At 45.8% G+C, this 107,500-nt stretch overlaps 3 protein-coding genes across 11 annotated transcripts in view; all 3 read left to right on the top strand.

Annotated features, from left to right (window-relative positions):
- LOC123995456 (jun dimerization protein 2-like) overlaps positions 1-6,346 on the top strand; it is a 43,722-nt gene extending 37,376 nt beyond the window's left edge. For all 3 annotated transcript variants that reach the window (XM_046299086.1, XM_046299085.1, XM_046299084.1), the window contains 3 exons: positions 780-1,007; positions 4,017-4,115; positions 4,962-6,346. In XM_046299086.1, the coding sequence (XP_046155042.1) occupies positions 789-1,007; positions 4,017-4,115; positions 4,962-5,165 (522 nt within the window). In that variant the 5' untranslated portion in view covers positions 780-788 and the 3' untranslated portion in view covers positions 5,166-6,346. The remainder of the gene's footprint in view (positions 1-779; positions 1,008-4,016; positions 4,116-4,961) is intronic.
- A 10,931-nt stretch (positions 6,347-17,277) lies between these two features.
- Positions 17,278-28,309, top strand: LOC123995457 (basic leucine zipper transcriptional factor ATF-like). Of its 5 annotated transcripts, none has more exons than XR_006831841.1 (5): positions 17,278-17,620; positions 18,568-18,672; positions 25,847-26,773; positions 26,844-26,929; positions 27,156-28,309. XR_006831841.1 is itself a non-coding variant. In XM_046299087.1 (3 exons), the coding sequence occupies exons 1-3, from the start codon at positions 17,552-17,554 to the stop codon at positions 26,087-26,089; spliced, it is 417 nt and encodes a 138-aa protein (XP_046155043.1). In that variant the 5' UTR covers positions 17,278-17,551; the 3' UTR covers positions 26,090-27,009. The 5 variants fall into 5 exon arrangements, 1 of the variants encoding a protein (XP_046155043.1); XR_006831839.1 differs by lacking the exon at positions 27,156-28,309 and adding an exon at positions 27,059-27,082 and having other exon boundaries at positions 26,844-26,999; XR_006831838.1 differs by having other exon boundaries at positions 25,847-26,972.
- Positions 28,310-32,783: 4,474 nt separating this feature from the next.
- flvcr2b (FLVCR heme transporter 2b) lies at positions 32,784-93,113 on the top strand. 3 transcript variants are annotated; one of them, XM_046299076.1, is made up of 11 exons: positions 32,784-34,116; positions 52,994-53,135; positions 60,082-60,222; positions 61,171-61,238; positions 63,563-63,666; positions 69,534-69,644; positions 75,692-75,797; positions 86,841-86,952; positions 89,151-89,206; positions 91,654-91,806; positions 92,568-93,113. In XM_046299076.1, the coding sequence occupies exons 1-10, from the start codon at positions 33,520-33,522 to the stop codon at positions 91,744-91,746; spliced, it is 1,530 nt and encodes a 509-aa protein (XP_046155032.1). In that variant the 5' UTR covers positions 32,784-33,519; the 3' UTR covers positions 91,747-91,806; positions 92,568-93,113. The 3 variants fall into 3 exon arrangements, with proteins under 3 accessions (XP_046155032.1, XP_046155034.1, XP_046155033.1); XM_046299078.1 differs by lacking the exons at positions 91,654-91,806; positions 92,568-93,113 and adding an exon at positions 89,593-90,172; XM_046299077.1 differs by lacking the exon at positions 91,654-91,806 and having other exon boundaries at positions 32,785-34,116.
- Positions 93,114-107,500: the final 14,387 nt, after the last annotated feature.

Raw genomic sequence — 107,500 nt, 5'->3', positions numbered from 1 at the left:
GGAGCCTGAGCATGGAGCCAACATGGAGCCTACATGGAGCCTGAGCATGGAGCCAACATGGAGCCAACATGGAGCCAACATGGAGCCTACATGGAGCCTGAGCATGGAGCCAACATGGAGCCAACATGGAGCCTGAGCATGGAGCCAACATGGAGCCAACATGGAGCCAACATGGAGCCTACATGGAGCCTGAGCATGGAGCCAACATGGAGCCAACATGGAGCCTACATGGAGCCTGAGCATGGAGCCAACATGGAGCCTACATGGAGCCTGAGCATGGAGCCAACATGGAGCCTGAACATGGAGCCTACATGGAACCTACATGGAGCCTACATGGAGCCTACATGGAGCCTACATGGAGCTTGAAAATGGAGCCTACATGGAGCCTGAACATGGAGCCTGAACATGGAGCCTACATGGAGCCTGAACATGGAGCCTACATGGAGCCTGAACATGGAGCCTACATGGAGCCTACATGAAGCCTACATGGAGCCTGAACATGGAGCCTGAACATGGAGCCTACATGGAGCCTACTTAAACATGTAGATGAACATTCCAGAGTAGAATTCAGCAAAATCCAGTCTGTCAATTCTGTTAAAGCTGTCTGTCGAGGATATGAGAAAATAGCTTTAGAACTGTGAGGGAAAGGAAACGGACACAGGGACATGAATAAGGCACGTAAGAAGACCCTTTAGCAATGGGCAATAAAGTAGCTGGACCTTACAATCAATGACCTTCCATCTCCTCCTCTCTCCCCCTCTTCCTCTCTCCCTCCATAGCTGTGGTGTATGGTGGCTGGGTCTAACATGATGCCCGGCCAGATCCTTGACCCCTCCCTGACGGCCGGCTCCTTGCCCAGCCTGGGCCCACTGGCGGGCATCTCTGCCACTACGCTCACCGACCAGCTCAAACTGGCGCAGGACTTCAGGAACCTGGGCGCCATGTTGTCACCACTGCATTTCCTGGGACGGCTGGGCAAGAGGCCACTCACTGCTATCAAGGGAGAGGTGAGGAGGAGGAGGTGGAGGAAGAGCTCACTGCTATCAAGGGAGAGGTGAGGAGGGAGGGGTAGACTGGTGGGGAGGGAGATGGAGGAAGAGCTCACTGCTATCAAGGGAGAGGTGAGGAGGGAGGGGTAGACTGGTGGGGAGGGAGGTGGAGGAAGAGCTCACTGCTATCAAGGGAGAGGTGAGGAGGAGGAGGTGGAGGAAGAGCTCACTGCTATCAAGGGAGAGGTGAGGAGGGAGGGGTAGACTGGTGGGGAGGGGGATGGAGGAAGAGCTCACTGCTATCAAGGGAGAGGTGAGGAGGGAGGAGGGGTAGACTGGTGGGGAGGGAGATGGAGGAAGAGCTCACTGCTATCAAGGGAGAGGTGAGGAGGGAGGGGTAGACTGGTGGGGAGGGAGATGGAGGAAGAGCTCACTGCTATCAAGGGAGAGGTGAGGGGAGGGAGGACTGGTGGGGAGGGAGATGGAGGAAGAGCTCACTGCTATCAAGGGAGAGGTGAGGGGGAGGGAGGGGTAGACTGGTGGGGAGGGAGATGGAGGAAGAGCTCACTGCTATCAAGGGAGAGGTGAGGAGGGAGGGGTAGACTGGTGGGGAGGGAGATGGAGGAAGAGCTCACTGCTATCAAGGGAGAGGTGAGGAGGGAGGGAGGGGTAGACTGGTGGGGAGGGAGATGGAGGAAGAGCTCACTGCTATCAAGGGAGAGGTGAGGAGGGAGGGGTAGACTGGTGGGGAGGGAGATGGAGGAAGAGCTCACTGCTATCAAGGGAGAGGTGAGGAGGGAGGGGTAGACTGGTGGGGAGGGAGATGGAGGAAGAGCTCACTGCTATCAAGGGAGAGGTGAGGAGGGAGGGAGGGGTAGACTGGTGGGGAGGGAGATGGAGGAAGAGCTCACTGCTATCAAGGGAGAGGTGAGGAGGGAGGGGTAGACTGGTGGGGAGGGAGATGGAGGAAGAGCTCACTGCTATCAAGGGAGAGGTGAGGAGGGAGGGAGGGGTAGACTGGTGGGGAGGGAGATGGAGGAAGAGCTCACTGCTATCAAGGGAGAGGTGAGGAGGGAGGGGTAGACTGGTGGGGAGGGAGATGGAGGAAGAGCTCACTGCTATCAAGGGAGAGGTGAGGAGGGAGGGGGACTGGTAGACTGGGGAGAGGTGGGGAGGGAGATGGAGGAAGAGCTCACTGCTATCAAGGGAGAGGTGAGGAGGGAGGGGTAGACTGGTGGGGAGGGAGATGGAGGAAGAGCTCACTGCTATCAAGGGAGAGGTGAGGAGGGAGGGGGGAGACTGGTGGGGAGGGAGATGGAGGAAGAGCTCACTGCTATCAAGGGAGAGGTGAGGAGGGAGGGGTAGACTGGTGGGGAGGGAGATGGAGGAAGAGCTCACTGCTATCAAGGGAGAGGTGAGGAGGGAGGGGTAGACTGGTGGGGAGGGAGATGGAGGAAGAGCTCACTGCTATCAAGGGAGAGGTGAGGAGGGAGGGAGGGGTAGACTGGTGGGGAGGGAGATGGAGGAAGAGCTCACTGCTATCAAGGGAGAGGTGAGGAGGGAGGGAGGGGTAGACTGGTGGGGAGGGAGATGGAGGAAGAGCTCACTGCTATCAAGGGAGAGGTGAGGAGGGAGGGGTAGACTGGTGGGGAGGGAGATGGAGGAAGAGCTCACTGCTATCAAGGGAGAGGTGAGGAGGGAGGGGTAGACTGGTGGGGAGGGAGATGGAGGAAGAGCTCACTGCTATCAAGGGAGGAAGAGCTCACTGCTATCAAGAGGGTGAGGGGGAGGGAGGGGTAGACTGGTGGGGAGGGAGATGGAGGAAGAGCTCACTGCTATCAAGGGAGAGGTGAGGAGGGAGGGGTAGACTGGTGGGGAGGAGATGGAGGAAGAGCTCACTGCTATCAAGGGAGAGGTGAGGAGGGAGGGGTAGACTGGTGGGGAGGAGATGGAGGAAGAGCTCACTGCTATCAAGGGAGAGGTGAGGAGGGAGGGGTAGACTGGTGGGGAGGGAGATGGAGGAAGAGCTCACTGCTATCAAGGGAGAGGTGAGGGGGAGGGGTAGACTGGTGGGGAGGGAGATGGAGGAAGAGCTCACTGCTATCAAGGGAGAGGTGAGGAGGGAGGGAGGGGTAGACTGGTGGGGAGGGAGATGGAGGAAGAGCTCACTGCTATCAAGGGAGAGGTGAGGAGGGAGGGGTAGACTGGTGGGGAGGGAGATGGAGGAAGAGCTCACTGCTATCAAGGGAGAGGTGAGGAGGGAGGGAGGGGTAGACTGGTGGGGAGGGAGATGGAGGAAGAGCTCACTGCTATCAAGGGAGAGGTGAGGAGGGAGGGAGGGGTAGACTGGTGGGGAGGGAGATGGAGGAAGAGCTCACTGCTATCAAGGGAGAGGTGAGGAGGGAGGGGTAGACTGGTGGGGAGGAGATGGAGGAAGAGCTCACTGCTATCAAGGGAGAGGTGAGGAGGGAGGGAGGGGTAGACTGGTGGGGAGGGAGATGGAGGAAGAGCTCACTGCTATCAAGGGAGAGGTGAGGAGGGAGGGGTAGACTGGTGGGGAGGGAGATGGAGGAAGAGCTCACTGCTATCAAGGGAGAGGTGAGGAGGGAGGGAGGGGTAGACTGGTGGGGAGGGAGATGGAGGGGAAGAAGAGCGTGAGGTGGATGTTAATCATTTTGAGTTCTGTTTTTTTATATGTATGGTGGTCTGTTGAAAACTGGACCAGCCTACTAAGTTTTAGCTCCACCAAGTGGGCAATTTGAGAAGTAGTTTAGATGTTACACAACTTAACCATTTTCAATCTGGGTTCTCTTCAACTCTTCACTTTTGCCTCCAAGATGGCAATCACATGTGTCAAACTGAGGCACAGTTATCTGCAGTTCACAATAAAACAGTATGGAAAAACCCCAGGAGTAAAACATACAGGAATGATGGAGCCCACGGTTGTCATCACGATGTTTTAGTAATATACAAGCCTTGGAAAGGTCCCCCCCATTCAGCCAATCACAACACCTCTTCTCCCTGCAGATGGACGATGAGCGGAGGAGACGGAGGAGAGATAAGAACAAAGTGGCAGCGGCTCGATGTCGGAACAGGAAGAAGGAGAGAACGGACTTCCTCCAAAGGGTCAGTCGCGTTTTCTTTTTCAAAATGGCGGCAAGAGTTCTTTATTTATACCTGGGATGTTCTTTGGCTGTAGAAGATGGACTAGATAATATAAAGACATGAATGAGCTGTGAAGCATCTATATAGTGTTTATGAATGTTCTGTAAAGCATCTATATAGTGTTTATGAATGTTCTGTAAAGCATCTATATAGTGTTTATGAATGTTCTGTAAAGCATCTATATAGTGTTTATGAATGTTCTGTAAAGCATCTATATAGTGTTTATGAATGTTCTGTAAAGCATCTATATAGTGTTTTCTGTAAAGCATCTATATAGAAATGTTCTGTAAAGCATCTATATAGTGTTTATGAATGTTCTGTAAAGCATCTATATAGTGTTTATGAATGTTCTGTAAAGCATCTATATAGTGTTTATGAATGTTCTGTAAAGCATCTATATAGTGTTTATGAATGTTCTGTAAAGCATCTATATAGTGTTTATGAAGACATTATGAATACTCTGTAAAGCATCTATATAGTGTTTATGAAGACATTATGAATATTCTGTAAAGCATCTATATAGTGTTTATGAAGACATTATGAATACTCTGTAAAGCATCTATATAGTGTTTATGAAGACATTATGAATATTCTGTAAAGCATCTATATAGTGTTTATGAAGACATTATGAATACTCTGTAAAGCATCTATATAGTGTTTATGAAGACATTATGAATACTCTGTAAAGCATTTATGTTCTAGTTTGTTTAAAGTGGGACCTCAAGTGGTTATTGTAAAAGAGAAAGTCTCCTTGACTCGCCTGGCTAAATAAGTCTTAACAGTGTACCCCCTCTGTCCTCCCTGTAGGAGTCGGAGCGTTTGGAGGTGGTGAACACTGACCTGAAGTCCCAGATTGAGGAGTTGAGGATGGAGAGACAGCAGTTAATGGTGATGCTCAACCTCCACCGCCCCACCTGCATCGTCCGCACCGACAGCGTCAAGACCCCCGAGAGCGAGGCCAACCCCCTGCTTGAACACCTGGCTGCCGAAAAGCTGACCGCATCCAAATGAATCCACAGGGGGAAACAAGAAACCAAAGGTCGGGAAAGATAGATCCGCCAAAAAAACAACAACTGTCATCATCGTCATGAATGGTGGCCATTTTGGAAAAATTCTAAAATCAACTGCCGTTTTTTTGTTGTTGAAGCACATACAGTATGTACTGTCTTGACCTCAAAGCTGGAGACTTGTTGAGACTCTCGTCTGTTTTTGGCCAAAGACCTGTTTTAAAAATAAAAAAATCTTTAAGGTTCCGTTGCCTCGGTAACACCTTGGTAATGTTACCTGGGTGGGCTCTTGATGGAAAAGAGGGAACCCTACCCTAGTCATCAGCCTGGCTCTCTCTCTGCCTTACACCCAACCCTGTTCTCTCTGCATCATAATAAGTGCTGTTTGTTCTGAAACCCAGTCAAGTGCCCCTCAGTTTACTTACTGCATCTTAACCATCATTTTACAATAAAGGACAAAATAGAAGAAGATATAAAAGTGGAAACTATAATGTTGAACAGGAAACACTCAATCATTCTAATGCTCTGTTACTGGCACTTATCAGCACTGAGACAAACAAAGGGGCTGTTGTTTTTAACACTCTAAACCTGTATAACGGTAGAGATACACAGGTGTAACCAGCCAGTGTACTGTATACCACCTTTACATATACAGCTGTAGTAATATTCTAGGATCTGTCCAATACATACATTCAATTTATACTAAGTTGGAACATAAAAGTTGTTTTTTTTGTATTCTATATTACAATGCTAAAAAAAAATACTCCTCTGCCTTGACGATGGCAGTATTGCGGTTGATCCGATTTGTGGTGACGCTGGCGTCATAAATAAAAGCACATATAAAACTATACGAAATAATGTTTACACTCCTGTTTATAAAACAAAAAGGCATTGTTACGTCAATGTCTTGTCTTGCAATGTGTTGATTTTATACCACTCTATATATATATATATATACGACATGTATTATTGTGAAATGTTCTGCATTCTAATCACTTGATGTGATTTAGCATTTGTACATCTGTCTGTCAGTCCAGTTCTATTTTTCTATATGAATAATTACGCTGTTTAGCAGCTGTGAAAAGAAGAATTGTTCCGTTAACAGCTGGGCAATATCTCTCAATGACTTATGTATGACTTTCTTACCCCCCCCCCTCATATATAAATTATATTTGTCAAACTACACTACGACTTTCATTTCTTGATCTATTTGCGTGACGGTACTACTATCGCAATGTCTGGTAGCGCGTGGTTGTCAGACCATTTACCATGACACGCCCCTCTCTAATTGTCATTGGTTGCGCGAGTTGTGTAGTTTGTCTGGTTCAAGCATTCATGGCATCACCCTGAAGAACGCACAGTGATGCCCAAACGATGGTGGTTTACCCAATAACTATTGGGATACTGTTACCACTATTGGGATACTGTTACCACTATTGGGATACTGTTACTATTGGGATACTGTTACCACTATTGGGATACTGTTACCACTATTGGGATACTGTTACCACTATTGGGATACTGTTACCACTATTGGGATACTGTTACCACTATTGGGATACTGTTACCACTATTGGGACTACTGTTACTGTTACCACTATTGGGATACTGTTACCACTATTGGGATACTGTTACCACTATTGGGATACTGTTACCACTATTGGGATACTGTTACCACTATTGGGATACTGTTACCACTATTGGGATACTGTTACCACTATTGGGATACTGTTACCACTATTGGGATACTGTTACCACTATTGGGATACTGTTACCACTATTGGGATACTGTTACCACTATTGGGATACTTGGGATTACCACTATTGGGATACTGTTACCACTATTGGGATACTGTTACCACTATTGGGATACTGTTACCACTATTGGGATACTGTTACCACTATTGGGATACTGTTACCACTATTGGGATACTGTTACCACTATTGGGATACTGTTACCACTATTGGGATACTGTTACCACTATTGGGATACTGGGATTACCACTATTGGGATACTGTTACCACTATTGGGATACTGTTACCACTATTGGGATACTGTTACCACTATTGGGATACTGTTACCACTATTGGGATACTGTTACCACTATTGGGATACTGTTACCACTATTGGGATACTGTTACCACTATTGGGATACTGTTACCACTATTGGGATACTGTTACCACTATTGGGATACTGTTACCACTATTGGGATACTGTTACCACTATTGGGATACTGTTACCACTATTGGGATACTGGGATACTGTTACCACTATTGGGATACTGTTACCACTATTGGGATACTGTTACCACTATTGGGATACTGTTACCACTATTACTGTTACCACTATTGGGATACTGTTACCACTATTGGGATACTGTTACCACTATTGGGATACTGTTACCACTATTGGGATACTGTTACCACTATTGGGATACCACTGGGGATACTGTTACCACTATTGGGATACTGTTACCACTATTGGGATACTGTTACCACTATTGGGATACTGTTACCACTATTGGGATACTGTTACCACTATTGGGATACTGTTACCACTATTGGATACTGTTACCACTATTGTTACCATACTGTTACCACTATTGGGATACTGTTACCACTATTGGGATACTGTTACCACTATTGGGATACTGTTACCACTATTGGGATACTGTTACCACTATTGGGATACTGTTACCACTATTGGGATACTGTTACCACTATTGGGATACTGTTACCACTATTGGGATACTGTTACCACTATTGGGATACTGTTACCACTATTGGGATACTGTTACCACTATTGGGATACTGTTACCACTTTGGGATACTGTTACCACTATTGGGATACTTGGGATACTGTTACCACTATTGGGATACTGTTACCACTATTGGGATACTGTTACCACTATTGCACTGTTACCACTATTGGGATGCTGTTACCACTATTGGGATGCTGTTACTACTATTGGGATACTGTTACCACTATTGGGATACTGTTACCACTATTGGGATACTGTTATTGACATTATTGGTATTTTGGCTCACCTCAGGTTGCGCCCTCCCTTGTAAAACATCTGCATACGAGCGTCTGCTAAATGACTTAAATGTAAATGTAAATAAGGCAGTACCTGTAGCTGTTGGTGAAGACTTGAGCGTAGACCAGGGTGATTTCAGGGTTGAAGTGTCCTGTGTATGTGTCATCGAGTCCTAGTGAAGCTGAGAAGGCCACCTCTGGTCCGTCTGATGGATACAACACAGTGTGTCAGTCAGTCTGCTGGAAGACTGATGAGAGTGATGTGGATAGATAATGATCTGTGTGTCAATATTTTCTTTCATTGCATTATGCAATGCTTGTAATGCACCAACTAGCATCAGTGAATGTCTATGGGCCAGTTTCCCGGATATAGATTAAGTATAATCCTGGACTAAGAAGGTAGTTCAATGGAGATTCTTCATTGAGAATGGTTTTTAGTCTGCATCTAGGCTTAATCTGTGGCCGGGAAACTGGACCTATGAGTCTATCGTTAAATTAAGATCCCCACCGACATGAAACACATACTTACCTTAGTCATCAGCCAGGCTCTCTGCCTTAGTCATCAGCCTGGCTCTCAGCCTTAGTCATCAGCCTGGCTCTCAGCCTTAGTCATCAGCCTGGCTCTCAGCCTTAGTCATCAGCCTGGCTCTCAGCCTTAGTCATCAGCCTGGCTCTCAGCCTTAGTCATCAGCCTGGCTCTCTGCCTTAGTCATCAGCCTGGCTCTCTACCTTACGTCATCAGCCTGGCTCTCAGCCTTAGTCATCAGCCTGGCTCTCTGCCTTAGTCATCAGCCTGGCTCTCTACCTTCGTCATCAGCCTGGCTCTCTACCTTAGTCATCAGCCTGGCTCTCAGCCTTAGCCATCAGCCTGGCTCTCTGCCTTAGTCATCAGCCTGGCTCTCTGCCTTAGTCAATATCCTGGCTCTCAGGCTTAGGCATCAGCCTAGCTCTCTGCCTTAGTCAATATCCTGGCTCTCAGCCTTAGTCATCAGCCTGGCTCTCAGCCTTAGTCAATATCCTGGCTCTCAGGCTTAGTCATCAGCCTGACTCTCTGCCTTAGTCAATATCCTGGCTCTCAGGCTTAGTCATCAGCCTGGATCTCAGCCTTAGTCTTCAGCCTGACTCTCAGCCTTATCAGCCTGGCTCCTAGCTCTTCCTCCTGGGCCTCACTGGCATTCAGCCTGCCTTCAAGAGCAGGCTGAGCCGGAGCTAAAGTTTCCCATGTGAGATAACAGACAGTTATAATCATAACTGGCACAGGAGGTGTCCCATCCTATTCACCACATGGTGTCTGACCTGGGGGAGCCGGTGACCACCAGGTCGTCTAAGGAGGTGTGCACCGGCCCAGGTCGGAAAGGGAGCAGGCCAAAGTCACCATGCCGCTCAGTAGCGCCCGTGAATATACGCTGTAGTCCAGCCTGAGCAATACAGCGAGCTCATGGGTCACTGGTCAAAAGTAGTGCACTATATATAGGGAATAGGGTGCTGTTTGGGACACATCTAGGGTGTGTTGGGACACATCTAGGGTGTTTGGGACTACAGTCTCTACCTCTACGGTGCTGAAGAGGTGTGTGACCCTGTAGGATGTAAAGCATTTTGAGACATAATGAAAAGCTCTACTTAAATAAACACTCTCACTTTATTATGTCAAAGTGTACAAATGTGCTACAATGTTAGGTTAAAAACAGAATGATAAAGTCCTTCAAGTTGGTGGATTTGATACAACTAGGCCTGTTCAGGCAGACATTAGAGGGCCTTTTTTACTGAAGAATGGCTTGGTTTCATATGTTCAGCCCTTTACAGACTCCTCCAAACAGGATTTCTTGAAAACCTAGGAATTTTGGCAAAGTTAACGTAATTTTTCAACCCTATTACGTAATTTTTACAGGAAAAGAAGGAGACATGTTCAGGCAAAACACGGAACTCTCTGCAATTAGATTCTCAGCTAGTGCTGCTCTGTAGTAAGAGAATGTGTACACATTTGGTTTGGTTGAGTGTATGTCCTGTCCTTGTAGGCTTGATTCCAGATGGGTGATTCACTGCTGGGTAGGTCATTCTTTCCAATTTATCTGAATATTGCCTGAAGTGCAAACATAACAGGAGCTGAGCAAGGACAAAAGTAGTGCACTATATATATATATATAAACAATTTATACTGAAAACGTGTTTAATCATGTTAAAGTAAACTAAACTCATGGATTTAGTGTGAACCTGTGGGCATGAGATAAGGCTATAACCACCAGATTTAGTCAGAATTCCAACATGGTAGCTATTAAAAGTCTGTCTGGCTAGGGTTGTAAATCTCTGTATCATATTTCTTTATTCATTTACAGTCCATGAAATAACCAGGACATATTTATTGACTTTTCAAGTAGGAATACCCATGAAATAACCATGAAATAAGGCATATGTGCTGTAGTCGAAATGATTTGCAAACAATTTTATAAACACAGGACGGCGCCAGAGACCACACCGGAAGTCATGTGACGAATTGCGTGACGTCACGAATTTAACTTGAAATGCCCTAAAAATCCTTTCGTTTCTCGCCGGGCGCAGTGGCGTGCGCCTGTAATCCAAGTTGCTGGGAGGCTTAGGCTGGCGGATCGTTTGAGCTCAGGAGTTCTGAGCTCCAGTGGACTATGCCGATCGGGTGTCCGCACTAAGTTCGGTATCGATATGGTGCTCCTGGGGGAGCCCGGGACCACCAGGTCGTCTAAGGAGGGGTGCACCGGCCCAGGTCGGAAACGGAGCAGGTCAAAGCCCCCGTGCCGCTCAGTAGTGGGATCGCGCCTGTGAATAGACGCTGTAGTGCAGCCTGAGCAATACAGCGGGACCAAGTCTTTTTGAGCTGGTAAACGGGGGTCAAAATATTTATTATTTCTTCTTCGTGTTTGAACGTGTGTAAAGTAAATGGAGCTGTGTGTGAAACGCTCTGTTTAGTTTCAGACCTGGTCCGGTGCAGCCCTCCTTAGACGGCCTTACCAATGTGACTTATAACTGTCATTGTTTTCTGTTTTTCAGCTCATTAAACAACTGAAATAAACGTTTTTAAACTACTGAAATAACGTTTTTTTAAATGGAAAGACAGCGTTCACACGGACCTTTTCTATTGCCTCCTACTGGAATTGAAGGTTTACAAATCAGAATTACTTAGAATTACTTAAAATGTCCAAAAGGGGGCGCTATTTGACCGTTGACCAGGTAAAGACTTCTATTTGTTGGTTTGGTGGATGATCGTCTATATCCCTCAAACTCAACTCTGGACCTCGAAGCCAATATTGCTGCTTTTCTCCCCAATTGTTCCCCTCTAGTCAAGGCCTGATTTAAACCTGGGACACCAGGTGGGTGCAATTAAGTATCCAAACCTCGCAGGGAGTTGAATTTCACGACATGTTTGTTGATTGGTTATTGAACCATTGAAAGGTATTTAAATATCTCTACCGAAATGCCAAGTAAATAAAGGTTCATTAAATAAGAAGTTCCTTCCGACATTTTGAAAGAGTATGTCCCACATTAATCCACATAGTTTTTAAACAATTATTATCTCTGATTAATCTTTCCACATTTGTGAACAAATACATTCAACATCATCATAATATAATAATAATAATATATGCCATTTAGCAGACGCTTTTATCCAAAGCGACTTACAGTCATGTGTGCATACATTCTACGTATGGGTGGTCCCAGGGATTGAACCCACTACCCTGGCGTTACAAGCGCCATGCTCTACCAACTGAGCTACACAGGACCACATCATAGTCTACCATTCGAATTGCCATAACTTCCATAAGAGTTGGGCTTATAGCTCAATAGACCATTTAATGACTTGCCTAGTTAAATCATGGTTAAATAAAGAAAAAATAATCATGTATTTTTATCGAAGAAATATATCGCAGCATTATTATAAATGCTTTACATTTTATGGATGGTAAACTCACCAAAACAACCACCAATTACTGTTTTCACTTATGTTGAAGCTAGAGTAAAAATCATCCATAGGCCAAGAAAGGCTCAATATGCCTTAGTTAATCCTTTAGTTCCACGTCCCACACATGCGGTGACCTCACCTGCTTTAAATTATGTGTCTAGAGACAATATCTCTCTCATCGTCACTCAATGCATAGGTTTACCTCCACTGTATTCACATCCTACCATACCTTTGTCTGTACATTATGCCTTGAATCTACTCTACCGTGCTCAGAAACCTGCTCCTTTGACTTTCTGTTCTGAACGTACTAGACGACCAGTTCCTTTAGCCGTACCCTTATCCAACTCCTCCTCTGTTCCTCTGGTGATGTAGAGGTTAATCCAGGCCCTGCAGCCCCAGGCGCTCTCATTTGTTGACTTCTGTAACCGTAAAAACATTGGTTTCATACATGTAACATTAGAAGCCTCCTCCCTAAGTTTGTTTTATTTACTGCTTTAGCATACTCTGCCAACCGAATGTCCCATCCGTGTCTGAATCCTGGCTTAGGAAGGCCACCAAAAACCCTGAAATTTCCATCCCTAACTATAACATTTTCTGGCTAGATAGAACTGCCAAAGGGGGCGGAGTTGCAATCTACTGCAGAGATAGCCTGCAGAGTTCTGTCTTATTATCCAAAAATGAGTTATACTCTATGTTCATTAGGAAGTTGTGTAAATGGCAGTTGTCTGGTTTTTAAAAAAGGAATCAGAGATGAAACAATGCCAATATGGCGATTAGCTGGTGTTCATGGTCCATGCTATCCGGTATCCTAGGGATGTCCATACCCCACTAAATTTGAAATTGAAAATGGTTAATTAAGTTAAAAGGTTATGTTTCGGGTAAGTTATGGTTAGGGTAAGTTATGGTTAGGGTTAAGTTATGGTTAGGGTAAGTTATGGTTTGGGTTAAGTTATGGTTTGGGTAAGTTATGGTTAGGGTAAGTTATGGTTTGGGTTAAGTTATGGTTTGGGTAAGTTATGGTTAGGGTAAGTTATGGTTTGGGTTAAGTTATGGTTAGGGTAAGTTATGGTTAGGGTTAAGTTATGGTTAGGGTAAGTTATGGTTTGGGTTAAGTTATGGTTTGGGTAAGTTATGGTTAGGGTAAGTTATGGTTAGGGTTAAGTTATGGTTAGGGTAAGTTATGGTTAGGGTTAGTTATGGTTAGGGTACGTTATGGTTAGGGTTAAGTTATGGTTAGGGTAAGTTATGGTTAGGGTTAGTTATGGTTAGGGTACGTTATGGTTAGGGTTAAGTTATGGTTAGGGTTAGTTATGGTTAGGGTAAGTTATGGTTAGGGTTAAGTTATGGTTAGGGTAAGTTATGGTTAGGGTAGGGTTAGGGGTAGGACTAAGTTATGGTTAGGGTAAGTTATGGTTAGGGTAGGGTTAGGGTTAGGATTAAGTTATGGTTAGGGTTAAGTTATGGTTAGGGTAAGTTATGGTTAGGGTAAGTTATGGTTAGGGTTAAGTTATGGTTAGGGTAAGTTATGGTTAGGCTTAAGTTATGGTTAGGGTAAGTTATGGTTAGGGTTAAGTTATAGTTATGGTTATGGTTAAGTTATGGTTAGGGTAAGTTATGGTTAGGGTAAGGGTAGGGTTTCAGGTATTGACGTCCGAAGGATCCCGGATAGCACTGCCCGGGTTTCCATTCCCCTTTAAAAACGTGACCATGTCCGAGGTATTGAGCTCCACTACAGTTGCAATTAATTGGAACGCTGTGATTGGTTAACCAAAATTCTGGGGTGGAGCTTAGCGAAGGGTAAATTATTAGGCCTAAATTGATGAAATGAAGTTCAAACCAGACCTTTCTTAATAGAAATCTACCGGTCAATGATTAAATTCTCTATAGTGAATATTCTGGTTGTGGTTACATGAAAAGTTTGGACTCCTCCTACAGGGATTTCCTAGGAATGGAGTGACTTTTCTCTGAAGGGGTTCCCCTGGTCCCTATCGGCCCTGGTCCCTATCGGCCCTGGTCACTATCGGCCCTGGTCCCTATCGGCCCTGGTCCCTATCGGCCCTGGTCACTATCGGCCCTGGTCACTATCGGCCCTGGTCCCTATCGGCCCTGGTCCCTATCGGCCCTGGTCACTATCGGCCCTGGTCCCTATCGGCCCTGGTCACTATCGGCCCTGGTCCCTATCGGCCCTGGTCACTATCGGCCCTGGTCACTATCGGCCCTGGTCACTATCGGCCCTGGTCACTATCGGCCCTGGTCACTATCGGCCCTGGTCCCTATCGGCCCTGGTCCCTATCGGCCCTGGTCACTATCGGCCCTGGTCCCTATCGGCCCTGGTCACTATCGGCCCTGGTCACTATCGGCCCTGGTCCCTATCGGCCCTGGTCACTTCTCTCTTTTCAAGCCACCGTGTGAAAAATCAACAACAACCTAAAACAACAGCATACTATAACTTCAAAATGGTGGACACATTATGAAGAGCAGGTTACATGTTGCCATGTGTACTAGACTAAAGGACAGTAGAACATACAGTATTGTAGCTTTCTGATGAAATACACAGTAACAGCAAGCTCAAAAACACACACACACACACACACACACGCGCATACACACACACACACGCACACGCGCGCACACACACACACACACACACACACACACACACACACACACACACACACACACACACACACACACACACACACACACACACACACACACACACACACACACACACACACACACACACACACACACACACACACACACACACACACACACACACACACACACACACACATTCCAGTATTTACCAATGTAGTCTGTACTCTGATCATAGAAACGGTACATTTTGCCCCACCAAATTTCCTGACTTAAGTATCTACATGGCTTCCAGTTGGTTACCTTACACATCGCCCATTACAGTAAAGCAGAGAGGAGTTTTTTTTTGAGGGGGGAGGGATGTGGGGAGCCCCACTAGTTCTCCTCATACATACCTGGATGGTTGACTGGGTCTCATCTCCAAAACTGGCACCCTATTCCCTTTATAGTGCACTACTTTTGACCGAGGTTAATAGGGTCCATAGGGGCCCTGGTCAAACGTAGTGGCACTATAAATGGAAAATAGGGTGTCGTTTGGAATACATGCTAGGTCTCACCCACCTTGTGACTATCCCCCTACAGCTGGTGAAGTGGCTGCTGAGATAGGAGTTGTTTTAGGCCTGTGGAAACTCCAAGGTTCACCACCTTGTGACTATCCCCCTACAGCTGGTGAAGTGGCTGCTGAGATAGGAGTTGTGTAGGCTGGAGGAAACCCCAAAGCTATGTGCAAATGTGTGAAGACCCAGTCATCCATGGTGAGTGAGTGTCTAAACTACACTGTGCTCGATGCTCTAAACTACACTGTGCTCGATGCTCTAAACTACACTGTGCTCGATGCTCTAAACTACACTGTGCTCGATGCTCTAAACTACACTGTGCTTGATGCTCTAAACTACACTGTGCTCGATGCTCTAAACTACACTGTGCTCGATGCTCTAAACTACACTGTGCTCGATGCTCTAAACTACACTGTGCTCGATGCTCTGACCCAGTCATCCATGGAGAGTGAGTGTCTAAACTACACTGTGCTCGATGCTCTGACCCAGTCATTCATGGAGAGTGAGTGTCTAAACTACACTGTGCTCGATGCTCTAAACTACACTGTGCTCGATGCTCTAAACTACACTGTGCTCGATGCTCTAAACTACACTGTGCTCGATGCTCTGACCCAGTCATCCATGGAGAGTGAGTGTCTAAACTACACTGTGCTCGATGCTCTGACCCAGTCATCCATGGAGAGTGAGTGTCTAAACTACACTGTGCTCGATGCTCTGACCCAGTCATCCATGGAGAGTGAGTGTCTAAACTACACTGTGCTCGATGCTCTGTTAGCAGGTAAACAAATGTCCATCCTTCTTCTTCTTAAAGCCAGTATGTGTTAGGCTGCTGTCAGATCTGTGCTTATACATGATTTATATTTACAAATATTTATCCTGGTCCCAGATCTGTTTTGTGTTCCACGGTGAAGTGTACAAGAGCACAACACAGATCTGGGACCAGGATAAACATTTGTATCTAATATGGAACAATTAGATTTCTTCAAATTCCTGGTCAATTTAATTGCTGTTATTGTCATTTCAATAAATCACCATCCCGATCTATGAAACTGTGTTTAAATGTCACAGGAGTGTTGGTGGCACCAATAATTGGGGAGGACGGGGCTCGTGGTAATGGCTGGAGTGGAATCAGTGGAATGGGATCAAACAACATGGTTTCCATGGTTTCCATGGTTTCCATGGTTTCCATGTGATTGATGCCATTCAATTCGCTTTGTTCCAGCCATTATTATGAGCCCGTCCTCCCCTCAGCAGCCCCCACTGGTAAGTGTCTCATTCTAGCGTTCTACCTTCTAATATTCCAGACAGGCTAATATCAGTCCATTTACTGATAATATGATGCATTCCCCTTTGTAAGCAGAAGAATGGACTTCCTGTGGGGGTTTGCTTGGTAGTAGATATGCCCCTATAGGTGCAAACTTTCCAAGGGTCATGTGACTTCCAGTCTGGTGTCAATAACCCAGTTTTTTTTAGATATATATATATTTTTAACCAGAAACCGCAACAGACGCTGTCTGATAATTAGGCAGACACAGTGTGTGTGTGTGTGTGTGTGTGTGTGTGTGTGTGTGTGTGTGTGTGTGTGTGTGTGTGTGTGTGTGTGTGTGTGTGTGTGTGTGTGTGTGTGTGTGTGTGTGTGTGTGTGTGTGTGTGTGTGTGAGAGAGAGAGAGAGAGAGAGAGAGAGAGAGAGAGAGAGAGAGAGAGAGAGAGAGAGAGAGAGAGAGAGAGAGAGAGAGAGAGAGAGAGAAGGAAGGAGGGCAGGCGGGAGAGAGAGAGGTATAGAGAGTGAGAGAGACAGAGAGAGAGAGAGGAAGGAAGGAAGGTAGGAAGGAAGAGAGAGAGAGAGAGAGAGAGAGAGAGAGAGGTATATATATATATAGAGAGAGAGGTAGAGAGAGAGAGGTATAGAGAGAGAGAGAGAGAGGTGTATATATATAGAGAGAGGTATATAGAGAGAGAGAGGTATATATATAGAGAGAGGTAGAGCGAGAGAGAGAGAGGTATATATAAAGAGAGGTAGAGAGAGAGTGTGAGAATAGAGAGAGTGAGAGAGAGAAGTTATTTCTCATTAAGCGACCAACCAGGTTCAGCTTAGCACACTGTCTGAACACACACACACAGAGCGACAGCTTAGCACACTCTGTCTGAACACACACACAGAGCGACAGCTTAGCACACTCTGTCTGAACACACACACAGCGACACACACACAAATAAAAAGCAGAAGTGGTGAGAGGCACAGGGTTTGGAGCAACGTGGTTGGCTATGGCTCACGGCTCTGACAGCGATGACTCCAATTACACCAAGTCTCCTTCGCCAGCGGGCAGCAGGCGGGTAAGGACATCTCTTTTGACTATTTATTACCTTCTCTCTCTCTCTTTCGAGCCTTTATTTAGTTATGAAGTGTTATCATTGGGACGTGGGGCATTATAGTCACGTTTTCAGTAACGTATTGTCGAGGAGTAGTAATCATCACAATCGTACTCTACCGTTATGCTCTGTATGCGGTTATCATTCGTCTTGTCTTTACTCTGGTCACTTTCAACTGTCATCTCTCAATGGCTCGTTGAATGACATGCTTTGGCGGGTCTGGATGATCGTTTACCACTAGTCATTCAAGACCTCTTTCTTCCCTAGTATTTTGCTTTAGGTTGAAATGTAGAATTACGCAGAAATGTAGAATCATGCTGAAATGTAGATTCGTGCATGACAACAATGAGGAGTTTCCTTGACGACAGTTGTTTGTAAATTCCGGTGTGTTCTGGGAATCAAGGCCGTTCGATGAAAGGATGAGCTGATAGACTTAACATTGCAATATTGCATCGTTGTGTTTACATTTACATTTACATTTAAGTCATTTAGCAGACGCTCTTATCCAGAGCGACTTACAAGTTGGTTGGGTTGGGTCGGGTCGGGGTGGTCTCAGATCACGCCTGGTTTCATGTCCTGAATACTTCAGTTGTCATGGTATCAGAATAACTCAGCTATATAGAAATGCTGCGTCAGTCAAGTCATGCACCAAAGAGAGATGAGAGATGTCTCATCCTAGAACTGTCTAAACTTTGTTATACATGTTCAGTCTACAATATCTACTGTCTACTAGAATGAAACCTAATATTCCACCCATTAGTGGAAGTTAGTTAGTTAGTTAGTTAGTTAGTTAGTTAGTTAGTTAGTTAGTTAGTTAGTTAGTTAGTTAGTTAGTTAGTTAGTTAATTAGTTAGGGTGAGCAACAGTTAGTGTCCTGTCAGGAAGATGACTGCCCTGTGTCTCCTCCCCAGGGCTCCTCAGACAACATAAAGAAAGTAATGAGAAGAGAGAAGAACCGTATCGCTGCCCAGAAGAGCAGGATGAGACAGACCCAGAAGGCAGACAGTCTACACCTGGTGAGGACGACTACCCACAATGCAATACACTGAGGCGTGCACCATGTCTGGCTATGAGTTAGGACGACTACCCACAATGCAATACACTGAGGCGTGCACCATGCTGGCTATAAGTTAGGATGACTACCCACAATGCAATACACTGAGGCATGCACCATGTCCGGCTATGAGTTAGGACGACTACCCACAATGCAATACACTGAGGCATGCACCATGCTGGCTATGAGTTAGGACGACTACCCACAATGCAATACACTGAGGCGTGCACCATGTCTGGCTATGAGTTAGGACGACTACCCACAATGCAATACACTGAGGCGTGCACCATGCTGGCTATAAGTTAGGATGACTACCCACAATGCAATACACTGAGGCATGCACCATGTCCGGCTATGAGTTAGGACGACTACCCACAATGCAATACACTGAGGCATGCACCATGTCCGGCTATGAGTTAGGACGACTACCCACAATGCAATACACTGAGGCATGCACCATGTCTGGCTATGAGTTAGGACGACTACCCACCAGGCCAAATGTGTGGCACCATATCCAAGTACGACTGTACTTGTCAACCTAGCAGTGAGTCGGGTGTGGCCTGAATGAAATAAATATAGACTCCACACATGCAGTGTTCCCAAAGCGGGCATGGTGAAGTTGCAAACTTTGGCAGGTCACCCAAAAAGCCGATTTATAACCTCTAGCCTGGTCCCAGATCTGTTGTCTCCTTCTATAGCCTGGTCCCAGATCTGTTGTCTCCTTCTATAGCCTGGTCCCAGATCTGTTGTCTCCTTCTATAGCCTGGTCCCAGATCTGTTGTCTCCTTCTATAGCCTGGTCCTAGATCTGTTTGTGCTCTTGCCAACTCCATTGCTCATTGTCAAGCCAAGCAAGGACTGGGCGTGATAGCACAAACAGACTGGCACTCAGGCTACTACGGGAATGATAGCACAAACAGACTGGCACTCAGGCTACTACGGGCATGATAGCACAAACAGACTGGCACTCAGGCTACTACGGGCATGAGAGCACAAACAGACTGGCACTCAGGCTACTACGGGCATGATAGCACAAACAGACTGGCACTCAGGCTACTACGGGCATGATAGCACAAACAGACTGGCACTCAGGCTACTACGGGCATGATAGCACAAACAGACTGGCACTCAGGCTACTACGGGCATGATAGCACAAACAGACTGGCACTCAGGCTACTACGGGCATGAGAGCACAAACAGACTGGCACTCAGGCTACAACGGGCATGATAGCACAAACAGACTGGCACTCAGGCTACTACGGGCATGATAGCACAAACAGACTGGCACTCAGGCTACAACGGGCATGAGAGCACAAACAGACTGGCACTCAGGCTACTACGGGCATGATAGCACAAACAGACTGGCACTCAGGCTACAACGGGCATGATAGCACAAACAGACTGGCACTCAGGCTACTACGGGCATGATAGCACAAACAGACTGGCACTCAGGCTACTACGGGCATGATAGCACAAACAGACTGGCACTCAGGCTACTACGGGCATGAGAGCACAAACAGACTGGCACTCAGGCTACAACGGGCATGATAGCACAAACAGACTGGCACTCAGGCTACCACAAGTCAGGAACAGACTGGTTATGTAGTAATCAGACACCCAGACTGATTATTGATTCACTGATTATTGATTTATTAGGCCGGGAGAACTCAGCAAAGCTTTATTTTCAAGTCCTTCAAATCCCAGGGACCATTTCCCCAGTGATCCACTATGATAAGGTTATAAAGAAAAAGCTGTGTTGTTGGAAATCTGTGTTGGTCTGTGTTGGTCAGTGTTGGTCGGTGTTGGTTGATGTTGTTCAGTGTTGGTCTGTGTTGGTCTGTGTTGGTCGATGTTGGTTGATGCTGGTCTGTGTTGGTCGATGCTGGTTGATGTTGGTCAGTGTTAGTTGATGTTGGTCAGTGTTGGTCAGTGTTGGTCGGTGTTGGTCGGTGTTGGTCAGTGTTGGTTGGTGTTGGTTGATGTTGGTCAGTGTTGGTTGATGTTGGTTGATGTTGGTCAGTGTTGGTTGATGTTGGTTGATGTTGGTTGATGTTGGTCAGTGTTGGTTAATGTTGGTCAGTGTTGGTTGATGTTGGTCTGTGTTGGTCGGTGTTGGTCTGTGTTGGTTGATGCTGGTCTGTGTTGGTTGATGTTGGTCAGTGTTGGTTGGTGTTGGTCGGTGTTGGTCTGTGTTGGTTGATGTTGGTCAGTGTTTTTCGGTGTTGGTCTGTGTTGGTCAGTGTTGGTCTGTGTTGGTTGATGTTGGTCTGTGTTGGTCAGTGTTGGTCAGTGTTGGTCTGTGTTGGTCAGTGTTGGTCTGTATTGGTCTGTGTTGGTCGGTGTTGGTCTGTGTTGGTCAGTGTTGGTCAGTGTTGGTCAGTGTTGGTCTGTGTTGGTCTGTGTTGGTTGATGTTAATCTGTGTTGGTCTGTGTTAGTCAGTGTTGGTCTGTGTTGGTCTGTGTTGGTCGGTGTTGGTCTGTGTTGGTTGATGTTGGTCTGTGTTGGTCAGTATTGGTCTGTGTTGGTCTGTGTTGGTCGGTGTTGGTCTGTGTTGGTTGATGTTGGTCTGTGTTGGTCAGTGTTGGTCAGTGTTGGTTGATGTTAATCTGTGTTGATCAGTGTTGGTCTGTGTTGGTCAGTGTTGGTCAGTGTTGGTCTGTGTTGGTCTGTGTTGGTCGGCGTTGGTCTGTGTTGGTTGATGTTGGTCTGTGTTGGTCAGTGTTAATCTGTGTTGGTCTGTGTTGGTCAGTGTTGGTCAGTGTTGGTCTGTGTTGGTCAGTGTTGGTCTGTGTTGCTCTGTGTTGGTCAGTGTTGGTTGATGTTAATCAGTGTTGGTCAGTGTTGGTCAGTGTTGGTCTGTGTTGGTCTGTGTTGGTTGATGTTGATCTGTGTTGGTCAGTGTTGGTCAGTGTTGGTCTGTGTTGGTTGATGTTGATCTGTGTTGGTCAGTGTTGGTCAGTGTTGGTCTGTGTTGGTCAGTGTTGGTTGATGTTGATCTGTGTTGGTCAGTGTTGGTCAGTGTTGGTCAGTGTTGGTTGATGTTGATCTGTGTTGGTCAGTGTTGGTCAGTGTTAATCTGTGTTGGTCAGTGTTGGTTGATGTTCATCTGTGTTGGTCAGTGTTGGTCAGTGTTGGTCTGTGTTGGTCTGTGTTGGTTGATGTTCATCTGTGTTGGTCAGTGTTGGTCAGTGTTGGTCTGTGTTGGTCTGTGTTGGTTGATGTTCATCTGTGTTGGTCGGTGTTGGTCAGTGTTGGTCAGTGTTGGTCTGTGTTGGTTGATGTTAATCTGTGTTGGTCTGTGTTGGTCAGTGTTGGTCAGTGTTGGTCTGTGTTGGTCAGTGTTAATCTGTGTTGGTCTGTGTTGGTCAGTGTTAATCTGTGTTGGTCAGTGTTGGTCAGTGTTGGTCAGTGTTGGTCAGTGTTGGTCAGATGATATTGACAAAGCGCTGATGGACCATGTGGTAATGTGTCATCATGGCTTCTGTTGGGCTTATCACTTAGGGTTCATCCCAAATGGTACCATATTCCCTATATAGTGACCTACTTCTAATTGTGATACCTATGAGCCCTGGTGCACTAAATAGAGAATAGGGTGCATCTGGGATACAAACGTGCCTGTGTGGGATTGCTGCGGTACTGAGTATTCATTATCACACGTGGGCGTCAGAAACCCACTGACCAGCACTAATGATCATTACACCAAATGTTAATATCAGTTGGTAATAAATGGCACCCTATTCCCTACGTAGTGCACTACTTTATACCAGGGGTCTGGTCAAAAAGTAGTGCACTTCATAGAGGAATACTGTGTTATTTGGGATGCACAGTAAGCAGCAGTAATACAACACGTGACTGGAGATATTTCAGGTAATGAGTCAAAGTGAAAAGCACACAATCACTTTCATTTCAACGTCTCTTTCTGTTCATTGACTGGCTTGCTTTTAGTCATTGACTTTCACTTCTGTCGCTTGGCAGAGTCTAGTAAAGAACACCTATTTCCGTTGGTAAGAAGCTACAAATACATTTTAGTGTTAGCGGTTAGTGTTGCTGAAGAGAGTAGAGTTTATTAATGGAGACACCATGCGGTTCTGCTGAGGATGCTTTCTTCATAAGGTCTATGTTGTCAAAATGAAAATCAATGTATTTAAGAGCTGCTAGAAGACATCTCAAACTCTGGAGAAAATATCTGTATTTAATAGAATGCCAGTAGGACATCGTTTTTTTTTCTCCAGTTGTTTTAGAAAAACAATTTTGTTAATCTACAACAATTGAACATTGTATTTTCTTCTCTGTTGTCTTTTTTCCTCTGAGGTCCTCAGGTACATGTGTAGATGTTCCATTACAGTGTGGGCCTGCACAGGGCCAGATGATCATACTGTCAGACATGAGCTCTGCGTGTTCGTGGGATGATGATGGCCTTTTACTCCCAGAGATGTCGGGAAACAAAACAAGTTAGACAGAAAAGGCCAGGGTTACTAGAGGAGGGAAGATAGAGAGTGTTGCGCAGTGTGGCCTTCCTGTCAGAGACAGGCCTGGGTAAACCCCAGTGCTCACGTCACTTAAGGCCAACAACCCACTGACACGGGTCCTTTACCAGAAATGACAGCCGTTCTCTCCCCTCCTACCCACGGTTTACTACTAAACCTCATTTACACAGGAGAGAGTGAGAGAGAGAGCGAGAGAGACTACTACTGAGGAAACAGGAAACGTGTCACAGCGAGGGAAAATTCAACTTCCTGTTTGTTAAACGAGTTGACAAAACCCATAAAACCACAAAATATGCTTAGCCTAACACGCTCTGCAAGGAGGCCTGTGCTGAGCCATCATTGGTCCATCCTCCCTAATACGCTCTGTGAGGAAGCCTGTGCTGAGCCATCATTGGTCCATCCTCCCTAATATGCTCTGTGAGGAAGCCTGTGCTGAGCCATCATTGGTCCATCCTCCCTAATACGCTCTGTGAGGAAGCCTGTGCTGAGCCATCATTGGTCCATCCTCCCTAATACGCTCTGTGAGGAAGCCTGTGCTGAGCCATCATTGGTCCATCCTCCCTAATACGCTCTGTGAGGAAGCCTGTGCTGAGCCATCATTGGTCCATCCTCCCTAATACGCTCTGTGAGGAAGCCTGTGCTGAGCCATCATTGGTCCATCCTCCCTAATACGCTCTGTGAGGAAGCCTGTTCTGAGCCATCATTGGTCCATCCTCCCTAATACGCTCTGTGAGGAAGCCTGTGCTGAGCCATCATTGGTCCATCCTCCCTAATACGCTCTGTGAGGAAGCCTGTTCTGAGCCATCATTGGTCCATCCTCCCTAATACGCTCTGTGAGGAAGCCTGTGCTGAGCCATCATTGGTCCATCCTCCCTAATATGCTCTGTGAGGAAGCCTGTGCTGAGCCATCATTGGTCCATCCTCCCTAATCTCTGTGAGGAAGCCTGTGCTGAGCCATCATTGGTCCATCCTCCCTAATACGCTCTGTGAGGAAGCCTGTGCTGAGCCATCATTGGTCCATCCTCCCTAATACGCTCTGTGAGGAAGCCTGTGCTGAGCCATCATTGGTCCATCCTCCCTAATACGCTCTGTGAGGAAGCCTGTGCTGAGCCATCATTGGTCCATCCTCCCTAATACGCTCTGTGAGGAAGCCTGTTCTGAGCCATCATTGGTCCATCCTCCCTAATACGCTCTGTGAGGAAGCCTGTTCTGAGCCATCATTGGTCCATCCTCCCTAATACGCTCTGTGAGGAAGCCTGTTCTGAGCCATCATTGGTCCATCCTCCCTAATACGCTCTGTGCTGAGCCATCATTGGTCCATCCTCCCTAATATGCTCTGTGAGGAAGCCTGTGCTGAGCCATCATTGGTCCATCCTCCCTAATACGCTCTGTGAGGAAGCCTGTGCTGAGCCATCATTGGTCCATCCTCCCTAATACGCTCTGTGAGGAAGCCTGAGCTGGTGAATAAGCCATCTCTCAGAACTAGACCAGGTGTTTTACATAGAAGGATAGGATCTAACAACCACCACCACAGCACCACCCACATACTGGGTTTTCACAAAGGTCATTGACTCTGAAATCTAACCAGATCTGATGATGGAAGTTCAGAAGAACAACGCCTTTCTGCACACACAACAAAAAAAAAAGATGTGAAGATTATTTGAACGAACAAATGAACGACAGCAGACAGGGGGGGTGGTGGATTTGTCTTTTGAATTATTTTTCCCACCAAAGCTGAAGTTAGAGAGACAGATGATGACGAGTTGATGAGTTGTAACCCGGGTAACCTATGGTCGAACCATACAGGTCATTGGTATTCAGCATAGCAGAGCCACAAAACCGTTGCATTGTGTACTTTCACTGTACAGAGAAGTATTCATACTGAAATTTCAGTTGCGGCCATTTGATTATGAGGTCATTAGCTTCATTCATTTATTGATTCAAGTTTGACTGATTCCAAAGAAGAAATGGGCCTTCACTGAGTCTAGTTCCTGCTGCAGCTTGCTCTTTGGGGTCTAGGCTGGGTTACTGTAAAGCAGGCTGAGTTACTGTAAAGCAGGCTGAGTTACTGTAAATCAGGCTGGGTTACTGTAAAGCAGGCTGGGTTACTGTAAAGGAGGCTAAGTTACTGTAAAGCAGGCTGAGTTACTGTAAAGCAGGCTAAGTTACTGTAAAGCAGGCTGAGTTACTGTAAAGCAGGCTGAGTTACTGTAAAGCAGGCTGGGTTACTGTAAAGCAGGCTGAGTTACTGTAAAGCAGGCTGAGTTACTGTAAAGCAGGCTAAGTTACTGTAAAGCAGGCTGAGTTACTGTAAAGCAGGCTGAGTTACTGTAAAGCAGGCTGGGTTACTGTAAAGCAGGCTGAGTTACTGTAAAGCAGGCTGAGTTACTGTAAATCAGGCTGGGTTACTGTAAAGCAGGCTGGATTACTGTAAATCAGGCTGAGTTACTGTAAAGCAGGCTGAGTTACTGTAAAGCAGGCTGGATTACTGTAAATCAGGCTGAGTTACTGTAAAGCAGGCTGAGTTACTGTAAAGCAGGCTGGGTTACTGTAAAGCAGGCTGGGTTACTGTAAAGCACTTTGTAATACCTAGTGGTGTAAAAGGGCCTGTAGTACATTTCATTGACTGATTGGTTCCTTTTGCTTCAGGAGAGTGAGAACCTGGAGAAGGAGAACGCGGCTCTGAGGAAGGAGGTGAAGAAACTCAAAGAAGAAGCCAACTATCTCTCCTCTGTCCTGACTACCCATGAGCCTCTCTGCACTGGCCTGCCCCCCCAGATGACCCCGGACCTCATCTACTCCCCCCATCATCACTCCGTCTCCCCCCACCATCACGGGAGCAATGTCTTCCACCACCAGCACAGCATGGCTGTGTCGCACTTCCAGCACTGATCACCACCGACCACCAGGTGGTGCTGAAGAGAAGCGGGAGAGGTTTACTGACTCAGTCTGGTTTCAAGAGGCTACACTTGAGCAGGATGAAGTTAATGAATGGTTTCTTTGTTTCAACGGGAACAGACAGCACTCATGAATGATGTCTTTGCATCAGATCAACAATTTTCTGATATTAAAAGATTTACAAAGGCTTCTTTTACACAGGCAGCCAAATTCTGATCTTTTGCCCAATTATTGTAAAAATGTCTGATTGGTCAAAAAAATAATTAATGACAAAAGATCAGAATTGTGTAAAGGCACATAGATGGTAATTTCCAATGTATGACTCGACCATAGAATCAATACCATGACTATGTAGTCAACATCTACAGGACATAAAACCAGCATGATTGAATTATTTTTTTATTGTACTATTGACATTTATACAACAATGAAATGATTCCGTGTTTACGTTTCAAGTCATTTATATATATGCTTATTACAATGCTTTGCCTCTAGGACTGGGACGATACTAGTATCACGATACCTGTTAGTATTGTGGCAAGGGAACAAAACACAAAGCAGATTTAACTTCTTTAGTAAAACAGTCTTAATGTTGGAAACGAACATCACTATGTTATCATCCAGAGTCACATGTCGTTATTTTCCAGGCTATATCACAACATGTGTTCCATAAAGCAGGTTTAGTACCAGGCTATATCACAACATGTTTAGTACCAGGCTATATCACAACATGTGTTCCATAAAGCAGGTTTAGGACCAGGCTATATCACAACATGTGTTCCATAAAGCAGGTTTAGGACCAGGCTATATCACAACATGTGTTCCATACAGCAGGTTTAGTACCAGGCTATATCACAACATGTGTTCCATACAGCAGGTTTAGTACCAGGCTATATCACAACATGTGTTCCATACAGCAGGTTTAGTACCAGGCTATATCACAACATGTGTTCCATACAGCAGGTTTAGTACCAGGCTATATCACAACATGTTTAGTACCAGGCTATATCACAACATGTGTTCCATACAGCAGGTTTAGTACCAGGCTATATCACAACAGGTTTAGTACCAGGCTATATCACAACATGTTTAGTACCAGGCTATATCACAACATGTGTTCCATAAAGCAGGTTTAGGACCAGGCTATATCACAACATGTGTTCCATAAAGCAGGTTTAGGACCAGGCTATATCACAACATGTGTTCCATAAAGCAGGTTTAGGACCAGGCTATATCACAACATGTGTTCCATAAAGCAGGTTTAGGACCAGGCTATATCACAACATGTGTTCCATAAAGCAGGTTTAGGACCAGGCTATATCACAACATGTGTTCCATAAAGCAGGTTTAGGACCAGGCTATATCACAACATGTGTTCCATACAGCAGATTTTCAAAGGACCAAAGAATCTGATCTGGTTCGTGTTTTCCTTTTTTGCCATAGAAGTAAATATCCCAATACTGGTATCATCCCAGCCTTTAGTTTTATTAGTGTACATTTCTCGTGTTCACGACTACCACTATTGCATATGACTGATTGGAGCATTGACAAATAGCTTGGATTACTCAATGATGTGTACATTATTTAACTATTTTCTCACAAAACAGCTGCTTTTCTAGTCCGATTTGAATACATGTACATTCTGCCTAAAGTGAAACAGTTTGAAAATAACTTTGTTAACTCAAGAGTCTACGTTCGAATTATCTTGAATTCGTTTAAAAAAAAATACTATTTTTTTAATGGTCACAAGGTGGAGTCGTGTACCTATATGTAATTAAGGGTAAGCCTTGTTAAGGGACCGTATGCATTGTATGCTCTGATATAAGTGATTATCTTATAGACTGGTACTGAGACAGGACATAATAAAGGTGAAATAAATAAATAAATAAAATAAATACAGGTTTAGTTTACCATCAGTGCTTGTACTTTTTAAATGAATATCTTTGAATGTTGTATTGATTTTTTTATATTTTTTAAATGCTGTCTTACTGTACATTTAAAAATAAAGATAGAAACTTAGAAATTGTTTTGAAATGCAAGATAGTGAATTTTTGGGTGGAAGCAATGTTTTTTCCGACCCTGAGCAAACATCAGGTCTGGTTGAGGACAAACATGAACATTGTGAACCTTCTGTGCAACTTCCAGCGTGCCTTTACTGTGAACACTGAGGCTGTGCCTGCTTTAAGTTACAGTTTTAACAGTTGCCAAGTAGGCTACTGTGTCTGTTTGATCATAATTTAGACCTACTAGAGAGGCCTACCAGAGAGGCCTACCAGAGAGGCCTACCAGAGAGGCCTACCAGAGAGGCCTACCAGAGAGGCCTACCAGAGAGGCCTACCAGAGAGGCCTACCAGAGAGGCCTACCAGAGAGGCCTACCAGAGAGGCCTACCAAAGAGGCCTACCAAAGAGGCCTACCAGAGAGGCCTACCAGAGAGGCCTACCAGAGAGGCCTACCAGAGAGGCCTACCAGAGAGGCCTACCATCAACAACAATGGAGAACATGTGTCAAATAACATTTGAACATGGAAACAGATGTTCTATCATTCAGACTATAGTAACTGCCAATGTGGGGTGTTCAATGTAGGACTACATTCCATGAGACCTTTGAGAGAGAAAAAAACATGCAGAGCTTGACATTAACCTGTTTATCCACTTGTCCTTCAGACAAGGAGGTGACTGAAAATGTTGTGTTGTTTGATGCAAGAAACCACTTTACAAAATAAAATGTATTATTATTCTCATACCATTAGGGGAGGGTTTGACTGGGGTAGGCCGTCATTGTAAAATAAGAATTTGTTCTTAACTGACTTGCCTTAGTTAAATAAAGGTTAAATTAAAAATAAATAAAACAAATCTACTTATGACCACAGCTGTAAAACACAATCCAGTTCAATGTATACGACACAGATCCATAAATGGCAATAGTTTATTTGCATATAGGCCTACTGCAGCTCTGATTGGCTATGCCCAGTGGTGGACAAAGTACCCCGATTGTCATACTTGAGTAAAAGTAAAGATACTGTAATAAAAATGACTCAAGTAAAAGGGAAAGTCACCCAGTAAAATACTACTTGAGTAAAAATCCAAAAGTATTTGGTTTAAAATCTACTTATTATGTGCCAAAAGTAAATGTCATTGTTAAAATATACTTAAGTATCAAAAGTAAAAGTATAAATCATTTCAAATTCATAATCAAATCACGACACCATTTTCTAGTTTTACATTTTTTTTACCGATAGCCAGGGGAACACTCCAACACTCAGACATCATTTACAGATAGCCAGGGGAACACTCCAACATTCAGACATTATTTACAGATAGCCAGGGGCACACTCCAACACTCAGACATCATTTACAGATAGCCAGGGGAACACTCCAACACTCAGACATCATTTACAGATAGCCAGGGGAACACTCCAACATTCAGACATCATTTACAGATAGCCAGGGGAACACTCCAACACTCAGACATCATTTACAGATAGCCAGGGGAACACTCCAACATTCAGACATCATTTACAGATAGCCAGGGGAACACTCCAACATTCAGACATCATTTACAGATAGCCAGGGGAACACTCCAACACTCAGACATCATTTACAGATAGCCAGGGGAACACTCCAACATTCAGACATCATTTACAGATAGCCAGGGGAACACTCCAACACTCAGACATTATTTACAGATAGCTAGGGGCACACTCCAACACTCAGATATTATTTACAGATAGCCAGGGGAACACTCCAACACTCAGACATAATTTACAGATAGCTAGGGGCACACTCCAACACTCAGACATAATTTCCAGATAGCTAGGGGCACACTCCAACACTCAGATATCATTTACAGATAGCTAGGGGCACACTCCAACACTCAGCCATCATTTATAGACAGCCAGGGGCATACTCCAACACTCAGGCATCGTTTACAGATAGCTAGGGGCACACTCCAACACTCCAACACTCAGACATCATTTACAGATAGCCAGGGGCACACTCCAACACTCAGACATCATTTACAGATAGCTAGGGGCACACTCCAACACTCAGACATCATTTACTATAGCCAGGGGCACACTACAACACTCAGACATCATTTACTATAGCCAGGGGCACACTACAACACTCAGACATCATTTACAAATGAGGCCAGTGTTTAGTGAGTCCGTCAGATCAGAGGTAGCAGGGTTGACCAAGAATGTTCTCTTGATAAGTGAGTGAATTAGACCATTTTCCTGTCCTGCTAAGCTTTCAAAATATAACGAGTACATTTTTGTGTCAGGGAAAATGTAAAAAGTACATACATTCCTAAAGAAATGTAAGTGAAGTAAAAGTAAAAATAGTCAAAAATATAAATAGTAAAGTAAAGTACTTAAGTAGTACTTTCAAGTATTTTTACTGAAGTACTTTACACCACTGCCTATGCCTCACCAGTCTGGAGAATGTGGTGAGTCATTCACAATATAATTATATTCCTATACATAATGCTTACAACAAAATATCTTTCATGTTTCAAAATGTTGCATCGAAGTGGCTAATATTGGCGTTTGATTCGATCACAATTGCCACAGTAAAAGGAAAATGTTGATAGTGTTAATTAAAAGGGGAAAACTCAAGAACAGTTGAATGAAGTTTAATCTCCTGCTTTTCTTTGTGGGCAGATTTTTCTTCAGCACTCTATATGGCAGTCTCGTGGGAGCTGTACGGCAGTCTCGTGGGAGCTGTACGGCAGTCTCGTGGGAGCTGTACGGCAGTCTCGTGGGAGCTATATGGCAGTCTCGTGGGAGCTATATGGCAGTCTCGTGGGAGCTATATGGCAGTCTCGTGGGAGCTGTTCGGCAGTTTCGTGGGACCTATATGGCAGTCTCGTGGGAGCTATACGGCAGTCTCGTGGGAGCTATATGGCAGTCTCGTGGGAGCTGGACGTCAGTCTCGTGGGAGCTATATGGCAGTCTCGAGGGAGCTATATGGCAGTCTCGTGGGAGCTATATGGCAGTCTCGTGGGAGCTATATGGCAGTCTCGTGGGAGCTGTACGGCAGTCTAGTGGGAGCTATATGGCAGTCTCGTGGGAGCTATATGGCAGTCTCGTGGGAGCTGTACGGCAGTCTCGTGGGAGCTATATGGCAGTCTCGTGGGAGCTATATGGCAGTCTCGTGGGAGCTATATGGCAGTCTCGTGGGAGCTGTTCGGCAGTCTCGTGGGAGCTATATGGCAGTCTCGAGGGAGCTATATGGCAGTCTCGTGGGAGCTATATGGCAGTCTCGTGGGAGCTATATGGCAGTCTCGTGGGAGCTGTACGGCAGTCTAGTGGGAGCTATATGGCAGTCTCGTGGGAGCTATATGGCAGTCTCGTGGGAGCTATATGGCAGTCTCGTGGGAGCTGTTCGGCAGTCTCGTGGGAGCTATATGGCAGTCTCGTGGGAGCTATATGACAGTCTCGTGGGAGCTGGACGTCAGTCTCGTGGGAGCTATATGGCAGTCTCGTGGGAGCTATATGGCAGTCTCGTGGGAGCTATATGGCAGTCTCGTGGGAGCTATATGGCAGTCTCGTGGGAGCTGTTCGGCAGTTTCGTGGGACCTATATGGCAGTCTCGTGGGAGCTATACGGCAGTCTCGTGGGAGCTATATGGCAGTCTCGTGGGAGCTGTATGGCAGTCTCGTGGGAGCTATACGGCAGTCTCGTGGGAGCTATATGGCAGTCTCGTGGGAGCTATATGGCACTCTTGTGGGAGCTGTATGGCAGTCTCGTGGGAGCTATATGGCAGTCTCGTGGGAGCTGGACGTCAGTCTCGTGGGAGCTATATGGCAGTCTCGTGGGAGCTGTACGGCAGTCTCGTGGGAGCTATATGGCAGTCTCGTGGGAGCTGGACGTCAGTCTCGTGGGAGCTGGACGTCAGTCTCGTGGGAGCTGTACGGCAGTCTCGTAGGAGCTATATGGCAGTCTCGTGGGAGCTGTACGGCAGTCTCGTGGGAGCTGTACGGCAGTCTCGTGGGAGCTTTGCGTTAGTCTCGTGGGAGCTTTGCGTCAGTCTCGTGGGAGCTGTGCGGCAGTCTCATGGGAGCTGTGCGGCAGTCTAGGGGCTACAGCACGTCTGCTAACGCATGCAAGTTTTGAGGGAACATTGGGTGGAAGCCTCATGTTTTCAGACCAATGGTCGCTTTACATTTTATGAACATGTAACATAACATGATCTATTCCAATTCCAGTGCCATTTTCAATGTTATTCTATTATATGCTATTATATTCCATTCTATTCTATTCTATTCTATTCTATTCTATTCTATTCTATTCTATTCTATTCCAGCTCCATATTATATTATATTGTAATCTACTCTATTGTATTGTATTCCATTTTATCTTGGGTCAGTGGATGGTGCTTTGTGGAAGTGTGTTGTATAGTCTATGTCACCAACAGCAGAAATAGTATTTTGGCATTGATAGAAGAATAATTTTAGTCGGCAACCAAAGTCGGATGTTCGGTTGCAAATTGTAGCTCCTCCTCCTCGGTCGTGCCCAGTTTCAACACAGACGGCAGTGAGGGTTCATTGGGTAGTGGGTTGGTTGGCCCTACGTGGTGACGTAAACGGGCGTTTACATTGGGAAAGTTCGTTTTGCATGGCCCTGTGGCCCGTCTCAGCGGAGTTTTAGTTTTAAAACTAAGTTGTCAAACTCATTCCGCGGAGGGCCGAGTGTCGGCGGGTTTGCGTTCTTCCCTTGTACTTGAGGAATTCCTCACACCTGGTGGTCTTGGGCTGAAATTGAAAGGGAAAAACAAAACCTTTGCAGGCCATAGGCCATCCATGGAATGACTTTGTCACGCCTGTTTTAGACCATCCCATTATTGGTCCTTAAAGAAAATATCCACCCACCCGAGACAGCTGGCCATGCAAAACGAACTGGCCCATTGATACTTCGCTCGACACTGAACAGAATGACATCTCCATACATTATTTAAAAACAAATTGTGGGCTATATTTGTTGAGTTTGTACTGCTTTGTGAAAGTAGGCTACTGTTTTGACAACTTCAGCACAACGGGAACAGGAAAAAAGTGCGCCTATGCAGGCTACTTGTAAATGTAGTCTATGAGTGACTTGTCTAGTTTACCCTTTGCAAAGCGAATTATTGAATGGTGGTTTAGCGAACCGAAACGTCACATTCTCATCTCGGGGAATGCCTTTACTTTAAACTACTTTATTTGCTAACGTAGCATCAAATAGAGATTGGTGTCGGTTGTAGTTTCTGATTGGTGAACTTCGAGTGGTGGTGTAGCTGGTTTGGCTTGTGTCCCAAAACTAGAGTACTGTCAAAAGATCTGGGAGCTGTCGCATAGTCAAGCTGGTCCGAACTGTCACTAAAATGTAAGAGAGGCATACGTGTCTGTATTGTATTCACCGGCCCGTCTTAATGAGTGAACTTCAACATGAGCGGCGAAAATGAAAAACCCTCCTTGGTTTATGGCGAAATCAAATACAATCAAAATGTGTTAGAACTGGAAAAAATTACAATTATGAAGTCTGCCGTTGACAGCGAGGACGTGCGCATGGAGCACAACCAGAACGGGGACGATACAAAGCAAACCATCAAACTATACAAGAGGCGATGGTTCATCGTGTTGCTATTCAGCTCGTATTCTCTCTGCAACTCGTTCCAATGGATCCAGTACGGAATTATCAACAACATTTTCATGAGGTTCTACGATGTAGAGTCTTTCACTATAGATTGGATGTCTATGATCTACATGTTGACTTACATCCCCTTCATATTCCCGGTCACCTGGCTACTGGATAAGAAGGGGCTCCGTGTCATTGCGCTGGTGGCTACAGCCATGAATTGCGCGGGGACTTGGATCAAAGTGACCAGTGTGAGACCCAACCTGTTCGCAGTCACCATGCTCGGACAGTTCTGTTGCTCCCTTGCGCAGGTGTTTATCCTCGGGATGCCGTCGAAGATCGCCTCGGTGTGGTTTGGGTCGGAGGAGGTGTCCACTGCTTGCTCCATTGGGGTCTTCGGAAACCAGGTATGTTATGTAGTCTAAGGTCAGATACATTCAAAAGTAATTGCAGATGTAGCTATTTGTTTATGTAGTCGGTCATTTTGCACTTTAAAAAAATGATTAGTCACTTATCGGAATGTTAAAGATTACTCCACCCATGTGTCCATTTTGCCCAGTTGGGAATTGCGCAATTACGCAATACTCAAGCCACCGCTGGCCTATATTGGCCAGTTGGTAATCTCTCATCCTCTGCCCTCAAAGGTGTAATGTCAATGTCATCACATGCATATTAATTTGTCCCATTGACGAGACTCTGAGAGAACAGTGTACAGTGTGAGTTTAGTCACAAATTCAAGCCACCATGAATAATCTCTTATCTCTGAGGCTCAAAGGTGAACGTCACAGGCACAGATTTATTTGTCCCACTGACCAACTGACCTGGCTTGAGAGCTCAATGTATAGGGTTATCTGTACCATAGCATAATCACAGGACATAAGCCCTCAGGGCACCATAACAATTTCAATGGAAACCTTCTCTATTGATGGTTGAAGTGGGGAAACTAAACATTTCCATTTACTCCTCGAGACACATGGCCATTTGCCATGTAACGTTCCTGTGTTGTTGAGATTCTAAGTTTGCTTGCTTCTTCATTCCTTGCTGTGTTTAAGATCCATGGGTGCTGAATAAGGGAATCTCGTATGGGGCAGCAGGGTAGCCTAGTGGTTAGAGTGTAGAGGCGGCAGGGTAGCCTAGTGGTTAGAGTGTAGAGGCGGCAGGGTAGCCTAGTGGTTAGAGTGGAGGGGCGGCAGGGTAGCTTAGTGGTTAGAGTGTAGAGGCAGCAGGGTAGCCTAGTGGTTAGAGTGGAGGGGCGGCAGGGTAGCCTAGTGGTTAGAGTGGAGGGGCGGCAGGGTAGCCTAGTGGTTAGAGTGTAGAGGCGGCAGGGTAGCCTATTGGTTAGAGTGGAGGGGCGGCAGGGTAGCCTAGTGGTTAGAGTGGAGGGGCGGCAGGGTAGCCTAGTGGTTAGAGTGGAGGGGCGGCAGGGTAGCCTAGTGGTTAGAGTGGAGGGGCGGCAGGGTAGCCTAGTGGTTAGAGTGGAGGGGCGGCAGGGTAGCCTAGTGGTTAGAGTGGAGGGGCGGCAGGGTAGCCTAGTGGTTAGAGTGGAGGGGCGGCAGGGTAGCCTAGTGGTTAGAGTGGAGGGGCGGCAGGGTAGCCTAGTGGTTAGAGTGGAGGGGCGGCAGGGTAGCCTAGTGGTTAGAGCGTTGGGCTAGTAACCGGAAGGTTGCAAGTTCATATCCCCGAGCTGACAAGGTACAAATCTGTCATTCTGCCCCTGAACAGGCAGTTAACCCACTGTTCCTATGATGTCATTGAAAATAAGAATTTGTTCTTAACTGACTTCCCTATTTTAAATAAAGGTAAAATAAAAAAAATATCTCTGTTATAAGGCACGTGGGGGTACGCTCACAGTGGCACTGGAGTGAGAGAATCACCAGCTGTGCGAGGAAGATTAGACATTTCTCAGAGGACCAGTCAAAAAAACCAACATGGTCCTTAGACAATCCATAGGCCTGACCTTCTTGTTACAGGGAAGTCGACATCTCCGCGTAACACTTCTAAAGGATATGTGTAACAGTATAACTTTAGAACGTCCCCTCGCCCATACCCGGCCGCGAACCATCAACAAGTCACCCACGAAGCATCGTTACCCATCGCTCCACAAAAGCCGCGGCCCTTGCAGAGCAAGGGGAACCACTACTTCAAGGTCTCAGAGCAAGTGATGTCACCGATTGAAACGCTATTTAGCGCCCGTCACCGCTAACTAGCTAGCCGTTTCAGATCCGTTACATATGCATCTGATGAATCTACCGTAGGCCTATTTACATGTTTAAAAAAAACATATAACCTGACATTGTTATTTTACAGGGAAGTTGACATTTCATATTTCAGCCTATCGCTATTCAAGGCCCCCATATAGAGGCTACACACAGCGCCTTCGGAAAGTATTCAGACCACTTGACTTTTTCCTCATTGTTACGTTACACCCTTATTCTAAAATTGCTGGGGATTCGTAAAAAAAATCAGTCTATGCACAATACCCCATAATGACATCACAATACCCCACAATGACATCACAATACCCCACAATGACATGACAATACCCCATAGTGACATCACAATACCCCATAGTGACATCACAATACCCCATAGTGACATCACAATACCCCATAATGACATCACAATACCCCAAAATGACATCACAATACCCCATAGTGACATCACAATACCCTATAGTGACATCACAATACCACAATTGAGGAGGCAGAATCAGGAGATAGGTTGGAGAAGGTTTGAGCGGAGGGAAGAGATGATAGGATGGAAGAGGAGGGAGTAGCGGGGGAGAGAGAGCGAAGGTTGGGACGGCGCGATACCATCCGAGTAGGGGCAGTGTGGGAGGTGTTGGATGAGAGCGAGAGGGAAAAGGATACAAGGTAGTGGTCGGAGACTTGGAGGGGAGTTGCAATGAGGTTAGTGGAAGAACAGCATCTAGTAAAGATGAGGTCGAGCGTATTGCCTGCCTTGTGAGTAGGGGGGGAAGGTGAGAGGGTGAGGTCAAAAGAGGAGAGGAGTGGAAAGAAGGAGGCAGAGAGGAATGAGTCAAAGGTAGACGTGGGGAGGTTAAAGTCGCCCAGAACTGTGAGAGGTGAGCCGTCCTCAGGAAAGGAGCTTATCAAGGCATCAAGCTCATTGATGAACTCTCCGAGGGAACCTGGAGGGCGATAAATGATAAGGATGTTAAGCTTGAAAGGGCTGGTAACTGTGACAGCATGGAATTCAAAGGAGGCGATAGACAGATGGGTAAGGGGAGAAAGAGAGAATGACCACTTAGTGACATCACAATACCCCATAGTGACATCACAATACCCCATAGTGACATCACAATACCCCATAGTGACATCACAATACCCCACAGTGACATCACAATAACCCACAATGACATCACAATACCCCACAATGGCATCACAATACCCCACAATGACATCACAATACCCCACAATGACATCACAATAACCCACAATGACATCACAATAACCCACAATGACATCACAATACCCCACAGTGACATCACAATACCCCACCGTGACATCACAATACCCCACCGTGACATCACAATACCCCACCGTGACATCACAATACCCCACAGTGACATGACAATACCCCAGAGTGACATCACAATACCCCATAGTGACATCACAATACCCCATAGTGACATGACAATACCCCAGAATGACATCACAATACCCCATAGTGACATCACAATACCCCATAGTGACATCACAATACCCCAAAATGACATCACAATACCCCAAAATGACATCACAATACCCCATAGTGACATCACAATACCCCATAGTGACATCACAATACCACATAGTGACATCACAATACCCCATAGTGACATCACAATACCCCATAGTGACATCACAATACCCCATAGTGACATCACAATACCCCATAATGACAAAGCGAAAACAGTAAAAATATATATAATCACATTTCTAAAAAAACAACCTTATTTGGAAAAGGCACCGGCACCTCGGAGGCACCTCGTTGCATGGTAACAATGAGGTAACAATGAGGTAACAATGAGGTAACGTGAAATAAGAGAGGGAAAACCGGCTCACTCTTTAATTACCAGTCTCACAGTTCATTTGTGGGCCTGCAAATGAGAGTTCAACTAACTAGGAATAAGAAATGATAGAAAAATAAAAACAATATTTGTGAAAATAACAAATCTGATGCGAGAAAATACAAAGACTCCATAAAACACCAGCTAGAGGTCAAATTACAGTCTGTTTCAAATCAACATGTGATGAATTAAGACAACTCTGTTAATGTGCAGCAACTCAGTAGTTAGGTATAGCTGGTGTTCCAGTCCATTTGCCTAACATATTTCCATATTAGCTGTATAACTACACTGATGTGTACTATGACCTCTGGGTTAATCAGATTGTGTAGTATAAATACACACACAAAAGTTTAGTCACCTACTCATTCAAGGGTTTTCCCTTACAATTGTAGTGAAGACATCAAAACTATGAAATAACACACAAGGAATCATGTAGCAAACAAGTGTTATATCAAAATATATTTTATATTTGAGATTCTTCAAAGTAGCCACTCTTTGCCTTGATAACAGCTTTGCACACGCTTGGCATTCTCTCAACCAGCTTCATGAGGAATGCTTTTTCCAACAGGCTTGAAGGAGTTCCCACGAATGCTGAGCACTTGTTGGCTGCTTTTCCTTCACTCTGCAGTCCAACTCATCCCAAACCATCTCAATTGGGTTGAGTTCAGGTGGTTGTGGAGGGAGTGGCTTCTGTCTGGCCACTACCATAAAGGCCTGATTGGTGGAGTGCTGCAGAGATGGTTGTCCTTCTAGATGGTTCTCCCATCTCTACAGAGGAACTCTGGAGCTCTGTAAGAGTGACCATCAGGTTCTTGGTCACATCCCTGACCAAGGCCCTTCTCCCCAGATTGCTCAGTTTGGCTGTGCAGCCAGCTCTAGGAAGTCTTGGTGGTTCCAAACTTCTTCCATTTAAGAATTATGGATTCGATTCCATGGTGTTCTTGGGGATCTTCAATGCTGCAGACAGTTTTTGGTACCCTTCCCCAGATCTGTGCCTCGACACAATCCTGTCTTGGAGCTCTACGGACAGTTCCTTCCACCTCATGGCTTGATCTTTGCTCTGACATGTACTGTCAACTGTGGGACCTTACATGGACAGGTGTGTGCCTTTCCAAATCATGTCCAATCAATTGAATTTACCACAGGTGGACTCCCAATCAAGTTGTAGAAACATCTCAAGGATGATCAATAGAAACAGAATGCACCTGAGCTCTATTCCAAGTCTCATAGCAAAAGGGTCTGAATACTTATGTTAATAAGGAGGTGTAAAAAGAAAAGAACCAGCACGCTGCTTTCTCTTAAGTTATCATGAAGTAATTCACCGCAACCAGTAACCTCAGATCAAGTTTTCCCTATTTTTTTTTATTATTGGAAAAAAAAATGTTTTAAAGAGAAGTTTACACATCCTATGAAGGCTGTTGTTCAGCCAGTATGGAAATGTATTAACCAAATGGGGTGAATAACAAATTAGGCCTCAGTGATTTGTTAATGTGAAACTACTCCGAGTCGTCTTAGTTTAGTTTAGCCGAGAAACATTCCTCAGGAGATTTTTAACGGGTGACTATCTAGCAAAAAAAAAATGTATACAATGAGCACTCGGTTTCTGCGTAGATCTGATAGGGGAGACCGGGGTTTCTGCGTAGATCTGATAGGGGAGACCGGGGTTTCTGCGTAGATCTGATAGGGGAGACCGGGGTTTCTGCGTAGATCTGATAGGGGAGACCGGGGTTTCTGCGTAGATCTGATAGGGGAGACCGGGGTTTCTGCGTAGATCTGATAGGGGAGACCGGGGTTGGTTGTCACACGGTGTATTTCTCAGCCCCAGTATCTTACAATACTATTTTCAATATCAGGAGAAAGACCAAGATCTTAGGTTGAAATAGGGACCCTGTTTATCCTCTAACTTCATTCTAACATGGAGTTATATAGGGATACCGTGGCTGATTTGGTAGGGGTCCAGATTTTGCAGCTCTTTCAGAACATCAGCTATCTGGATTTGGGTGAAGGAGAAATGGGGGAGGCTTGGGCAAGTTGCTGTGGGGGGGTGCAGGGCTGTTGACCGGGGTAGGGGTGGCCAGGTGGAATGCATGGCCAGTTGTAGAAAAATGCTTGTTGAAATTCTCTATTGTGGATTTATCAGTGGTGAGTTTTTCCTAGCCTCAGTGCAGTAGGCAGCTGGGAGGAGGTGCTCTTATTCTCCATGGACTTTACAGTGTTCTGGAACTTTTTTGAGTTTGTGCTACAGGATGCAAATATGTTTGAAAAAGCTAGCCTTTGTTTTCCTAACTGCCTGTGTGTGTATGTATATATATATATATTATATATATATATTTATTTTGGGGGGGTTACATCCTATTTGAGATACCGTTAATATAAAGAAATCCGTCAATTGGAATATATTCGCCTGCCCTAGTCATGTGTTATCTAAGGATTGGGCAGGGGCAACAGCCATGAGTGGGCCTGGGAGGGCCCAGACATTCAGAATTAGTTTTTTCCCCCCCACAAAAGGGGTTTATTACATACATAAATTTAGTCAGCTGTCTGGGTGGCTGGTCTCAGACGGCCCCGCAGGTGAAGAAGCCAGATGTGGAGGGTCCTGGGCTGGCATACGTGGTCTGCGGTTGTCAGGCTGGGTGGAGGTACTGCCAAATTCACTGAAACACCATTGATAAAGAAATTAACATTCAATTCTCTGGCAACAGCTCTGGTGGACATTCCTGCAGTCAGCATGTCAATTGCACGCCCCTTCCGACGTCTGTGGCATTATGTTGTCTGATGCAACTGCACATTTTAGCCTTTTATTGTCCCCCAACACAAGGTCCACCTGATGCTAATTAGCATTTTCGAAATCAGTAAGTAAAGCCATAAATAGATAAGTCAACTTGTCCATGAGAGATTTACATGGTTCTCAAAACATCACACCAGGGTGAGCCGACACAAAACACAGGTGGAAAAACGATTGGAGCCATTTCCCTGTCTTGACCGCTAGGTGTTATGGGTATTATGACTCATACTGTGCTTCTCTATTGCAGCCAGCACTTATAGGTCAAAGTCACAAGTCAAATTAACACGTCTCCCAGAAAAACGAATCATAACTCAAACTGCGTATCGCTAATCTATGATCATTGATCTCCTTATGAATCTTCCTTTCTTTCTGTGCCCCCAAAATGTTTGGATATACTGGTGAAGTTACCAGGTTATTAGCTAGCCAATGAGGTAACATGCCCTGACAAAGTGTAAAAAAAAAAAGATTAAAAAAAGGATAACTATGTCGATGTGCGAGTAGTTTTAGAACTGCCCACAACATGGTTTATGGATGGAAAAAGCGTACTCAGCGATTCTCTATCGGAAGATATAAAGTCTTGTGCCGGTAATATAGGGATCTTTTGAGCTTGAAGCAAGCTGTTTCCACTGTAGTAATGGGCACTAAGCTGTTTTCACTGTAGTAATGGGCACTAAGCTGTTTTCACTGTAGTAATGGGCACTAAGCTGTTTCCACTGTAGTAACGGGCACTAAGCTGTTTCCACTGTAGTAATGGGCACCAAGCTGTTTCCACTGTAGTAACGGGCACTAAGCTGTTTTCACTGTAGTAATGGGCACCAAGCTGTTTCCACTGTAGTAATGGGCACTAAGCTGTTTCCACTGTAGTAATGGGCACTAAGCTGTTTCCACTGTAGTAATGGGCACTAAGCTGTTTCCACTGTAGTAATGGGCACTAAGCTGTTTCCACTGTAGTAATGGGCACTAAGCTGTTTCCACTGTAGTAATGGGCACTAAGCTGTTTCCACTGTAGTAATGGGCACTAAGCTGTTTCCACTGTAGTAATGGGCACGAAGCTGTTTCCACTGTAGTCATGGGCACGAAGCTGTTTCCACTGTAGTAATGGGCACTAAGCTGTTTCCACTGTAGTAATGGGCACTAAGCTGTTTCCACTGTAGTAATGGGCACTAAGCTGTTTCCACTGTAGTAATGGGCACTAAGCTGTTTCCACTGTAGTAATGGGCACGAAGCTGTTTCCACTGTAGTAATGGGCTCTAAGCTGTTTCCACTGTAGTAATGGGCACTAAGCTGTTTCCACTGTAGTAATGGGCACTAAGCTGTTTCCACTGTAGTAATGGGCACTAAGCTGTTTTCACTGTAGTAATGGGCACTAAGCTGTTTCCACTGTAGTAATGGGCACGAAGCTGTTTCCACTGTAGTAATGGGCACTAAGCTGTTTCCACTGTAGTAATGGGCACGAAGCTGTTTCCACTGTAGTAATGGGCACTAAGCTGTTTCCACTGTAGTAATGGGCACGAAGCTGTTTCCACTGTAGTAATGGGCACTAAGCTGTTTCCACTGTAGTAATGGGCACTAAGCTGTTTCCACTGTAGTAATGGGCACTAAGCTGTTTCCACTGTAGTAATGGGCACTAAGCTGTTTCCACTGTAGTAATGGGCACGAAGCTGTTTCCACTGTAGTCATGGGCACGAAGCTGTTTCCACTGTAGTAATGGGCACTAAGCTGTTTCCACTGTAGTAATGGGCACTAAGCTGTTTCCACTGTAGTAATGGGCACTAAGCTGTTTCCACTGTAGTAATGGGCACTAAGCTGTTTCCACTGTAGTAATGGGCACGAAGCTGTTTCCACTGTAGTAATGGGCACTAAGCTGTTTCCACTGTAGTAATGGGCACTAAGCTGTTTCCACTGTAGTAATGGGCACTAAGCTGTTTTCACTGTAGTAATGGGCACTTTGCTGTTTCCACTGTAGTCATGGGCACTAAGCTGTTTCCACTGTAGTAATGGGCACTAAGCTGTTTCCACTGTAGTAATGGGCACTAAGCTGTTTTCACTGTAGTAATGGGCACTTTGCTGTTTCCACTGTAGTAATGGGCACTAAGCTGTTTCCACTGTAGTAATGGGCACTAAGCTGTTTCCACTGTAGTAATGGGCACTAAGCTGTTTCCACTGTAGTAATGGGCACTAAGCTGTTTCCACTGTAGTAATGGGCACTTTGCTGTTTCCACTGTAGTAATGGGCACTAAGCTGTTTTCACTGTAGTAATGGACACTAAGCTGTTTTCACTGTAGTAATGGGCACTAAGCTGTTTTCACTGTAGTAATGGGCACCAAGCTGTTTCCACTGTAGTAATGGGCACCAAGCTGTTTCCACTGTAGTAATGGGCACTAAGCTGTTTCCACTGTAGTAATGGGCACTAAGCTGTTTCCACTGTAGTAATGGGCACTAAGCTGTTTCCACTGTAGTAATGGGCACTAAGCTGTTTCCACTGTAGTAATGGGCACTAAGCTGTTTCCACTGTAGTAATGGGCACTTTGAAACAACGGCACAGCGAGCCCTTTATCATTACAACAACTGTTTTATTCTCATAGTCGCACAGTGCTCCCAAAATAAAACTCCTTGTCGCACTGCTAAATAATTTTGTGCTATGCCCCCGTCAGCCCCCTCAATTAGAGCCTTGACAACACATCCAAATGATTGATCAACACAGAGGTACTTTTTATGCTGTATGGTCCTCCCACTGCGACTTGGCGGCTTAATGGTGATGAGCCTGATTTATTATTTTTTTATTTTTTTTTCCCTTTCCGGTAAATATCAAGGGTCTTCATTTTGTGACATGATGATCGGTGTTTAGCTGCCAGTTAACAAATGGAAAAATAATCCTACTCTTAATCCATCTCATCCATCTGAACCTAACGTGTCCACTTAATCAGACAACTGCAAGTGGTCTAGAATCTTTGTTAGTTTAAAAAAAATACCTAGCTGTAGGCTTAAGAGTTTGGTTGAATAGGTCACAGTGGCAAGAACTCTGTGACATCATCCGCTTTCTGAATAGAATGGGTTTTTACTCTTTGGACCAAGGGTCACATCTATGCCTTTTTTAAAAATACTGCACTCAACCTTACAGGTCTCCGTGAGAAAAGTCTTGTCATCGTTGTATCATATCGGCATTGAGCGCAATCGTCTAGGAAGCTCCAAGTCCACTAGTGAGAGTGGCTATTTGACCCCCTAAACGGGGTCACTGTCCCAAAGCATAAAGATGTATCATTTGATCCTATTCCACCACATTATGATAGAGTATTTCCAACTGTCTTGACACCGTTGGCTGGGAAAGCGTTCGATGTCAGCTTTTAAATGACTCAGGTAAAATCAATTCAAATCACATGCTTGGTAAACAACCGGGATAGATTAACAGTGTTGCTTCACAAAATGCTTCAAGCACGCAAATTGGATCATGAGTCCAAATCAAAGTTTTCCAAATGGAGGGCACTTCTTGCATACGTACTCTCTGTTTGTACATATTTTGAGCATCAATGGAAGCTTCAAAGGAAAGTTTGCAAAGAAATATGATCCATCCACGTAAACAAAATGTACGCAACGTTTCTTGAAATCGATGTTGAGCTGAAGCGAGATAAAATACACTCCGACAGAATGAAGTGTTGCCTTTTCACATCTCATTTGTTGCCCGACTACAATATTTTATTTTGATACGTTAGTAAATACATGCTGTGTTAATTTTGGCATGTTTACCTGCCTACGTACCATAGATAGTTAGCACTATTGCCTTATGGGCTTACGGTCTAGCTACTACAGTCGTGGCCAAAAGTTGAGTGACACAATATATACAATTTCACAAATTCTGCTGCCTCAGTTTGTATGATGGCAATTTGCATATACTCCAGAATGTTATGAAGAGTGATCAGATGAATTGCAATTAATTGCAAAGTCCCTCTTTGCCATGCAAATGAACTGAATCGCCCAAAAACATTTCAACTGCATTTCAGCCCTGCCACAAAAGGACCAGCTGACATCATGTCAGTGATTCTCTCGTTAACACAGGTGTGAGTGTTGACATGGACAAGGCTGGATATCACTCTGTCATGCTGATTGAGTTCGAATAACAGACTGGAAGCTTCAAAAGGAGGGTGGTGCTTGGAATAATTGTTCATCCTCTGTCAACCATGGTTACCTGCAAGGAAACACGTGCCGTCATCATTGCTTGGCACAAAAAGAGCTTCACAGGCAAGGATATTGCTGCCAGTAAGATTGCACCCAATCAACCATTTATCAGATCATCAGTAACTTCAAGCAGAGCGGTTTAAAATGTTATGAAGAAGGCTTCAGGGCACCCAAGAAAGTCCAAGCGCCAGGACCGTGTCCTAAAGTTGATTCAGCTGCGGGATCGGGGCACCACCAGTACAGAGCTTGCTCAGGAATGGCAGCTGGCAGGTGTGAGTGCATCTGCACACACAGTGAGGCAAAAACTTTTGGAGGATGGCCTGGTTTCAAGAAGGGCAGCAAATAAGCCACTTCTCTCCAGGAAAAACATCAGGGACAGACTGATATTCTGCAGACGGTACAGGGATTGGACTGCTGAGGACTGAGGTAAAGTCATTTTTCTCTGAATCCCCTTTCCGATTGTTTGTGGCACCTGGAAAAATCTTGTCTGGAGAAGACAAGGTGAGCGCTACCATCAGTCCTGTGTCATGCCAACAGTAAAGCATCCTGAGACCATTCATGTGTGGGGTTGCTTCTCAGCCAAGGGAGTGCACTCACTCACAATTTTGCCTAAGAACACAGCCATGAATGAAGAATGGTACAAACACATCACATCCTGAGAGCAACTTCTCCCAACCATCCAGGAACAGTTTGGTGACAAACAATTAATTTTTCCAGCATGATGGAGCACCTTGCCATAAGGCAAAAGTGATAACTTAGTGGCTCGGGGAACCAAACATCAATGTTTTGTGTCCATTGCCAGGAAACTCCCCAGACCTTAATCCCATTGAGAACTTGTGGTCAATCCTCAAGGAGGCGGGTGGACAAACAAAAATCCACAAATGCTGACAAACTCCAAGCATTGATTATGCAAGAATGGGCTGCCATCAGTCAGGATGTGGCCCAGAAGTTAATTGACAGCATGCCAGGGCGGATTGTAGCGGTCTTGAAAAAGAAGGGTCAACACTGCACATATTGACTCTTTGCATCAACTTCAAGTAATTGTCAATAAAATCCTTTGACACTTATGAAATTCTTGTAATTATATTTAAGTATTCCATAGTAACATCTGACAAAAATATCTAAAGACACCGAAGCAGCAAACATTGTAGAAATTAATATTTGTGTCATTCTCAACTTTTGGCCACGACTGTAGTTGCAAACAAAATAAATACAGGCCTAATATTTATTTATTTTTGGGGGGCATGTTCATGTCATTTTGACACTAATACGTGTCACATAACCATTTGGTACCTTGGGTCAATTGTAAATTGTGGCCATGTCTTTGCAGATGTAAGTTTCAACGGTTGTTGTCTCCTTCCATCTTCGTGACTCTTTGCCATACGGTGTGCTGTGGGCAAAGCCTCCTGCAACGTCTGAGTCGGGTTTGTTTAGAGCACTCGACTGTACTTTCTGGGTTCTCCTTCGTAGACTCTCTCCGTACTGTTTCACATGACTCTTGCGTAGATGGTAAGAGGTTGTTTGAGCCTGTTATCAGCCTGCTGGATATTATTTAGAGGACCGTTTACTGGTCCGTGTCAGGCTTTTCATACCCAAACCACGCCCATGCAACGGAAGTAGCCCCTCGTTCAGGTACGGTCTCTGTGCTCTGTGTCACATTCACTCTCATTCATGTTTGTTTGTGATGCAAATCTACTTGTTGCTGACTTGCAGTTCAATATCCACTCGTATCTACTACATGGCCAAAAGTATGTGGGCATCCCTTCAAATGAGTGGATTCAGCTATTTCAGCCCACCCGTTGCTGACAGGGGTATCAAATCGAACACACAGCCACGCAATTTCCATAGACAAACATTTATTTAACTAGGCAAGTCAGTTAAGAACAAATTGTTATTTTCAATGACGGTCTAGGAACAGTGGGTTAACTGCCTGTTCAGGGGCAGAATGACAGATTTGTACCTTGTTAGCTCGGCGATTTGAACTTGCAACCTTCCGGTTACTAGTCCAACGCTCTAACCACTAGGCTACCCTGCCGCCCCTCCACTCTAACCACTAGGCTACCCTGCCGCCCCTCCACTCTAACCACTAGGCTACCCTGCCGCCCCTCCACTCTAACCACTAGGCTACCCTGCCACCCCTCCACTCTAACCACTAGGCTTCCCTGCCGCCCCTCCACTCTAACCACTAGGCTACCCTGCCGCCCCTCCACTCTAACCACTAGGCTACCCTGCCGCCCCTCCACTCTAACCACTAGGCTACCCTGCCGCCCCTCCACTCTAACCACTAGGCTACCCTGCCGCCCCTCCACTCTAACCACTAGGCTACCCTGCCGCCCCTCCACTCTAACCACTAGGCTACCCTGCCGCCCCTCCACTCTAACCACTAGGCTACCCTGCCGCCCCTCCACTCTAACCACTAGGCTACCCTGCCGCCCCTCCACTCTAACCACTAGGCTACCCTGCCGCCCCTCCACTCTAACCACTAGGCTACCCTGCCGCCCCTCCACTCTAACCACTAGGCTACCCTGCCGCCCCTCCACTCTAACCACTAGGCTACCCTGCCGCCCCTCCACTCTAACCACTAGGCTACCCTGCCGCCCCTCCACTCTAACCACTAGGCTACGCTTCCGCCTCTACACTCTAACCACTAGGTTACCCTGCCGCCCCTCCACTCTAACCACTAGGCTACGCTGCCGCCTCTACACTCTAACCACTAGGCTACCCTGCCGCCCCTCCACTCTAACCACTAGGCTACGCTGCCGCCTCTACACTCTAACCACTAGGCTACGCTGCCGCCTCTACACTCTAACCACTAGGCTACCCTGCCGCCCCTCCACTCTAACCACTAGGCTACCCTGCCGCCTCTACACTCTAACCACTAGGCTACGCTGCCGCCTCTACACTCTAACCACTAGGCTCCCCTGCCGTCCCTCCACTCTAACCACCAGGCTACCATGCCGCCCCTCCACTCTAACCACTAGGCTACCCTGCCGCCCCTCCACTCTAACCACTAGGCTACCCTGCCGCCTCTACACTCTAACCACTAGGCTACCCTGCCGCCCCTCCACTCTAACCACTAGGCTACGCTGCCGCCTCTACACTCTAACCACTAGGCTACGCTGCCGCCTCTCCACTCTAACCACTAGGCTACCCTGCCGCCCCTCCACTCTAACCACTAGGCTACCCTGCCGCCCCTCCACTCTAACCACTAGGCTACCCTGCCGCCCCTCCACTCTAACCACTAGGCTACCCTGCCGCCCCTCCACTCTAACCACTAGGCTACCCTGCCGCCCTCCACTCTAACCACTAGGCTACCCTGCCGCCTCTACACTCTAACCACTAGGCTACCCTGCCGCCTCTACACTCTAACCACTAGGCTACCCTGCCGCCTCTACACTCTAACCACTAGGCTACGCTGCCCCCTCTACACTCTAACCACTAGGCTACCCTGCCGCCCCTCCACTCTAACCACTAGGCTACCCTGCCGCCTCTACACTCTAACCACTAGGCTACGCTGCCGCCTCTACACTCTAACCACTAGGCTCCCCTGCCGTCCCTCCACTCTAACCACCAGACTACCATGCCGCCCCTCCACTCTAACCACTAGGCTACCCTGCCGCCCCTCCACTCTAACCACTAGGCTACCCTGCCGCCTCTACACTCTAACCACTAGGCTACCCTGCCGCCCCTCCACTCTAACCACTAGGCTACCCTGCCCCTCTACACTCTAACCACTAGGCTACCCTGCCGCCCTCCACTCTAACCACTAGGCTACCCTGCCGCCCCTCCACTCTAACCACTAGGCTACGCTGCCGCCTCTACACTCTAACCACTAGGCTACGCTACCATGCCGCCTCTCCACTCTAACCACTAGGCTACCCTGCCGCCCCTCCACTCTAACCACTAGGCTACCCTGCCGCCCCTCCACTCTAACCACTAGGCTACCCTGCCGCCCCTCCACTCTAACCACTAGGCTACCCTGCCGCCCCTCCACTCTAACCACTAGGCTACCCTGCCACCCCTCCACTCTAACCACTAGGCTTCCCTGCCGCCCCTCCACTCTAACCACTAGGCTACCCTGCCGCCCCTCCACTCTAACCACTAGGCTACCCTGCCGCCCCTCCACTCTAACCACTAGGCTACCCTGCCGCCCCTCCACTCTAACCACTAGGCTACCCTGCCGCCCCCACTCCACTCTAACCACTAGGCTACCCTGCCGCCCCTCCACTCTAACCACTAGGCTACCCTGCCGCCCCTCCACTCTAACCACTAGGCTACCCTGCCGCCCCTCCACTCTAACCACTAGGCTACCCTGCCGCCCCTCCACTCTAACCACTAGGCTACCCTGCCGCCCCTCCACTCTAACCACTAGGCTACCCTGCCGCCCCTCCACTCTAACCACTAGGCTACCCTGCCGCCCCTCCACTCTAACCACTAGGCTACCCTGCCGCCCCTCCACTCTAACCACTAGGCTACGCTTCCGCCTCTACACTCTAACCACTAGGTTACCCTGCCGCCCTCCACTCTAACCACTAGGCTACGCTGCCGCCTCTACACTCTAACCACTAGGCTACCCTGCCGCCCCTCCACTCTAACCACTAGGCTACGCTGCCGCCTCTACACTCTAACCACTAGGCTACGCTGCCGCCTCTACACTCTAACCACTAGGCTACCCTGCCGCCCCTCCACTCTAACCACTAGGCTACCCTGCCGCCTCTACACTCTAACCACTAGGCTACGCTGCCGCCTCTACACTCTAACCACTAGGCTCCCCTGCCGTCCCTCCACTCTAACCACCAGGCTACCATGCCGCCCCTCCACTCTAACCACTAGGCTACCCTGCCGCCCCTCCACTCTAACCACTAGGCTACCCTGCCGCCTCTACACTCTAACCACTAGGCTACCCTGCCGCCCCTCCACTCTAACCACTAGGCTACGCTGCCGCCTCTACACTCTAACCACTAGGCTACGCTGCCGCCTCTCCACTCTAACCACTAGGCTACCCTGCCGCCCCTCCACTCTAACCACTAGGCTACCCTGCCGCCCCTCCACTCTAACCACTAGGCTACCCTGCCGCCCCTCCACTCTAACCACTAGGCTACCCTGCCGCCCCTCCACTCTAACCACTAGGCTACCCTGCCGCCCCTCCACTCTAACCACTAGGCTACCCTGCCGCCTCTACACTCTAACCACTAGGCTACCCTGCCGCCCCTCCACTCTAACCACTAGGCTACGCTGCCGCCTCTACACTCTAACCACTAGGCTACGCTGCCGCCTCTCCACTCTAACCACTAGGCTACCCTGCCGCCCCTCCACTCTAACCACTAGGCTACCCTGCCGCCCCTCCACTCTAACCACTAGGCTACCCTGCCGCCCCTCCACTCTAACCACTAGGCTACGCTTCCGCCTCTACACTCTAACCACTAGGTTACCCTGCCGCCCCTCCACTCTAACCACTAGGCTACGCTGCCGCCTCTACACTCTAACCACTAGGCTACCCTGCCGCCCCTCCACTCTAACCACTAGGCTACGCTGCCGCCTCTACACTCTAACCACTAGGCTACGCTGCCGCCTCTACACTCTAACCACTAGGCTACCCTGCCGCCCTCCACTCTAACCACTAGGCTACCCTGCCGCCTCTACACTCTAACCACTAGGCTACGCTGCCGCCTCTACACTCTAACCACTAGGCTCCCCTGCCGTCCCTCCACTCTAACCACCAGGCTACCATGCCGCCCCTCCACTCTAACCACTAGGCTACCCTGCCGCCCCTCCACTCTAACCACTAGGCTACCCTGCCGCCTCTACACTCTAACCACTAGGCTACCCTGCCGCCCCTCCACTCTAACCACTAGGCTACGCTGCCGCCTCTACACTCTAACCACTAGGCTACGCTGCCGCCTCTCCACTCTAACCACTAGGCTACCCTGCCGCCCCTCCACTCTAACCACTAGGCTACCCTGCCGCCCCTCCACTCTAACCACTAGGCTACCCTGCCGCCCCTCCACTCTAACCACTAGGCTACCCTGCCGCCCCTCCACTCTAACCACTAGGCTACCCTGCCGCCCCTCCACTCTAACCACTAGGCTACCCTGCCGCCTCTACACTCTAACCACTAGGCTACCCTGCCGCCTCTACACTCTAACCACTAGGCTACCCTGCCGCCTCTACACTCTAACCACTAGGCTACGCTGCCCCCTCTACACTCTAACCACTAGGCTACCCTGCCGCCCCTCCACTCTAACCACTAGGCTACCCTGCCGCCTCTACACTCTAACCACTAGGCTACGCTGCCGCCTCTACACTCTAACCACTAGGCTCCCCTGCCGTCCCTCCACTCTAACCACCAGACTACCATGCCGCCCCTCCACTCTAACCACTAGGCTACCCTGCCACCCCTCCACTCTAACCACTAGGCTACCCTGCCGCCTCTATACTCTAACCACTAGGCTACCCTGCCGCCCCTCCACTCTAACCACTAGGCTACGCTGCCGCCTCTACACTCTAACCACTAGGCTACGCTGCCGCCTCTCCACTCTAACCACTAGGCTACCCTGCCGCCCCTCCACTCTAACCACTAGGCTACCCTGCCGCCCCTCCACTCTAACCACTAGGCTACCCTGCCACCCCTCCACTCTAACCACTAGGCTACCCTGCCGCCCCTCCACTCTAACCACTAGGCTACCCTGCCGCCCCTCCACTCTAACCACTAGGCTACCCTGCCGCCTCTACACTCTAACCACTAGGCTACCCTGCCGCCTCTACACTCTAACCACTAGGCTACCCTGCCGCCTCTACACTCTAACCACTAGGCTACGCTGCCCCCTCTACACTCTAACCACTAGGCTACCCTGCCGCCCCTCCACTCTAACCACTAGGCTACCCTGCCGCCCCTCCACTCTAACCACTAGGCTACCCTGCCGCCTCTGCCGTCATAGGATGCCACCTTTCCAACATGTCAGTTCACCAACTTTCTACCCTGCTAAAGCTGCCCCTGGTCAACTGTAAGTGCTGTTATTGTAATGTGGAAACGTCTCGGAGCAACAACGGCTCAGCCGTGAAGTGGTAGGCCACACAAGCTCACAGAATGGGACCACCGAGTGCAGAAGCGTGTTAAAATGGTCTGTCCTCGGTTGCAACACTTACTATTGAGTTTCAAACTGCCTCTGGAAGCAAAATCAGCCCATTAACTGTTCGTCGGGAGCTTGACCGAGCAGCTGCTCAGAACACCGTGCGTAATGCCAGGCGTTGGCTGGGGTGGTGTAAAGCTCTCTGCCATTGGACTCTGGAGCAGTGGAAACGCCTTCTCTGGAGTGATGACTCACGCTTTACCATCTGCCAGTTCGCTGGACGAATCCAGTTTTGGCGGATGCCAGGAGAACACTACCTGCTTGAATGCATAGTGCCAACTGTAAAGTTTGGTGGAGGAGACCATTCTCTTCCAATGGTCCTGGGCTGTTTTTTCATGGTTTGGGCTAGGCCCCTTAGTTCCAGTGAAGGGAAATCTTAATGCTACAGCATACAATGACATTCTAGATGATTCTGTGCTTCCAACTTTGTGGCAACAGTTTGGGGAAGACCCTTTCCTGTTTCAGCATGACACAGCAGCCCTGTGCACAAAGCGAGGTCCATACAGAAATGGTTTATCGAGATCGGTGTAGAAGAACTTGACTGGCCTGGACAGAGCCCTGACCTCAACTCCATCGAACACCTTTGGGATGAATTGGAACGTAGACTGCGAAGCCAGGCCTAATCGCTCAACGTGTACAGAATGTCGTGGTCATAAAGAGTCTCTATGGTTACATGACTGGTTTTCAAAAACTAGACGACACTTCTGGACTTTATTTATTATTTTATTTTTTTGAAGGGACGGACCAACATGCACTGTGAAGTATCAAGTTTGAGCCAGGTTGATTTTTACATGGGTGTAGTGCTACTGTAACTATAGAGTGAATGAAGAGCTGTCTGTCTGCCACATTTTGGCTGTCTCCAACATGCATCTCCACTATACATGTTTGTGTTTAGCTGTTTTTTTAAAGCTGTACTTCTGTCTGTCTGTCTGTCTGTCTGTCTGTCTGTCTGTCTGTCTGTCTGTCTGTCTGTCTGTCTGTCTGTCTGTCTGTCTGTCTGTCTGTCTGTCTGTCTGTCTGTCTGTCTGTCTGTCTGTCTGTCTGTCTGTCTGTCTGTCTGTCTGTCTGTCTGTCTGTCTGTCTGTCTGTCTGTCTGTCTGTCTGTCTGTCTCTCTCTCTTTCAGCTGGGTATAGCCATTGGGTTCCTAGTCCCTCCCATCCTGGTGCCTAACGTTGAGGACATGGATCAGCTGGCCCATCACATCAGTATCATGTTCTACATCACAGCAGGAGTTGCTACCCTGCTCTTCCTACTGGTCGTCATGGGTAACTATTATACACTTATAATAATGCAGTATGTAGCCTACAGTTTTACAAATAGTGACAGGCATGGATCTACACTCACTTCCTGTAGGCCCTATTCCAATGATGCACTGTAGATTATCAATAGATCTGTATCTACATTTTAAGGGCAAGATCAGGAACTTTATGTGAACATGTAGACTCTGATCTGGTTCTGGAGATGAATATGAAAAGTGGTGGAAATTCCACTTTAATCTGATGTGGGGAGATCTGTTCTCCTAGATGCAGATGTTGGATAACCAGCTACTTGAACTAACAGCGACCTTGTAACCTACAGTAGTGCAGCACGGTGACACTACTAAACCACTATCTAGAACTGGGAATTGCCAGAGGGACCTCACAATATTATTGCGACTCTCACGATTCTATATGTATTGTGATCTGCTACTGCGATTTGATGTTCCATATTGCCCACGGCATGTCTGCTACAGAGACGAGAGCAATGGAACATTGATCGGTGTAAAAGCACTGAAAACATGTCTCTCTATTTCAAAAGAAGATGGAGAACGAGCTATAGGATAGACAAATACCAGAGTTTTGGCGCAGGTACGACTGTAACCTACAGTTGACTAGCACTAGCTAACGCTACCTAGCAAAACAGTGCAGGTACACCAGCTGTAGGTTACCACTGTAATATATATATATATTTTTTACTAGTCGATACTTGGTGTCAACATATCTATATAATATAGCCCCCCCCCCCCATCACAAACCATTACCACTGTAACCTACATACAGGTTGCACCATGAGCTGTTCAGCTAACGTTGTGCAATTAAGCCTACTCATTCAGAGGTTTATTTTCATATGACCTGATTTCACTCTATAGCTGCTACTGCCTTTTGTCCCAAATTACACCCTATTTCGTACCTAGTTCACTCTGGGCCTGTGGGCCCTGGACCAATGTAGTGCACTTTATAGAGAATAGGGTGCTGATTGGGACTCGGATACTGTCTTGTTGGTGAAGTGCTATATAAAGGATCTGATGATAAAGGAAGATGTAGCCTGCAGGTAGTCTGCACAGAGAAGATCTATTGGGCAGAGGGTTAATGCTGTCTGGCTCTTCTGCCTTTCTTGGGGTTCTTGTTTTGTGTTACCTAGTGAATATTAACTGGTCACTAGAGCCTGTCTGTCTGGTTGCTAGATGCCCTGTCTGTCTGCCTCTGTCTGTCAGTCTGGGCCATCTGGGGGTCTGAGTCCTGCAAAAAGTGTGTGTGTGCCTGGTGTGGAATGTTGTCTAACAGCAGAGACTGTTCTCTAGCTGGAGAATGTTGTCTAACAGCAGAGACGGTTCTCTAGCTGGAGAATGTTGTGCGACAGCAGAGACTGTTCTCTAGCTGGAGAATGTTGTGCGACAGCAGAGACTGTCCTCTAGCTGGAGAATGTTGTGCGACAGCAGAGACGGTTCTCTAGCTGGAGAATGTTGTGCGACAGCAGAGACTGTTCTCTAGCTGGAGAATGTTGTCATGCAGTAGAGACGGTTCTCTAGCTGGAGAATGTTGTCTGACAGCAGAGACTGTTCTCTAGCTGGAGAATGTTGTCGTGCAGCAGAGACTGTTCTCTAGCTGGAGAATGTCGTGCAGCAGAGACTGTTCTCTAGCTGGAGAATGTTGTCTAACAGCAGAGACGGTTCTCTAGCTGGAGAATGTTGTCCGACAGCAGAGACGGTTCTCTTGGTTCATGTCTCTCAATGGATGAAGGAGGACAGAAATCGTTGACGGGCATGTCTTTGGGTGTTTTATATGGATGTGTGTGAATCTGGAAGAGTACTACAACAATGAGTTTTAAGATGTGAATATTAGCCTGAATGTGGCATTTGCCTTGCCATGGTTTTCAGTACATTTGACTTTCACAGTGCTTTACATGTGTACTACAGTAGCTGAGTACTAAGGTACTGTGTATATCTAGAACAGCTTCATTACACTCCCAACGAGTTAAAAAAGTAGCCTTGTACAAGCCGGAATGGTACATAAGGTAGGAGCCAGGCAGGAGCCAATCTCCTATAGCGTGTACAAGTCCTTCTGTAGCTCAGTTGGTAGAGCATGGCGCTTGTAACGCCAGGGTAGTGGGTTCGATCCCCGGGACCACCCATATGTAGAATGTATGCACACATGACTGTAAGTCGCTTTGGATAAAAGCGTCTGCTAAATGGCATATATTATTATATTATTATTATATATATTACACTCTCTGGACGCTAGTCTATCAGGGCCTTTAGTGTCTTGAGTCTGAGTGTACCTCGGGGTGCCTGTTCAGTGAGGACAGTTTGAAAACAGTACTTAGCAAAGAGTACACTCCTGCTGGTTGAGACACCCCAGGGAAGACTGTAGCTTAGAGATAAGAACAGAGACATCTGCACACAAAGATATCTGTCGCAGCTCTCTGCCCACTGACTCCAGTCTCAAAGCTGGCTCTCCCGGGAGAACGTCCACTTTAGGCAAGTCGTGTCACAATTCCACAGTTGACATTCCTTTGGGTCTGATATTTTTTAAATTTATGGTCTCGTTTTAATCCTTGAAAAACTATATATTAAAAAAAAATCTAAAATAATTGTCAGCTAGCTGAAGCCTAAAAGCCTGTTGAATGGTGAGCTGTACTTTTGTCTCATGAGTTTTGAAAGAACAAGACTGAGGCAAATCCCATTTTAAACACCTTCCAATATTTGCTTGTTCATACAATAGCCTCTAGGTCTATAAGAGTCTCTCTCTAAATGGCTGAAGGCCCGTTACGTTTATCTGGAAGAGTAATAATGTGTTGCGACTGCAAATAATGCAAAACGTTTTCCAGGGTTTTAAGTACATTGATTCATACAGTACTGTGTATGCTTGCTGGCTGAGTACTTAGTCATTGTTATTATTAATTTAATAATAATGGCAAAGTGCTTTTAAAAATACAAACAAATGTAAGGAAAAAATTAAATATAGAAATATCTAATTTACATAACTATTAACACCCCCTGAGTCAATACATGTTAGAATTACCTTTATGACAGCTCTGTATTTCTGGGTAAGTCGCTCTTTTAATTTAACAAGGAAGCTCCGTTAAAAACAAATTCTTATTTACAATGGCGGCCTACACCGGCCAAATGCAGATGACGCTGGGCCAATTGTGCTCCACCCTATGGGTCTCCCAATAACGGCCGGTTGTGATACAACCTGAATTCGAACCAGGGTGTCTGTAGTGACGCCTCAAGCACTGAGATGCAGTGCCTTAGACCGCTTGCGCCACCCGGGAGCCCATTTCTAAGATGGTTTGATTCCTCTCCAACAAGCCTTTAGTTTCAATGTCTTGTCAGGAAGTAAGTAGCCTTGTCCAAGTTAGAACAGCCCCGATCTCCTGTTTCTATTTGATGTACAAGAACACTGGACACTAGTCTTTCACAGGGCCTTTAATAATGTCTTGGGTCTGAGGTAAGCTGAGGGTGCTATTGACTTGTTCTTCACCCATTCCTAGAGAGACGAAGCCAAGACTTTCAACATTCTGATTATCCTGTAGACCGCTGTCTCTGCTGCTGTCTCCAGGCCTGTTCCACAGATGGTGTACACAGACAGGTCTCAGCAGCCAATATGTTTCATTAAGAGTTTGTTGTCTTGGGTCTGTGTAGCTGTGGGTTCCAGTTCAGTGAGTACAGTCTAGGTTAGAGTACTTAGTTGGAGTAGACTCGTGCTGTGGTCGAGACGCCCCAGGGAGGGAGGGGCTAGTTCACTGATAACCCCTGCTGGTTGAGACGCCCCAGGGAGGGAGGGGCTAGTTCACTGATAACCCCTGCTGGTTGAGACGCCCCAGGGAGGGCTGGCTCTGAGATAAGAACCACAAAGACATCTGCAGCATTTCTTCACCCCCAGACTCCTCTCTGAAAGCTCTGTCAAGAGAAAGTCTGCTTGAGGCACGTCATGTCACAGTCAGGATTCCACAGTTGACGTTCCTTTGGGTCGGCGACGAGGGCCGAGTCCGACATGGCTCATTATTCACTGTATAGTACACTTCTTTTGCACTTCTCTTGCCCTGGGGCCATGGGTAATAGGGGGCCATTCTAGACAGAGGCTTTCAGTATTTGTTACTGTTGCTCTGTCTCTTTTAGCTCTTGAAAGCCATGATTTATTTTATATATATACATATTTTTTTAATCAATGGAACCTTTTGTTTAACTTGGCAAGTCAGTTAAGAACACATTTTTAATTACAAAGTATTAGGATTTGTAAGATACTGATAGAAATGAGAACAGACAGAGGCCCAGTCTACCAAAGTTAAATGTTTATTCACGGTAACGTTCTGATGTGCACAGTACAAAGATCTTCAATTTTATAGTGACACACATACTTCCACACAAATCACCAAATCCGCCCGCCAATAGAGACTAGGGGCGTCCTTGAGAATAGCGTCTTCCTGCCCTCCCCTAAAATAAGGAGAGACCTGGGACTGGGAAGTTCTCAGTGTCCCAGCCAAGGTCGGCCCCTAATCTGGCTCAGACAGACCGTCTGTTATCAAAATACTAGACACATTGTTCCCAAAATGTTGATTCTGACTAAGAACTACACTCCAGTGTACATATTATTATTCCACTGACTAAAACCACACACAGTATTATAAAACTAAAAATGATTCTAACACTTACATACATGCGTTAGAATAATCCAAGGATTCAAATCAATTTCATACAATCACATGGTTTCAGACTTTCAAGAGATGATTTCAATTTCCTGCTCCTGCTCCAGTTTCAACTGTTCTGCCTTACTATTATTCAACCATGCTGGTCATTTATGAACATTTGAACATCTTGGCCACGTTCTGTTATAATCTCCACCCGGCACAGCCAGAAGAGGACTGGCCACCCCACATATGCTCTCTCTAATTCTCTCTTTCTTTCTCTCTCTCGGAGGACCTGAGCCCTAGGACCGTGCCCCAGGACTACCTGACATGATGGCTCCTTGCTGTCCCCAGTCCACCTGACTGTGCTGCTGCTCCAGTTTCAACTGTTCTGCCTTATTATTATTTGACCATGCTGGTCATTTATGAACATTTGAACATCTTGGTCATGTTCTGTTATAATCTCTACCCGGCACAGCCAGAAGAGGACTGGCCACCCCACATAGCCCGGTTCCTCTCTAGGTTTCTTCCTAGGTTTTGGCCTTTCTAGGGAGTTTTTCCTAGCCACCGTGCTTTTACACCTGCATTGTTTGCTGTTTGGGGTTTTAGGCTGGGTTTCTGTACAGCACTTTGAGATATCAGCTGATGTACGAAGGGCTATATAAATAAATTTGATTTGATTTGTAATATTCTAATCATTTATTAAAACGCATTTCCGTATCAAGTGTCAACTGTAAGATCTTATATAGACAGGTGTGTGCCTTTCCAACTCATGTCCAATCAATTGAATTTACCACAGGTGGACTCCCAATCAAGTTGATCAATGGAAACATGATGCACCTGAGCTCCATTTTGAGTCTCATAGCAAAAGGGTCTGAATAAACTAAAACAGTTTTTTGCTTTGTCATTGTGTATTGAGAAAAAGGCTGTAACAAAATGTGGTAAAGTCAAGGGGTCTGAATACTTTCTGAATGCGCCGTACATAATTTATGCGGCCGCATTCCAGACATTCTTTTCGGACTCCTCCATTGTTGTGCGTTGCTCACTTGAACAGAAGGTGGTGCAGCGGTCTTTCTTGTGGGCAAACTTGGTCATCAAAGTCTGGAATAAATTCATGCCGGATTGACAGAATGGCCTTTGTATTCAACTTTTTCTGGCCCAAGGTGGGTGGGTGTTTTATCCTGTTTAGCTTGGAAAAGAGACAAGGATTGAGAAAGATTTGACAGTAGATTGTTGACCTGATTTGATGATGACTGTGGCGATGTAGTGTCCCCATGAGTGACAGAACACTGAGCCAATCACAGCGCAACTAGAGAAAATTACCAACACCTATGCTATGTGCTTTCGTTGGCTGCCCCTCCACCACAGAAAGCACTGAGAGGCTGAAACACCTGCATTTTGGAGCTGCCGTACTCCAATGTTTGCAGCTTTAATAACTCAAGGGTTTTTTTCCTTCCACATTGTTTGCACACTGATATGTGACATGAATTAATGCCAAAAGGACATGTGAAACAGGCCAACTATTTCATTTTAGCTGAACATCTGGGGCTCAAAACAGGCCCTGAATGACAGGTCGACACTGTATCGGTGTGTGGAAAGCACCAATTACAACACTGAAGGAAAACCTGTTTTGCATGTTCAGACAGTAGCCTCTAGGCCAGGGCGGCCCAACCCTCTTCCTGTAGATCTACTGTCCTGTGGGTTTTCAGTCCAGCCCTCTTCCTGGAGATCTACTGTCCTGTGGGTTTTCAGTCCAGCCCTCTTCCTGGAGATCTACTGTCCTGTGGGTTTTCAGTCCAGCCCTCTTCCTGGAGATCTACTGTCCTCAAAATCTCCAGGAAGAGGGTTTGACTGAAAAACCCAAAATACTGAAAATACTCTTCGTACATGATAAGAAATATCCATGGGACATTTGAAGGAGGTGCAACATCATACCAGTAAATGATAAAGGTTTGAGTTAGAGGTCGAACTGGTGTTTCCCAAGTGGCCACACACCTCTTCAAAGTGTGCACAGTTCCTAAGTAATTTCAATGTACTTTTATACTTTTAAACATAATTTTGAAAGCCTGTTCTGTAGCCGACATGACTAGCTAAACCTGAGAAGCTCAGATCCTGAGAAGCTCAGATCCTGAGAAGCTCAGATCCTGTGTCCCAGTCTGCCATTTTCAACCTGTATATAGGCACACACTCTCTCTTTCTCTCTCTCTCTCTCTCTTTCTGTCTCTCTCTCTCTCTCTCTCTCTCTCTCTCTCTCTCTCTCTCTCTCTCTCTCTCTCTCTCTCTCTCTCTCTCTCTCTCTCTCTCTCTCTCTCTCTCTCTCTCCAGTGTTCCAGGAGCGTCCGGAGCTCCCTCCCACCCAGGCCCAGGCCACAGCTCGCTGTATCTCTCCAGAACAGTACTCCTACACCGCCTCCATCCTCAGGCTGCTCCGAAACAAACCCTTCCTCCTCCTCATCCTCACATACGGTCAGTACTTAACCCCTTGTATCACTACTGATCTGTGTTGAGCTGAGCTGTCCAGGGCTATCCTGGTTATGCATTCATCATAGCCAGGAAGGATAACGTGAAAACATAACTGTCATGTCTCGGGTATTATGTTTCAAGTAGACAGGCTAGTTGTGAACTGTCTGCTAGTGTGTTACCTGTTCCACCTGACCTACAGTTACCCAGTAAACAACTTTTTTTTTGTCATTTGGTAGACACTTATCCAGAGCAATTTTGGTTAAGTGCCTTGCTCAAGGGCACATCAACAGATTTTTCCACCAAGTTGGCTCAGAGATTGGAACCAACAACCTTTTTGTTACTGGCCCAACGCTAGGCTACCTGCACCTCAGCAATGTGCCCATATTTCCCACACTGCATCACAGGTGCATCATTAATGTGTTGTCCTATAGGAAAGGACTCTGTGCCAGCTAGGATGTCATTGGCTGTCCCCAGATCCACAAGGAAATGTTATGGTCGCATGTCAACGTGTAAAACAATGTTTTTATGTTTAAAAAGCAACAACTTATTGGTCTCATATGTTAATGGCAGCGCTGTAGTTTACGGTGCTGAAAGAGTAGGGTCACATCTGGAAAGTACCAGGAGAAAACGGTGAAATAAGATGACGACAACCAGGTAAGAATGCAGTGCTGTGGGTGAAGTCCACAGTAATACTATAACTGCTGTGGGTGAAGTCCACAGTAATACTATAACTGCTGTGGGTGAAGTCCACAGTAATACTATAACTGCTGTGGGTGAAGTCCACAGTAATACTATAACTGCTGTGGGTGAAGTCCACAGTAATAGTATAACTGCTGTGGGTGAAGTCCACAGTAATAGTATAACTGCTGTGGGTGAAGTCAGAAAGCTCTCAGAAAGCTCCCTGAAAGTCCCTGTTAACCCTGCCTCACTTGCTTTTTTTCTCACCAACAGGACTGAACGTGGGCTGCTTTTATGCTGTGGGCACGCTACTGAACCGTATGATCATCGAGCACTACCCTGTAAGTCCTACACTGCAGTATGTGGGCACTGAAACACATTGACAACACTACAACAATGGGCGTGTTATTTGGTTAACAATACAAACATTCTAGAATACAACAATGGGCGTGTTATTTGGTTAACAATACAAACATTCTAGAATACAACAATGGGCGTGTTATTTGGTTAACAATACAAACATTCTAGAATACAACAATGGGTGTGTTATTTGGTTAACAATGCAAACATTCTAGAATACAACAATGGGCGTGTTATTTGGTTAACAATGCAAACATTCTAGAATACAACAATGGGCGTGTTATTTGGTTAACAATACAAAAATTCTAGAATACAACAATGGGAGTGTTATTTGGTTAACAATGCAAACATTCTAGAATACAACAATGGGCGTGTTATTTGGTTAACAATGCAAACATTCTAGAATACAACAATGGGCGTGTTATTTGGTTAACAATACAAACATTCTAGAATACAACAATGGGCGTGTTATTTGGTTAACAATTCAAAAATTCTAGAATACAAAAATGGGCGTGTTATTTGGTTAACAATACAAACATTCTAGAATACAACAATGGGCGTGTTATTTGGTTAACAATACAAACATTCTAGAATACAACAATGGGCGTGTTATTTGGTTAACAATACAAACATTCTAGAATACAACAATGGGCGTGTTATTTGGTTAACAATACAAACATTCTAGAAGTATAGTAAAAGGTCAGGAGAGATTACGTTACTGAAGGGTGAAGTTATTTAATAAAGCCCTGTTATTCACCCTTACCTAAAGAGGGTTGTGCCTGGGGGTCAGGGAGTTGTCGCCAGGTGGCTGGGGGTTAAACATGAACTTATAAAAACATCATATCAAAGCATCCTTATGTAATACATGTATCACTAGCCACTTTAACTATGCCACCTTGTTTACATACTCATCTTATATGTATATACTGTACTCGATACCATCTACTGTATCTTGCCTATGCTGCTCTGTACCATCACTCATTCATATATCCTTATGTACATATTCTGTATCCCCTTACACTGTGTATACGACAGTAATTTTGGAATTGTTAGCTAGATTACTCGTTGGTTATTACTGCATTGTCGGAACTAGAAGCACAAGCATTTCGCTACACTCGCATTAACATCTGCTAACCATGTGTATGTGACAAATAACATTTGATTTGATTTGACATCAACTCTTTGCTATATTTGTTGAGTCTCTCTCTAGTCATGGTTTTAAATGTTTTCAACTTTGCTGTGAGTTTTTATTTGATGTGCGTCTGGCTCGAGGAACCTGTGCAGACACGATCTGATCGGCCAGTGGTAGGCCAATAGGTGCGCTTGATTTGCTCTCTGGGCCTGCTGGGTAGGTGGAGTTCTACCTTCAGACACATGGTTCAAAATGGGAACACTTTGCCTTCCCGGCACTAGGCCTGTTGAATCAAGTGCACCTACTGCCAACGGTGCAAAATGTTTAAAAAATAAAATATGAACGCAAGGCTTTACAGTTGGGTTTTTAACAGAAATGTTTGGTTGATCGGCTCGGAATGGCTTGGAGATGGATCCGTTGGTGACCACTGCCCTAAACCTATTGACCTCATCAGCATCAGTATAGAATTCAGTATCAAATAACATGTTATTTGTCACATTTGCTGACTACAACAGGTGTGGTAGACCTTACAGTGAAATGTTTACTTACAAAGCCCTTAACCAACAATGCAGTTTAAATAAAATATACAAATAAGAAATAAAAGTAACAAATAATTAAAGAGCAGCAGTAAAATAACGATAGCGAGGTTGGACACATGGGTACCGGTACAGGGTCAACGTGCGGGGGCACCGACCGGTTAGTTGAGGTAATATGTACATGTAATATATTACAAGTTATCTCCTACAGAAAGAGACTGTCACTCCCTCTGCCACCTGATATGACCTGTCTAGCTTGTATAGCTTCACATTTTTCTGTTCAATACTGATGGAAACTCAGGGAAACCTGTTTCCAACCTAGTCAGTAGTTGGTTAGAATAGCATGCACAATGGTTGTGCTTCACAAATGGTGCCCTATTCCCTATATAGTGCACTACTTTAGACCAGAGCTCTATGGTACCCTATTCCTTATATCGTGCACTACTTTAGACCAGAGCCCACACACACACACACACACACACACACACACACACACACACACACACACACACACACACACACACACACACACACACACACACACACACACACACACACACACACACACACACACACACACACACACACACACACACACACACTAACCCTGGTCTCCCCTGACTGTCCTGACCTGCAGGGTGAAGAGTTGAATGCAGGGAGGATAGGTCTCACCATCATTATCGCTGGCATGGTGGGATCACTGATCTGTGGCATCTGGTTGGACAGAACCAAAACATACAAGTAAGTCAAGTCCAGGTTATTTTAAATTATAATTTTACACGGGTCACAACACATCACAATCATTCAGAATGAAGGTGGAATGAAGGTGGAACGGATATACAGGAAGTTGGTCGAGTTGCTTTGAGCCAATCCCGTGAAAGAAGCCGGTTATGACGTCATCTCAGCTAGTGTTGCCCACTGGGAAAGAAAGTCTCCTTGACTGTGTAGGATGTTGGTTTGTATTGTCAGATGTTTGTATTGTCAGACTGTCTCCTTGACTGTGTAGGATGTTGGTTTGTATTGTAAGACTGTGTAGGATGTTGGTTTGTATTGTCAGACTGTCTCCTGGACTGTGTAGGATGTTGGTTTGTATTGTCAGACTGTCTCCTGGACTGTGTAGGATGTTGGTTTGTATTGTCAGACTGTCTCCTGGACTGTGTAGGATGTTGGTTTGTATTGTCAGACTGTCTCCTGGACTGTGTAGGATGTTGGTTTGTATTGTCAGACTGTCTCCTGGACTGTGTAGGATGTTGGTTTGTATTGTCAGATGTTTGTATTGTTCTTGACTGGCGTAGTTTCAGGTTCTTTCATGTTGATGTTTGTCCCTCTGTTTCCTGCTGTGTGCTTGGGACAGGACAGGGCTCCAGCTCTGTTTGTCCAGGTGCAGCCTGTTTATCTCTCCGAAACCTCTGACCCCTAACCTCTGGTTCCATGGGGTCACTGGCCATGAGTTCAGAGAACCCCCTCAGGGGTCCAAGGTCTTATTTTTTTACTTTACTTTATTTAGTAAAAATGTTACTTAACACTTAAACGTGCTTTGTTTTGTTAAGGGATTGTATAAAGTAAGCATTTCACCTGTTGCATGTGACAAATAAAATGTGATTTTGAGTTTTGTCGTCCAGTCCCTTGCTACTCCTGTGAACCCATTCCGCACATGGTCGCTAGTTCCGGAAGAATGTTTACCATGTAACACGTGTTGTCACTGTCCAATGTAAGGACGTGATGTGTACTATTCAAATCTCCTCAAAGCTGGCCATTGGGTCATTTTCATTATAACCAGCAATAGTTACAAGTCTTTGCCCGTTCTTAAACAGTGATGTGTGAGAACCTTTGCCCAGTATAGTAATGATGGTAAGTGAAGTGGTGGATTCCACACTGGTGCTGTAAAGGATACCTGCAGAAGAGGAGAGATGAGTACGTACTTACAGACGTACGAGATATGAGAACACAAGGTGCAGTAATAGTTTCTACTACAGTACAGATGTCCGTGTCACCTGTATTCTGGCTGTAAGCGTTGACAAGCTTTCTGTAGACTGCAGGGATCTGTGTCGAGGGCTCCGTAATTCCCGCTTAGCTCCGTGGCCGGCTGAGAATGCGACTTAAATTATTTTTTTTAATTAAAAAAAGAAGTTTGCCTATGATGGATAGAGAGGGAGAATGTGACTTTAGTTTGCCTATGATGGATAGAGAGGGAGAATGTGACTTTAGTTTGCCTATGATGGATAGAGAGGGAGAATGTGACTTTAGTTTGCCTATGATGGATAGAGAGGGAGAATGTGACTTTAGTTTGCCTATGATGGATAGAGAGGGAGAATGTGACTTTAGTTTGCCTATGATGGATAGAGAGGGAGAATGTGACTTTAGTTTGCCTATGATGGATAGAGAGGGAGAATGTGACTTTAGTTTGCCTATGATGGATAGAGAGGGAGAATGTGACTTTAGTTTGCCTATGATGGATAGAGAGGAGAATGTGACTTTAGTTTGCCTATGATGGATAGATAGAGAGGAGAATGTGACTTTAGTTTGCCTAAGATGGATAGAGAGGGAGAATGTGACTTTAGTTTGCCTATGATGGATAGAGAGGGAGAATGTGACTTTAGTTTGCCTATGATGGATAGAGAGGGAGAATGTGACTTTAGTTTGCCTATGATGGATAGAGAGGGAGAATGTGACTTTAGTTTGCCTATGATGGATAGAGAGGGAGAATGTGACTTTAGTTTGCCTATGATGGATAGAGAGGGAGAATGTGACTTTAGTTTGCCTATGATGGATAGAGAGGGAGAATGTGACTTTAGTTTGCCTATGATGGATAGAGAGGGAGAATGTGACTTTAGTTTGCCTATGATGGATAGAGAGGGAGAATGTTTTATACTTGCTTGATGTCCTCATCTAAACCTGACATCGTGACAACAGATCCCGTTTATTAGGACAATGTTACCTGCATTCTCCTTTAGTTCCTGTCTCTGGCCTCCAGCTGGGATGTTAAAGAGACATATGAATACCAAGCTTTCCGACCCTGGTTTCAGAACAAAATGCAAACCACATATACTGTAAGTAGCGTTGAAAAATGCCAGTAACTTTCCCCAAATTCAGTTTTTTCCCAATCAGAAATCCTGGTTGGAGGAATCCGGTTTTCCTGAATATTCCATCATTATTCCGTAAATACACCAACTGCAATTTCAGCTAATTTTGGGAGAGTTACCGCGATTTTGCAACCCTAACAACGTCGTCCAATTTGCCATGTTCTATGTGTAGTGAAGCCCGAAATATATGATTAAAATAAGTCTCGTTTGTTAACTTGACCTTGTTCCTGCCCCACTCCCACTTTATCCTCTCAGCAAATGGAGACATCCCTAGCTGTTGTTCACTCCCACTTTATCCTCTCAGCAAATGGAGACATCCCTAGGTGTTGTTCACTCCCACTTTATCCTCTCAGCAAATGGAGACATCCCTAGGTGTTGTTCACTCCCACTTTATCCTCTCAGCAAATGGAGACATCCCTAGGTGTTGTTCACTCCCACTTTATCCTCTCAGCAAATAGAGACATCCCTAGCTGTTGTTCACTCCCACTTCATTGGTTGTCTGTCACTGTGTAAAGACGTACATGGGTATATTAGACAACACGTGTTCTGTCCACACCACCGTGGGTATATTAGACAACACGTGTTCTGTCCACACCACCGTGGGTATATTAGACACAGTGTTCTGTCCACACCACCGTGGGTATATTAGACACTGTGTTCTGTCCACACCGCCGTGGGTATATTAGACACTGTGTTCTGTCCACACCACCGTGGGTATATTAGACACAGTGTTCTGTCCACACCACCGTGGGTATATTAGACACTGTGTTCTGTCCACACCACCGTGGGTATATTAGACACTGTGTTCTGTCCACACCACCGTGGGTATATTAGACACTGTGTTCTGTCCACACCACCGTGGGTATATTAGACACTGTGTTCTGTCCACACCACCGTGGGTATATTAGACACTGTTCTGTCCACACCACCGTGGGTATATTAGACACTGTTCTGTCCACACCACCGTGGGTATATTAGACACTGTGTTCTGTCCACACCAATCAAATCAAATCAAATCAAATCAAATTTTATTTGTCACATACACATGGTTAGCAGATGTTAATGCGAGTGTAGCGAAATGCTTGTGCTTCTAGTTCCGACAATGCAGTGATAACCAACAAGTAATCTAACTAACAATTCCAAAACTACTGTCTTATACACAGTGTAAGGGGATAAGGAACATGTACATAAGGATATATGAATGAGTGATGGTACAGAGCAGCATACAGTAGATGGTATTGAGTACAGTATATACATATGAGATGAGTGTGTAGACAAAGTAAACAAAGTGGCATAGTTAAAGTGGCTAGTGATACATGTGTTACATAAGGATGCAGTCGATGATGTAGAGTACAGTATATACATATGCATATGAGATTAATAATGTAGGGTAAGTAACATTATATAAGGTAGCATTGTTTAAAGTGGCTAGTGATATATTTACATCATTTCCCATCAATTCCCATTATTAAAATGGCTGGAGTTGGGTCAGTGTCAATGACAGTGTGTTGGCAGCAGCCACTCAGTGTTAGTGGTGGCTGTTTAACAGTCTGATGGCCTTGAGATAGAAGCTGTTTTTCAGTCTCTCGGTCCCAGCTTTGATGCACCTGTACTGACCTCGCCTTCTGGATGATAGCGGGGTGAACAGGCAGTGGTTCGGGTGGTTGATGTCCTTGATGATCTTTATGGCCTTCCTGTAACAACGGGTGGTGTATTAGACACTGTGTTCTGTCCACACCACCGTGGGTCTATTAGACACTGTGTTCTGTCCACACCACCGTGGGTATATTAGACACAGTGTTCTGTCCACACCACCGTGGGTATATTAGACAACACGTGTTCTGTCCACACCACCGTGGGTATATTAGACACAGTGTTCTGTCCACACCACCGTGGGTATATTAGACAACACGTGTTCTGTCCACACCACCGTGGGTATATTAGACACTGTGTTCTGTCCACACCACCGTGGGTCTATTAGACACTGTGTTCTGTCCACACCACCGTGGGTATATTAGACACTGTGTTCTGTCCACACCGCCGTGGGTATATTAGACACTGTGTTCTGTCCACACCGCCGTGGGTGTATTCAGGGAAGTGGAACTCTCTCTCTGGACGTTGCAGATGGAAATAGAATGCATGGAGCTGACAGGATCTATTTTATTCAGTTGTTCATCGCGACTCTAACTGACATGCCAGGATTACTACATAGTTGAACTGGTATTAATCCACAACTCTCCTGTGTTGATTTGGATCTATCAATGTGTATTGGATATGTCTGAGCAGCGAACCGATCGCTGCAGCTGTACATCGCCCTTCTGTAAATAGCCCACCCAATCTACCTACTTCATCCCCATATTGTTTTTATTTACTTTTTTGCTCTTTTGCACACCAGTATTTCTACTTGCACATCATCATCTGCTCATCTATCACTCCAGTGTTAATTTGTTAAATTGTAATTACTTCGCTACTATGGCCTATTTTATTGCCTTACTACCTCACGCCATTTGTACACACTGTATATAGACTTTATTTTTTTTCTACTGAGTTATTGACTACGCTTGTTTATTCCATGTGTAACTCTGTGTCACACTGCATTGCTTTATCTTGGCCAGGTCACGGTTGTAAATGACAACTTGTTCTCAACTAGCCTACCTGGTTAAATAAAGGTGTTCTCAACTAGCCTACCTGGTTAAATAAAGGTGTTCTCAACTAGCCTACCTGGTTAAATAAAGGTGTTCTCAACTGGCCTACCTGGTTAAATAAAGGTGTTCTCAACCGGCCTACCTGGTTAAATAAAGGTGTTCTCAACTGGCCTACCTGGTTAAATAAAGGTGTTCTCAACTAGCCTACCTGGTTAAATAAAGGTGTTCTCAACTAGCCTACCTGGTTAAATAAAGGTGTTCTCAACTAGCCTACCTGGTTAAATAAAGGTGTTCTCAACTAACTAGCCTACCTGGTTAAATAAAGGTGTTCTCAACTAGCCTACCTGGTTAAATAACGGTGTTCTCAACTAGCCTACCTGGTTAAATAAAGGTGTTCTCAACTAGCCTACCTGGTTAAATAAAGGTGTTCTCAACTAGCCTACCTGGTTAAATAAAGGTGTTCTCAACTAGCCTACCTGGTTAAATAACGGTGTTCTCAACTAGCCTAACTGGTTTAAATAACGGTGTTCTCAACTAGCCTACCTGGTTAAATAAAGGTGTTCTCAACTAGCCTACCTGGTTAAATAAAGGTGTTCTCAACTAGCCTACCTGGTTAAATAAAGGTGTTCTCAACTAGCCTACCTGGTTAAATAAAGGTGTTCTCAACTAGCCTACCTGGTTAAATAAAGGTGTTCTCAACTAGCCTACCTGGTTAAATAAAGGTGTTCTCAACTAGCCTACCTGGTTAAATAAAGGTGAAATAAAAAGTCAGCATGAATTTGATTTGTCTCTAGGATATCGGTGTGTTCTGTGATTTGTGTGTAATGTCTCTGTGTTTCCCAGACCATGACTGATTTGATGAATTGATTGTGTCTTTCAGACAGACGACCCTGACGGTCTACCTCATGTCCTTCGTAGGGATGTTGGTCTACGCCTTCACCCTCAGTCTGGGTCATCTCTGGGTAGTCTTCCTCACCGCTGGAGCTCTGGGGTAAGACATCTCTCTGTCTCTCTCTCTGTCTCTCTCTCTCTCTGTCTCTCTCTCTGTCTCTCTCTCTGTCTCTCTCTCTCTGTCTCTCTTTCTGTCTCTGCTAAATTTAACTCAACTGATTATTTACAATGACGGCCTCGGAACAGTGGGTTAACTGCCTTGTTCAGGGGCAGAACGACAGATGTTTACCTTGTCAGCTCGGGGATTCGAACTAGCTGAAAGACATGGCCCAACGCTCTAACCATGGCCCAACGCTCTGAACCCCTGGTCTCAATGGGTTCCCCTGAATAAATATAAAATCTCTTAACCCCCCCCCTCTCTCTCTCTCTCTCTCTCTCTCTCTCTCTCTCTCTCGTTCTCTCGTTCTCTCTCTCTCTCTCGTAACCCCTGTTCTATAAATTATGCAGGAGAGGGGCAAGACTTGTCATTATGATATTTAGCTATGAATGTACAGCGACTTGCGACAGAGTAGAAAGTATTAATTTATGAAGTGCTAAAGCTGTCTGTCAACCCAGGCTATTCTGATAATGATTGAGGTGTTCCCCAGTCATTTTGTCCTGTTCTATTGCATTTCTGTGACGTGTGTCTCCTTGTTGAATCTGTGTGACAACCACTGAATTAAATAGAACACAAGAGTGGACATTAGCATCCTAGCAACAGGACTGAAACATCTGACATCTTGGTCAGGAAAATATGAATTCTAAATACCAAAAAATAGGATCTCTGTGTATACATAAATTACCAGTCAAACGTTTCTTTATGTTCTACATTGTAGAGTAATAGTGAAGACATCAAAACTATGGAATCATGTAGTAACCAATAAAGTGTTAAACAAATCCAAATATATTTGAGATTCTTTAAAGTAGCCACCCTTTAGTTTGGGATGAGTTGGATGGTGAAGTGAAGGAAAAGCAGCCTCAAGTGCTCAGCATATGTGGGAACTCCTTCAAGACTGTTGGAAAAGCAGTCCAGGTGAAGCTGGTTGAGAGAATGCCAAGAGTGTGCAAAGCTGTCATCAAGGCAAAGGGTGGCTACTTTGAAGAATCTAAATATATTTTATATTTTTTAGATTCTTCAGAGTTAATTTTATTTTTACAGGGACAGTGCACATTAATCAACGTTTCAGTAAATGCCAGTTTTAGCCAGCCGGCTAATTTTCAACCGCAGTCCCTGGGCAGCATATTAAAAACAATTACAATATAGACAATCATTGAGCAGTGAGCAACATGGGACAAACAAGACACAGACAGAGTAACACAGAACAAAAAGCCGCAAGACAAAATTAATACAAGTAAGTGTTTCCACACCTCACAAGCTACAGACAACAGACAACATGGAAAGCGGCAACACACAGCTAGGGACCATGATCACAAATCTGATTGACCTTTAGCCAGGTCTTCAAGCATTTTGTGAAAGTGTGATAGGTGGTGCAGTTATGTGTGTCTGATGGCAGTGTATTCCAGACATGGGAAGCTCTCACAGAGAATGCAGATTTACTAAAGGTGCTTTTCCTTAGGGGAACTATACAGTCACCTCTCATGGCAGACCTTGTGGATCTGCTGCCATATGTTTGGGTTTTCTGTTTAACAAAAATACTGAGTGGAGGGGGAGCGAGGCCATTTAGGATCTTGAATAGAAGACATGCGTTGGTGTATTGCACAAGATTTTCCCAACTCAGGAGCTCATGCTTTCTGAGGATGTAACAGTGATTGCTATTGGGCTTCCTATCAAGCACTTTGAGATCCTGTTTGTAGACAGACTGAATAGGTCTTAATGTTGTACAGCAAGCTTGGGCCCAACTAGTCAAGCAGTATGTTAAGTGGGGGAGTATCATAGATTTGAAGTACAGTTTTGCTACCTCTGTAGTCAAAAAATTTCGTATAAATCGGAAATTAGCTAGGTTGAATTTGGTTATCTGAATGACCTTTTTCACATGCTTTTTAAGAGGTTGGAATCAATTATGATGCCACGGTACTTAAAATCAGGTACCACCTGGAGCTTCTCCCCTGACACAGACATATGGCTCAGTAGCATCTGTTGTCCTCTTTGTGAAGAACATGCAAACAGTTTTTTTCACATTGAGATGCAAACACGAGGCACTTGAGCCACTTTGTAACCTGGACCATTACAGTAATGAGTCACCGAACCACTTTGTAACCTGGACCATTACAGTAGTGAGTCACTGAGCCACTTTGTAACCTGGACCATTACAGTAGTGAGTCACTGAGTCACTATGTAACCTGGACCATTACAGTAGTGAGTCACTGAGTCACTATGTAACCTGGACCATTACAGTAGTGAGTCACTGAGTCACTATGTAACCTGGACCATTACAGTAGTGAGTCACTGAGTCACTATGTAACCTGGACCATTACAGTAGTGAGTCACTGAGTCACTATGTAACCTGGACCATTACAGTAGTGAGTCACTGAGTCACTATGTAACCTGGACCATTACAGTAGTGAGTCACTATGTTACCTGGACCATTACAGTAGTGAGTCACTATGTAACCTGGACCATTACAGTAGTGAGTCACTATGTAACCTGGACCATTACAGTAGTGAGTCACTATGTAACCTGGACCATTACAGTAGTGAGTCACTGAGCCACTTTGTAACCTGGACCATTACAGTAGTGAGTCACTGAGCCACTTTGTAACCTGTACCGTTACAGTAGTGAGTCACTGAGCCATTTTGTAACCTGGACCATTACAGTAGTGAGTCACTGAGTCACTTTGTAACCTGGACCATTACAGTAGTGAGTCACTGAGTCACTATGTAACATGGACCATTACAGTAGTGAGTCACTGAGTCACTATGTAACCTGGACCATTACAGTAGTGAGTCACTGAGTCACTATGTAACCTGGACCATTACAGTAGTGAGTCACTGAGCCACTATGTAACCTGGACCATTACAGTAGTGAGTCACTATGTAACCTGGACCATTACAGTAGTGAGTCACTATGTAACCTGGACCATTAAAGTAGTGAGTCACTATGTAACCTGGACCATTAAAGTAGTGAGTCACTTTGTAACCTGGACCATTACAGTAGTGAGTCACTGAGTCACTCTGTAACCTGGACCGTTACAGTAGTGAGTCACTCTGTAACCTGGACTATTACAGTAGTGAGTCACTTTGTAACCTGGACCATTACAGTAGTGAGTCACTATGTAACCTGGACCATTACAGTAGTGAGTCACTCTGTAACCTGGACCATTACAGTAGTGAGTCACTTTGTAACCTGGACCATTACAGTAGTGAGTCACTTTGTAACCTGGACCATTACAGTAGTGAGTCACTCTGTAACCTGGACCATTACAGTAGTGAGTCACTCTGTAACCTGGACCATTACAGTAGTGAGTCACTTTGTAACCTGGACCATTACAGTAGTGAGTCACTCTGTAACCTGGACCATTACAGTAGTGAGCCACTTTGTAACCTGGACCATTACAGTAGTGAGTCACTTTGTAACCTGGACCATTACAGTAGTGAGTCACTCTGTAACCTGGACCATTACAGTAGTGAGTCACTTTGTAACCTGGACCATTACAGTAGTGAGTCACTTTGTAACCTGGACCATTACAGTAGTGAGTCACTATGTAACCTGGACCATTACAGTAGTGAGTCACTATGTAACCTGGACCATTACAGTAGTGAGTCACTATGTAACCTGGACCATTACAGTAGTGAGTCACTATGTAACCTGGACCATTACAGTAGTGAGTCACTATGTAACCTGGACCATTACAGTAGTGAGTCACTTTGTAACCTGGACCATTACAGTAGTGAGTCACTATGTAACCTGGACCATTACAGTAGTGAGTCACTATGTAACCTGGACCATTACAGTAGTGAGTCACTATGTAACCTGGACCATTACAGTAGTGAGTCACTATGTAACCTGGACCATTACAGTAGTGAGTCACTATGTAACCTGGACCATTACAGTAGTGAGTCACTTTGTAACCTGGACCATTACAGTAGTGAGTCACTTTGTAACCTGGACCATTACAGTAGTGAGTCACTATGTAACCTGGACCATTACAGTAGTGAGTCACTATGTAACCTGGACCATTACAGTAGTGAGTCACTATGTAACCTGGACCATTACAGTAGTGAGTCACTATGTAACCTGGACCATTACAGTAGTGAGTCACTATGTAACCTGGACCATTACAGTAGTGAGTCACTATGTAACCTGGACCATTACAGTAGTGAGTCACTTTGTAACCTGGACCATTACAGTAGTGAGTCACTATGTAACCTGGACCATTACAGTAGTGAGTCACTATGTAACCTGGACCATTACAGTAGTGAGTCACTATGTAACCTGGACCATTACAGTAGTGAGTCACTATGTAACCTGGACCATTACAGTAGTGAGTCACTCTGTAACCTGGACCATTACAGTAGTGAGTCACTATGTAACCTGGACCATTAAAGTAGTGAGTCACTTTGTAACCTGGACCATTACAGTAGTGAGTCACTGAGTCACTCTGTAACCTGGACCGTTACAGTAGTGAGTCACTCTGTAACCTGGACCGTTACAGTAGTGAGTCACTCTGTAACCTGGACCATTACAGTAGTGAGTCACTTTAACCTGGACCATTACAGTAGTGAGTCACTATGTAACCTGGACCATTACAGTAGTGAGTCACTCTGTAACCTGGACCATTACAGTAGTGAGTCACTTTGTAACCTGGACCATTACAGTAGTGAGTCACTCTGTAACCTGGACCATTACAGTAGTGAGTCACTTTGTAACCTGGACCATTACAGTAGTGAGTCACTATGTAACCTGGACCATTACAGTAGTGAGTCACTGAGTCACTATGTAACCTGGACCATTACAGTAGTGAGTCACTATGTAACCTGGACCATTACAGTAGTGAGTCACTATGTAACCTGGACCATTACAGTAGTGAGTCACTATGTAACCTGGACCATTACAGTAGTGAGTCACTATGTAACCTGGACCATTACAGTAGTGAGTCACTTTGTAACCTGGACCATTACAGTAGTGAGTCACTATGTAACCTGGACCATTACAGTAGTGAGTCACTATGTAACCTGGACCATTACAGTAGTGAGTCACTATGTAACCTGGACCATTACAGTAGTGAGTCACTATGTAACCTGGACCATTACAGTAGTGAGTCACTATGTAACCTGGACCATTACAGTAGTGAGTCACTTTGTAACCTGGACCATTACAGTAGTGAGTCACTTTGTAACCTGGACCATTACAGTAGTGAGTCACTATGTAACCTGGACCATTACAGTAGTGAGTCACTATGTAACCTGGACCATTACAGTAGTGAGTCACTATGTAACCTGGACCATTACAGTAGTGAGTCACTATGTAACCTGGACCATTACAGTAGTGAGTCACTATGTAACCTGGACCATTACAGTAGTGAGTCACTATGTAACCTGGACCATTACAGTAGTGAGTCACTCTGTAACCTGGACCATTACAGTAGTGAGTCACTCTGTAACCTGGACCATTACAGTAGTGAGTCACTTTGTAACCTGGACCATTACAGTAGTGAGTCACTTTGTAACCTGGACCATTACAGTAGTGAGTCACTATGTAACCTGGACCATTACAGTAGTGAGTCACTATGTAACCTGGACCATTACAGTAGTGAGTCACTATGTAACCTGGACCATTACAGTAGTGAGTCACTTTGTAACCTGGACCATTACAGTAGTGAGTCACTGAGCCACTTTGTAACCTGGACCATTACAGTAGTGAGTCACTATGTAACCTGGAACATTTGAACTTCAGACCTGGTAAACTCAATATATTTGGATTCGTTTAACACTTTTGTTTGGTTACATGATTCCAAATGTGTTATTTCATGGTGTTGATGTCTTCACTATTATTCTAAAATGTAGAAAATAGTACAAATTAAGAAAAACCCTTGAATGAGTGGGTGTGTCAACTTTTGACTGGTACTGTACATAAAGCTCTAAGTGTTATAATATTTACATCTGTCTATATAGCGCGTTATTATAAGGTGTGTGTGTGTGTGTGTGTAGGTTCTTCATGACAGGCTACCTGCCCCTGGGCTTTGAGTTTGGAGTGGAGCTGACCTACCCCGAGTGTGAAGGAACCTCTTCAGGCCTGCTTAACTGCTCTGCACAGGTGAACACCCCCCCCCCCCCACCTTGAGGCTGCTTTTTTTTATGTTAGTCTTATTCTAAAATGGATTATTATAATTTTTTTCTTCATCAATCTACAAACAATATCCCATAATGACAAAGCACATGTTTTTTAATAAAAAAATTAAAAAAAGTTAGCTAATTTATATTTTAAACTGAAATACCACATTTACATAAGTATTCACACCTTTTACTCAGTACTTTGTTGAAGCACCTTCGGCAGCGATTACAGCCTGGAGTCTTCTTGGTTACGACGCTACAAGCTTGGCACACCTGTATTTGGGGAGTTTCTCCCATTGTTCTCTGCAGATCCTCTCAAGCTATGTCAGGTTGGAAGGGGAGTGTTGGATAAAAATAGACTCAGAGCTACATGTATGTTTCCTTATAGCTCCAACAGTGCAGTAATACCAAACAATACAACACGATACACACGAATCCCCCAAATAAAGATGGCGAGCTTGGTTCTGGTTGTTCCTATTGAGTTTGTATTAACTCAATATTAGACAAATATATTATATTATTAAACAAATATTTAATCACGAACTTCTCTCTTTCGTTTTCTCGCTCTGTCGCTTTCTCTCGCTCTGTCGCTTTCTCTGTCTCTGTCTCGGTCTCGTGCTCTCTGTCTTGCTCTCTGTCTTGCTCTCTGTCTCGCTCTCTGTCTCGCTCTCTGTCTTGCTCTCTGTCTTGCTCTCTGTCTCGCTCTCTGTCTCGCTCTCTGTCTCTGTCTTTGTCTCGGTCTCTGTCTCGGTCTCGTGCTCTCGGTCTCGTGCTCTCTGTCTCGCTCTCTGTCTCGCTCTCTGTCTCTGTCTTTGTCTCGCTCTCTGTCTCGCTCTCTGTCTCGCTCTCTGTCTCGGCCTCTGTACCTCTTAAGCACATACATTGCCAAAGCTTTTACATATAGACATGTATCAAATCAGTGATGACGGATGGATGATAATAGTAAGAAAGATAATACTAAGTGAGTAGTAACAATTTAACAGGACCCTACAGTAAGACATGGATGAGGACAATGATGAAATGGACACGGGTAGCAATGGTCTGGTTGGTTGTCCCACTGGCTGTCCCTACGGGTGTGGCAGGAAGCTACATATTTTGCACAAAGGTGTTTTCTCTAAATAGATTTTTATCCTTTTCTGTTTTTAGTTTCAACATTTTTGTACATTTTAGCAAAGAAAATTGCCTCTAACTCTGCATCGTTCTGTCATTGTAGGAGAAAGTACATCTCTGTCAGGACCTCTGAGGGTTAGAGTGAGCACAACCTGTCCTCTCTGGGTGGTCAGATCTGTCTGTGATGGTTTCTATGGCCAGGCTGTCCTCTCTGGGTTGTCAGATCTGTCTGTGATGGTTTCTATGGCCAGGTTGTGGTCAATGAGTCTGTACATTTTGTCATTGTTTCTGTGTTTTCTATCAGTCACGGTGGTCAGATAGTATGCCACCATGTACTGTCTGTTTAGAGACAAATAGCATTGAAGTTTACTTAATTGTTTTTTGTGGTGTCTTTCCAATAGGTGATATTTGAGTGCTGTCCTGTGGTTTTGTTGGATTGGTAGCGGTTAGTGAACTAAGCCTCAGAACCAGATGATTCTTCTCTATGGTCACCTCTTGACATTTTGAGGACTTCGTTTCAATTGTAGGAGTGGGGGTCAGTAGTTTGTAAAGATTATACAATTTGGTGGCTCTTTTTTTGGATATTAAGGGAATTGTCATTCTACTCTGCATACGTTGTTTGGAGTGTCTCTGTCCTCCGGGGAAGCACCTCTTGCAGGGTTCATTTGGGTGTTTGTCCCATTTGTCATTATTGCTTAGTAAGTAGACCCCACACTGCCATATAGTGGACCCCACACTGCCATATAGTGGACCCCACACTGCCATATAGTGGACCCCACACTGCCATATAGTGGACCCCACACTGCCATATAGTGGACCCCACACTGCCATATAGTGGACCCCACACTGCCATATAGTGGACCCCACCCATATAGTGGACCCCACACTGCCATATAGTGGACCCCACACTGCCATATAGTGGACCCCACACTGCCATATAGTGGACCCCACACTGCCATATAGTGGACCCCACACTGCCATATAGTGGACCCCACACTTCCATATAGTGGACCCCACACTGCCATATAGTGGACCCCACACTGCCATATAGTGGACCCCACACTGCCATATAGTGGACCCCACACTGCCATATAGTGGACCCCACACTTCACTGCCATATAGTGGACCCCACACTGCCATATAGTGGACCCCACACTGCCATATAGTGGACCCCACACTTCACTGCCATATAGTGGACCCCACACTGCCATATAGTGGACCCCACACTGCCATATAGTGGACCCCACACTGCCATATAGTGGACCCCACACTTCACTGCCATATAGTGGACCCCACACTTCACTGCCATATAGTGGACCCCACACTTCACTGCCATAGAGTGGACCCCACACTTCACTGCCATATAGTGGACCCCACACTGCCATATAGTGGACCCCACACTGCCATATAGTGGACCCCACACTGCCATATAGTGGACCCCACACTGCCATATAGTGGACCCCACACTTCACTGCCATATAGTGGACCCCACACTTCACTGCCATATAGTGGACCCCACACTTCACACCCCACACTGCCATATAGTGGACCCCACACTGCCATATAGTGGACCCCACACTTCACTGCCATATAGTGGACCCCACACTGCCATATAGTGGACCCCACACTTCCATATAGTGGACCCCACACTGCCATATAGTGGACCCCACACTGCCATATAGTGAACCCCACACTTCACTGCCACATAGTGGACCCCACACTTCACTGCCATATAGTGGACCCCACACTGCCATATAGTGGACCCCACACTTCCATATAGTGGACCCCACACTGCCATATAGTGGACCCCACACTGCCATATAGTGGACCCCACACTTCACTGCCACATAGTGGACCCCACACTTCACTGCCATAGAGTGGACCCCACACTTCACTGCCATATAGTGGACCCCACACTGCCATATAGTGGACCCACACTGCCATATAGTGGACCCCACACTGCCATATAGTGGACCCCACACTTCACTGCCATATAGTGGACCCCACACTTCACTGCCATATAGTGGACCCCACACTTCACTGCCATATAGTGGACCCCACACTGCCATATAGTGGACCCCACACTTCACTGCCACATAGTGGACCCCACACTGCCACATAGTGGACCCCACACTGCCATATAGTGGACCCCACACTGCCATATAGTGGACCCCACACTGCCATATAGTGGACCCCACACTTCACTGCCATATAGTGGACCCCACACTTCACTGCCATATAGTGGACCCCACACTGCCATATAGTGGACCCCACACTTCACTGCCATATAGTGGACCCCACACTGCCATATAGTGGACCCCACACTTCACTGCCACATAGTGGACCCCACACTTCACTGCCATATAGTGGACCCCACACTGCCATATAGTGGACCCCACACTTCACTGCCACATAGTGGACCCCACACTTCACTGCCACATAGTGGACCCCACACTTCACTGCCATATAGTGGACCCCACACTGCCATATAGTGGACCCCACACTGCCATATAGTGGACCCCACACTGCCATATAGTGGACCCCACACTGCCATATAGTGGACCCCACACTGCCATATAGTGGACCCCACACTTCACTGCCATATAGTGGACCCCACACTTCACTGCCATATAGTGGACCCCACACTTCACTGCCATATAGTGGACCCCACACTTCACTGCCACATAGTGGACCCCACACTTCACTGCCACATAGTGGACCCCACACTTCACTGCCATATAGTGGACCCCACACTTCACTGCCACATAGTGGACCCCACACTGCCATATAGTGGACCCACACTGCCATATAGTGGACCCCACACTTCACTGCCACATAGTGGACCCCACACTTCACTGCCATATAGTGGACCCCACACTTCACTGCCATATAGTGGACCCCACACTGCCATATAGTGGACCCCACACTTCACTGCCATATAGTGGACCCCACACTGCCATATAGTGGACCCCACACTGCCATATAGTGGACCCCACACTTCACTGCCATATAGTGGACCCCACACTGCCATATAGTGGACCCCACACTGCCATATAGTGGACCCCACACTTCACTGCCATATAGTGGACCCCACACTTCCACATAGTGGACCCCACACTGCCATATAGTGGACCCCACACTGCCACATTGTGGACCCCACACTGCCATATAGTGGACCCCACACTGCCATATAGTGGACCCCACACTGCCATATAGTGGACCCCACACTGCCATATAGTGGACCCCACACTGCCATATAGTGGACCCCACACTTCACTGCCATATAGTGGACCCCACACTTCACTGCCACATAGTGGACCTCACACTGCCACATAGTGGACCTCACACTGCCATATAGTGGACCCCACACTGCCATATAGTGGACCCCACACTGCCATATAGTGGACCCCACACTTCACTGCCATATAGTGGACCTCACACTGCCACATAGTGGACCCCACACTGCCATATAGTGGACCCCACACTTCACTGCCATATAGTGGACCCCACACTTCACTGCCATATAGTGGACCTCACACTGCCACATAGTGGACCTCACACTCCACTGCCATATAGTGGACCCCACACTGCCATATAGTGGACCCCACACTTCACTGCCATATAGTGGACCCCACACTGCCATATAGTGGACCCCACACTTCACTGCCACATAGTGGACCCCACACTTCACTGCCATATAGTGGACCCCACACTTCACTGCCATATAGTGGACCCCACACTGCCATATAGTGGACCCCACACTTCACTGCCATATAGTGGACCCCACACTGCCATCTAGTGGACCCCACACTTCACTGCCACATAGTGGACCCCACACTTCACTGCCATATAGTGGACCCCACACTGCCATATAGTGGACCCCACACTTCACTGCCACATAGTGGACCCCACACTTGGCACTGCCACATAGTGGACCCCACACCTTCACTGCCATATAGTGACCCCACACTTCACTGCCATATAGTGGACCCCACACTGCCATATAGTGGACCCCACACTGCCATATAGTGGACCCACACTGCCATGTGGACCCCACACTGCCATATAGTGGACCCCACACTTCACTGCCATGTGGACCCCACACTTCACTGCCATATAGTGGACCCCCACACTGCCATATAGTGGACCCCACACTTCACTGCCACATAGTGGACCCCACACTTCACTGCCACATAGTGGACCCCACACTTCACTGCCATATAGTGGACCCCACACTTCACTGCCACATAGTGGACCCCACACTTCACTGCCACATAGTGGACCCCACACTTCACTGCCATATAGTGGACCCCACACTTCACTGCCATATAGTGGACCCCACACTGCCATATAGTGGACCCCACACTGCCATATAGTGGACCCACACTGCCATATAGTGGACCCCACACTGCCATATAGTGGACCCCACACTTCACTGCCATATAGTGGACCCCACACTTCACTGCCATATAGTGGACCCCACACTTCACTGCCACATAGTGGACCCCACACTTCACTGCCACATAGTGGACCCCACACTTCACTGCCATATAGTGGACCCCACACTTCACTGCCACATAGTGGACCCCACACTTCACTGCCACATAGTGGACCCCACACTGCCATATAGTGGACCCCACACTTCACTGCCACATAGTGGACCCCACACTTCACTGCCATATAGTGGACCCCACACTTCACTGCCATATAGTGGACCCCACACTGCCATATAGTGGACCCCACACTTCACTGCCATATAGTGGACCCCACACTGCCATATAGTGGACCCCACACTGCCATATAGTGGACCCCACACTTCACTGCCACATAGTGGACCCCATACTGCCATATAGTGGACCCCACACTGCCATATAGTGGACCCCACACTTCACTGCCATATAGTGGACCCCACACTTCCACATAGTGGACCCCACACTGCCATATAGTGGACCCCACACTGCCACATTGTGGACCCCACACTGCCATATAGTGGACCCCACACTGCCATATAGTGGACCCCACACTGCCATATAGTGGACCCCACACTGCCATATAGTGGACCCCACACTTCACTGCCATATAGTGGACCCCACACTTCACTGCCATATAGTGGACCCCACACTTCACTGCCATATAGTGGACCTCACACTGCCACATAGTGGACCTCACACTGCCATATAGTGGACCCCACACTGCCATATAGTGGACCCCACACTGCCATATAGTGGACCCCACACTTCACTGCCATATAGTGGACCTCACACTGCCACATAGTGGACCCCACACTGCCATATAGTGGACCCCACACTTCACTGCCATATAGTGGACCCCACACTTCACTGCCATATAGTGGACCTCACACTGCCACATAGTGGACCTCACACTCCACTGCCATATAGTGGACCCCACACTGCCATATAGTGGACCCCACACTGCCATATAGTGGACCCCACACTGCCATATAGTGGACCCCACACTGCCATATAGTGGACCCCACACTGCCACATAGTGGACACCACACTGCCACATAGTGGACCTCACACTCCACTGCCATATAGTGGACCCCACACTAGGTCAACGTTCCCTGTGGCTCTGCTAGGTCGACGTTCCCTGTGGCTCTGCTAGGTCGACGTTCCCTGTGGCGCTGCTAGGTTGACGTTCCCTGTGGCGCTGCTAGGTTGACGTTCCCTGTGGCGCTGCTAGGTCGACGTTCCCTGTGGCTCTGCTAGGTTGACGTTCTAGGTTGACGTTCCCTGTGGCTCTGCTAGGTCGACGTTCCCTGTGGCGCTGCTAGGTTGACGTTCCCTGTGGCGCTGCTAGGTTGACGTTCCCTGTGGCTCTGCTAGGTCGACGTTCCCTGTGGCTCTGCTAGGTCGACGTTCCCTGTGGCGCTGCTAGGTTGACGTTCCCTGTGGCGCTGCTAGGTTGACGTTCCCTGTGGCGCTGCTAGGTTGACGTTCCCTGTGGCTCTGCTAGGTCGACGTTCCCTGTGGCTCTGCTAGGTTGACGTTCCCTGTGGCGCTGCTAGGTTGATCGTTCCCTGTGGCGCTGCTAGGTTGACGTTCCCTGGGCGCTGCTAGGTTGACGTTCCCTGTGGCGCTGCTAGGTTGATCGTTCCCTGTGGCGCTGCTAGGTTGACGTTCCCTGTGGCGCTGCTAGGTTGACGTTCCCTGTGGCTCTGCTAGTTGATCGTTCCCTGACACCTGGACCTTGGTTGACGTTCCCTGTGGCGCTGCTAGGTTGACGTTCCCTGTGGCGCTGCTAGGTTGACGTTCCCTGTGGCGCTGCTAGGTTGACGTTCCCTGTGGCTCTGCTAGGTCGACGTTCCCTGTGGCTCTGCTAGGTCGACGTTCCCAGAATGGCGCTGCTGGTCGACGTTCCCTGTGGCTCTGCTAGGTCGACGTTCCCTGTGGCTCTGCTGGGTCGAATTCCCTGTGGCTCTGCTAGGTCGACGTTCCTTTCGCTGCACCTGGACGTTCCCTGTGGCTCTGCTGGCTCTGCTAGGTCGAGTTCCCTGTGGCGCTGCACCGACGTTCGTTCTGGCTCTGCAGAATGTACGTTCCTGTGGCTCTGCTAGGTTGAGTTCCCTGTGGCGCTGCTAGGTTGACGTTCCCTGTGGCTCTGCTAGGTTGACGTTCCCTGTGGCTCTGCTAGGTTGACGTTCCCTGTGGCGCTGCTAGGTTGACGTTCCCTGTGGCGCTGCTGGTCGGAACCCTGTGGCGCTGCTAGGTCGATTCCCTGTGGCGCTGCTAGGTTGATCGTTCCCTGACACCTGCTTGGTCTGGAACGTTCCCTGTACGCGCTGCTAGGTTGACATTCGGTTGACGTTCCCTGTGGCTCGTCATGTTTTGTCCCGTTATGCGTACGTGTGTTCTATATCAGTAGAGCCCAGTATATCCGTTTCCATGACATCTGGACCTTGTTCTGGAACCTCAGAATGTACGTGTGTTCTATATCAGTAGAGCCCAGTATATCTGTTTCCCTGACACCTGGACCTTGTTCTGGAACCTCAGAATGTACGTGTGTTCTATATCAGTAGAGCCCAGTATATCTGTTTCCCTGACACCTGGACCTTGTTCTGGAACCTCAGAATGTACGTGTGTTCTATATCAGTAGAGCCCAGTATATCTGTTTCCCTGACACCTGGACCTTGTTCTGGAACCTCAGAATGTACGTGTGTTCTATATCAGTAGAGCCCAGTATATCCGTTTCCCTGACACCTGGACCTTGTTCTGGAACCTCAGAATGTACGTGTGTTCTATATCAGTAGAGCCCAGTATATCTGTTTCCCTGACACCTGGACCTTGTTCTGGAACCTCAGAATGTACGTGTGTTCTATATCAGTAGAGCCCAGTATATCTGTTTCCCTGACACCTGGACCTTGTTCTGGAACCTCAGAATGTACGTGTGTTCTATATCAGTAGAGCCCAGTATATCTGTTTCCCTGACACCTGGACCTTGTTCTGGAACCTCAGAATGTACGTGTGTTCTATATCAGTAGAGCCCAGTATATCTGTTTCCCTGACACCTGGACCTTGTTCTGGAACCTCAGAATGTACGTGTGTTCTATATCAGTAGAGCCCAGTATATCCGTTTCCCTGACATCTGGACCTTGTTCTGGAACCTCAGAATGTACGTGTGTTCTATATCAGTAGAGCCCAGTATATCCGTTTCCCTGACACCTGGACCTTGTTCTGGAACGTTAGAATGTTTGTCTCGTTGAGGTTTGACCGTCCGGGTCCAGGTTTGACAGAACTATTAGCAGATGATCTAATGGTTGTTGTAACCGTCTATTGTGTGGGACAGCAGCACCAGGTCGTCTGACTACAGGAAGCGCGTGTGTCGTTAAGAGTGAGATCGGGCTGTTGATTAGTCAAGCGTTTTCTTGCCATTTCATTTATCTAGATATTAAATAGACTTGAGCTGAATTTGTACTCCTCACCCTTGAGCTGAATTTGTACTCCTCACCCTTGAGCTGAATTTGTACTCCTCACCCTTGAGCTGAATTTGTACTCCTCACCCTTGACCTGAATTTGTACTCCTCACCCTTGAGCTGAATTTGTACTCCTCACCCTTGAGCTGAATTTGTACTCCTCACCCTTGAGCTGAATTTGTACTCCTCACCCTTGAGCTGAATTTGTACTCCTCACCCTTGAGCTGAATTTGTACTCCTCACCCTTGAGCTGAATTTGTACTCCTCACCCTTGAGCTGAATTTGTACTCCTCACCCTTGAGCTGAATTTGTACTCCTCACCCTTGAGCTGAATTTGTACTCCTCACCCTTGAGCTGAATTTGTACTCCTCACCCTTGAGCTGAATTTGTACTCCTCACCCTTGAGCTGAATTTGTACTCCTCACCCTTGAGCTGAATTTGTACTCCTCACCCTTGAGCTGAATTTGTACTCCTCACCCTTGAGCTGAATTTGTACTCCTCACCCTTGAGCTGAATTTGTACTCCTCACCCTTGAGCTGAATTTGTACTCCTCACCCTTGAGAGCTGAATTTGTACTCCTCACCCTTGAGCTGAATTTGTACTCCTCACCCTTGAGCTGAATTTGTACTCCTCACCCTTGAGCTGAATTTGTACTCCTCACCCTTGAGCTGAATTTGTACTCCTCACCCTTGAGCTGAATTTGTACTCCTCACCCTTGAGCTGAATTTGTACTCCTCACCCTTGAGCTGAATTTGTACTCCTCACCCTTGAGCTGAATTTGTACTCCTCACCCTTGAGCTGAATTTGTACTCCTCACCCTTGAGCTGAATTTGTACTCCTCACCCTTGAGCTGAATTTGTACTCCTCACCCTTGAGCTGAATTTGTACTCCTCACCCTTGAGCTGAATTTGTACTCCTCACCCTTGAGCTGAATTTGTACTCCTCACCCTTGAGCTGAATTTGTACTCCTCACCCTTGAGCTGAATTTGTACTCCTCACCCTTGAGCTGAATTTGTACTCCTCACCCTTGAGCTGAATTTGTACTCCTCACCCTTGAGCTGAATTTGTACTCCTCACCCTTGAGCTGAATTTGTACTCCTCACCCTTGAGCTGAATTTGTACTCCTCACCCTTGAGCTGAATTTGTACTCCTCACCCTTGGGCTGAATTTGTACTCCTCACCCTTGAGCTGAATTTGTACTCCTCACCCTTGGGCTGAATTTGTACTCCTCACCCTTGAGCTGAATTTGTACTCCTCACCCTTGGGCTGAATTTGTACTCCTCACCCTTGAGCTGAATTTGTACTCCTCACCCTTGAGCTGAATTTGTACTCCTCACCCTTGGGCTGAATTTGTACTCCTCACCCTTGGGAAAATAAATCTTATGTTCATCATGTTGACTGCATTTGTTATTAGTGTACATTGATTTGATTATGTTTTTCCTCCCACACCACTTTTTAAATTTAATTTCAGTCAAAAGAGTTCATGTCAAATTTAATCATAAGCTTTTTGGAAGTCGAGAATTTGTGTTTTATCAATTAGGGTGTGTAAGATGTAAATATGGTTTGATAATTTGGTATACAATTTAGACTTTTGCTCAGGATGTTGTGGTCACTCAGAACGTGCAGTTGATCTGCTGTTCATGAGGGCGCTGAATATTTCCCCCCAGGTTGCTGTTGACACAAATGCCACGATAATTGTTTGGGTAAAATGTGTATTTTTTAAAAATGTTATTTTTAATGTAAAATTGGTATTATTCGTCCCTGGTTCCAGATATCAGGGAAATAGCCTATACCCAACACTGTTAAACAGTTTAAGTATGGCAGTGATACATTTGGTGCTCTCCACAGTTTGGGATCTACTGGTGTAGAGGGCCAATTCTCGCGACAGGTGTTGGGTATCATTTTCACTATCTGTCAAGGAAAGATAATTGATAATTCACTCTCACTTTCTCTCTCTCGCTCTCTCTCTATATATACGCACAGGTGTTTGGTATCATGTTCACTATCTGCCAGGGGAAGATCATAGATAACTACGGGACGCTGGCAGGAAACCTCTTCCTCTGCGTCTTCCTCTTCATTGGATCGGTCCTCACAGGTAAAGACCTTTTTCTGATGGTGGTGGTCAAAAGTAGTGCACTACATAGGGAATAGGGTGCCATAGGGCTCTGGTCTAAAGTAGTGCACTACATAGGGAATAGGGTGCCATAGGGCTCTGGTCTAAATAGGGAATAGAGTGCCATAGGGCTCTGGTCTAAAGTAGTGCACTACATAGGGAATAGGGTGCCCCATAGGGCTCTGGTCTAAAGTAGTGCACTACATAGGGAATAGGGTGCCATAGGGCTCTGGTCTAAATAGGGAATAGGGTGCTATAGGGCTCTGGTCTAAAGTAGTGCACTACATAGGGAATAGGGTGCCATAGGGCTCTGGTCTAAAGTAGTGCACTACATAGGTAATAGGGTGCCATAGTGCTCTGGTCTAAAGTAGTGCACTACATAGGGAATAGGGTGCCATAGGGCTCTGGTCTAAAGTAGTGCACTACATAGGGAATAGGGTGCCATAGTGCTCTGGTCTAAAGTAGTGCACTACATAGGGAATAGGGTGCCATAGGGCTCTGGTCTAAAGTAGTGCACTACAATAGGGAATAGGGTGCCATAGGGCTCTGGTCTAAAGTAGTGCACTACATAGGGAATAGGGTGCCATAGGGCTCTGGTCTAAAGTAGTGCACTACATAGGGAATAGGGTGCCATAGGGCTCTGGTCTAAAGTAGTGCACTACAATAGGGAATAGGGTGCCATTGGCTACTGTAGTCCAAGTCCACATTCACCCACATGAGAGGAAAGTGAGGCTACTGATTGGCCCTTGAAGGGTTAACTCCAGAGAGCTGCTGTGTAATTCCTTAACTGCATCCATACTGACTACTGGAGAACATATAGGGAAGTCCAAGTTCTCCAACATGACAATAGACCTTAAACTCGGTCCTCTGGACACCAAGGGATGCACATTTTTATTTATTTAAAATATTTTAACCTTAAACTACACAGCTGATTTTCAAATGATCAAAGAATGATGATTAGTTGATTTTATTTGAATCGGATGTGTAGTGCTGGGGCGAAAACCAAAACGTGTACCCAGTGGGGACCCCAGGACCCAGTTTGAGAAACACTGCGCTAGATGATTATGTTAACGATGTGAAGGGTTAAAGGTCAGTCCAGAGGGGCAGTATTTAGGGGAGAACTATAAATCAATTGAAGTAATAAATCAATGAGCCCTAAACTCCTCTTGAAAGTACATACTGGTTGTTTTTGGCCAGGGCTAAAGTCCCAAGTTAAATGATTGTTAATGATTTATTGTATGACTAGAAGGGTTAAGAGTCCGCAACAGAGGGTTACTGCATGGGCAGTATTTAAGGTAAACTATAGTTAAATTAAACATTGACAACTCATGACCACCAATTATTTACAATCTGAGCCATAGTATAGATAATGAACTAGGTTGTGTTGTAATATTAACAAAGTTATAAACCTCTGTTATGAATTAGTCCTTCCAGCTTTTTTATTGAAGGATTTATGTATCGTACGCATCGTAGTATGGTGTACATTCTTTTTGTATTGAGTGCCCTCTAGTGGAAGCTGTACCTTACTGTCTTTGCTCTTGGGAATATTATTTCATGCAATTGACAAGCAACACAGTGAAACATATTATGTATTTACCTGATCCACTTATCAAACTCCCTCGAGAGCGGAGTCTGCAGGTTTTCACTCCACAGATTGGTTAGGAACTTTCACCCTCACCTGGTTGTCTGGGTCTTAATTGATTTAGTTAGGAACTCCCACCCTCACCTGGTTGTCTGGGTCTTAAATGATTTAGTTAGGAACTCCCACCCTCACCTGGTTGTCTGGGTCTTAAATGATTTAGTTAGGAACTCCCACCCTCACCTGGTTGTCTGGGTCTTAATTGATTTAGTTAGGAACTCCCACCCTCACCTGGATGTCTGGGTCTTAATTGATTTAGTTAGGAACTCGCACCCTCACCTGGTTGTCTGGGTCTTAATTGATTTAGTTAGGAACTCCCACCATCACCTGGTTGTCTGGGTCTTAATTGATTTAGTTAGGAAATCCCACCCTCACCTGGTTGTCTGGGTCTTAATTGATTTAGTTAGGAACTGTTGTATAGAGGGATCTGCTGAAAGGTTGTGTGTTGCAGGCATCAAAATGGCTGGCACACACCTCACTAGTCTTACGTAAACCCTAAACATGCATGTCCGCTTTTTAAGAAATGTTTTTCTCTCTCCAGGCTTCATCAAGTCAGACCTGCAGAGACAGAAGGCCAACCAGTTAGCCAAGGCAGCTGTAAGTGTGGGGGGCTGGTTGAGGGGGGAAGTGTGTGTGTTAAATCCGTTTCTGTGTAGCTATGCATGTCTGGTGCAGTCTGCTCCGGAAGTCACCTTACACTTACAATTTTGCTGTTGCTCCTAGAATTACTTGTCTCATGCTGAGTTGCATGTCTGTCTGTTTAATGTTTTCTCTGTGTGTGTGTGTGTGTGTGTGTGTGTGTGTGTGTGTGTGTGTGTGTGTGTGTGTGTGTGTGTGTGTGTGTGTGTGTGTGTGTGTGTGTGTGTGTGTGTGTGTGTGTGTGTGTGTGTGTGTGTCTGTCTGTCTGTTTCCTCTGTGTGTCTGTCTGTTTCCTCTGTCTGTTTATAACCTCTTACTATCTCTATGGGGCACGTTTTTTCCAGTAAGTCAGAAGTCGTCAAATTTGACCACTTTGATAGATGTTTTGACGTCAAATAGGACATCCTGATCAGATCAAGTCGCTCTCAGACAACTTAGTGACTCCATTTTCCATTTATTGAGAGCAGTAACTCCCCTCAATTCAAAATAACTTCTGAAGTTTTGTAAATGTATGTTTTGTTTTGGTAACACTTGACAAAACGTTATAACACGGTCATAACAGCTGACCTAACTGTCGTAATATGGTCATAACACTGCCATGACATATATTTAAACCTATTGTGACACAGTTCATTCCAAAAGTATTCAGACCCCTTGACTCCCCCCACATTTTGTTACTTTAAATCGTTATTCTAAAATGGATTAAATAGTTATTTTTTTCATCAATCTACCCATAATGACAAAGCATTAACAGGTTTGCAGAATTTTCTTTACAAAAATGGAAATATCACATTTACAGCAGCGAGCGATGACAGCCTGGAGTTTTCTTGGTTACGACGCTACAAGATTGGCACACCTGTATTTGGGGAGTTTCTCCCATTGTTCTCTGCAGATCCTCTCAAGATCTGTCAGGTTGGATGAGGAGCGTCGCTGCAAAGTTATTTTCAGGTCTGTCCAGAGATGTTGATCGGGTTCAAGTCCGGGCTCTGGCTGGGCCACTCAAGGATATTCAGAGACTTGTCCCGAAGCCACTCCTGCATTGTCTTGGCTGTGTGCTTGGCATTGTTGTCCTGTTGGAAGGTGAACCTTTGCCCCAGTCTGAGGTCCTGAGAGCTCTGGAGCAGGTTTTCAACAAAGATCTCTCTCTACTTTGCTCTGTTCATTTTTCAAATGATCCTGAGTCGTCTCCATGCATGATGCTGCCACCCATGTTCCACTGTAGGAATGGTGCCTGGTTTCCTCCAGATGTGACGCGTGGCATTCAGACCAAATCTTGGTTTCACCAGACCAGAGAATCTTATTTCTCATGGTCTGATGAGACACAATCTTGTCTCGGAGCTCTAAGGACAATTCCTTCGGCCTCATGACCTGGTTTTTGCTCTGATATGCACTGTCAACTGTGGGACCTTATATAGACAGGTGTGTACCTTTCCAAATCATATCCAATCAATTGAAATGACCACAAGTTGTAGAAACATGAAGGATGATCAATGGAAACAGGATGTACCTGAGCTCAATTTCAAATCTCAGCACAGATTATGAATACGTATGCAAGTTATTTCTGTTTTTCGCTTTGTCGTTAATTGGTATTGTGTGTAGATTGATGAGGGGAAAAAAAGAAAGTTATCAATTTTAGAATAAGGCTGTAACAAAATGTAGAAAAAGAGAAGGGGCCTGAAGGCTTTCAGAATGTATTTCAGAATGTATATGGCTTTATTTTATGGCTGGTTGGTTATGACACTGACAAAAACCTTCCCCACAAGGCAAAACCTTCCACACAAGGCAAAACCTTCCACACAAGGCTAAAACCTTCGCAAAACCTTCCACACAAGGCTAAAACCTTCGCAAAACCTTCCACACAAGGCTAAAACCTTCGCAAAACCTTCCACACAAGGCAGACTCTTCCATTACACCATAGTCTACTCGTCAACAGCGTGTTTATGTTATATAACGTTTTCTGAAATTGACCATATTAAATGATCATTATTGAGCACACATGCATCTATCCCAATGCTCTGTTGCTGATGACTGGGATGAATGCAGGAGCAGGACAAGATATTCTCTTTGTGACTCATGACTGATATAAGGACATGTACATGATATGCCAATCTGGCTTATATATATTTTATTTTACCTTTATTTAACCAGGCAAGTCAGTTAAGAACAAATTCTTATTTTCAATGACGGCCTAGGAACAGTGGGTTAACTGCCTGTTCAGGGGCAGAACTACAGATTGTACCTTGTCTGCTCGGGGATTTGAACTTGGAACCTTCCGGTTACTAGTCCAACGCTCTAACCACTAGGCTACCCTGCATGGTGCAAGGTTTTCTTCCCGACCGCGATGATAACATGATAGTACTTCCATTAACCCCTGATGTGAATTTTAAAAACAGACTCTGTTCCAGGTGGATGGAGAGCTCTCTGGTCAGCAGCAGGACTACGGGGCCACGGCTCTAATCGACAAGCCAGACTGCCCTTCTGCTTCTCTTCAGGCTTGATCACTAACCCATATACCCTATAACCCCTACACTCTTAGCTCGAACATCAGACGGGCCAAGGTAGGGGCACAGCCAACCAATAATCACCACACGCTTCCCTGTCATTCTTCTCTTAGGAGTGAATCCTAACTTTCCGCTTTTCCCAGTCGACATCAGTGCATGACCAAGTTTTAAGTTGGGATTCACTCTCCTGAACACCTTTCGCTTTTGACCAGGAACTTCCTGGAAGCTTTGTAGTGCAAAAAAAAATCTTTAAAAAAATTCTCCCATTGGCTAAAAATGGACTTTAGATGATCTAAGTGCTAGGAAGTTTTTGGGAGGGAAATTAAAAACGTAACTCTCAACCCTTCATCTCAATCCCGCTGTTCCATTTTCACTTCCCTCTAAAACTCTCCACGCTCCAGATTACATGATTAGACACGGGTTATTTTCACCTACAGTATGTTGAATAAGATGTATGGGATAATCTTTTAACCTTGTGTTGTGCCTAGTACCTGCATATGTGTGTATTTATGTAGCGTGTTATGTTTTTTGTTCTTTTAGTTATCTGTTGTTGCTATGGATACTCAAACAGTTGGTCTACTTGTATTTCAGACTAATACTGTTTTGCATCAGGATTTTTTAAATTCTGGTAACTTCTCCAAATTTCCAGAAATCCTGGTTGTAAGATGCCTAGGGATCAGAAGGGAAAAAGCAGAGAATCCTCCAGCTGATATCTCTGGAAAACCTGGGGATTCTGGGAAAGTTATTAGAATTTTGCAACCTTAATCAGAATAGTCTTTAGTTGGACTGTGATTGGTGGATTTGTTTTTGATTGACAGGTCCCGTCAGACCCAGAGGATGGGAACATGTCTGCCCCCGCAGTCCTCGAAGATACCAGGTTTTAGAGACGGACGATCTGCTGGACACACACACACACACAGTAAATCACCAGTTTATGACCACTTCCATTTAACACTGGCAGCCCATCTTTTTTTCACTAATTGGTCTTTTGACCAATCAGATCAGCTCTGAAAAAGATCTGACATGATTGGTCAAAAGACCAATTAGTGGAGAGAAAAAAAAATCAATTGGGCTGCCTGTGGAAACGCAGCCTAAGTCTTCCACGCAGCCTCTGTACAAATACCATTTCTTTATTATTTATAGAGAAATGTGTGTATGTATATGTATGTACACACACACACAGTGGCTTGGCTTAACGTCTTCAGATCCCTTTGTCCACATATTGCCTGCGTTTAAAATGCATTACATTTAGATTTTTGGTCATAATGTCAAAGTTGAAATGCAGTGCCAGTCAAAAGTTTGGACATTCAAAAGGTTTTTATTTTATTTTTTTACATTGTAGAATAATAGTGAAGACATCAAAATGAAGAAATAACACTTATGGAATCATGTAGTGACCAAAGAAGTGTTAAACAAATCTAAATATATTTGAGATTCTTCAAAGCAGCCTTGCTGACTGCTTTGCACACTCTTGGCATTCTCTCAACCAGCTTCATGAAGAATGCTTTTTCAACAGTCTTGAAGGAGTTCCCACGTATGCTGAGCACTTGTTTACAGCAATTCCTTCACTCTGCAGTTTGACTCATCCCAAACCACCTCAATTGGGTTGCTGTCGGGTGATTGTGGAGGCCAGGTCATCTGATGCATCACTCTTCTTGGTCAAATAGCTCTTACACAGCCTGGAGGACAAGCACATCAAATCAAATTTATTTATATAGCCCTTCGTACATCAGCTGATATCTCAAAGTGCTGTACAGAAACCCAGCCTAAAACCCCAAACAGCAAGCAATGCAGGTGTAAAAGCACGGTGGCTAGGAAAAACTCCCTAGAAAGGCCGAAACCTAGAGAGGAACCAGGCTATGTGGGGTGGCCAGTCCTCTTCTGGCTGTACCGGGTGGAGATTATAACAGAACATGGCCAAGATGTTCAAATGTTCATAAATGACCAGCATGGTCAAATAATAATAAGGCAGAACAGTTGAAACTGGAGCTGCAGCACAGTCAGGTGGACTGGGGACAGCAAGGAGTCATCATGTCAGGTAGTCCTGGGGCACGGTCCTAGGGCTCAGGTCCTCCGAGAGGGAGAAAGAAAGAGAGAATTAGAGAGAGCATATGTGGCCAGTCCTCTTCTGGCTGTGCCAGGTGGAGATTATAACAGAACATGGCCAAGATGTTCATAAATGGCCAGCATGGTCGAATAATAGTAAGGCATAACAGTTGAAACTGGAGCAGCAGCATTAGTGTCTAGTTTGAGAAACAGACGCCCCACAATTCTTCAACTGGCAGCTTCATTAAATAGTACCTGCGAAACATTGCCTTGCTGACATCTGTAACGGTTTTCATGTGGTGAAGGAGAGTCGGACCAAACTGCAGCGTGTCGATTGCGATCCATGTTTATTTAAACAAACGTAAAACACGACTAAACACGAACACTACAAAAAACAATAAACGAAACCCGAAAACAGCCTATACATGTGTCAACTTACATCAAACAAAGACATCAAGACAATCACCCACAATACAACCAAAGAATATGGCTGCCTAAATATGGTTCCCAATCAGAGACAACGATAAGCACCTGCCTCTGATTGAGAACCACTCCAGACAGCCATAGACTTTGCTAGATAACCCCACTAGCTACAATCCCAAATACATACACACCAAAACCCCAAGACAAAACACACCACAATACAAAAACTCCATGCCACACCCTGGCCTGACCCAATACATGAAGAAAAACACAAACTACTTAGACCAGGGCGTGACAACATCTTTGCACACTCTTGGCATTCTCTCAACCAGCTTCACCTGGAATACTTTTCCAACAGTCTTGATGGAGTTCCCACATATGCTGAGCAGTTGTTTACAGCAATTCCTTCACTCTGCGGACCAACTCATCCAAACCACCTCAATTGGGTTGAGGTTGGGTGATTGTGGAGGCCAGGTCATCTGATGCAGCACTCCATCACTCTCAAATAGCTCTTACACAGCCTGGAGGTGTGTTTTGGATCATTATCCTGTTGAAAAACAAATGATAGTCCCACAAAGTGCAGACCAGATGGAATGATGTACCGCTGCAGAATACTGTGGCAGCCATGCTGGTTAAGTGTGCCTTTTAATTTTAAATATATCACTGACAGTGTCACCAGCAAAGCACCATAACACCTCCTCCTCCATGCTTCACGGTGGGAAATACACATGTGGAGATCATCCGTTCACCTACTCTGCGCCTCACAAAGACATGGCGGTTGGAACCAAAAATCAGACCAAAGGACAGTTTTCCACCGGTCTAATGTCCGTTGCTCGTGTTTCTTGGCCCAAGCAAGTCTCCTCTTATTGGTGTCCTTTAGTTGTGGTTTCTTTGCATGAATCAGGCCTTCATGGTCGAATTGCTGCAGTCCCCTCTGAACAGTTGATGTTGACATGTCTCTTAAACTCTAAAGCATTTATTTGGGCTGCAATTTCTGAGGCTGGTAACTCTAATGAACACTTATCCTTTGCAGCAGAGGTAACTCTGGTTCTCCCTTTCCTGTGGAGGTCATCATTAGAGCCAGTTTATCATAGCGCTTGATTGTTTTTGCGACTGCACTTGAAACTGTCAACATTATAAAATAATTCCACATTGACTTACCTTCAAAGGAATGGACTGTCGTTTCTCTTTACTTATTTGAGCTGTTCTTGCCATAATATGGACTTGGTCTTTTACCAAATAGGGCCATCTTCTGTATACCTCCCTTGTCATAATATAACTGATTGGTTAAAATGCATTAAGAAGGAAAGAAATTCCACATATTAACTTAAAAAATTCACACCTGTTAATTGAAATGCATTCCAGGTGACTACCTCAATAAAGCTGGTTGAGAGAATGCCAAGAGTGTGCAATGCTGTCATCAAGGCAAAGGGTGGCTACTTTGAAGAATCTCAAATTTAAAATATATTTTGATTTTAACACTTTTTTTGTTTTTTTTTGCTTACTACATGATTCCATATGTGTTATTTCTTAGTTTTGATGTTTTCTATGATTCTACAATGTAGACCATAGCAAAAGTAAAGAAAACCCCTTAAATTTGTAGGTGTTTCCAAACTTCCGACTGGTACCTTTTTGTGTTTTTTAACGACATAAAGTATATATTTTTCTCTTTTCAAGGTTTCAGTTGCATTGAAGTATTACTAAAACTATCCTAAAGACATGGAACACTTTTCAAAATGTATCCATTGAGCTTTTAGTTTTTGCTGTTCTTATTCTTTAAAAAAAATGCTCATATCTCCTTGGAGAAATGTTTTTACAAATGCTGATTGCTTGTAAAAATATAAATGGACATATATATATATATATGACATAATAAAATTATTTTTCTAAGGTGCATTATTAACTTAATGAATGGTAGTATTGAGTATTTTTTTTAAACAAATCTGTTACTTTTATAGTAACACAAATAACTGATTTATAGTTATAACAGTTGTTGTTCAGTAAACATGCAGTATTTATTTACCTGTTGAGTAGATGTGACATGTCTCACCTTTTAGGTTGTCATAAAGATTGGTTTCCTAAAGTATTTGAGAGCCTTCAATGTTGAATCTGTAAGATGCGTCTTTATCATCACTGCTAGAGTAACATGCCTGCTGCCAGACAGGCCGTTTACAGACCGCATATGTACCTCATGAACACTAGGTGGCGACATTGTCATTCTGTGATCTAATAGTAAAAAAAGAACTCTCCAGGGACTGATGATGGTGAAATCGCATCACTAACATTCTATATTAGGTAAGGCAAGGAGGGTTGCTAGACATCTTCCTCCGCAGTACCGTGACTGTAGACGTGCAGTAGCTAGACGGGCAGTAGGTAGACGTGCAGGAGGTAGACGTGCAGTAGCTAGACGTGCAGTAGCTAGACGTGCAGTAGCTAGACGTGCAGTAGGTAGTCGTGCAGTAGGTAGACGTGCAGTAGGTAGACGTGCAGTAGGTAGTCGTGCAGTAGGTAGACGTGCAGTAGGTAGACGTGCAGGAGGTAGACGTGCAGGAGGTAGACGTGCAGTAGCTAGACGTGCAGTAGCTAGACGTGCAGTAGCTAGACGTGCAGGAGGTAGACGTGCAGGAGGTAGACGTGCAGGAGGTTTGGATTCAGGTGTTGCTAATAACACATCTGATTTTGTCTTTCTGTGCAGTGGTGTATTATGGTTGAGTCAAGCTGCCTCAGGACTGATTCTCACAGACACACACCTCCTTCCCTGATCCATCCCCCTCCCTCCCTGATCCAGCCCCCTCCCTCCCTGATCCATCCCCCTCCCTCCCTGATCCAGCCCCCTCTCTCCCTCATCCATCCCCATCCCTCCCTGATCCAGCCCCCTCCCTCCCGGATCCAGCCCAAGCACAGGGTGTGTGTTGTTTTTCTCTCTCCCATCGACAGAGCTGTAAGATGCCTTGTATTTGAGAACAAAGCCATGTCAGCTGGTTACAGCAAATGAGCAGTTAGGCAGTTATCCCCAGCTTAGGGGGAGACCGTGAGAGGATAGAGGAGCTCTGTGAGAGGATAGAGGAGCTCTGTGGTAGGGGAGAGGAGCTCTGTGGTAGGGTAGAGGAGCTCTGTGGAAGGGGAGAGGAGCTCTGTGGTAGGGGAGAGGAGCTCTGTGGTAGGGGAGAGGAGCTCTGTGGTAGGGGAGAGGAGCTCTGTGGTAGGGTAGAGGAGCTCTGTGGAAGGGGAGAGGAGCTCTGTGGTAGGGAGAGGAGCTCTGTGGTAGGGGAGAGGAGCTCTGTGGTAGGGTAGAGGAGCTCTGTGGAAGGGGAGAGGAGCTCTGTGGTAGGGGAGAGGAGCTCCGTGGTAGGGTAGAGGAGCTCCGTGGAAGGGTAGAGGAGCTCAGTGGTAGGGTAGAGGAGCTCCGTGGTAGGGTAGAGGAGCTCCGTGGTAGGGTAGAGGAGCTCCGTGGTAGGGTAGAGGAGCTCAGTGGTAGGGTAGAGGAGCTCCGTGGTAGGGTAGAGGAGCTCTGTGGTAGGGTAGAGGAGCTCCGTGGTAGGGTAGAGGAGCTCCGTGGTAGGGTAGAGGAGCTCCGTGGTAGGGTAGAGGAGCTCCGTGGTAGGGTAGAGGAGCTCAGTGGTAGGGTAGAGGAGCTCAGTGGTAGGGTAGAGGAGCTCAGTGGTAGGGTAGAGGAGCTCTGTGGTAGGGTAGAGGAGCTCTGTGGTAGGGTAGAGGAGCTCTGTGGTAGGGTAGAGGAGCTCCGTGGTGGGGTAGAGGAGCTCCGTGGTAGGGTAGAGGAGCTCTGTGGTGGGGTAGAGGAGCTCCGTGGTGGGGTAGAGGAGCTCTGTGGTAGGGTAGAGGAGCTCTGTGGTAGGGTAGAGGAGCTCTGTGGTAGGGTAGAGGAGCTCTGTGGTAGGGTAGAGGAGCTCTGTGGTAGGGTAGAGGAGCTGGGCTGAACCAGCATATCATGGAGCCCGGAGGGAGTTTTGTTTGCGTTGCCTGTTCAAACAGCGGCAGGGATTTGATGGTGCCGGCTGAGAGCTGTACTGTACACGCCTGGCCTAGTGCTGGGCTGGACATAAACATGGCAGAGGGGGGGTGACACATGAGAGACGAGATTGAACAGGGGATAAGGAATTAGAGAAAATGTAGGTGAAAAGAGTGAGACCGAATGGAGGAATTAAATAAGTTAAGACATTTTAACTCTCAAGTGATTGGTGATGTTGGCCTTGACACTGAGCGTTGTGTAACTGAGAAGTGACTGTGAGTGGTGGTCTGGCTCTGTGCCAGAGGGATGTGGTTGGTAACAGTAAGTCCCTGCTCCTGGTTCCCTCCCTAATGGTACCCTGTTCCCTAGATGGTGCACTACTTTAGACCAGAGCCCTATTACCTAGATGGTGCACTACTTTAGACCAGAGCCCTATTCCCTAGATGGTGCACTACTTTAGACCAGAGCCCTATTCTCTATATAGTACACTACTTTAGACCAGAGCCCTATTCTCTATATAGTACACTACTTTAGACCAGAGCCCTATTCTGTTAACTGGGACTGTGGGGGTAAAAGTATGACAACAATCAGGCCCCCCAGAGGACTGGAGTTGCCCAGAGGACTGGAGTTGCCCAGAGGACTGGAGTTGCCCAGAGGACTGGAGTTGCCCAGAGGACTGGAGTTGCCCAGAGGACTGGAGTTGCCCAGAGGACTGGAGTTGCCCAGAGGACTGGAGTTGCCCAGAGGACTGGAGTTGCCCAGAGGACTGGAGTTGCCCAGAGGACTGGAGTTGCCCAGGACTGGAGTTGCCCAGAGGACTGGAGTTGCCCAGAGGACTGGAGTTGCCCAGAGGACTGGAGTTGCCCAGAGGACTGGAGTTGCCCAGAGGACTGGAGTTGCCCAGAGGACTGGAGTTGCCCAGAGGACTGGAGTTGCCCAGAGGACTGGAGTTGCCCAGAGGACTGGAGTTGCCCAGAGGACTGGAGTTGCCCAGAGGACTGGAGTTGCCCAGAGGACTGGAGTTGCCCAGAGGACTGGAGTTGCCCAGAGGACTGGAGTTGCCCAGAGGACTGGAGTTGCCCAGAGGACTGGAGTTGCCCAGAGGACTGGAGTTGCCCAGAGGACTGGAGTTGCCCAGATCTATAGTGTTGTTCATGTGGTCTGCTTTCCAGTATGACAAGTTTGTTGCTAAGCTACACGGTGCTTGGAGTGGCACCCTGTAGTAGATTACATTTTTTACCTTTATTTAACCAGGCAAGTCAGTTAAGAACAAATTCTTATTTTCAATGACGGCCTAGGAACAGTGGGTTAACTGCCTGTTCAAGGGCAGAACAACAGATTTTGTAACTTGTCAGCTCGGCTTTCGGTTGCTAGTCCAATGCGCTAACCACTAGGCTACCCTGCCGCCCCAAGATCCGCTTATAATGCACTACTTCAGACCGGGATCCATGGGGTTCTGGTCTAAACTAGAGCATTATGTAGAGGAAACCATTTAGGACTCAGCACGGTCTGTTCATGTGGTGTGTTTTTCCAGTATGACAACGTTTCGTCACACTCGACTACACGGTGTCTGTCTCCCAACAGCCTGTGAGTGTAATAGTAGTAGTACCAACAGCTCTTCACCCTTATTAAAAATTTAAAAAAATACATTTCTACATTTCTAATTTGAGAGTAGTTCCATTTCTCAAGCCCTGGTCTCCACCACTTAAATTGAGACACCGGGCCGGTGAAATGTACCCACACTCTCAAATAAAATATCCCAGATCGGGGTCTTTCCAAAGCCATCCAGTCAGCTCTCAATCTCAACACACGAGACGTTGGTTTGGAACACAAACTACAGATTGTGGCTTTATTAAGTGTCTCTCTTTCTCCTGTAAATTGTGGCCGTGTTGATTAGCTACTGCAGTTGGGGCCTAATTTGTTCCAGCGATGTGGCAAGGTTTACCATGTGTTGTTTTCGTGGGTTTTCTTTTATGGTGAGAAACAAACGGGAGCCTCCCTTTGTGAAAGGGGGGGGCACTTAATGTTCTGAGGCGAAGCTACTGTTTTGGCTTTTAGTTGGGCTCTAACTCCCACACATCTAGAGACTGGTCTGTCGATCGGTCTCTCCATTAAGAGATTTGTGGAAGCCTGTATCCTGTACACGTTATGCAAACAGACTGTGATGCTGATACTTACACACACACATGTAGAGATTGATCGATTCAGTTCAGTATGTGCCCTTTACAGGTGTGATGGAAACGGAGGTTATAGGGTAAGGTTAGGGCTGGGTTAAGTTAGGATTAGGTTAGGTTAGGGTTAGGTTAGGGTTAGGTTAGGGTTAGGTTAGGATTAGGTTAGGATTAGGTTAGGATTGGGTTAGGATTAGGTTAGGATTAGATTAGGTAAGGATTAGATTAGGGTTGGGTTAGGGTTAGGTTAGGGTTAGGTTAGGATTAGGTTAGGGTTAGGATTAGGTTAGGTTAGGATTAGGTAAGGATTAGATTAGGCTTAGGTTACAGTTAGGGTTAGGGTTAGGTTAGGGTTAGGTTAGGGTTAGGTTGGGTTAGGGTTGGGTTAGGGTTGGGTTAGGGTTGGATTAGGTTAGGATTAGGTTAGGATTAGGTTAGGATTAGGTTAGGATTAGGTTTATGTTAGGGTTGGGTTAGGGTTGGGTTAGGGTTGGGTTAGGGTTAGGGTTAGGTTAGGTTAGGTTAGGATTAGGATTATGTTAGGGTTGGGTTAGGATTAGGTTAGGTTAGGTTAGGATTAGGTTATATAAGATGTGTTCTATTGTCTTTTATCCCCTGTGACCTCCACTTAACCACACTGAACACATATCACCCCATACTGAACACACATCACCCCATACTGAACACACATCACCCCATACTGAACACACATCACCCCATACTGAACACACATCACCCATTTACATTACATTTAAGTCATTTAGCAGACGCTCTTATCCAGAGCGACTTACAAATTAGACACCCCATACTGAACACACATCACCCCACACCGAACACACATCACCCCATACTGAACACACATCACCCCATACTGAACACACATCACCCCATACTGAACACACATCACCCCACACTGAACACACATCACCCCATACTGAACACACATCACCCCATACTGAACACACATCACCCCACACTGAACACACATCACCCCATACTGAACACACATCACCCCATACTGAACGGGGATATCACCCCATACTGAACACACATCACCCCATACTGAACACACATCACCCCAAACTGAACACACATCACCCCAAACTGAACACACATCACCCCAAACTGAACACACATCACCCCATACTGAACACACATCACCCCAAACTGAACACACATCACCCCATACTGAACACACATCACCCCATACTGAACACACATCACCCCATACTGAACACACATCACCCCATACTGAACACACATCACCCCATACTGAACGGGGATATCACCCCATACTGAACACACATCACCCCATACTGAACACACATCACCCCATACTGAACACACATCACCCCACACTGAACACACATCACCCCAAACTGAACACACATCACCCCATACTGAACACACATCACCCCACACTGAACACACATCACCCCATACTGAACACACATCACCCCATACTGAACACACATCACCCCACACTGAACACACATCACCCCATACTGAATGGGGATATCACCCCATACTGAACACACATCACCCCATACTGAATGGGGATATCACCCCATACTGAACACACATCACCCCATACTGAACACACATCACCCCATACTGAACACACATCACCCCATACTGAACACACATCACCCCAAACTGAACACACATCACCCCACACTGAACACACATCACCCCACACTGAACACACATCACCCCAAACTGAACACACATCACCCCATACTGAACACACATCACCCCATACTGAACGGGGATATCACCCCAAACTGAACACACATCACCCCATACTGAACACACATCACCCCACACTGAACACACATCACCCCATACTGAATGGGGATATCACCCCATACTGAACACACATCACCCCATACTGAACACACATCACCCCAAACTGAACACACATCACCCCATACTGAACACACATCACCCCATACTGAACGGGGATATCACCCCATACTGAACACACATCACCCCATACTGAACACACATCACCCCATACTGAACACACATCACCCCGTACTGAACGGGGATATCACCCCAAACTGAACACACATCACCCCATACTGAACGGGGATATCACCCCAAACTTGACTTGTGCAACATGCCTTGCAAACTTCCTGACCCTATGATGAAGACAGACAGTGATTGTGCAAGTAATTCTATAGCTAGCTAGTATTCTTCAAAATATTCACTATCAGATTTTCACACAGCCAGAATTACCCAGCGTGAGCTAGTTAGAAAAAAACCCTGACACAGCTAATAATGACTAAAGTGTAAATGTAAAGCTAACTTGTTACTAACCAGGAGAAAGTTTATAGTTGCTCACGTTTTTTTCTAGCATATCAGAGTTTATTCACATTCATACACTTTTTTAAAATGAAACGTACTTTGTTGTTGCCAACAACAATGACTTTCCTCCGGTGTGGTGAGCAGTGATGGTGGTGCTGCACACAACTTATTGTCTTAGTCACACACTGCCACACCGCTTGAAACAACCCAGAGGGAGAAGGAAGAGGTCTGTCACAGTGGGGGCAGGGAACTGACTCTGGTTCCAGCAGCAGAGGCCTTTTCAAAATAAAAGTCCCTCAACAAATTCGGGGAGATGTTTTTCAAAATAAAAGTCATTGATTTAATTTTTTATAATTTTTTATTATTGGGAGGCGGGGGCCATTTCCCCCTTGCCCCCCCCCCCCCCCGGGACACACTGTGGAACTTTGAAGAAGAATAGAGCTTCTTCAAAATACACACTTTACAGTGGCAAGAAAAGGGTATTTTTTGAAAGAAGTTGAAACAGCAAAAAGTCTTCGATTTAACAACCCTCTTTTCTTGTGAAAGCGAGCGCCTGGCCTATGACACGTGTCCCAAATGACGCCCTATTCCCTACGTAGGGCATATCTAGGGAACAGGGTTCAAGTTTGGACACGACCTATACCTTCAGTCCATGTTTCTCAGGTTTCAAAGCTGGCCGTGCGATCAGAGCCTCAGAGCTGAGGGAGAGTGGGGTGCGAGCAAGAGAAGGTTTGTGGGACTTGGCAGCAAGTGGTGCAGCGGCCCCAGACTGAAGACCCTTTGAGGCACTAGAGGAGCGTGCTTCGTAGTTTAAATAAACACACACACACACACAGCCAAATATACAGCCTGCCGCATGAATGCACAATTAATCTGTCAGCCTGCTAGCTGCTACTTTTACAGGATTAAACATTTAATCTGTCAGCCTGCTAGCTGCTACTTTTACAGGATTAAACATTTAATCTGTCAGCCTGCTAGCTGCTACTTTTACAGGAATGCACATTTAATCTGTCAGCCTGCTAGCTGCTACTTTTACAGGATTAAACATTAAATCTGTCAGCCTGCTAGCTGCTACTTTTACAGGAATGCACATTTAATCTGTCAGCCTGCTAGCTGCTACTTTTACAGGATTAAACATTTAATCTGTCAGCCTGCTAGCTGCTACTTTTACAGGAATAAACATTTAATCTGTCAGCCTGCTAGCTGCTACTTTTACAGGATTAAACATTTAATCTGTCAGCCTGCTAGCTGCTACTTTTACAGGAATGCACATTTAATCTGTCAGCCTGCTAGCTGCTACTTTTACAGGATTAAACATTTAATCTGTCAGCCTGCTAGCTGCTACTTTTACAGGAATGCACATTTAATCTGTCAGCCTGCTAGCTGCTACTTTTACAGGAATGCACATTTAATCTGTCAGCCTGCTAGCTGCTACTTTTACAGGAATGCACATTTAATCTGTCAGCCTGCTAGCTGCTACTTTTACAGGAATGCACATTTAATCTGTCAGCCTGCTAGCTGCTACTTCTACAGGAATAAACATTTAATCGTTCAGCCTGCTAGCTGCTACTTTTACAGGATTAAACATTTAATCTGTCAGCCTGCTAGCTGCTACTTTTACAGGAATGCACATTTAATCTCTCAGCCTGCTAGCTGCTACTTTTACAGGAATAAACATTTAATCTGTCAGCCTGCTAGCTGCTACTTTTACAGGAATAAACATGTAATCTTTCAGCCTGCTAGCTGCTACTTTTCTGTGATCGAGTTTGATTTGATCACGTGGCCCGCCGCGTCCCATGATGCAACAGGAAGGAAAATGGCTGGCCTGAAACCTGTCTGAAACCTGTATACTGTACCTGTATGCCAGGTAAAGTGTTTCTAACCAAGAAAACCCTGTGAACTGGCCATCACATCATTATTCCTTTATATTTATGATGATTTTCCTTCCTGGTCCCGTCCCCCCGTGAGCTTCTTTTTTTAGTATGACAACCTTTGACCCTCTCCTAGACACTCCTCTCCAACGTTTTGTTTCTGGCAGTGGCGGTCGGTGCCGTTTTAAAATTTATGAGCGCGGCCTTATTTCTATTACATCATATTGGATGATTGTCATTCATGGATGCCCAGTAGGGGGCACTCTTTCCTCTGGTCTCAACATTATCCCAATGCCCCAGGGCAGTGATTGGGGACACTGCCCTGTGTAGGGTGCCGTCTTTTCATATTACATTCACCCAGTTCAATGTAACAGTGATAGGTTTCAGTTACGACATGATACCTAAATCTTCCTTAAAAACCCATCATTGAGGTTTCTACAACCTAGCCTATGAATGAAAGTTTACAACGTAGGTGCACACACGTCGAGATACATTATTATTTTTTTGTAATCAAGGTGACAGACAGTGACACATTCAATACCGCCTTGCACACTCTTGCCTGCATCTAATGGGAATTGATGGGAAATGATGTAAATATATCACTAGCCACTTTAAACAATGCTACCTTATATAATGTTACTTACCCTACATTATTCATCTCATGTGCATACGTATATACTGTACTCTATATCATCGACTGCATCCTTATGTAATACATGTATCACTAGCCACTTTAACTATGCCACTTTGTTTACTTTGTCTACATACTCATCTCATATGTATATACTGTACTCGATACCATCTACTGTATGCTGCCCTGTACCATCACTCATTCATATATCCTTATGTACATATTCTTTATCCCCTTACACTGTGTATACGACAGTAGTTTTGGAATTGTTAGTTAGATTACTTGTTGGTTATCACTGCATTGTCGGAACTAGAAGCACAAGCATTTCGCTACACTCGCATTAACATCTGCTAACCATGTGTATGTGACAAATAAAATTTGATTTTGACCAAGTGTGTCCAAACAGTTGCTAATGAGAGTTTCTATTGGACAAATGTAGGTAGGTCGATCCTCGGTTTTTGTTCCGTTTGCTTCCGTTTTAAGAAATATTTTAACAGAATCGGCAGAATGAATAGACCTGATCACCGCCACGCCCCAAAAAAAGCACTGTTCCCGTTCATAGCTGCCACATAGAAACAGCATGATCTTTGCTCGTTGTATAATTCCTTCTCGCAGCCTACATCTTTGTCACGATATTAGCTAATGTCATAGTCAACATAGCTACTAGAAGTAACGTGTTGCTAAACCCGCTACAATCACAGCATTACAGTGTACAGAAAGCAATTTATCACTAACACATGCAGGCCCTGGTTGCAATAAATGAATAAAACCAAAAGCTTTATTTTGTTACTTGGAAGAGTTCCAGTTTTGGATAGCTATAGTCAGCTAGCTAACATAGCATCCCTCTGTTATAGTCAGCTAGCTAACATAGTATCCCTTTCTGTTGAATAGCCATAGCCAGCTAGCTAACATAGCATCCCTTTCTGTTGAATAGCCATAGCCAGCTAGCTAACATAGCATCCATCTCTGCTGGATAGCTATAGTCAGCTAGCTAACATAGCATCCCTTTCTGTTGGATAGCTATAGTCAGCTAGCTAACATAGCATCCATCTCTGCTGGATAGCTATAGCCAGCTAGCTAACATAGCATCCATCTCTGTTGGATAGCTATAGTCAGCTAGCTAACATAGCATCCCTCTCTGTTGGATAGCTATAGTCAGCTAGCTAACATAGCATCCCTTTCTGTTGAATAGCCATAGCCAGCTAGCTAACATAGCATCCCTTTCTGTTGAATAGCCATAGCCAGCTAGCTAACATAGCATCCCTCTCTGTTGGATAGCTATAGTCAGCTAGCTAACATAGCATCCCTTTCTGTTGAATAGCCATAGCCAGCTAGCTAACATAGCATCCCTTTCTGTTGAATAGCCATAGCCAGCTAGCTAACATAGCATCCCTTTCTGTTGAATAGCCATAGCCAGCTAGCTAACATAGCATCCCTCTCTGTTGGATAGCTATAGTCAGCTAGCTAACATAGCATCCCTTTCTGTTGAATAGCCATAGCCAGCTAGCTAACATAGCATCCATCTCTGCTGGATAGCTATAGCCAGCTAGCTAACATAGCATCCATCTCTGTTGGATAGCTATAGTCAGCTAGCTAACATAGCATCCATCTCTGTTGGATAGCTATAGCCAGCTAGCTAACATAGCATCCATCTCTGTTGGATAGCTATAGTCAGCTAGCTAACATAGCATCCCTCTCTGTTTGAGCCGGGTGTTTTGATTAGGCTAAACTAGCTGCAGTATTCAACTTTTTGGGCGACCCAACCAAATTCACAAAGAAATTGTGTGCTATAGATTTGTCATTGTCCTTTTTAAAGCAAGTTTTTTTTAAAAGTGGTAGATTTGTTCTATTTATGCTATTTCTATTCTTACACATTTTGCGTGTTTTACTTTAGGTTTTGTACACGAGCTTCAAACATGATGTTGATGTTGACCAGGCTTACTCTGTCCATGGTGACCCTCCCTGCCTTTTTAAAGTAGTCTGACCCCTCCATAGGTGTATCTTTAAAGAAGTTACGGACGGTTGTGTGGTGTTTGTTGGGCGAGGGGTGGCTGGCTGTGTTGTGAGGGGGAGAGGGGTGGCTGGCTGGCTGTGTTGTGAGGGGGAGAGGGGTGGCTGGCTGTGTTGTGAGAGGGAGAGGGGTGGCTGGCTGTGTTGTGAGGGGGAGAGGGGTGGCTGGCTGTGTTGTGAGGGGGAGAGGGGTGGCTGTGTGTGTTGTGAGGGGGAGAGGGGTGGCTGGCTGTGTTGTGAGGGGGAGAGGGGTGGCTGTGTGTGTTGTGAGGGGGAGAGGGGTGGCTGTGTGTGTTGAGAGGGGGAGAGGGGTGGCTGT

The sequence above is a fragment of the Oncorhynchus gorbuscha genome, linkage group LG14 (genome assembly GCF_021184085.1).
Source record: "Oncorhynchus gorbuscha isolate QuinsamMale2020 ecotype Even-year linkage group LG14, OgorEven_v1.0, whole genome shotgun sequence".
NCBI classification, from domain to species: Eukaryota; Metazoa; Chordata; class Actinopteri; order Salmoniformes; family Salmonidae; genus Oncorhynchus; species Oncorhynchus gorbuscha.
This window is presented reverse-complemented; position numbering and strand designations above follow the sequence as displayed.

What these genes read in the sequence shown, in the direction of transcription:
- LOC123995457 (XM_046299087.1), top strand. Translation starts at nt 17,552, where the DNA reads ATGGCTCACGGCTCTGACAGCGATGACTCCAATTACACCAAGTCTCCT. An exon ending in CGCCAGCGGGCAGCAGGCGG is followed by an intron (nt 17,621 to 18,567) that starts GTAAGGACATCT and finishes TCTCCTCCCCAG; the next exon opens with GGCTCCTCAGACAACATAAA. An exon ending in AGGCAGACAGTCTACACCTG is followed by an intron (nt 18,673 to 25,846) that starts GTGAGGACGACT and finishes CTTTTGCTTCAG; the next exon opens with GAGAGTGAGAACCTGGAGAA.
- flvcr2b (XM_046299076.1), top strand. Translation starts at nt 33,520, where the DNA reads ATGAGCGGCGAAAATGAAAAACCCTCCTTGGTTTATGGCGAAATCAAA. An exon ending in TTGGGGTCTTCGGAAACCAG is followed by an intron (nt 34,117 to 52,993) that starts GTATGTTATGTA and finishes TCTCTCTTTCAG; the next exon opens with CTGGGTATAGCCATTGGGTT. An exon ending in CATTGGATCGGTCCTCACAG is followed by an intron (nt 86,953 to 89,150) that starts GTAAAGACCTTT and finishes TTCTCTCTCCAG; the next exon opens with GCTTCATCAAGTCAGACCTG.